Consider the following 144,179-nt stretch of genomic DNA (forward strand, 5'->3'; position numbering starts at 1 on the left):
TTGATACTCATTCCTCCAGCACTTGTTTTCCTATGCGATTGGCTCCAACAGTTTGGAAGCAAACAGTCATTTAGCAGTTTCGTAACGTAGATCAGAGTGGCCGCAAAAGTGCCGGAGCTCTGACCGACCGAGGGATTGTGGGTCTGGAAGAATTTACAGCCTCCTGCCATGGAAGGGATTACCCTAGTCCTGCTGTGAGACAGGGTAGGCAGAAGCACCCAGACCACAGTCCTCAGAACATACAGTCTCTAGCAAATTATAACATAGCTGCACGAGAAAAGACGAGCTGTTTTAGGAGACCGAACAGGAAAAAATGTGGTATTTTAATGGAATACATAAATAACTCATGGACAGAGAGAACATTTGCCCTGACTTGGACTCCACACCGTCCTTCTAGCCAGGCCAGATTTCAGTTCTTTTCCATCCTCCTGAATGCCTTGAAGAACAGGAAGGCAGATTTTCCTTTTTTCCCCTTTTTTTTGGAAGGATAGTAGCCAATGCAGAAAGCTAAATATGGGATTGAAGAGGGGATATAAGTAAAAAAAAAAAACAAAAAAAAAAAAACCCTTTTAATATCATGATACAAGCATGGGGTTCAACTAATTGAAGGATAACACTTCAATCCTGTCCTTGTTCCATTGCATTCCCAAACAAGGTAAATTGAATTCATAAATTGATGTTGAAAAAAATGGATGTTCATCAAGGCGTACGATCCCACATGCAAACAATAAACATGATATTTGGATAATACCTAAGACCTGCTGCTGTAATACTCATCTCAGGACTTCTCTTGGCACAGTTGCTTTTTTGAAAGATACTGTATGTGATATGTACATTAAAAGAATACATCAATTAACATTAATATAATTGCAACAACAACAACAACAACAACAATAATAATAATAATAATAATAATAATAATAATAATAATACATAGTTGTGTACTCAGGAAAGAGAAAGAGAGATGCAGACAGCAAAAGAAGCAGACCGAAGTATGAGTCACTGCGACCGGAATGAGCCGAGATTGCCAGGAACAGATCCATAAATGGCTTTTCTCCAGGTTTTGACTCATCCAGACGCAAGTATGGTAATCCAGAACTGAAAGTGTCATAAATCCGTGCAGATTGACATCTTAACTGGAGCGATTTATGGACAATAGAAGCAGACACTGGAGCTTAATTGAAGAAATCATTGAAGGTTCTTACATTTTCTTACAACAAATAAATAAAGGTTTGCAGATAACATTCATTCTTTCAGGTTTCCTCCTGCACTGAGTCCATCCTGTCACTTGATTATAGTGCATTGCACAAATATTTACACAAAGTAGCCCACCATGTGGCAGCACAGTGACGTAGTGGTTAGCACTATTGCCTTACACCTACATGAGGTTTGCATGTTCTCTCCTTGTATGGTGGGTTTCCTCCGAGTGCTCTGTTTTCCTCCCACAGTCTAAAGACATGCAGATTAGGCTAATTGGCATCCTCAAATTGCCCATAGTATGTGAATGTGTGTGTGTGGACGCACGCTCTGCAATGTATTGGCTTCCCATCCAGGGTGCACCCGCAGATATCCGCCACAATAAGATGGTGTGGTTTTTGAGTTAAGTGATACATTTTGGAGCCAACCATTGAGATCGTTCCTGCCTGGAGGAACCTGACATGTCTATTCTAGATAAATTAAAAGCTGTGACCAAGGCTGTGCTCACATTACCACCCTGAAGTGACCCAATTCAGATTTTTTGCCCTAATGTGATGAAAATGTGATTTATATATTTTAACCACCTTCAGAATACACTAATCTTATGTTTTTTTGTGCCTATCTGATATGAGTCACTCTCATATGTGGTCCTAGATTTAATACATATCTGTTATGTGATCATGCGACTTGATGTGCATAGAGCGCTTGCTGAGGTCATCAGTCAGCAGCTTGCTGAATTTCATAGCAGCGCTAGCAACAGCTGTTAAAACAGCTTAAATGAGGCATCTGGCTTTCTTCTTTGTTCTGGACCTTAAGAAATATAACCAACTAATTGCTTGGTGTCCTCCAGAGCAAAATCCAGAGTATAATTTTGCTGAAATAGCATCCACTATTTAAAATGAATGAGTGGTCGCTCAAATATGACGCGTTTTTAACCAGATGGCGGGAGCAAAGACGTCATGACAAGCAAATTCGATCTGACCAAAAAAATCTAAACGCAACAAAGTGGTTTGGAATTTGAACGCACCCTTAGACTGTGGACTCATGATCTTGATCAGAAAGGGCAACATTCATTCAAGCTGGTCAAACAGTTCTCCAAATGGTAGCTAAGGCAAGCAAGGTTTGAAAAAATAAATAATCCGGACCGCAAAAAAAAAAAGAAAAGAAAAAGAAAAGGTCGAATGAAGAACCAGCACCAAATAAGCTGCTAATATAGAGCAAACCCGTATACTGTATGCTCTGCAGAAACCTGTCTGGAATGAATCATCAAATAAATGTAAAACATTTTCCGAGAAGTAAAAGATCATTAACAAGAACATCTGCAAAACAAATTCATCTACACTATATTGGCGTCCATAATGACACTAAAGGATTACTAAAATCTCTGAAACACCAGTTTTGTTTGCAACCAATGGAACCATGCACATGGTAATACACTTAGTCACCATGGATGCAGATGATGGCAGAGTGATAAAGCCTATTCTACAGAATCCTACATTTCAATAAGAACGGCTGAATGAAACTGCTGTGGGTCATCAAGCTCCGATGAGACAAGAGGCCACTTGGACACCCGATGAAAGAAAATTTGTCATATGTAGTTCATAAACCTTTTAGAAGGGTCCCAAAAGAAGAACCTGAGCTTTAACTTCTAGTTGTCCAGATAGTTGTAAATATTTAAACATACGCTAAACAGTAATAACATTAACATCATATACATTATCAATTATATACTAGTAAATTGTGACAGCATCATGGGCACACCAGACTATGCCTGTTGGGAACAAAGGATACCCTGTCTGGTCCAATCACACAGAAAGCCAAATAAGAACAAATTGACTATGATAGAAAGACATCAGGACACCACAGCCTACTGCAGATTAAAGGGTTCATACCAGTTCAGTATAATACTCTACGTCCATGAGTCCCCCAGATCTGCTCCTTTACCTAAAGGCAAATCGATTTACAAAAATGCTTGGCTAAATACAGTACATAGGCTTTTAGCTTAGACCTAAACTGAGACGGAGACTGTGTCTAAGTCCCGAACATCAACTGGAAGAGTACTCCATAATTTTTGGGGTTGTAAAGTAAAAGCTCCGCTACCCCTGCTGTAATTTTCATAATACGTGGTACTGATAAGCGGCCTGCATCTTTTAATCGAAGCCTGGCACAGTGGATCATAAGACACTAGCAGTTCACTCAGATACTTTTAGTGAGACTTTTAGTGTTTTATAGGTGAATAGTAGGGTTTGAAAAACAGTGAGAAATTTCAGTGGGAGCCAAGATGGATAAGATAAGGGTGATTGTATCTTCTGGTTATAGTGAGGACTCTCACTGCTGCATTCTGGACTAACTTGATCTTGTTTATGCATCTAGTTGAACATCCAGACAGTTAGTTGTTACAATAATCCAACGTAGAGGTGATAAAATCATGAACTAATTTTTAATATATCACAATATATTTCTTTATCTTGGCCATATGTGTGAGATGAAAGAATGCTATCTTGGTCGAATTATCTACAGTATATAAGCATCAAAGAACAGATCTATAATCACACCAAGGTCTTTACTGCTGTACATGTTTAAGCAGAAAGTTTGTGGTCCTAGTACCAGTACTTCTAGTAATCTTAAGCAAAAGGAAGTTAATTAGAATCCAGTCGCCCTGAGGTCTGATAAGTCCAGATTCACACTATTGCATAGCGATGGGTGTGTCGGGGTAAGAAGGGAACCACATGAAGCAATGCACCCATCATGCATAGTGTCTACTGTACAAGCCTCATGAGACAGTATTATGATCTGGAGTTGCTTCAGTTGCTCAGGTCTAGACTCAGCAAAATTACATGGCTATAAAATAAAGTCAGATGATAACCTGAATGTAGTGAATGATCAGGTTATCACATCTATGAACATATTCCAGGACTCAAATTGTGGTACTGGGAGCATAAAGAAACCTTTAGACATGAATCGGCCACCTCATTGCATACCTTAAATCAAAGCTGAAGGCTGTTGGACAAATTTTAGATTGGCAAACAAATCAAACCAAAAAATAAATGTTTTTTTGTTCAGTCTTTAAGTTTTAAGAGTTTAAAGTGGGGCTGTCAATAATAATGAGTCCACACATGTAATTAAGTCCACACATGTAATGCATTACTTTCGTCTTTTAACGCAAATGAATCTTATGACCAAGCTTGACCCTATTGGCTACCCATGATTGCCGCAGGGTTACCCGGCTATGTGTGATAATGGTGCGTTTAATGCATAAATGATTGAGGAAACATCACAAGGTGTGCTGATTGGCCAGTTTTATTATAAAAAGCTTCGACGTGAACATTAGGATAAAACCCAGAAAAAGGTGTGCTCAAGCTATCTTTAAGGGGAACTCTTTTTACAAAAATACGTTAAAATGTAAGATGTGGGAGTGGTTGCTCAGGGGTCTCTAATTTGTAAATTTTTTTAATCTTGAAGATCCAGGTTCGAGTCCCTTCACATACTACCCAGCCACTTCATGCAGTGCCGGTCCCATTTGAAAGATTTTAATGTAACATTTGTTAAATGTTAATGTTTGAGATATTATAAAACTGTGTACAGTGGAACCTTGAATTGCGAGCATAATTCTTTCGGGAAGCATGCTTCGAAACCAAAACACTCGTAAAAAGCAAAATGAATTTTCCCGTTGGAAATAATGGAAACACTGATGATTTGTTAAGTTAAATATTTATATAAAAATTATTTATACAAAATACTAAGTAAAAATAAAACAAATGAACTGGCACCTTACCTTAATAATACCAAAAGAGCAGTGTTTCCCTTGGTTTAATGCATGCACAGACACACACACACTAACAGAAACACTGCTCTGTTGGAAAACATCTTTAACAAGGAACCTCTCTAATAAACTGCACACACACACAAACACACACACACACTAAATGGAATCTCTGACAGAGAGAGACTCCGAATCTTTAAGAAGGAACCTCTCAATTGACACTTGCTTTTTCTTTACACGTGCACACACACGGCCACAATGTTATATTAAACATGCTCGGATGTTAACTATACGAGACCAGACTGAGCATGGGAAACGATTACCCACAATCCCACAGCACGCGCAAGAGAAGAATTATTGGCACAGCGACACTCGACAGACAAAGCGCATGCGTACCACCCGTATATCAAGTCCTTGAATGTTTATTAAGTTAGAATTCATTAAAAATTTTGCTCGTCTTGCAGACTGAGTTACTCGCAATCCAAGGTTCCGCTGTAATCTGTTTTCTCTAACTAGTTTGTCATGTAGTCCTTCATTCCTATAACTGCATATTTATAATGAAAGTAAATCTGTGTATTTCAAAATTGTGATTAATCATGATTTATCACACACTATAACTGATTAACTAGATTAAATTGGATTTTATTCCATTGACAGCACCAGTTTAAAGATATGTGCCTTTAGTAATCTGCCAATTTTAGAGGTTTGAATTGCACATTCAATTTAATAGCTCAAAAATCATCTATAACTCTTGTGTAAATAAGAATATTTTCCAGCATGGATTAGAATTTATTCACTTCAAATAGAAATGCATGTCAGCACTGAGATTTGTTTAAAGTAGCACGAATAGGCTGAATTTTAACTGATTGTCTTGATTAATCTTATTGCCTTGTGTATTATACTAATTAGACATATGAAAGCATTATCTGATTCTATAAAACCACACAAATCTATACAACAGCGTTTAAACAATTACAAAAAGTTTATTGATTTAACGGTTGATTGCTTTATTGATTTATATCTAAATCTTTCAAAAATATTGCACACTTCATGTACAAAAGTAGAACTTAAAAAGAAAAAACATGTTCATACCAACAATGTGGCATCTAAACAAAAATGAATCATAGATGCAATTTCTAATTATGAACAGGTACAAAATATACAACTCTCTGATCCAAAAACCTTCATCCATAAGAGCTTACAGATTTTAAAGTCAGACCTGTCTGTACCTTCTGTAGGTCCGTCATGCAGTCCACTTTATATATATTAAAGACATATTAAATATATTTATAAAGGTATAGATTTAGTTTTTTTTAATTTTCCCTTCAAATGGCATAAATAAAATTTTTGCCAAGTAGCAGCATGGTGAGCAAAGGTTATGAAATGAATTATTTTCGAAATTAAATTTCTAAACAAATGTTTGCTACAGTATGTTCATTTGAACATTTAAATTAATGCTTTTTTCATTTGTATGTATAGCTACGGTGCTTTAAGAAAAAGAAAATCAATGGTCATTATGACTAATCAAATAATTAGCACAGACTACCTGCGATTAGTATGAGATCACGATAACAAATATTGATATCAATTAAAATGTATTTCAAAATACTGATAGATAATTAGAAAGTGTAAAGGCTTATTTGTGAACAACGTACAGTGTGTTGTCCTTAAAAACAGAACATGTTTTTTTCCTATACATTTACAAAGATTCCTAATTATGAAATTAATTTAGAAATGATTGGCACGGACAAAAAGCAGCATGTGACCGACAACTATACATAACTGTATTTTGCAACTTATATAGCAAATGTGTTAGCATACAATGTGAAATTTGGCTATGAGAATCTCTAAGATCAAATCTGAAAAAAAATCTGAAAACATCTAGGGCTCTTGTGGAGGTAAAGCAGATGCCTGGATGGTGCCTAGTCTTCCATTGACTTTAACGGTTTTTGTCGTCACCGGAACCTGAGAAATAATAATAAAAAAATAAATAAATTACAAAAAAAACACACAAAAGTTGCAGGTAAAACCTTGGAATTTATAACATAATCTAAGAAGTGTACTTTTGTTTAATTTTTATCTTTGTGAATTAGCTCGGTTAGCTAATTTCTTCCATTTATGCCAACAGTTACAGTAGTAAACCTGTAACTTTTTTTTTACAAGTTTTTAACAATTCTTAATTTTAAAAACAGCAATCATTGACCAGTGGTGTTTTATTTCCCACATAAATGACACCCAACACGAATCTTTCATCATTTGCTAGCTATACAAGTGCTGGTTCCTTCAAACTACGTCCTTACTTTCCGAAGTCGTTCGGCCCCGGCGCCTGAACGGATGGCCTCCAGCAGTGCCTCTCTGGCAGACTCTGGGTTTCCCCCTGCAGGCAGCACCACAGTCCGCTTAGCTGAGGACGTAGGAGGAGGTGGTGGTGGAGGAGGTGTAAAGGCTGGTGGTGGTGGGGCAAAGGTTGGTGGTGGTGGCGGTGTAAAGGTTGGTTGTGGTGGCGTAAGGATTGGTGGTGGTTGTGGAGGCATGAACGCAGGAGGACCTGGAGGACTCGTGTGTCTCTGCTCCGACCGGTTCTCCTCAGTTTTCCTGAACTGCTCCAGCTCAGCGGCGGCTGACGAGTTTGTCTAAAAGTCACAGTGAAGAGGTTGAGATTGTCTACTGAAACAAAAACAAACAGATCTGATTGACCATAAATTCATTAAGGTTACCTTCTTAAGTCTCGTCGAATTACTATCAGCTCGGATGGCTGACAGGAGAGCAGAATGTTCGTTTTCGGGCTTCACGTATGATGGCTTCTTCAGCATGCTGGTCCTGGAAGAGTCCGATACCTGGGCGCAAATACGGACAGTCACATCTTTTTTTTTTGCCACACCATGTGACAGAAACCAAGTGCACATTAACAACAATTCTTCACCACTGCAACAAGTAAAACAAAGCTAGCTAACACACATTTAAATTCAGCTAGCTAAAGCACAAGAATTGTTGGTTTTTGGTATCATAGTTCATATGCCTGGGAAGGCAGGCAATCGAATACTTATATATACACCAATAATGTGGCATCTAAACAAAATGAATCAAAGATGCAATTTCTAATTATGGACAAAAATTTAATTGCTTGCAATTTAAAACAAACAAACAAAGAAATTAGTCAGTGTGTTGATACATACATGAATCGCCCCACAGAAGAATCATGATACATCACTAAATTGATTTTTTCCCCTATTTCTAAAATATAATATGCTGTACCACCAGTGACTGATTAATAATAACAATTAATTGTTAACACAAACGAACAAAAAAGTACTCATGTATCATTACTATATGATACTATATACTATAATTATTATATCTGAAGGTTAGCCCCTTATGACAAGGAACTAACAATGAGGATTATGTGTTGAAAATGATAAATTAACATTTTAACAAAGTTCCTTAGTTAATTACTAAGTATATATGTGATGTATTTTTTGCAAGCAAGCTTATCTTGGAATGAAAATTGCGTTTCCTGTTTGGGATACTGCACCTTTCTGAGACGGTCCACTCCCCCTCCTGACTGAATCGCCTCCATGAGCGAACTGTGAAGAGACGTCTCCTTCTCTACCGACTTCAGCACCACAGGCTTAAACTTTTTAACCGGCCCAAATGGACTGGGCTGAATACCAAGACTGTGTAACTCTGGTTTCTTTGCTACTGCTGGACGAAGAGTGTTTACTGTACTGTTCATGGGCAAAGAGTTTCCTGGGTTTTTTTTCACCGACATGTTCTCTTTAGAAGAAGACAGTGTGGGTTCAGACCGTGTAGAAATGCCTGCTTGCCGTTGAGGCTCGCTGTTTACTCGGCTGGAATTCAGAGCTTTAGTGCTAGATACATTTGTACCAATGATTTGTGGTTCTCTAGAGATTTCCTGCTTCTCTGGAGTATAACTTTGGTAGGGGTTGGCGGCAGGAAGAAAAGGCACAGAGTTTACAGATGCATCCGAAGCCTTACGATTTGACACTGCTTGCACAGGTTTTAGGTCGTTCTTAAAGGCTTGGCTGGTTACCTGCTTTTGTCCAGCACACATGGACTCTGGAAGCTCCTGAACACCATCTACTTTGCTTGAGGAAATCCCTGTATACCTAGTAATAGCTGAAGCCACATAATGACTTGAAGTTCTTTTGGAAGGCTTGAGGAAAGTAAGATTCTTCCTTTGCTCTGTAAAAAACATATTTTCGGCAGGATCCGAAACAGCAAGCTTTTTCATTACTGCAGATGCGAGGTTGGTGCTTGGCCCGTTGACCTGTTTCGAGGGTTCCGTAATGCTTGACTTCTCTGGATGTTGTGACACTGCTGCTACAGGTAACGGTTTGGGTGTTACAACTTCTTCAGTCTTTACAGATGCTCTTTTATAGGCACTAGGTGATGGATCCTCCTTTCTAGCTGAACTCCAGAAGGCCTTAGCTTTGTCCAGGAGTGGAGAATCCCGGTCATCACCTGTCTCGTCAAGGAGATCAGATGTGTCCTGAACCTCTCTCTGTGTAACCATGTTACCCAACTCATCGATTTTTATGGCACCCATACGCAAGGAGCCTACAGACTTGACCTGATTTTGGGACCCGGCTGGTTTAGCAGGGACGATGGTAAAGGTCTTCAGGCCGAACTTAGAAACTGGGTTCTTGCTGATCATGTTTTGAGATTTGACAGATGAGGCTCTGTTGAATTCTGTGCTTCCATTGCTATGGCACTGTACTGTTGGTGGAGGCCGAAGTCTACTTTCAAGAACATTCTGTGCACTACTGGTAACAGTAGACACTGAAAGACTTTGAGATGTCAGCTTCTGTTTATCCGGTTCATCTCTACCCTTAATTCCTGGGCTTATAGCGACCTTCTCTGATTGCTCCTTCTTGTCACCTGACTGAATCCGATCTACTTGCGATGGACTGATTGATTTCTTTGACATGTGTGCGTTGTTGTTTTTGTTCTGGAGATCTACGACTAGCTTGTTTGAGCCATCTTCTGGTTCACAGATCTTCTTACTGCGCTGTAGTGCCGCCTCAAAAACATTCAAGCTAGCTGAATAGTCATCAATGACTTCATCAATTGCTGTAACTGGAACATCTATATCGACCACAGACACGGGGATCTCATCCTCCATGCACACAGGTTCCTCATAAGAGTGATCGATTTCTAATTGGAAGGAAAGAGAGTTGAAGTGGATATTAGATCTTTATGCTAGATTTCAGAATAGGATTAATGCTAGACAGGAGGAGGATTTCTTTTAGGTTGTAATATAAACTTAATTTTTTTTTACTTGTACCACCTGCTAAGTCTGCATCTAAATCAGCCAAGGTTAAGTGGATCTGGGCAGTGATTGCAGGGTCTTCCTCATAGCCGTTGTTTCTCTTGACTGATTGGTTCCCAGGTCGCATGTTTCCGCTGTTTGCACAGAGAACACCGTAGTTACCGAATGAGAGCAATTGCTTCAACATGTTCACTAACATTTAGCTATTGTTCAGGCATTTATCTTCTCTTAATGAGACCAGAAAATTAACTAATGAGCTGCAGATTCAACATGTCCAAAATCAATCCAGAACCTCACTTGATTTACTAGTGTGAGGTAAAAAAAAATTACATTTAATGCTGACAATTATTATTATTTTTTTGCCCACAGTTAAAAGAGACATTCCTTTCACCACCTACTGGATATACAACCTTTTTAATTTGCCTGAGCTCGAAAAATAGCTCTTTCCTGGAAGACTGAAATAGCTGTTTCCTGGAAGACTTTCTTGGACGTTCACAGAAACAAAGTTTTAAGTGACTCTGCAAGCACAGGCAGCTCCTATTCCTGCTCCTAAAGTCATTAGAGCTTTTGGCTCTTTAAAATGCTAGACTTAGCTGAAGTACTATGCAAAACAAGCCAGGCTGTGCTATCTCCACTTAACGTGGGAGCGCTCCAGCTTGTCCCAATGGCAGGGACAAGGACCCAAGCAGCAGTGTTTGCAAACGAGCCCATAGATAAGGGATTTTTTTATTCCAGATTCCTAATTTAGGATGTTTTTTTTTAGTTTTAGTTTTAATTACCTGTGGCGCGAGCCCCATGTGGCACAGCCCTCATCGCTGTCGCAGTCTTCCTGAGGTTGGGTAGGGCTCAGAGAGGAATCAGGACCTAGGGAAACCGTGTCCTCAGGGGAAGTAGTTGGAGAGTCAGCCATTCCGTCAGACGGTGCGTAACCTTGATCGGCGAAGCTTTCGCTGCTGCACATGGACACTGTCTCGGCTTCCTGCTCTGCTGTGTGCAGCCAGACTACAGTCAGGCCGTCCAGCAGGGACAAAATGGACAACGGTTAGCATTAGGATCACCTTTTAGTCTATTATTTTTTGTAACATCATTAAACTATGTATTTTAGTGGGTTTAGTAGTTTGCTACTGTGCATGCCCCAGAACCCAGTGGAGTCAAGGTGTCACACAAGATCAATCTATAAGCCAGGACACACATAGTCTCATTTTTAAACTACATCCAGTGTACGAGGTCCGTCTAAAAAAAACGTTGAGCCATTGATAATACGAGAACGGTTTTGTGACCGTTGATGTAACCAGGCAACCAAGGAGAGACTGAAATGCGCACACGTAAAAAAAACACAGCATTTGGAAGACCTGGAACATGCAGAACACCTGAGAATGATGAATGTGTAGAGAGTGCAATCAACAAAGATTGTCAACTGACAGTGCGAGAACTAGAAGCTGATTCTGAGATTCCGAAAACTACTGCGTCTGAGACTTTGACGCAGGATCTTTCCATGAAACGTGCCCCTGGGAAAAGGGTGTGTGAGGTCCCAAAGTGTTTACTTTGGGCACGGAGGCATTACTGCCCCAAGTTCAATGTTGCTACAACATTAATATTGCAATATTATAAAATTACATGGCTCGATAGTTTTACAAAAAGCGACACCGTATACCTTCCATGAGATGATGTCACTTGTTATTAACGGGGAAATGCTGTATAAGATAGTTATGATTATCAATATGTTAGCCTAGTCTCCAAAGCAAGAACTAATCCTATTTAAAAAACAAAACAAAACACATATACACACACACACACATTTAACTAAGGAGGTCAATACATACAATGACAGTAAATGAGAAAGCCATCACGGCAGAAGTGCGATGCATCGAAGCATGCACATACAGGTAACGAGCATTAGGAGCTTTTCTGGGAAAAGGTGTGATCTCATCCAGTTTGACTGTCGAACACGACAGTTTGGTAACGACGTTGCCTGGTCTAATGAACCTGCAGGCTAGAATTGTGTAATATTGAGGATGTTTTGTGATAAAGCAGGAGTCACTGTTGTGACTGTAGACTTCAATTCTAAACCCGATGAACCTTGGCTTTTTTAACTCCAGCAAAAATGGTCTGAAATTCATGGAAGGAAGCCAACCTAAACAAGTTGTAGGATTACGCGCGCTCTCTGCTCGCGCTGTGTTAACGTGCATGATTGCACTGACATTACCTGATTCTTTTCACTTGTTGCTTTTAGCACTGCATTTTATTTTCTCTTTCAAAAATCCAGCACAACTACCCCCCCCCGCCCCGCCCCAGATCTCACTCATCCTGTCCTGACAACAGCCTCACGTTCCTGCTGCTTTCGCCTTCCAATTTCAGAACACACACGGTCATGTAAAAACCCCTAAAATAAAAAAATATATATAAAAATCTTTAGGAAGCTAGAAGGTAAATCTGCTGTACTATTCATGACATAAAAGATGGAACTATTTGAACCAACCACTGGGTAACCTTGGGTCATGTGGTGTGTGTGTGTGTGTGTGTGTGTGTGTGTGTGGACGTGCTGTAGACTCCAGTTCCTGGATGTGTCATGAGTCACATGCTGTTTCCCAACCGTTTCCCAGCAGAGCTCTTAAAACATGGCAGCTGCGACCACAGATCTCTCTCTCTCTCGCACACACACACACACACACACAATTAATGACACAGCACTTGCTTATGCATATAAGTCTCTTATGCGCTCAAAGCTTGATCTTGGACCACAACTGGACAGCGGTTCTAACTCACTACATTTACACATCGCAGCAAAACACGCTCGTGCACAGTTAGTAAAATGTGTAAGCAGACACGGTGCCGGTGCCTCAGAACACCACCACAGAGTTTGAGTCACACCAAGGCGAATAACAAGCACTTGACTGTACTACCACAGTTTGGTATTAAATTTGATATCAGGTCAAATTTCAGTTCTTTTCTGTTAGTAGTTCCGACGGCGGTGCCGCTGTTAGTGGAGGATTTCTGACTGGTGGCTTGTTTCCCACACTGTAGTACCTGATACACTCGAACACACCGGGTCAGGCTCGCTGCTGTGCTCGGGACGGTCCGCTGGCACTCGTAGATGGGGGTCTGGCACATTCTACAGACCAACTGATGCACTGCGTTCATCAATTATCATATACATACATACAGACAGGGCGGCTTATGTCTTAGGGGCTTTTATTAATAAAAAGGTCAAAGAGTTCATACTTTATAAGATAATCGGTAGCTTTACCATAGTGGACCTCATGTAAGCAATAAATCTACACTATTTATTTATTTGTTTATAAATTGTAAAAGGGAATTATTTTCTTTTGGATCATCCAAATGAAGACAGGTTCTTTCCTCTTGAGGTTTCTTTGAGCCTCCTTATCTCAGGGAATGTTTCCACGCCACCATCACCTCCTGCTTCCTTATTACGGACAAACTGCTAAAGCTATACACAAAAAAAAAAAAAAATGTAAAGCTAGAATTTTTTTTTTCTATAAAATGGAATTGAATACGGCACTGTGATTCAATGAGTCCGCCTCACTCTCGGGCTAAGTGCGATGGTCTTTACGCAACTACGGGAAGTCCCCAACTTATGAACATTTCTGCAGATATGAATGGACCGCGGACAAATTGCCAAAGTAGCTAGATAGAGATAGAGTGTGTTATGCCCTAATGGCGTGTAAACAACCATTGTGATCATTTGCTTATTATTAGTAAAAGAAACGTCTTCAATTCCAAATTGTGTCCAAATTTATTTAGTTTAATGCGAATTTGAAAAACACAGCTGAAAATTTCACACTATCATGGCTGAATCTCCTTTTGCTTGATCCCCAACGTCGGACAAGTGCCCGCCTGCTCATGGAACCGGTTGCACAGACCACGTCGAGGTAGTGGTAAGAGCGATCGTATGACAAAGATGTATCAGTTTTGTCTCAGTGTGACAGTTTTATCAACATTTCGCGACTTTCCAACAGGCAGAGCAGAACAAGCCGGTCGCAATTCGTATAAAATCAAACATCCAGGAGGACCCAGGTTAACACAGATGCATTCAGTCATTTAATTAGCACACGACAGTACAAATACTTCTTTGTTATGTTTTTGTTCAACTGACAATACTGATTGAAAGGAAACGTGATTGACAAAAAAAAAAAACATTACACATCACTCATGCTAGCATAACAAAGGCAGGAACTCTTCAAACTCTTCAATCCCTCAATACAAACATCTGGAGGCCATCCTAACTGTAGGCATCTGAAATGGCAGACCATTGGTTCGACTGTGTCCCAAAAGAAAGGAGTTCAGGAAAGTGCAAAAAGTGAAAAGATATTTGCTGTTCCAACAGAATACTGTGTTGTGTAATAAAAATGTTTCAAATGCAGCATGTTAGTACTCAAGTCCATTTGTTTTTTAATCCCAAAACACTAACTGCCTGGTTTGGGTGACCAAGGATAAAAATTGGGTCTTGCACAACTTACACAAGAAGACAATCTAAAAAATCTAAGCTTAACTGTTATTAAACTTGGCTGCTATAACAGAAAAGAAAATACCTTGATGCGACTAATAATATAACTAGAAATGGATAAAAAGTTTGTCCACTGATAAATTATAATCTGTAACTCGTCATAGTTACTTTGTGGTCATGTCACATCATCCAGTCTCTGATTATTTTCCACCAAACAGGACAATATGTCATATTTTATTCCATGCTTTGAGGAGTTTGTAATCTGGACTCATCAGACCACATGAACTTTTTTCATTGCTTCTAATTAATAATGTATTGGATAATTATTGATGCCAATAACATCAATAAATAACAAATGTTTGGCCAGGCAATGTATAATGCACAATATGCCTTCATATCTTAATGGCTGACTTTGGGCTTTGAAGGTCGCAGCATGTCCTTCACATGTAAAGCAATTTAGTCGTCATGCAACAACTTAGCAATGGCATCATCCTGAATCACATTCCCCTCCCCTCTGGCTACTAACCGTCCTTCTTAAAACTCTTTAACCAGCAAACGGCAAACCAACAAACAAACCTTCATCGCCCCCAAAATCCATCACCCAATCGCATGCAAGCAAACTGAGCCAAACTTTTCCCAAAATCACCTCCACACCCCCAGCTTTGGTAAACAAACATTTCCAGACATTTGTAAAAAAAATAAAATAAAAAATGGCTTGATTAAAAGAAAACATTACATTTGAAGATAAAATAATGGAAGGCAAAAAAGCAGAAAAGTTGAATGGAGGATAAAGGGAGAAGCGAGAAGCGAGGGACGGGCGCAGATGGAAGGGATGTCTGTTCATCGGCGTCCGGAGTGCATCAGGACGGGAGTGCAGCAGTATACTGCAGAAGGAATGAAAGCAAAAGAGAAAGGAAAGAGGAGAAAGGAAAGAAAAGGGAGAAAAAACAAAAAAGTGCTTTAGACGAAATGATATTGGAAAAAAACGGAAAGAAATCATAGCCTGAAAACTGAGCTCTAAAAGCCCCTGAGAAACTGACTAAAGTCGTATAGTGTAGCCTGATGCAGTCAGCAATTCATATGAAATATTTAAACTATGCCAAAACTGTGTCCTTTTTTTCTCAACGGTAAGCAATACTTTTTGTAGAGACTCTCTCTTGAACCCGAACGTGCTGGTATGCATGTGTGCATGCTCGCTAAAACATATCAGGAGGGTAGGCTGACCCACTGGCTGACTTTCTGTTTAGCCCTAACATAATTGCGTGCGGGAACGGGGCCAAACCAGATGATAAAAGACTTCTGACTGGAACATCTTTCCAGAGTAATAAATGGAGGCAAAGGAACATGCGGTGTTTATTACAACGACAATCTGACCATTTTGATTCATACACATTTCCACAATTTTCTTTTGATTCTGTAAAAGCTGCTTTGCAACAATGATTATTGTTAAAGATATACAAATAAAATGAATTTGCATTGAATATTAAGGATGTCAGACTTACGCTCATGTGTGTAGGTCATTATGGGAGGGGAGTCATCTCAGGGACAAGAAGATCATCAGTGTTAACTTTCATTAATCACTTACTGGTTTTGCTTGGCCCCTTCCATGATCTGGATATCTTTAGCAATTGGAATAATGTGGGAATTAATTCGCTAAACCCAGACTAAGACTTCGGATGTTGTTGCACCTGCTGTCACTTGCTTAGGTACTACATTTCGAATGGCACCGTAAAGGGATGACTGATTTGATGATTGCTACGAGTGTGTGAAGGCAATAATCTGCATACCTTCTAGTATATGTGCACGCAACTTTAACAAAGTCACAATGGGGTATATAGTGTAGCATTGGTCAACGACTCCAAGATTTTATTGACTGCATTTAGCTTTGATTAAACTGCACAGTTTGAATGATTCCTCATGCTCCCAGGTCAGGAAAACTCATAAACGTGATAACCTGGTCATTCAGTACATTCAGGTCCTGACTTTATTTTTCGGCCACACAATGTTGCTAAGTCTAGACCTGAGCAACTGAAGCAACCCCCGGATCATAACACTGCCTCCAGAGGCTTGTATGTTGGATGCTATGCATTTTGGGTTCTCAGTTCTTAACCCAGTTCCAATTATTTTAAATCTCCTTAACTGTTTTCAGTACTTGATGCAGGCTAACAACTCGACCCTTCTGTGCTGCCTTTTTTGGCTAGGCAGTGTAGTTCAAAATGACAGACAAGCATTACTTGGTTAATTTACCTACTGTGGAATTCATCAAGAAGTCCTACACATCAAGATGTGCTGCTTTGGGAGATACTGTCATGTCATACCCAAGACCAAGAACTAGAGCATGATTGGTCTTGTCTTTGAAATGGCAAGGCAGCCTTCCACTTTCACGATCAATGGCATCTATTACTTGATGCATACAGTTACTGGTTTCCTCAGCTCTGCTACGCCAAGACGTGAGCAAAAGTTTTGTAAAGATGCAAAAGGATAAAGCAAGTGTTGATGTCCACTGGCATCCCAGTGTGAGGTTTGGGAAAACAAACAAAACGGCAAGATTGCATCTGATGATCTGATGATCAGATGAGAAAAGGCTGCAGGCAGTTAGTTATGCAATTAGTAGAATGTTAGGTTAGCAGGAAAAATGGGGTCGCAACCATGATAGGGTCCAAAACCTTACACAGCACATACACAGACCTGGTTTGAGGTTTATAAAAAAGACACTACTTCACCCCTTAACAGTTCACTGTTGCCTTTCAACATGTATTAATGGAAAAATGATAACCTTAGTTAAGAAATTATCCCTTTAATCTGCAAAATGTAATTTCATCCATACTTTAAATGTAGCGAAACAACAACAAATAAAATAAACGGGTAGCCTGCCAACAAATTGGTTTAGATGTCCAAATGATAAAAGAAACAACTGATTTGTTGGATCTAATGGATGGAATGAATTTTTGACTATAAAATGCAAATAAGAAAAACAGTTAGTGAAAGCTTCATGGGTCTGTATCTTCTGTAAATTGTCCTTCATTTGGGGTTTAGTAAGCTCTCAACAACATCAACAAAAAAATCTAACTGTCTATACTGAAATCATTCGGTTGTAGTTTAAAGACTTGCTTCCATTCTCCCAAAAATATGTCCTTAATCTTTAGATAAATGCTGAAAACAAAGCAAACAGATATAAAACAACGGCCAGAGATGCTTACACTCTATGGCCAAAAGTAGTTGAACAGCTGTCCAACATAGCCTTGTTCTACCATAAGGTTTCAAGCACGTAGTTGTCTAAAATCTCAATGTACTCTGTAGCTTTAAGAAATTCCACTTTCATGGACCTAAGAGGCCCAAACCTGTTCCAGCATGATAATGCTTCTGTGCACAAAGTGAGGTCGAGGAAGACATGCCTTGCCAAGGTTGGTGTGGAGGAACTTGAGCGGTCTGCACAAAGCCCTGACATTACTTTCACTGAACACTTTTGGGATGAACTGGCCTGTGAACTGCACCTGAGAACTCCTTGCCTGACCCCACTAATGGACTTATGACTGAATAGACACAATTCCCTGTAGAAATGCTACAAAATTTTGTAGAAAGCCTTCCCAGAAGAGTGGAGCGTATAACAAACAGCACGGGGAAAGGGCTAAGGATCTGTAATGAAATGAGACCAAATGGAATACTGTATAAGAGGACGTGTCATTCTCACTGGGAACCAGTCAAATACAGCAGTATGCCTATGGCAATGGCCATCGGAAAGTGACACAGATACCTTATTCAAAAGGAGGAACTGAATAATAACCATAACAATATGTCTACCACATATTAAGTACTACAGTCACTTTATGACTTTGTTGAAGGTCCCAGTATGTATATGCAGGCGGACACTAAAGTATTCAGGTGGGTCTCACCACTGCTATTGGTTAGAAGGGGTGTAATAAAATAGCAAATTTCATAAATCATAACAGCCGTATGTCCTGATTTTTTTTATTACCCTTTATAACTTATATGTGCTCCTTGTAAAACCAACCTACTGATCCTGAGAGTACAGCACTGCTAAAAGTGGTTGCGTCATCTCAGCCAGTCTTTATCTGTGATTTGCTGACAGCAGGCAAATCCATCATCTTAATCTCTCCTTCCTTGGAGCTCATACGCGGGCTGCAGCTCGTCCCCGAGGGCAGAGTCATGTCCTCCTGGCGCTGAACAATCACTCTAAATGCTGCTGACTAAGCACGGCTGAGCGCCGATGATGGATGGATGCCAGAACACCTAAACTGCGTCACCGATAGCTTTAACACCTTGTCTTTAGCATGTCAACCTCGCCTTGAACGCGACACACCAACTTTTGCTAACTTGTGTAACGGACATCTAGCAAGCCATGCTCGAAAGGAAATATATAAAGAATAAACATGAATACTGAATATAATACATCAAATGTGCTGTTCAACCCTTTACTATATTTCTAAAGCCTTGCCATAGTACAGTTTTCCCCCCTAGAGAAGATAAGAAGCACTAGTCATTTATCAACACATGTACTGTAGGTATGTTTCCAACAATTGATAGCTAAAAGCAAAAAACTCAGTTCTCGAGATCACCACCCATCTATGACTTAGAGCCTACTCGTGAATGTAAATGGTTACCCGAGAACTCCCTCAACGTAACACACTCTACACTTTACTCAAATTTAGCTGGACTCTGGACCAGCTCTCTCCTCACGCACTTAGGCTCAGTCTCACTGCCCCCACATTTTCTTATATGTAAACTTGTGGCCAGTGAACCCAACACAGTTGAGTAAATGCTAAAATGATGAATTTGCAGATAAAGACTCCCTGTTGATGCTGCTGTTGTGCTTGGTACATTAACAAAACCGCTGCTTGTTTTGTTCAAATGGTTCATTTCATGAGCTCCTTGTAGTAAACCACTGAGTTATCTGGTTTCCACTATACATGGCTTTGGCTGTGTTTTTTAGACATTCTTTTTGCTGACTGCACAGTAAATCCTGCCAGAATGGCAACTTTAGACCCTGACATGAAGTAAAATCTCACCCAGGTAAAGCTTGCGCCTTTCAGCAGATTGTCCAATCGGCATCTTATCTGAGAATGTCCAATGCAACATCCAGTATTTACTCTGACAAACTCTGTTTTGTAAGCTGCAATTCAGTCTTGACCATCAGCTACCAGTCACCAGAAAGGCTTGAGGTCAAATGGCGCTCTCTGCCTTGCACAGAAACTACTCGATTGGGCCTGTCACTCACTTCAGGACAGTCGAATTGGAGTTGAAACAAGGAGTCCTGGCTGTGCACAAAATTGTTGTCCTGTATCTGGTCAATGTTGAATGAAGCACAGCTGGATACAAAACCACAATGTCCCAGAGTGGTACTCTGTGGTGGAGCTGGCCCATCAGCAAGGTCAAGACACATTGCCCCACGAATGGCCTCAGTGTGCAGTTTATAAATGTCTGCCTCTACTGCTGATCTTTAAGCAATCAGACCACAAAGTCCTGCTTGTGGCACCAAAATGGCCTACAAGGCCTTGGTTTCCAGCGCTCCTCTCACTTGTGGCCAGAATTCCATTGCAGTTTTTTCCCTGAATAGATCTGCTGTTCCATTGACAGTTGCCCAGTGTTCATAGAAACGCAAGTAAATACTCAAGTTTTTTTTTTTTTTTCCAATCACATGTTGCAGAAGCTTCGGAAATGCCTTCATGAAATGTTAGCAAAACATGCTACAGTTGACTGGATGTATTTTGAAAGTAGTGAAGTTTAGATTGTTCATCTAAATCAGGGGTCTCCAAATTCAGTCCTGGAGGGCCAGCAAAGTTTGTAATTCACACACACCCACTGAACCTAGTAATTAGTAGATTAGTTAAATCCGCTGTGTTTGAGAAGAAGAATCACCAAACTGTGTTGGACTGGATTTGGGGAACCCTATTCTGAATAATAAGAGTAACAAGAATTAATATAGGTGTTCCTCCTTCTGTAATGAAATAGATGGTATTGCACGAGGTACATGTTAGTAAGGTCCGTTTGCAGGTCTGTTACAGCAGGCAAAAGCAAGAGAATCTTTGTTAATGAAGATATATAAACATAGTTCCCAAAGTGCAATACCTTTTTTTGTGGCATTAACATAGGGCCATGGATAATTTTGTAGTTGACGCACAAAAAAGTTTAATTCATAGTGATTACAGTGTTGATCAACATCCTTAAAATTTAAACTTGCTCCAAGGATAGTTATTTATAATTGGTCCTTACACTACCTACCTTTTAAAATGTTTTGCCTTCAATTGATTCCAAATAGACAGAGCCCAGGATTACAGGGGCACCAAGCTGGGACATATGTGTGATGAAATGCTGTATATACTGTACCCGGATGGTAATATCATAGAATAAGCAAAAAGAACCATTATGAATAAAGTGGAATGGATGAAATGTGTTTTGCGGAGTTAGTTTAAGAGAGAGCAGGATGATTTAATCCACCGATAACATCTCCATTCGTATCGTTTGCATCATACATTTAGTTAGGAATTTATTAATAAATTGATTTTCTCTACTAAAACCACATGGCTAGAGATATTGATAAGACTCATAGTACTTTAAACACCAAATTACTTCATTTATATACTTTTCGCATTAGCCATGTCGTAACAATCAGCCAATCTTCTTATTACAGAGATATTTCTGTACAACTTTATTCTCTATGTGACAAAGCGTAATCAACTAGCTGCATGATTTGAGGATGAGTAAATGACAAAACACACAATAAAAGAAATACCATTTGCCCTGCTTCACCCCAATGTGATATAACAGCTGTACGTTATTGTCCATGCACCTGGGTATTTGTACATTTGCCCAGTAAAAGTTGAGTCAGGAAAGTTTTTGGGTGGCGTTTCTGGACCTGTGCCAGTGCTGTCAGTTGCACAATATAGTCTCCTGGCTGACCTCTCTCTCTCACTCTCTCTATCTCTCTCTCGCAGAACAGGCTTCAACCCGCTGAGAGAAAATTCTGCTGCGAGTCAAGCCTGATGAAGACTGATGAAGGCGTAGCCAAAATATCAACGGGATAAATTTTGGTCTCCCTAAACTGTTGATTTGCAGTATGATTTTCTAAGCAGGTGCTCGGATATTCCATATTTCCTAAATTTCCGGAGAAATCGTTTTTAGGGTTATTATGTTCTGAAAAGCCGCCAATGGTTTTTATCACTTAAGCTCATCGCGGAAAACTGACCAGATGGAATAGGAGATTGTGTAACGAGAACTCAACTCAGAGTATGTCTACCGCCATGGGAATCGTGAAAACTAAGCTGAGAGTAAAATAAGGGGTGGGACACTCAGAAACATCAGTGTTTCATTTGTCATTACTTCCACCATCTGTTGAAAACTTGATCAGTGACAAGCCAGTTGCTGACCATGTGTTATTAATCAGCTCTGCAATATACCGTCATACCACCATACAATATTTAACAGTTGGGATGATATACTGGATCTACTAATAACAAGCTAGATCAATTTGCATTTGAATCAATGTAATGGTTTAACATTAGTGCAGTAATCTGGCTACTAACTACGAAACGTGGAGTAGCGAGAGATGTTTACTAGCGGGCTATCAAACAATCAGGATCAGGATGTGTATGCTAGGGTAAGCTGAAGTTTGACCTACAAGTACCGTTAAACACGCATAAACATTGTTTGATATATAGTATTTAATATCATAGTTTGAAGGTCTGAAATTCCAACCTTTGTCATATAAGTTGAAATACTAATTTCCAAATACAAACCCATTGTACTATGACGGTTGTTCTCCACTTCCTCCACTTTAAGCTCCTCAGGTTCTTGCCTAACAAAGCTTCTGTATACTGGCTGTTGATTCGATTCTGCAACTTTTTCCACCTTGGACGTAGCTAACTCGACGGTTGGCTCGGGCATGGTTTCCTCGGCCAGGCTGCTGGATTCAGCGGCGTCATCATTGCTGGTGCTGCTGCAGACAGATGCAGCCGGTTCGGAGTCCTCAATGCTGTGACTCAGATCGGACATGGAGTCGTCAGATGCCACTGCAGTGCCGAGTACCTGGACGGCAGCCTCGGTGGGAGCTGGCAAGGAGGTGGTGGGATTTACAGTGGGTGGAGGAGGCGGGGCTTTCCGTTTCTTTAACTGACCCGGTGAGCTCGGTTTTGTCTAGGAAGAAAAAAAAAGGTTTGAGAACAGGGTACGGCGCACGATGTTCAGGTGCACTTAGTGTTTGAGCGCAGGTACGTCATGGACATTTTGACAGATGGGACCTGAATACAAACTGAATTGGTATCTGTTACACTAAACCCACTTAAACAGTATCAAAGCGATTCACTGTGCAAGAGAAACAGAGTCCTTTGAAGCTCGGTTCTAAGATAAAATTGGTATTTGCCGTTTCAATTACGTTTGCTAGTTTTTGTGATCAAGGTTCCAAGAACTAACTAACCATGTCTTTGAGATCATCGTTCCCGCATAACAAGTCTGGTAAAAATGCTAGTACACAAACAAATGGTGTATGAAGCATATGAAAAATTTCACGTTTCAGTAAAAATGCTATTCATGATCAAAGCAAAACAAGTAGATGCAGACCAAGACAAGCAGACACAGACAACAGACACAAACAAGCTTTCTAGGATGGGCTCGAAAGCACAAATGTGGGTCAGATGTGAGCCAAACAAAGAAAGTTGTTTCTGTTAACTGTATAAGCATACTGAAGTAGCAATGACCTAAAAAGACCTTCATGGGGAAACACACATGTCTATATTTAAGGACAAAAGATGGGCATAAGATAGAGGGACCGGGTCACATTAACAGCAGGGATGTGTGGTATGGTGGGCTCTTTTCCTGTTCAAACCCCCCCACCTCCTCCCCGTTTTTCCACTGCAGTAATTAGGACCTGCTTCTGTTAGAATACCAGCATTTGGTAGGAATAAAAAGCAAAATGATGTCAACATTTCCAATACATTCTAAAAATCTGTTTAGTAAATAATAGAAGTTTATTTCATCAGATGCTTAGAATGGGGTTGTACTTAACTTTTAATAAAATAAAAAAAAAGACATCTTCAGGGAAAAAAAAACTACAGGGAAACCTGTTCATCTGTCATTGCTTTTTTTCTGATTTAAAGCTCTTAAATCTTTACAAGAAATCCTTTTATCCCAACCTTAAATTCTGGTATTGTCGAAGTCATCAAGCATAGAGTAACTTTCCTTAATCTCTTTCCTTTCCTTGAAGGAATGATGGCACAATATCAAGCAGTGGTGGCGGACAAGACAGGTGGCCATGACTGATGGTAACATCTTGTTTTGTATTTAAAGTTGCAGAGTTTACATTTCACCTTCTGGGAAATGTCAAAGATGCCACTGGTGTGGAACAGATACGAGTAGAGAGGTCAATCAAAATGAGATCCTACAGAGGAAAAAGTGCACCTTTTCCAGACTATGGTTACAACACTTGGGGCCATCTTGCTTCAAGTGTTGTTTTGTACATATGCACCAAAGAGTAGTTTGTGTGTTCAGCCTTTTGTTAGATGGCAGGTCAGGAAATCAAAAAGAATGTTTTGTGGTAATGGCCTCCAGGATTCGCACCTTAAAATGTTACTACTGCAGAAGCCATGATAATAGACAAGAGCAAACATTGAGCACAATGTTGTTCAAAAGTGTACTTGGTACCAGAGCACTGTTTCCCCAACACACCAACCAAAGGGGATGGTTGGGTGGCTGGCTCACTTCACTGCTCAAAGGTATGCCGAAGAAAGCACCCGCTGGCCATAATATGATGGCTATGTTCACCAGCGTCATCCAGATCTTCTCCCCTAAAAACTTGTAAGGTGTCGAATCTACCAAAGAAGTTAAAGAATATAATTTTCACAATGCTGCTTGTTTTATTTTTTTAGTCACGTTTTCCCCAAACCAGAGAACATTATGTTCAGTGGGCATACAGCCGAATCATCCACTCCAGCGCTATTCTGCTACGCAAACTGCAAGGGGTCCATCATTGCCCTAACCAGGAGTCGAGGTAACAACAGTATCTCCAGAATTAATGCACTGTTTGAACAACACAAAAGCTTCCATTTACAGTATGTCTGGTTATAAGCTATCAATATTTAAATTATGCTTCAAGCCCCAAACGTAGCTCTTTAGCATTCGACACGCCAATGCCTGGATGGTTGCGAGTTCAAAACCTAGGATGCAGTTTTTTCCCCCCGCCCGTTTTTGGAGGACTCTATATTTTCTAGGGTAAAGTTCATGTTGAACTCATACTAACACCCCACCCCCAACAGAAGCACCTTCCCAGGAAATGCATATTTAAAATGTACAGACTTCAGGCCTACAGCACACACACTAAACCTTTCACCCCAAACTATAACAGTACATCTACAGAAAAGAAAAGAAAGGAAGGCGGGGAGGGGTACAGAAAGAAAGGATATGGGAGGGAAGACAATGCAGCAGACCAGAAGAAAGTGGGAGGGGAAGAAGTGAGGGATGAAAGTGCAGGCAGTAACAGTATTTGAGAAACTTGTTTCAATATAAATTTTAAATAAGAAGTTATTTTTTTCACAAACTTTAAACATGGTTATAATTTGTTTATATTTTCTTATTTACTGAAGCTAGTCTGTGTGTAATGGACCAATATGATTGGAGGTCAATTAACTTGGTGTCTGGAGAGTGCAAATAAAACATGTGGTGATAGAACATTTTAAAACTTAAATAAGATTATTTGAAAATCCGTTAGCTGGAAAAACGATTCTTAAATCAGATGTTGCCTTTTAAAGTAACAGATATCCTAATAGAAGACTTCGTAAGATCTCATCTCTTGTAATGCTACACAAAGCTGACATGATGAATATTTGTTTTCTCTTGTAATCCCGCACAATGCTGGCATGATGAATAGAAGTTTCTTGGCAACCACTGAAATGAAATCAGGAAAGATAGAGACCTTCCCCCCTCTGTAAGAAAGAAGAGCTGCTTCTTTTGCCAGATGCAGGATTCGGTCTGGACCTGGAAAAGATTCCCCCTGATGACAGATGGCTAGGGTGGCTCTCCTTCTCGCCTGGAAGGAACAATGAGCCCCGTCTAAAGTTGCCCTCTCCTTAAGTCCAAGCAGAAACTGGGCCCACAATTCAGTGGGTCGGGATCCTTCTGCACTGTCAGGTTACTCCCAGCAGGTGAATATTATTTTGATGCTCCAAGTCTTCACACTTTTAAGACAAGTTATTAGCCAACTCCCTGAGCTTGGTGACATTTCTTTGGAGTTTAGCTAGTTGGTTGTCGTGTTCAGTACTCGCACATTTAAACCACCAAACAAGCCCAGGTTAACCTTAGCGCTGATGTGACTCCTCTCTTCATAGTCGCCACAACTATGAAATACAGTTTTCTAAATTATATCCACATGCATTTCTCTCTTAAAACTCGAACGATCTCTCCTAGTGTCCCTGGGGACTCTGGATCAGGAGAAAGTCAGGGTTTGCTGTGAGGTGTTTTGGATTAGGTTTAGATCAGCTAGCCATTGTAATAGTCAATAAAAAAAAAAATCAGCAATATCGTATAGTGTTAAGGTTTTATTATTTAATTGGTAAAAAAACAGGACAATTGGTTTGCTACATAAATAGTACTATTACAGCTTCAAGTTGGTAAAAACAGCATGTTCATTTTCTCTCATCATGTTTATCAGTAGCAAAATATTAACTTCTCTGGGCAAACTTTGGAACCTGGAGAACTGACGCACCTGTGAGGACAAGACGTACTTGGGAATGATGCTTATGAAGAATAAAGAAAATGTCTTGCCCACATGTCCAACATGTCTCGTGAATAGATTTTTTAAAGCAGGAGATCCCGAGCAAGATTGCAGCTACTGTATGTTTTTCATACTTTTGAGGAAATCTAGATTCTAAAACCAAAAGTTCTATACAGTTGTGCTTTTGACTTCGTGGCAACAGTTGGTGGAAAAAAAACAACACATAAGGATGTGAAGGCCAGGTGTCCAAAAGGTCTGCTTAGCTTGCGTGAGTGTATTTTTATTGTTGTGTAAAAACCTTGAGTAGGAAAGGCAAAATCTGCTTGAGCAAAAACCTTTCTTTGAGGAGCTTCGCCTCTTTTACAGAAAGTCACTAAAGCTCATCAAGTTCATTAAAACACAACCAGAGACCCACTATCTTCAACAGACAGTTTACAAAAGAGGGAAACTAAATGAGAATGGCTGCCGAGTCGTCTGAGATGTTGAAGCCTTGGGCAGTGAAAAGCACATTCTTACTCAAAAAGAGACAGTGGAACTAGGATCAGATGAAACAGACTCGGAAGATCTGCTTAAACGTTCATGGACGGCTTGTGCCAAACATGTGGCTCAATTCTTCTGCCAATTTACAAATGGAGTCAGAACAGTACCTTCAAACAATATTTAAAGAATACCAAAAGGCTCCAAAACCCCTTGAATACGCCAATGTAATCCCACAATTGTGTGATGATTGTGTTGCTTGGCTTCGTTATATCGATGTGGTGGGCTAGATGGTGTCTTGGTTGGTGTGCAGTCAAAAACCTATAAGGTTCTCATTGTGTCAGGGGTTCTCAAACGGTTCGACAGAGAATTTCATGTTTAGCGATGAGACATACTGTATACATACCATCTTATGCATTTATACAAAATGCTACAGCTTTGTCTCATGAATGTTCCACTGGTCCAGTTGGACATTTGAAATAATGTTTGTTTGTTAACATCATTTCCAAAATCCAGTTCTATTTAAATGAACATCATTTACACTTGATTTCTGTTTACTTAGTTTAAATTAATCCCTTTAAAGTCACCAGACAATCACACTTGTTGCTGCCAGAGGGGTTATAGAGAAACCCACCAGCAGAAAGATTTGAATCTCCTTGTCCCAGGAGACTTGGGGAATGAGACGGGGTACACCATGGACAGGGTGCCAATCCATCAAAGGGTAATTTATGTGATTTTGAAAGTGGCAAGGTTGTCGATCCCAGACAGCCTGGTCTAAGTCTTTCCGAAAAAACGGCTGATCAACACAACCAAGGCAACACCAACTCAAATATCATCTTGTTACACCCGAGGTATGCTGAAGAGCATCTCTGATGAGCTACAGCAGCAGAAGACTACACTAAATGCCACTTCTGTAAGATAAGAACAGAAAACTGGAGCTGCAATTTGCATGGGCTCACCAAAATTGGACGATTGGAAGAAGATTGGAAAAACTTCGAATGGTGAGATGAGTCTCCACATCATAGTAGGGTCAGAACTTGGCGTAAACAACATAAAAGCATGAATCCGTCCTGGCTTCTATCAACGTTTCAGGCTGGTGGTGGTTTGTTTAATGGTGTGGGCGAGGTTTTCTTGGCACACTTTGAGCCCTTTATTGCCATTTAGGGATCATTTAAATGGGCCAGCCTACATGAGCATCACCATGTCCATCACTTTATGACAACAGGATAATCTGTAGCAACTGCTTGATGCTATCATGTCACTATGGGCCAAAACCAAATGGGACGTTTCCAGCACCTTGTTAAAAACCATGCCACGAATAATTAATGCAGTTCTGAAGACAAAAGCGGGGGTTAAGGGGGGGCATCACTAGCAAAGTATACCTAATGAAGTGTCTGGTGAGTGTAGATAGTAATCTTTTTACTCTTTATTGTCCTGCTTGCAATGGCCCATTTTGCAATGGCCTATAATCAAGATACCATTCACTGAATGGCACATGATTAGTAAATAATTTTTAATAGTAGAAGAGAATAGTATCACGTTTTTTGAAAGCAGCCATGTACAAAAGAAAAGGCTACTCAAAAGGAATACTCTTTAAGCACAGTTCATATATGCCATTCATTTCATGCCATTATCTATAGTATAACTTTTGAAAGAACTTCTTGTTTCGGACCAAGAATCCATTCCGAATGGCGTTATGAGGCTTCTGGAGAATCTGGTGCACGCGATAATCAGCAGGTCATTGGAGGTGATTTGTGAGCTGAGCTGCGTAAGTGAGTGGGGCCTAAAATAAGCTCGGAGGCAGCAGCTGTCCTGAGTGCACTCAGATTACATGAGGACACAGACACCCACACACACACACACACACACACACACACAGGCACATTTAATAAGTCTTGAGACATTGTCTTATAGATGTAATGTGCGGTTTGGTATGAGGATGTAAATGTGGTTAGTCTTCCCTTCTCGGTTCAGAGCAAACCAGAGGAAATTCTGCAATTAAAGAAGCCAGGAATATTTCAGACTAAAATCAATACGATCCGGACATGAAAAGAAGAAGAGAAACTTACCTTCAGGCCTAGTTTGTGACAAGAGCAGATTAAAGAGCGTCCACTCTGTTATGACGATGCCACAGAGATGTGATTTAAGGACACGGTTCAAAAGGCAAAAGAGCTTCATTTAAGGGTGTTTAAAGCTCTTAAGGGGCTGCCGTATTGGCGTAGAGATAAACCATATGCCATGTGAGGACCAAGAATCACCCTGCTTGGTTTGGTTCAGAAGGAAAATCTGCCCTGGCAGTGCTGAGCCGCTGGCGGTCTCAGGGATGCAGTAAAGCACTACTCAGTATTTCTATTTCATAGATTTGTTACTGTTTGCTCAATCACAGCCCACACTGTCCTTACAGTACGTACATTTTGTACATAAGCAATGTGAAGATGAGAGGCTTGGAGATGTTTACCTTGAACGCCTTACTTTTAGGACACAAGTGTTTGTTTTTTTCATTTTTGGAGGGAAGCAAATTCCTCCACATTTAACATCTGCTTGTATAACGTCTGGTTTGAAGTGTGTGTTGGAGTGCATGGGAGTGTAAGACGTGTGCTCTGACCTGTGCCTTCGGTGCAAGACTGCACTGCATTTGCGTCTCCGTGACCTGGGGGGCCGAAGGACGGGGCGGAGCCGGGGCGCGCCGTTTCTTAGGCTCGGTTTTCGGGGACAGCCGGGACAGGTTCATGGCTGACTGCGATTGGCCCAGAGTGTTGGGACGAGCCTCTACGCACACGCTGCTGACCGATGACAGACCCTGAGGGAGGACAAATATGCATGAGCACTAAGGGTAAACACACACAAACATGTTTGCACGCTGATTTGTGTGGATGTGAGTGTGGATGTGAGCATGTGATATAGCGGTCAAAGGAGGTGAGCGTGATGTAACGGCGGCATTACACACGCTGAGCTATGAGGTATGACTAAATGGTAAATGTCAAGTTTTATCACCTGACAGAAGGCTTAAACTTCTCTGTTCCTCATACTCACACAGCTATCTGTACCTTCACTGGGCTCAGTTTAAAAAAAAAAAAAAAAAAAAAAAAACACTTATAACCCCATGCAATAAGAACAACAAAGCAAAGAAATAAGAAGATAAGAAATGTAGCCACTTCCACGTGACACCTTGTTGCTGTTTATGTTGCTTCTCGGCAGACAGCTGTGGAACACGAGCCCTTCTTCGAAAAGCACGCACAGGCGGTACACTGAAAATCTCTGGCGTTGCTGACAGCTGGCTGACTCCTCAAGCTCCTCATAGCTAGCTGCCTTATTTGCATATCGCCGTAAGGATCTGAGCACGAGCGTGAAGCCCAGATGCCAAGAGCACGGGTTAAGGCTTGGGGTAAACATGGGGGTAGGATTCTCCCGAATGTGGTCAATCAGCCAAGACAATGTGTAAACAACATCAGGACTCGAGTTACGAGGCTTGCGTATCATAGGCTATTGATGGTCAATATAAATAAATACATAAACAAATAAACAAATAAAAATCTGTTTGTTTTTTTGAGTTCTTAATTCCTATTGGTCAGACGGTGCGATCTGACAGGGTTCCTGGGTTGTAATTAAAACCCCAACATGTTCATACGGGACATTCCGCAGAATCTAAGCCTAAACATTAACTTAGCTCCAGATAAGCAAAAACTCAAACCTTTATCTAATTTATCATGACGTTTCTGTACCAAGACTGTCCGGTGTCCGGTGTCAGAGGCTTGAAACGTCGAATCTTCCCAAGAGTGATCTTTTCGGTTAACTTGAAAAGTCCTAGTTGAATGTGCACGCATTATATAAACGTTGGAGATATTGGGAGTAAAATTCAATTCAGTGATGTTTCGTGATTCTCTTGTGTGGTGACTCCAAAATCATTTGCATTTGGGGTGGTACAAGTTTGCGATTCCTCAGTAATCCTACAGGTGGCGTGCTCGGATTTATGCACATGTTTGTATAGTATATAAAATTAAATAACATTCAGGTCATCGTATTGCCTAGGTTGTGCTGGAAAAAAAACAATATGTCACTCTGTACTGCCCCGCCCTGAGCCCTATATACACTATGTTGCCAAATATCTTGCTCTCCTGCCTTCACAGCCATATGAACTTGAGTAACATCCAAGTCTTAATCCGTAGGGATGTTGGCCCCACCCCCTTTGCAGCGATAACAGCTTTACCTCTTCTGGGAAGGCTTTCCACAAGGTTTAGGTGTGTGTTTATGGGAATTTGTGAGGTTGGACACTGATGGATGAAAAGGCCGGTCCTTGCCTTCTCCTCTCTAATTCATCCCGAAGGACTTCTATCAGGTTCAGGCCAGGCAAGTTCTTTCACACCAAACCCGCTCATCCATGTCTTTATGGACAATGCCTTGTGCACTGGTGCGCAGTCATGTTGGAAGAGAAAGGAGCTGTCCCCAAACTGTTTATACAAAGTTGGGTGCATGAAATTGTCCAAAATGTCTTGGTATGCTGAAGCCTTAAGAGTTCCTTTCATTGGAACTAAGGGGTCGCACCCAGCTCCTGAGCAACCCCACAATTCCCTCTGCACCAAACTTTACACTTGGCACAATGCAGTCAGACAAGTACCGTTCTCCTGGCAACTGCCAAACCCAGACTCGTCCATCGGATTACCGGACAGAGAAGCGTGATCTCTAGAGTCCAGTGGCGGCGTGCTTTACACCACTGCATCCAATGCTTTGCAGTGCGCTTGCTGATGTAAGGCCATGGAAACCCATTCCATGAAGGCCACATAAAGTTTGGTTTTTCGTAGATATTGACGCTGCAGAAAGTTGGTGACCTCTGTGCACTATGCGTCCCAGCGTCCCAGCATCCGCTGACCCTGCCCTGTGATTTTACTTGGCTTACTACTTTGTGGCTGACTTGCTGTCGTTCCCAATCACCTCTACTTTGTTGTAACGCCACTAACAGTTAACTGTAGAATATTTGGTAGCAAAGTTCATGACTAGGCTTAATGCACACGTTGGATCTCATCATGGTACCACGCTTAACCCTTAGGGGTCAACGGCATCGTCGATAATGCCAATCACATAATTTTTTTTTGCAAGTGTTTTTATGAATGAAATTATATTGAAGCAGCCCAGAAAAAAATATGTACACAAACAGTAAACGTTTTTTTCCCCCAAAAAGTTCATCACCAAATAAATGTTTGTTATTAAAATAATGTAAAAAAAAAAAAATGCTAACATCGCGCAGTTCTTGTGAGCCTGGTACCTGCACTCAAACCAAACACGCCTTGGCTGATAAACAGGATTTTTTTTACGATTTTTCTCATTCTACTTAAACTCGAGCCAAGAAGCTGAAGTACAATTATGTTTAAAATGAGTGGACGATAACGAACAGTTGAAGGTATTTAAGGGCACGGCGTGACCCGGTTTGGCCTTTCGGAGGAAACGAGAAGATGATGTTTACAAACGCAGTCTAGATATGATAAGATCTTCAGTGCTTCACTGAGCATGTGAGTGTGCGTGTGTGTGTGTGTGTGAATGTGTGTGTGCATGTCATCAGCAGTAAGGAACAATAACAGCCTTATAACTTGCGTGCATGAAAAAAACAGCCTAAAAATAGAAAATAATTGAGTAATAGTGTTAGTGGTGTTTTTTATTTTTTTATTTTAATAAAACATTTAAATTTGACGTGTTGCTTGATTGCATCTACGTTTTCCCTGTAGGTTTCTGTCTTCATTATGCAAAGTCACTCATCATGCTAATTCACATCAGTCTAACTGTTTAATAAAATATATTAGAGGTTTTAAAGAAAAAATGGAAATGATAAACAGCATTAAACAAACAGTTAGAACTGAACTGATTATAAAATGTGATGTTTTTATGTATAATTTTAGATATGGCGATATTGTTTATTTAACATTAGTGATAACATCACCTGATATTGCTATCTATGTTTTTTTTTCTGTTTTATTGAATAAAGACAGAGAAAGTGAGAACCTTGTGAGGAAATGAGGGTTTATAAACTATTGCTGCACAATTGAAAATTGCATATCACAAAAGTTTTTTTTTTTTTTAATTAGTTCTTTAATACGTTAAAGAAGTGGTAGCACAGCAGGTTAAGGCTCTGGGTTACTAATCAGAAGGTTGAAGGTTCAAGCTCTGGCTCCACCAAAACACCCCTGTTGGGCCCCTAACCAAGGACCTTAACCCTGTTTGCTTCAGGGGCTCTATGCACCTTCCTGACAGGCTGGGATATACAGCGGGTGAAAGAATCTCATTATGATGTAATGTATACGTGTCTAATAAAGGCATATAATAGATGAAATGACATGTACGGTATATGCATCTAATAAAGGCTTATTCTATTATTAAATATTAGCAAACCTCTTTTTATGGAGATTGCTCATTTTTTTTGGAGTTGACAGTTATAAAAATGTTTGAATAAAGTTACATTTAATATTTAAATATTGCTGTTTAAATTGCATCAGGGAAAAATAATGGCAATGTAATTTTTTTAATTGATCAAATTGTGCAGCCCTTCTATGAACTGGTCTCAAGTCCAATTAGAGGAATCAAACCATATGGGAATGTGTTGTTATAGGAAATAAATTACCATTACAATGCATTACAATAACAACTAATAAAAAAAAAATAATAATAATAACTTACCTAACTTATGTAACATAAATAAAAAAACTTAAAAATAAATTTGTTGATCTATAGAAATCATGTCAACTTAAAGTAAACATGCAAATAAATGCCCTTATTAGGGATCAAATTACCCGGAGATTCGAATCATCGATCTTTTGAAGCCGGGAGGTGTTGTACACGGTGGATGGTGGTTTTAGCCACAGTGTGAGCGTGTCACAGACTGTCCTCACTGACCGTAACAGTAGGCAGCGTCATTAACAACTGGGTGCCCGATGTGGTTGGAGTCGGGGTAGTGGGAGTCATGTGGTTGGAGTCGGGGTAGTGGGAGTCATGTGGTTGGAGTCGGGGTAGTGGGAGTCGTGTGGTGGGAGTCGGGGTAGTGGGAGTCGTGTGATGGGAGTCGGGGTAGTGGCGTCCACAAGGTTATCCTCTAGTATCAACTAAATATACTGTAGGAGCATTGGTGGCTTAGTGGTAGGTTTCTCACCTACCATGCAGAATCTTCTTCTTTGTCTTTCGGCTGTTCCCTTTCAGGGGTCGCCACAGCGAATCATCTGCCTCCATCTAACCCTATCCTCTGCATCCTCTTCTCTCACACCAACTAACTTCATGTCCTCTCTCATTGCATCCATAAATCTCCTCTTTGGTCTTCCTCTAGACCTCCTGCCTGGCAGTTCAAACCTCAGCATCCTTTATGCCCTTCCAGAAGTCCCAGGTTCAATTCCCATCCAATGCCCAAACCCCAGCCACTGGATGCAATGCCGGTCCCAAGTCGGGATAAAATGGGAGGGTTTAGTCAAAAAGGGTATCCTGTATAAAACCTGTGCCAGGTTGTGTGATGACTGGATGGTCCGCTGTGACGACCCCCTCGACACCAGCAGCCGAAAGACTAACAACTAGAATCTTTTCTTGCAGATTCTGTAAAATATTTGCCTTTTAATCAGAGTTATATACTGAATTATTATTATTTGAGTTGTATCCTATAATGGCACAATTAATTGAATCATTAAATATAATTTATTGCTAAACTATTTTGCTCCTTATCATATTTAAAAACTAATATCAACCTCCATTAGAGCTTTTAACAACTCATATTCCTGAGATGCCTCAGACAGCTTGAACCGCTGATACACTATGAAACTCTGTGTGACTGCTGCCCTCTGGTGGTGCAAAGACCTCAAGCACAAGTGTAACGCGAGCCTCTACAGTAGCACAGTTAAGTCTCTCTTATTTTGAAAACTAAGCTTAGAACCAGGAACCCGATTTCCAATCCAATCAATCACTCAAACACACAATCATGAATAATAATGCTTAATAAAATTTATTGATTCGTATTCGAGTTATAGTGACAGGAAAGAGAGAGTTGGCGAGAGGTGGAGAGCGTTAGTAAAGGGACAGAGACACAACAGGGGTTAGTACTTACTTTGATGTTAGTGTGTGTGTTTTGCATTAGCCTGTCATCTTGCTCATCCGCATCATCAGAGAACTCTTCTGTCTGAAACAGGGAGGGCAAAGATCTTCTACATGTGTATGAGACACGCTAACCGGAAACATGATTCAAACTCGAGCGGTGAACCTGGGGAACTGTCAAAGCTAACTGTGATAATATAACTGCAGTAATCATGTTAACAAAATGGATAATGAAAAACTAGTAAAAGATCTATTTAAAGATTTTACTAGTAAAAAAAGATTTAGTATAATTTAAAGATTATACTGGTAAAAAAAATACTCAAACTAAATAAATAAATGAAAAATCTCACTATAACGGCCATAAGCACTTTGATTCGACTGAATTTTTGGGCTCTGCGATTTTTGATTCGATTCAACAGCATTGATGTTTACTGTCTGATTTACCTAAAGCAGCTACATTTCGATCAGGTTTAGAAGTATTTAAACTATTAAAAGTATTTAACAAATGCTAAAATGCAGTGTTGTGAATTGTTTAAATGTCATGTCTTATACAAAGTGATAATCTTCTCTTTTTTTTTTGTTTTTTGTTTCTGACAATCTTCTTCTCCGCACTCCAGGCCAGTAGGAGGCGGTATTGTACTTACCGCCCATAAATTCAATAGAAGAAGCAAAAATTTAGATAAATTGTGAGTATTTTGCAAAGTTTAAATGGAGGTTTACTGAGCGACGCACATCTATTAAAGTGATACTGAAAAAACAATACAAAATACACGTTAAGTTGGTACTGGTTTACTTCTGTGCTGACGGCTACGTGTTAAGCTAGCAATGTTAAGCTGTAAAAGTACTGGAGTCCATGTTTCTAAAACATAACCCTGACACAAGAATCGTGTACATTGCTTACCTTCGATTTCCTCCGATTGAAGCTGAACAAGCCCAGAAGTCCCTTCTTCTCGCCTCTGCTTTGAGCGTCGGAGTTGAGAGATCCTGCTGAAACACACAGTTTCACTTACTGTAAACTCTTAACAGCAGCAAAGGAATGAATACACACCCAAACTCAATCCAGTCTGCTACTAAGGGACTAAGGACGGGGACTCAAGACTTTTACACGGTACTGTGTTTCAAACAAGAGCCTTAACCTTACTAAAGGTGAATCGCTTTGTGTGAGGATACACCAGGAAAGACAGAATACACACCTTCATGTGTTCCTCTACACAAATGATAACGCCTAAAACCTAAGGTATCATCCGCATCACATTAATGATCATTCCAGGATCGTTCCCATCTTTATCCTTCTAGGAGAGCAGAGTGACCATGATACCTTTTTACCCAACATCCACAAGTACAATACTGTGTGACACTTCTAAAGTGTTGCTTTATTAGCCAACACTGCAGATAAAAGTGCAGTTTCTCTTTGATCAAATTAATATTTCTTAATTAGTATAACTGCAGTGGAGTTACGCAAAAGCAAAAGACATACTTATGCAGGATGAAGCCTTGTTAGTATCATGCTGATGAAATTCATGCAGATAAGAGGCATATGATTGACACTTCTTATTTTGGTAATTGGACCTCCAGTGATACCCCAAGTGTTACAGTTGTTGTACCTTTCAACAAGTCGATCTAAATGTGCATGCCTGTACCATACTAAAGAGTAAGTCTTTCCGTGTACAAGAATCCATTTCACCTGTTCTATCCACCAAGGTCAGGGAGAATCACTTGAATACCTTGGTGAGAATCACTTGGGCATCATCTTTCAAAAGGTCATGTGAAATACACACCGCTCTCATACAGCCGTCTTCCTCTTTCTTATTCTCAGACCCCATGTACACCGTATGGAACCAACTTCAGCCTCAACACTCAACCTTCTTACCCTGCCGAGCTTGGTTCTTGACCCCAAAATCCTATGGAACTCCATCATATGCAGGTGAGATAACATTGGTGTGGCCTTTCTGAAAGGGACAAAGTGTCTCTAAGTTCATTCTGGTGAATGGCCAGATGATGTGGTTTTGTTGGTAACCCCTCAGAATTCCACAATCACTACATTTTGTTAATCAGTCTACTGACATTGCAGTGTTCCATGAAGGTGAACCTGCATTTTCTTGTTCTTGCTCTCCCTGGCTCAAGTCCTATGGTTGTCTTTAGACCAAACAGCAAACAGTCACACCAAATATTTGTCCGTTAAGGGGGTTAGACAAAAGGAAGTCCCTTCGCTGAATGGGCATCATCAGCAAGGCTTGTGAAAAAGCTCGACACAGATCCACTTCCGTAACTACTTCTCCTCATGGGTTTTATTTGGATGTAGGCTTGGCCAAGTTTCTAGGAAGTCAGTGCTGCTGTTACTCACTTGGGTTTCACCATGTAATTTCTCGAGGTTCTATAACGCAGGCATGTTGACATGGACCAAGATTAAAATATTCCAAGATAACATCATTAGATGCCTGAGGGATCCGGGTGAGTTTCACAACTCCTGGCAGTTAATAGAGTTCTGGGGTCTTTCTGCAGATTCCCCCTTGTTCGCATGGGTTTCCTTCAGGTTCCTCTATTTCTTTACACTTGCAAAAACCATGCAGGTAGGTGGATTGCCCATGCTACAGTTGCCCCATGTTATTTAGAAAATAAGTGTGGGGCATTTTGCAGTGTGATGACCGAGTCTTTAGGACTTTAGAATATTTGATCAGTATCGGCCACAGGTCTACCACAACCCAGACCAAAACGAAGCAGATCTTTAAAATGAACTAATGAATTCTTTTACTTTACTCCATGTAGAGGGAGAATTATTAACAGGTTTACTATTGGACTAAATGTCCATTGGTGGCTCATTGGTACAGTAAGCTTCTTTTCTATGTGAATTGTTGGTTGCCAGAATTGACAGCTCATATTTGCCTTTGCCGTTCTCAAACCTGTGTTCATTTCTGTTCTGTTGCACCTGAGATCTTAAAAGTGGAGCCTTTCATTCCAAAAGATGACTGTGTTTCCTAGCCATACTAATTTCGGGTGACATTGTTCTTTCCCAGTAGATGGTGCTGCAGTTTTGCCAATTCCCGAATTTCTCCAAAATCCAAGTCGATGAACTGCACAAAAAATAGTGATGGCCGTGCTCACTCGAGACCGAGTTGAAAACAGTGGATTTAAACCTTTGGACCGTACTGTTGGTCTAGGGTTGCACAACCGAGATACCGAGCCTGAGAAGACTGACCTGTAATAAAGAGACTGTTAGGTATGAAGATGAGCTTGCATGTTATTAATGTCAGTGCTGCAACCACATAAAGTCTCTAGAATTAATAAAAAGTCAACATACTAGTGTATGAAGCTGTACTCAAGCCTTATGCATGAATAGCAAATCCAAGCTCAATCCATGAGCAACACAAGAAAGGCAGGATGATGTTAATAATGCTCTTAAATACTGCAAATTAATGAAACGCACAAGAAAGCATCTGCTATGACGGCTCAGCAGCAGCAGCAGCAGCTACGTTAACAAGCTTGATACCTGAGTAGTTAAGGACAGGAGCCGAGACCATTTTAGGCTGGAGAACTGGGAATAGAAAGGACAGCAGTGCTCATTTAATTCCTCTGAACTGAACCACTGGAGAAGTGCAAATATCAGAGTTCATTCTCAGTGCAGTTCACTTATTATGTCTGAGATACTGTTGTGTCTTTGCATCCATCTATTTAACATTGTCTATCCATTTATTGTTGTCCTTTTGTCTGTCTATCCATCTATAGTGCTATCATTTGGCAGACAGCTGTCTGGTTCCGTCTACAGCCTGTCTATCTACCCATCTATCGTCCTGTCTGTCTGTCTGTCTGTCTATTAATTCCTGTCTGTCCATCTATCATTCTGTCTGCCTGTTTATTTCTCTACCTGTCTGTCTGTCTGTCTTTTTTTCTTCGTTTATTATTATGTCCTTCTGTCTGTCCAGTATTTTGTTTGTGTCTATACATCTATCACTCTGTCCTGTCTGTCTATCATTTTGTCCTGTCTGTCTACTGTTTTGTCCAGCTTTTTATCACCCTCTCTGTCTACCTATCTATCTTTCATCTGTCCTTTTCTCTTTCTATTGTTCACACAATAAAATGTGTGTGTGTAAGTGTGTGTGTGTGTTTTTTTTTTTACCCAGTGTCTGGTCGAGCACGTACAGCTCACGGATGTCGAGTTCAGTGAGTGACTTGCGCAGGTCCAGCTCATGCCGGCTAACGGCGTCACGGAGCAGAAGCACACGCGCAGGGTTGAACTCACACTTCTGGCAGATGGTGGGCACTAAGGTTTGCAGGGGCAGGAGCGGATTCACACGCACTACTGCCTTCTGCCCTCGGTGGTAGTTCACCACCAGCCGTACTGTCTTCTGCACGAGCGAGAAAGAGAAAGAGAATGAGCGAGTTAGGACCGCTAATGTTTATTTAACAGCCTTATCGTCAACACCCGGTCGGTTGATTCCTTCTCGCCGTCTCAAGGTTCGCTCCCTTACTGTTGCAGTGTCATTCAAGTGCTACAGGAATCGAGCTCACACTATACACACACACACACACACATCAGGAGAACTTCTCCAGCAGGTAACTCGCATAAGAATTTATTCTGTGCCGGAGGCCAGTTCTCAAGACGAAATTTCGTATTTTACCATAAGACATAATGTAAACGCTTCAGCCACACAAAAATATTACCAATATGACTAATTTCCAACAGTGTAATCATATTTCTGCATGCAAAAACAATGAAAACATTACAAAATGCTTGTAAATAAGGTAAAATATGAAATAAACAGACAATTGACTTTAAAAAACAAACTCTGTTTTTCTTCTTGCTACTGGCGTTTATAACATTCTTCTTCGAACCCATGGTGCATTATGTCTTCACTAAATCTTGCACAAATGCAAAAAAATATATATATATGTAAACCCGTTTTGAACAGCTCCCGGACGCACATGCAACTTTCGACTTGGTTCGCTCATCGTATGACAGAAAATATTCATACTCTGAGCCAAATGTCTTGTAACATGTTAGTTCGTAAAGCAAAAACAATTCATGAGGCGCGGCTTCGTTGTGCCGAGATACGTGTTGCCTGTATTCATTTACAACAGCAACAATAAAAAACACAACACTGCACAAATATAACCAGTGACGTTAAAGTTCCACTGTGAAACAAAAACACTAGTTCAAATGATCCTTGTGCAATTTTGTGAGAAGTTCATGAACATATTATTTTTTTTTAATCACATTGAAACTGAGGAATGTGCTTATAACGTTTGTTTTAATAAATACATTCCAGTGTTCCAAAAGAAGATAAAAGGGATGAAAAAATAATATTCCGATACAAGAGAAAACACTGTTATAGAGATGTGACGTGGCGTGAGCATGGTAAAGTACTGATTAAAGTGTACCAAGTGCAGTTAAAAAACAACAACAACAACAACAACAAAAGACAGCAGGAGAAATTCCACTCATGTGGGAATGTGGTGCTAATCATCAACTACTGCGACTCGTGTAGTTGAGTGTTGTCACGAGTTGTCATGACAACAGCCGTGGTCAAGGGTCAGAATAAGAGAGAGAGAGAGCGAGAGAGAGAGAGAGAGAGAGAGAGAGAGAGTGTCAGTGAGACAGCAATAATGCATGGTAACTAAAGGTAAGGCTGCTATTAAAAATTCACCACATGCCAGAAGGAGGGGAGACTCCTGAGAGAGAGAGAGAGAGAGAGAGAGAGAGAGAGAGAGGACACTCGAGACGAAGAGATGGAGGCCACTGTACCTTGGCTCGAGTGGGTTTGGGAGCAGCCGGCTCTTCCTGCTGAGTTAGTTTAAAGGGCAGAGATGAAGTTACACAAAATAACACACACACAAAACAAGCTTACAAGCCGTATTTACGGTGTATAAGAAAGTGGATCATATGGATCACTGTCGAAACATGACTTGTTAATATGAGAACTGAGCGCTGTTAGAAGATTAGGTTTCAGGAAGGGTTTCGCACTTAAACACTTTGAAGTTTACGTTCCAAATGAATACCAGAGCTTAACAGCCAACAGATTAAACGACAGGCTGGTCGCCCTGTTGTAGCGAGGTCACGAGTGGACGTCTGACGTCCTGCCTTGTATGGGAGGGACAGCATGGCCACGCCCTCTCCGTCTTGTCAATCACAGCGACTCTGAGCTCTTGTACGTGGAAGAGGGCAGACGGCACTGAGTGCATTTTATTATTCACACTTTTGTATGCTGAATCGTGAGCGCGGGGGGGGGGGGGGTGGAATGCACTCAGCTGGCTTTACAAGTCTCGGAGGAAGTAAATAAAATAACGAGAAGGCTTTTAAACCAAGAAAGGAACAGGAAAGGTCCTTCCTTTAAAGGGAACACAGCTAGCTTGTACATACTGATCGTCTAATGGATATTCACCGTCAGAGGAGTCGAATGAAAGTGTACATCTCCAAGCCTGTTAATGCAAATCACAGTGGCTTTGGTTAAGTATACACCCCATGCCTAGACCGTTATACCTATATAATTAGATTTGTAATACATGCAATTATCAGATCATGAATCCACACAAAGCAGCCTGAAATATTGAAATGGGAGGGAATAAATATATATACTTTGCAAAGTTATTTACAGACCAACCCATCATTAGTTCTGATCCAATATGGAGTCATTGTGACCGGGCCGATGCAATAACACTTCCACATTGTTGGACATCTGCGTAAGTTAAAGGGTAAATCCCATTTTAATTGCAGGTCACGACCCCATAAAATAGGGAAAACGTCCAGGGAGAGAATAGTCATGCAAAGACCTGTTGATTTGACTAAACAGACCAACAGGATATATGAGGGGATATGAACCGAACCCTGACTGTGTTATCATCACATGGCATGTAAACAATGCTGACTGAAAGTAAACAAGAGGAGCTAGAGTAACTAACAAAGACTTTTTCAGCTTGTTTAAACACTGTTATGAGGACTCAGGGGGACTCTGGGGGACTCAGGGGGACTCAGGGGGACTCAGGGGGACTCAGGGGGACTCAGGGGGACTCAGGGGGACTCAGGCTCCTTAGTAAAACTGTAATTCAGTAGTCGGTGTAAAGATCACGTATCGATGCTGTCGAACAGGAAGCGGTAAACAACACTACTTTCGGTCTTATCAGATCCCATAATACGAAGTTTTCACATCTTAACAATCTTTACACGTGTGCTTATGCTTATTGAGTGATATAACAATGGAAATCCTGGTTAAATAGAAAATGCGACTCACCTCTGGCACTTTGGGCGCAGGTTTCCTGGGTACCCGCTCCTCCGGGCTCCTCTCCTTGATGATGGCACTGCCGGCGTGCAGTGTTCCCAGCACGGTGTTGGGCTTGAAGGGTACGGGCTGGCCCTCGACCGACGCCAGCTCCATGGTGTGTTCGGCTGGATTCAGGTGGTACTGAGCGCACAAGTCCACCAACACATCCATCAGAGCTTTCCTGAGAGAGAGAGAGAGAGAGAGAGAGGAGGGCAAAAGAAGGCTAGGGTTACAAGTCTTAAGTGCCAACAAAAAGAGGTGTAATTACACCATGTGACACTGAAGAGACAGAGAGAGAGAGAGAGACAGAAAGGCATGGTTTCTATTTTTTCACGTGCATTTGTACTTTGGAAAACACCGGAAAGGCTCCAAATACAAGTGAACATAAAACTGAGCACACATTAGAAAACGCTAAAACTGAAAACACAATAACTCAAACTAAACAAACCAAACCACATCAAGTAAAAACACTAAACCGTAACAAAATAACCCAAAACCGAATCCTCACTAAACCAAACCAAATATTACAAACCATCATCACTCATCTTCTAGACCGCTTTATCCTGTATTCAGGGTCGCGGGGGCCTGGAGCCTATCCCAGGAGGCTTAGGACACGAGGCGGGATACACCCTGGACAGGGTGCCAATCCATCGCAGGGCACACACACACACACACACACTACGGGCAACTTGGGAACACCAATTAGCCTAACCTACATGTCTTTGGACTGTGGGAGGAAACCCGGAGTACCTGGAGGAACATGCAAACGCCATGCACACAGAAACGGAAATCGAACCCGGTCCCTAAATCACGCAAATCCAAACTAAACCACTTTAAATCACAGAAGCCCAAAGTAAACCTTACAAAAACAAACCAAATGACATTAAACTGACACTAACCAAAATTAACTGAACAAACCCAAACTAAACACAACCATATCAATAAGTAGTTTTCTGTAACATCTCAAAGAGTTTTATTCTTTGTTAAATACAGACGAACAAGGACTATGCTGTATATTTTTACCCAAACACATATTAAGATGACTTTAAATGGTAATTATTATTATTATTATTATTATTATTAGCGGTAGTAAATGGAAAAAAGAGAAAGGAATCGGAGAAGAACCGCTTGTTTCTGCTGGTTTGCTCTTTGTGGTGGTTATAACCAGTCTGGGTGACTTAACTGTAACAGACGAGGGTGTTCTTGGAGTGTGTATATAGTACAGTTTCGTTTTTATACTAGAGGACTCGTTCCAAACAAATGTTTGGATCTCTGTGCTCTTTATTTGTTGAGGCCAGTGAGACAGTTGTTATGAAAACGTTATAATGTAACACACCATAATTGGATTTATTACTCATTTATCAGTGCTTTTGAAGATTAAATTGCAGATGACCTTGAGTGGGTTCAGGCAAGGGCTTCACAACAACTGCAACCAAACTGTTTTTATTTCATCACTTATTACGTATAAAAGGTCTGTAAGGTCTGAGTTGTAGCTCTTAGTTGATTTTATTTTGTATTTCTCTGAGAACTGCACGGTCTGACTTTGAGGTGAATGTGCTGGGACGTCCACTCCTCGGAGGACTCGCAACTGTACTGTAACTGTAACTATTCCACTTGTGAATAATCTTCCTCATTGTAGCAGCTTGAACTCCAAATTGCTTGAAAATGGATTTATAACCCTTTTCAGATTGATGTGCAGCGACAGTTGCTTCTTTAAGACTATTGCTTATGTCTTACCCTTTTGGCATTGTGTTGACACACACCTAAACCAGTATATACAAAACATCTCTGACCCACTTCTAGGAATCGGGCTCAAAGTTAAATTAGCACTGAAAATATCCCTACCTAAGAGTAGGACATTTATTTAGGAGTCATTTATAAAACTTCCTACTCTTACTTTCAGCGAGAAATAGGACTGCTCCTAGGAAAGTGTGTGATGTCACTTTTACGACACTGAGATCTGTGAAGTAGACAAGGTGGGCGTTGACAAGTTTTTGTAGTTTTAAACGGTAGAAAAACTCAATTGTAAAATCAATGCCAGTTGTGTGAAAGCTTATACTGTAGATGTGTGACTTACGGCATGGCGTTATATCAATCAGACTGCTCCAATTACAACATTTCAAAGCCCCTATAATACTTAAAGTAATAGTTAAAGAAAAATTCTGCCCTAGTCTTACCTCTAAAGATAAAAAGTGAGTGGACGACAATTTTTGAAAGCATCAACGCCACCTGTCAGTTTGCCTAAAGAGTGTAAAAAAATGAGGGCAGATCGCAATAATGAAGTGATGAAGTGCTACTTATAACAAGAAATACCCCCCCCCCCTAAAAAAAAAACAGTTCTATATTATATAATACAAATTATAGGGGAAATGTATAAATCTGCGCATGATCTGATGCGGTGCTGTAAGAGCAAATTACTATTATTTCGACATATCTTCGGAGCTCTCCTACATTTAGGTTGAGGTAGGAGTGATTTCCTATTGTAGGAATGTTAATAAATTGCTCTTACTCCTACTCCTAAAAGTAGGACCAAAATCAATTAGGAGCGATTTCCAACTCTGAGACAGTAAATAAGGGCCCAGACTGCTGCAGACCAACAAATTGCGAAAGCTTTTGCTTTTATAGAAGAGATCAACACACCGCTGATGATCAGTTAATGAAGGGCTGATGATTAGCAGTAGCTGGCTGCAACTTACCCTCGTAAATCCTGTGTAAGAGGGTACTTAGAATTGCCCTCTTTTTTTTTGGCTTCATTTGTGTTCAATAAATAACGGCACAGTGAAAATAGTTAAATGTTGTATTTGCCTTATAACAAGTCATTTTACAACCTCGAATGCAAACATATAAACTCAAAAATCATTTAAAAAAAAGGTGATTTTGGAGTCAGTGAGCCGATACAGTTATCGCCACAGAAAAGAATCACAAAATATAATGTAGTCATTTTTTTAGTTTTTTTGCCATAATTTATTTATAATTGTTGTGATTTATTTGTAAAAACAAAACAAAAAACTTTTAATAAAAAAAAATATATATTCGTCAATATCTCACTATTACATTGTAATAATGCCTAGCCCTACAGTAGCTTACTGTCATTCAAACCATGTCTGACTCCAAACCTCCCTTAGTCCACATGACCTCATCACATGACTTTCAGTCACCTCTCTTTAAATAAGGAGACGTCAGTATGGCTGGGCTTAGTCTCGTTCCTGTTGATACTTTGTTCTCTGCTTGTTTGACTTAACATCCAGTTTATGGGTATATTTATATTTGCCTTATTTAGACGGACAGTAACTAGTCAGTATTAAATAAACCCCCTTTGTGTTTTGCTGCCAGCTCTGTGCTTTGTTTACTGGAGGATTTGCACTCACTCTCCTTGCAGAGCCCTAACCCAGAGCATCCAGTGTCCAACCCTATTTATACAAGTTTCGTTCTAATGACTCTATATTTGTACAAGCATTTTGTAGATATGTATAAAGATATTAAAGTCTTGGGTTGAGCTTGTTGTCCGCTTTCGGCACAGTTGATGCTTGTTATGTAAAAGCCACGCCCTTAAAATATATTGATCATCCTTATAAAAGGAGGCAATTTGGCCAACTATGTATTTTATTATTTAGGATTATCATTACTAATCGATACTATTTATTTACCTCCCATCCACAGTGACTAGGGTCTCGTATCCATTGGGCAGGGTGACTTGGAGATCCACGCTGCTCTGTGGCATGTTCTCCTTTGTGTCCAGCTCTGCTCCTCCATCAGGGATGGCGTTGCGGAAGATCTTGCGAGGTGCAGGCTGGGGGACGGAGGGTGGAGGCGGAGCATGTGCCTTCATTTTTCTCCTACGAAATTACGAGAACGATAACAGATGAGCCATCCACAGCCAAACACAGTCAGTTCAGTTACAATTATGATTAAAACATCTGGAGGGAGAAGTCTTTACAGATATACTGTTCACGGTATTATGCTTTGCGTTACACCACGAAGGTACAAAAGATCTGTTTAGGTAATCTTTACACATTGAATTTCTTCATATTAAGAGTCCTCAAGATAAGAACAGTATCTCTCTACGTAGTCACACGAGCATTTTTACGAGTGCTCCTTATCTGGAGATTCAAGTTGACGAGTTTGATAATGCCTTGAAGATTACCATATAAAGGCCAACAGTAAGTCATTTTACGACACGAGCAACAAACACCTGTAAGCTTTATAAAGGAAAAAGGATGGGCAGCAATATGACTGTATAATATTATATGACGTAGGTGTACAAGGACACATTGCATTCCTGGGCATATTGGCCCAGTTGTTTCCTACGAGTCCCTAGTGTGTGTGGCTTAGCCCTGACGCAGCACCCTTACTCCCGACATGGTTAACTCCCAGACACAGAGAATGTAACCCGACATCTTGTGATTTACTTATTAAGATCTCGGAGCTGCAGGCGCCAGAGTTTTAGATCCTAGGCTGTTTGAGAGAAGAGACTTTTAGTTTTGTGGGGTAAAAATTTTTACTACAATCTATTATGTAAGGATGGCAGTTTTCCCAAAGTGGTCCAAAAGCGTGTTTTTTTTATGTAAAAAATATAAAAAGGAATGGATTCCTAAAAAACTAAAATCCAATTTTGTCAGGTCTAAAACAAACCTTCATAAGGGAGGAGACTCGGCTGTCTGATTTGATATGAACTTCGTGTGGGTTTGTGCAAAATTAAATTGAGCACTGGGAAGAATGATACGGTGGTAATTAGTCCGCAGCCATATTTAAAGGGGTTAGTGATTTTTAACTGACATAATTGTTTCCCAAGTGGTAGAGATCTCTGAGCTCTTTGAAGTTATGCGTCTTGTTTTCCAAGCAGATCAAACAGGAGTCACAGAACTGAAAAAGTAAAAAAAGATCAAATAATTTGTTTTTTTTTGTTTTGTTCCATGGCTAAACATTTTCATATAAGTTTCCCGGAGATAAAAAAAAAAAAAAAAAAAAAAACTTTATTATTAGGACTTTTCTGGTCGGATTCCTAGAAAAGTAATAGTGAGCTATTCCAGGGTGCACAAAAAAAGTGCAATAATAATAGTCGGGGCTCCCTGTGGATGCTAATAACATCAAACATTATTCATTTTGTCATAATATGCTTTATAAGATGAGTCTTTTTATAAAAAAAATATCTTTTTTCCATACTTGAATTAGAAATTGTTTAAAGGTAATATGCTTTTCCAGGTGCAATACTATTTGAAACTATAATGTGTAGCATTCGATTCAATCACAACGCAGTTAAAAATTCAATCGGTTTGTTAAAAAGTGTGTAGAAGTTCACGGACAATATGCTGATCGGTGAATCTCTTCATAGCTCTGGATGGGTTTTTGAATCCTGTATTCTGCTTCACCAAATATGAGCTGCAATGCTACCGGACCTGAATCAACCAATCAGATTTCACTTCATCTGGTCTCTGATTGGATGGTTTTCTGGCACATTTGGTGCCAACTAGAGCAAACACAGGGCAGAGAGTGGGGAGAGAAAGAGAGAGAGAGACAGAGAGAAAGAGAGAGAGATAGAGATAGCGAAAAAATGTGAACAAAAAAAATACGCCTTGTTCACATGCAACAAAACAGTTTTTAGCCCAAGACTGAGGCACACCATTTATCAGCTGTGAGCTTGTGGTACTGACACTAGTATATTGTTTACACACTTGGCTGTTTTTTAAATGGCATTATTCTAATTCCAATCCACTGGTTTAAAAGGAAAAGAAAAAAAGACTTTTTTCAATTAAAATAATATTCGATTGTTCAAAAATACAGTCTACACTTTAAAAAAAAAAAATCCTCCTACAACAGGACGATGACCCAAACCCCACCTTTGAACTTTTCCGTAATGAGCTGGATTACACAGTCACCACAGACGAGGGAAATCGGCGGGTTCGGAAAAATGAAGCCAATGCTGGAGATGCCAAAATGTGCCGTTCCAGGTATGACCGCAAAGTAAGTCAGTCCACATAGAGCCCCGCGTTAAAAAGCCCAGTTTTATCATTGAAATAAAGATGTTTACAGACTGGTACAAAAACTGTTTTGCACTTCATAGTTATATTTCCCGTTCATAACAACTATAAAATAAAATAATGAATTAATTAATGAATCAGTAAATAAATTAATGGATAAATGAATGTGGGTGCAAATGAAACTCTAAATGAATGAACGCACTTCCCCGAAAGCATCTTCCCAACCAGGTTCTGACTGTCCAGGAAAATGCACTTCCTCAAAAGCACTACAGGGATGGTTTGTTTATTCATTTGAAGCTGTGCTTCCACTGGAACATTTAACAGACAGATTTTAAAGACTGCAATCTTGTTTAAATACATATGTATAATACCTGGCATTTAAGACAGTCTACCAAAACTCCAGACATTAGATCAACATGAGTTTTGGAGAGAGATCTGCACTAGCCTACAACTCCGCTACTTTTACACTTAAGAGCTTAAAGAAAATCCTGTAAAGTATAAATGAAATGATTAAGTAGTGATGGCAAACTTTCATTCTGAGCTCAATGACAAAACCCTGTCAAACCACCTGTCCACACCACACACTATACACTGTTGGGTTGAACAGACCAGAGTCGGCAAAGCTACTGAAATCAAACACACTGGCGTTGAACAGAATCTGCAAACTCACGTCACTGCTGAAAAGTCACGGCTTTCCAAAAGACCATCTCCATCCGATGGCATTTAGGAGCACAATGGAAAAGGAAACGTGTAATTCAGAAAGAACGAAGACGTCTCCCCGGGCCTGCTGTGAGATGGAAAAACATGTGAATGTGCCATGGTGCGTAGACCTTGAACTCAGCCTGCTAATTATTAATAAAGATTTCATTCTCCACTGTAACCTTGTCATTCACCTGTTATGCAATCAGAAATGTCCTCTACGTTTGGACCAGGTGAACATGCAGCAGTTTGGGTCAAACCGAGAGGGTCAATGTGGTTATTTCGTATTAATAAACAATGATTACACATTACGGCTATATCTGGTTAGATTGCCACACCTCGGGCGCTGACAGGATAAGACGTCCTGAAAGTGCTCTTGTCTTGAAGTCGGTGTCTGCTCGAGTAGCACGCCACCGTCAACAAAGAGCCTTTTCGTTTCGCGCCAAGTCCTGTGGGAGAGCAGGAAACTCTCAGCTTCCCAGCTGGCACTCCCGAAACACACAGCGACTGGGTTACTAATGCGTCTGCCCAGCCTTTTAGAACCTGCGGAGAACTTTAGTCCATTTTCATTTCACAAAACCATAAATGAGATGAATGAGACTGATACCTGATACCACTATCGCTGCGATTTAGGCAACCTAGCAAATCATCTTACTATCTACTATGGCGGACATGGTAATGCCAAGATGTGGGAGGTGTCGGTATCGGTCAGTCGGGACCAACAGTCTGTCAAGTCCCTGAGCTACACTGTCAACTCTGTGCTAGATTTCTAACCTGATTAAAAGATTAGTGCTTATGGATGCCGGCTTGTTCCACATGCCTCTTTTCTTTTCTAAACCCCTCTCCCAATCTGTCGCACACACTCTTCTAGAACGCTAAACCAAATAGGAGTAAAAGCAGCTTACGAACAAATAAGGAAAAGTAAACAAAAAAATTAGCAGCCCAAATATACTAATACTTATTATTTGTCGCTATAATAAGCAGCAATAGATCTTTCTTTAGTAGGTAGCTACACTTGAGCTTAAAGTACTGGATGCACCTCGATGTTGAACCTACAGCATGAGCTAGTCGTCACCACCTGCTGCACTACACACATCGCCGAGACGCATTCTGGTCGGTTGTGTAAGGTTGGACGGCTTAGTGCAGGTACACTGGAATAGACAAACTAAGATAAATGAAATCAAAGTGTGGAGTAGAAGGGACGCTATGAGCAGTTATTTGCCAGATTACATCACTGCATCCAGCAATTGTTTTGAAAGAATATAGCGCTTTTTCCCTCAAGGTGGGCATGGCTATACGCGTCATCTAACGGAGCCAATCAACGCCATAGTTTACAGAGTTTAAACAGAGTATACGACAGCCAAATCCTCACCCAACAGGAACAAACGCGCGGCGCAGCATGGCTTACTCCACACAAGGCAAGATGTATGGACAGATCAATGTATGTTTATTTTTTTTCTGCAGTGGCGATGATAAAAAGGAGTAATGTGGAACACCACCATGAGCAGTACGAGGAGAGAGCACAGTGTTATGCGCTAAAATCTAAATGTTGAGTAAAAATAATGATATAAACAGTCATGTGCCGGACCTAATAATCTACTTTGAACAGAGAGAAGATGAAAGAAGAATAACTTAGTGTAAACACGACAAAAGATACTCAACCTTACAATATTGTTTTTCTTTGTATTAATACGGGGCGGTGTAGTGGTTAGCACTGCCGCCTTGCACCTCCAGGGTCAGTGTTCGAATTCCGTCGTTTCTCCCCGTTGTCGGTGGGTTTACTCCGGGTACTCCAGTTTCCTCCCACAGTCCAAAGATATGCAGGTTAGGCTAATTTTCGTTCTCAAATTGCCCGAAGTGTGTGTGTGTGTGTGTGTGCGCTGCGATGGATTGGCACCCTGTCCAGGATGTACCCTGCCTCGAGGCCTAAGCCTCCTAGGATAGGCTCTAGGCCCCCTGCGACCCTGAATACAGGATAAAGCCGTATAGAAGATGAGTGTTAATAGTTTCTATAAACTATTCAACTGTCCACGTCGGGAGCCAACACGAGTTCTAAATGAAAGAAATGAAAAAAGGAAATGAATAGGCGGAGTTTAATGTTAATAAATGTTGTGTATGGGGATGGACTGGATTGTACTGCTAGAATTGTGTAAATAAAACGTATACTTAGGTGGAAAAGTGCAGTTGGTTATCATTAATTATTAATATTGAATCCCTTTTTGTTCATTAACATGCTCAACCACCTGTTAAAAAAATGTGTGAAAGTTTCCATTCCTTATGCAATAAAGTTTCCAGAAAATAAAAATGCAAGTGGAAGATTTCATTAATTATTCATTTGTGCTCCCTTGTAAAGGATTTACCATTTGTATCAAAGACATTAACAAAATAAAAACCTGTAGCTAAAAATGCCTCCTGTGGATGAAAGCTCTTGTGTACGATGATGTGTCCAAATACCAAACTGAAGGCTGGGGAGAAAAAAGGGGAAAGTCTGACTTGAAAGAAGTGGCTGGAGGATTTGGAGCGGTCATTTGGCTACGGTTCACACTCCACGAAAACAAAGCAGCCTGTTTTCTACGAATAGAAGTTCACAGACCTCTCGTCTTTCTGCCTCGAAGGATGCGTCTCAGATTAGGTTGCCTCCACCTTTATCGCCCAAAGCAAAATAACAGAGGTAGAACCAGTTGCATTTTAGAGCAACTTACGGTAGACAGGATGAACTGCAGAGTTCTGGATTGATCTGTAACATGAATTTAGAATATATAATCTAAATTCATTAAAAAGTTATTATTCAGACAATCTATATTGATTGATTGACAATCTATATGAACGTTAGAACGTTTATTAAACTTTCAAAGAAAGAACTGAAAACAACAGTTTTAACCCATCAACCCTTTAATCTCCTGCCGACTGAAATTAAAGCATCTTCTTTTAAAATTAGTTTAAGGCTTTATTCTCCTCTCAAGCGTGTCATATTTGCGAAGCAGGAGGTAAAACCAAAATGACCAGTCTGGCGAGATCAGATTGCAAACCTTTTATAGGCGTGACACGGAACAGAAACTGGCGCAGATGCTTATTTAAACAAAAAAAAAATTTCACGGGAATTACAGGCACACTTAAGCTCTGTGTAATTAAAGCCCAATATTATAAACTGTATAGCTTACTAAAAGTAATTCCCAGATGTCCCCCGGCCCTCAGACTACATAACATTCATCTTCAGTAACAGCTTAATCCTGGTCATTCTCACTATATGCCTCACACAGTGCGAGCTGATTAATCAAATTCAGTAGAAAAAGTCTCATGAGTCAGTTTGTCCAACTCGCATGACAAAATGTGCTGTCCTCCTGACGGTTAAAGTGTACGGAGTCAAATAAACAAGAAAATGTATTTTCAGGACGTCTTCTTCCATCAACTGGTGCATAAAGGCTGACCAGTACACAGTAGGCCAAGTAAGAGACAATGGCAGCTTTATTAGAGAGCCTACAGTATTATTCCTGCTTTTCATGCAGGCCTTTGTGGGTTACATCTGTACAAAACACTGTCTATGAGAATGGAGAGTCAGTCGTCAGTGAAGTCTTCAGTCGACAGGACAAACTGCTAAAACCACAGGATGATTCATGATTTCCTCTGGCTAGCTAGACGGGAGGAACTTCTTCTTTGCGAGACTGGAATGGAAAAAGGGATTTAAAAAAAGCACAGTGGAAGAACTAGCACTGTGGTTTTAGCCATCATGATTCAGAGGCAACCGGTCTGTGTGGAAGCAAGATGCATCACATGAGGGACAGGGACGGGCAGAAATATTTACAAAACAAACCTACATACAATCGAGTGATTATTTTGTTTGGCAGATGTACAGTTGGTACGGAAAGTATTTAGACCCCCTTAAATTTTTCACTTTTTGTTATACTGCAGCTATTCTCTAAAATCATTTAAGTCAATTTTTTTTCCTCATTAATGTACACACAGCACCCCATATTGACAGAAAAACACATTTTTGCAGATTTATTCAAAAAGAAAAAATATTTGATCAATATTTAGTAGAAGAACCCTTTTGATCTAATACAGCCATGAGTCTTTTTAAGTTTTTCACACCTGGATTTGGGGATCTTCTATTATTCCTCCTTGCAGATCCTTTCCAGTTCTGTCAGGTGGGATGGTAAACGTTGGTAGACAGCCATTATTAAGTCTCTCCAGAGATGCTCAATTGGCTTTGAGTCAGGGTTTTGGCTGGGCCATTCAAGAACATTCACAGAGTTGTTGTGAAGCCACTCCTTCGTTATTTTAGCTGTGTGCTTAGGGTCATTGTCTAGTTAGAAGGTAAACCTTCGGCCCAGTCTGAGGTCCTGAGCACTCTGGAGAAGGTTTTTGTCCAAGATATCCCTGTACTTGGCCGCATTCATCTTTCCCTCAATTGCAACCAGTCGTCCTGTCCCTGCATCTGAAAAACACCCCCACAGCATGGTGCTGCCACCAACATGCTTCACTGTTGGGACCATATTGGACAGGTGATGAGCAGTGCCTGGTTCACTCCACACATACCGCTTAGAATTAAGGCCAAAAAGTTCAATCTTGGTCTCATCAGACCAGAGAATCTTATTTCTCACCATCTTGGAGTCCTTCAGGTGTTTTTTAATGTGTTTTGCTTTCGTTGGGCCACTTTGCCATAAAGCCCTGACTGGTGAAGGGCTGCAGTGATGGTTGACTTTCTACGACTTTCTCCCATCTCCGGACTGCATCTCAGGAGCTTAGCCACAGTGATCTTTGGGTTCTTTTTTACCTCTCTCACCAAGGCCCTTCTCCCCCGATAGCTCAGTTTGGCCAGACAGCCAGCTCTAGGAAGGGTTCTGGTCATCCCAAACGTCTTCCATTTAAAGATTATGAAGGCCACTGTGCTCTTAGGAACCTTACGTGCAGCAGACTTTTTTTTGTAACCTTGGCCAGATCTGTGCCTTGCCACAATTCTGTCTCTGAGCTCTTCAGTCAGTTCCTTTGACCTCATGATTCTCATTTGCTCTGACATGCACTGTGAGCTGTAAGGTCTTACAGTATATAGACAGGTGTGCGGCTTACCTAATCAAGTCCAATCAGTATAATCAAACACAGCTGGACTCAAATGAAAGTGTAGAACCATCTCAAGGATGATCAGAAGAAATGAACAGCACCAAAGTTAAATATATGGGTGTCACAGCAAAGGTTCTGAATACTTAGGACCATGTGATATTTTCCTTTATAAAAGTTTTATTTTATTTTTTTTATTAGTGTATCTCGAGACAATTTTTTTGCGAAATTGGTACTTTTTTTTTGGAAAAGGTTTTCCCTAAAATTCATGAGGCAGATTCGTATGCCAATGTACCGCTGTATTTATATATTAAACTTGGAATTTAGCAGAATAGTTCTAAGAGTTAAAAACTACCTTTAATTCTCTATATACAGTACAGTGGACACCTCAGCATATAAATTTAAGGCGAAATTTCATATTGCGAAACTCATTAGGAAATAATGTAAACGCAGATTATCAATTTCCAGCACTATAATCATTTTTTATATAAAAAGAAATCAAAATTTACAAAGGACATGTAAATATAATATGATAAAAATATTAAATAGACATAAATTTCACTTAAACTCAACACCTCTTATTGACCTGTTCCTCAAACCAATCTTGTAGCACTTTTGCAGTGCGTTAGGGCACATTATCCTGCTGATGGAGGCCGCAGTCATCATAAAAATGTGCACTTGATTAGTGACAATGATTAAGTAGGTGATACGTGTCCACATGGACGGCAGGAACCAAAGTTTCCCATCAGAAAATTGCCCAAAGCATCACACTGCCTCTGTCTGCTTGCCTTCTTCCCACAATGCATCCAGGGGTGATGGACACACACTCAGCCATTAGCATGATGTAAAAGAAAACGTGATGCATTAGACCAGGCCACCTTCTTCCACTGCGTCAGTGTCCAGTTCTGATGCTCACACACGCACTGTAGGAGTTTTGGCGATGGACACACTATGGTCACCCTGACTAGTTAGTGACCATATGCAAGAAACTGCGATGCACTGTGTGTTCCGACACCTTTCTGTGAGAAATACCACCTTTTATACTACTAACTTTTTTTTTGCAATTTGAGATACAGTAGCTTTTCTATTGAATCAGACTACATGGGCCAGCCTACACACTCCACGTCCATCCAAGAGGCTCGGAGCACTTTTGGTATGTCCTGACCACTGCACAGTTGTGTAGACCTTTTTCTTTTTTTTTTTTGGCTTCCAATACATTAACTTTCCAATCTGTTTCAGAGTGCACTAATGTAGAACAACATTGTGTCCCAAAAGTGTTTTATTCCTTATAAACCTCATCATCTGTTTTATATGTTTACAGTTAGGATTAATTTTAGATGCCAAACCAAGTTAGTTCCTCTTATCACTGACAAGCTTATTTTCCTCTTGAAGTCAAGCAGTTATGTCATGTTTAAGAGAAAATGCAAAGCATAAAATCCTGAAGGTTTCCCAGTACCAGAAAACTGAAAGCTACAGTAAAGCACTGACACTGAATACTCCTTCCAAACAAGGTAAACATCTCAGCGCAAAGTATCCACTATACACTGCCCTGTATAAATTGTTTAGAGATAAATAATGATTTAAGAATTTAGCAGGATTATGAATAGCTGATAACCTCAGTACCTTATACCAATACCCCCACCCCCACCTCCCTTGAGCAAAATCAATCAAAACCAAAACACTCTTCCCCACACAAACCATTTTGGAATTTTTAATATTAAGTTGCCATAACAACTTTAATTTTTATTCAAATTCCAGATCTGCCAAATCAACTGATCTTGTCACAAGTCAGCCTTAATGGACTAACACTTGTTTGAAAGTAGCCGAGAATCCTGCACGCTTCATTCGCATTGTGTTGCAGCGTGTGGGTGAGTTTCTTCACTCAGAGCCTCTATCACAGCTACATACCTCTTAGCACACACGCTGATCTCTTAGCAACCTGTATTTATACATGGAGACAGTTATTTATACACAGAGACGGTTTTCGGTGTCCGCACTCACTCTATGGTTATATGAGCGGCTTGACCAATAAAAAGGAACCTGATTTTAATAATGATGAATTGTCTTGTATAATTCTAACAAAATTACATAACAACCACAACAGTTAGTTGTTATTTTAAGACACAAAGGTCAGCTTTTTGGAACATTTCTTGCAAGAATAGTATTGCTAAGTGCATTTTTAAAACCCACTATAATAAAACTGTCTCTCATGAAAATTCTCCCAGGAAACCAAGAGCAAAACTTACCTCTGCTGCAGAGGAGAAGTTCATTTAGAGTCACCAGCTTCAGAAATTACCAATTAACAACCAGCACCTCAGATTAGAGGCGTTATGAAGGCTTTACGGAGCATACCTCATCATCATTTTATGCTCAATATCAACTCTTCAAAGAAGAATATTGCATTCTTTGGACGCCTGCAGTATTGTTTTACAGTGTAGGTACAAATATAAATCAGGAAAGACCATGGAGTTAAAAGATGTGTCCAAACTTAACTGTATATGTGTATATGTATATATAGACCCAGTACAGACCTTTTCAAATGTACATAGCCAATGAAATGCAATTAGCATCCAACCAGAACTGCGTAAGTGGCCAGAAGTGAAAAAGTGATTAATGTGCAGAAAGTGTAGAGGTAATAAAGATATGGTATCAACTTAAACCTTGGATTGCGAGCATAATTCATTCCAGAAGTGTGCTTGTATATCAAAGCACTTCTATATCTAAATGAATTTCCTCCATAAGAAATAATGGAAACTCAGATAACTCGCGCACACACACACACACGCAACCTGGAAACACAGGATTAGGCTTTCTTTTTACAAAGAGTCAAGAGTGGCTGACTGACCCTTACTTACTGTCTGATTAACCCTTTATCATCCTCACACAAGAAATAAAACAATGGATTTTTTCCCTAGTGGCTTATTTTTACTGGGGCAATAGCAACATCTTTTTTACCAGGCCCCAGCACATGCCTCTTCCAAATTTTTCTTTTACGGTAAAAAGTATATATATATATATATATATATATATATATATATATACACACACACATACACGTATATTAAGAAATAGATACAATTGAAATTTATATCCATAGCTTTTAGCCATGTAAAGCAATTTGAACTTCTGTAAATCAACTTGCACTTGAACGCCTTACAAATTCAACCCAATAGAAAACCTTCCTTGTGCTCTTCATGAAACAAATCTGCACTCATCAGAGGAAATTAATTTGCAGTTCACTCGGGAATGGCTGATGTAGTTATATAGGCAGATTAGGTTTGTTCCCTACAAATAAAAAACAGTCATTTTAAAGTACATTTTTATCCTATTATTTTAGGCAGAGTTGCATGAATACATACCTCACTTACCACATTTATTCATTTTATATACTGTATGTAGTCCTATTTGTTTAGTCATTTCGGTCATTCAAATATGTCTGACATTGTTTCTATCTTTTCGTTTTTCTTTTGTGTGTGTGTGTGTGTGTGTGTGTGTGTGTGTGTGTGTGTGTGTGTGTGTGTGTGTGTGTGAGGTTGTGTGGAACATCAGTGCTCACTGGTCAAAGTGAATATGGAGTCGATTTGAGAACTTCTGTTGTCTTCACCCACAAAGCTGAGCTTTAGTGGTCTTTAAAGTTGCTACAGCTGCTGGAACAAATACTAAGCCTTCTCCAGGGAGATGGAACGCACAAGGTACAAACACACACTGGTGTCCTGGGACCAATTACTCACCATAAGGAGGAGAGAGAGAGTTCAAAAGATTTAGAGAGCTTTCTCCCCTTTGTGCCAGCCACATGTGGCAAAACGCCTGCCTTCAGGGATGAATTAATGAATTTTAGCCGAATGCCAGCCTACTGCTCATTTCTAACAGACACGGGGTGTGGGAAATTATTTTAGTTTCACTTCAGACTCCTTAAACACTCACTTGAATTTTTAAAATGGCTTATGTAATCATTATGACCTTTCAGATACACTTTGTGCTCATATGAAATTTCATATCATGCTTATTTTCTTATCATGGTTATTGAGGTGCTTGATGGTGTTATCAAGATAATGTGTTTAAAATATTAATCGACCTGCACCTGTTGTCTTGGGGAAACATTTTAATATTGAATGAACTTATGATGTCATTCCTCTCCATCAGACGTCATCTCAGAACTTTACAAAAGGTAGCATGGTTGTTGGTGGAAGACACCACTATAGGCTTCTTCCAAAAGGTTGTGATGCTGCTGTTCTAATGAGGATTTTTTGAGCATTGAAAATGGTAATAATGGCACAAACAGTTTAACTTTCTTTTAGACTGTTTAAAGGGTTAAAAAAATTATCTTAAATGTCTAAATTGTCTAAATGTATCTAAATTTAGTTAATGTTTAAATACAGAAATGTGGAAAAATATGATTTCAGTTATTCTGACACACACACTAGTCTGTAGCGTTTATCTGAAAATAATATTTACACTGAAAAAATAACATTCAGCAAGTGGCGGTTCTGCTGGGGGAACCTCTCACTGATGAGATGACTCAGAGGAGAATGGCATTCTGGTAGAACGGATGAATACAGGAAATCTCTACAACTGTGTTGAGCAGAAAAGCATCTCTGGACCCAAAAGCATAACAAAACCTACAATTTGCTTCTACTTCTATAAGGCAAAAACAGGACTCTAAGGCTAAAGAGTGCACTTTAAGGTAGTTTTTTTCCAGGAACAGTGTTAGGTTCATAAGAACTCTGTATGTACAACAATTATCCCTCAATGACTAACTTTTGCTGCTGACTCAATATGAGCGCTCAGGCATTCTGGAAATAACCAGAAGACGCATATTAAACAGAACATAAAAAAACTAAAATCCTTGTTTAGTATGTGACTCGCGCCTCTGTGCAGATCATCCTGAAAATAAGCATACACCGATTCCTGTGCTTTAAAAGTGCTTGGCATGATATTGGCATTAGTACTTTTGTTATGAATGTGCTTCATGAGAAATCCTTTAACCTTTAACCTATAATACCTGCTGATACCACCACTATCTTATCCTCTGTGGAATGTGTTTGCTTGTCTCTAGTTTTCAATGCGATTTCAAAGAAACAGCAATATTTACATGATCCCCACCCCAGACGTGGCATTTTCATTTTATGTTGTGACTGTTTTGCTTTGCTCAGAAATAATTGCCAAGCAATTGATGTGGTTTTGTTTGATGTGGTCTGGCAAGCCTTTTAAATCATGCTTACTGTACGATGTTGCATATGGTGTTTTTATTGTTGTTTCTTAGCTTTCCAGACAGGAAACAATACATTTTTTGGACTCCAAAAACCCAAACTAATACCAATTAATGCTTATTGCTTAACTATTACTAATATTACTATTAACATTATTAAGACTTTTAAGAGTTTTAAGTGTCTACAACTTGCACAATGGTTTTGTAAACCTTTTTATGTAATATAGTTAACCCATATGATTTTCGTACAGACCTGCCCCTTTAAAGCAGACGTTCCTCTATTAGGACAGGTGTGTGAGGCAGAAAGGAGCCATGGGGGATACGCAAACTGAGAGGTTGTGTGTGCGCTGTGGCCAGGGCTGGGAGAGATCATGACCCTGAGGGGGGACGGTGAGACAGAGGACAGAGAAGGAGCAGCAGGAAATAATAATTAGTCTGTTCCATAGTCCCTGAGCAGCTGAGCTGAGAGCTGCACACCGGTAATTACTCCTCCTTGCTCTGCACTCACACATTGGAGTGTGTGTGTGTGTGTGTGTGTATGAGAGAGAGATCGAGGGAGAGTTCGTGCACTTCACACTCTATTAACACCTGCATCGTTGTCCTTTGGAAAAAATGTGTGTACAGGATGTAATAAGACGTTAGCACTGTGTTTAGCACACTGAGTGACGGGTGTAAGGTCAGTTCACATCTGTACAGCTTCTCATTAACCTGATGTTTCTGACCCATATCGAGTCTCCAACATATTTGGATTTTATATTTTCTTGCTCATCTTTGGATTGAAATGATCCACTGTCTTCAAGTAAAGCTGGATCCATATGGCTCCCTTATCACTATATATGTAACCTACATAGGGCACAATACAACATTTCTACCTAGTAGGACAGTGGTGGCTCAGGGTACTATATATGTAACCCTTTTTCTTCATGTTGCAGTACTTGAGAGTGTAGAGTGCTATTTGTGGTTCAGTAAGATTGGCACCTACTGTAGTCTCTAGACACACACAGCTATGTTCGGCTATACACACTGCCTTAACCTGATTTTAAATCACAAGCTCTATTTTTCTACTCATGCCTATCTTTAGTCACTACCTAGTAACCTGCACAGAAACATCTTCTACTTGCATGTCATACCGCAGAAAAATCACTTCCTCTTTCAAATAAATAAATAAAAAGAAGAATAGGCGAGTATGCCATGACAAGGGTCGATTGTGCAATGCATAATTAGCTATGTGTAAAACGACAAAATTGGCAAATGTTGCTTGTTTAAAAGAGGAGCGCAGAGTCCTTGAGGAGGAAAGCTATGTAGACGACATCTTTACATCCCACAATGACCTGGAGGGACTGACCATGATAATAAATGGACTTGGCAAATAAATGGAGGCAAGTGACTGGTGCACAAACTTAAGGTCAAGTGATTATACTTCCAGACCAGATGATGGAAGAAGAAAATAATGCTTTGGGCAACAGGGTACTTGGTACACGAGGACAAAATTTACATTATGACTTTCATTAACTTCTCAAAAAGGAAAAAGAAAATGAGAATAAGCCAGGAACTCCTTGAGACATCCTCAGATGTCAGATTAGTTGAGTCCAAGACCAAGTTAGCACCACTGGACCAGAAGGGAGATGCTATTAAGACTGAGATCTGTTGCGCAGGTTTCGCTGCACGTCTCAAAAAGTACTTTAAGAAGCATGGGCGGATGGAAGTTGAACATTGGTTCCACTTAGCAGACAGTCAGACCGTGCTCGGGACCATTCAAAGTAAGAGCTACAGGTTCCAGACAAGCTTCATGAACAAAGTCAGGGAAATCCATAAAACTGTCCATAAGGTTGCCTTCGGGCGTTTTTACAGTAAGCATGAATAACGTTATTTTATTCCCCAAAACTTCTGTACACTTGCATGTTTACACTCTCTGAAACAGTATGCACTTACTTGGTTTGTGAGCCACCATTTAACACAAGAGAAGAAGAGAACAAGGAAGTCGAACTTAATGCTGATTTTATTATGCCTAGAATTATTGATACTTTGGGGAAAACATATCAAATGCGATGCTTTCACGTGCCTTCCTACTTTATCAGGTTTATGGATGTGTCAATCAGATGATGAGATTTGCGCGTGCTACTATATGCACACACAGAGATTTCGGAGGAGACAGACAGCGTTGATGACATAGTATCGAAACTGTGGTCTACTTTCGTGTTTAGGTTCGATTTGTTCCCATATTTGATTTACAGTAATTCATGCCCAAGTACCCGCTACTATGCCCAAGACCACTTATTCAAGCGTACTCAGGCGTGGTTCCTGAGCGTAAATTGTGTTCTCGCTGAGACCTTTGGGGTCAGGTGTTCTCAGAAACAATCCCGGGCCCTAATGTGAAAACACATTCCTAGGAGCCCTCACGTCTGTGATTCTTTCTGGCTTTCCCGTTTATTTAATAAAAAAGACATAGTTAGAACTGCGACAATGATCACTGTTATAATTGCTATACAAATAAATTTTTTTTTATTGAATATAGACACATCACATAAGTAAGACTATAACCTTCATCTTCTAGTTGAACAGGTGTGTATTTCACCTATTTACATGTTCAATGTAAGAAGATTGCAGGAGTCAACAAGTAACCATAAGTTTCAATAAGGAATAATTGCCTTGACACCTTGATGCTGCAGAAAGCCAACACCGGGTCTACTTATTAATGCACCTGGCTTCAGTTTTCCAAAATAGGTGTTTATAACAGGGCACATGACGCAGGACAGCACATGGACTTTAAATATTTATGACAGTTGTGAATGATTGGCAAAGCTGCCTACTTGTTCAACTGACACTTGAGCAACACTTGAGAAGCTGGTGTACTGTGATTAAACAGATTAAAACAAATCAGATCCATAAAAGTTTATGATAACTTTATTGTCACTTCCTGATTTAGTTTATCAATAAGTGTGGCCTAGGAAAACAGAAAAGTCACCAACTTTCACCAACTGTGCCTCTGCCGCTAAAACCTATCAGAAAATTCAACCAGATACAGATTTAAACACCAAATATCATAAATAGTAAATATTCTCAATGATCTAATTATATTATATTTCTACTTGACCTTCAGTACATATTATGCAGCATTTAGCTTTGCTGATGTTTGGCTTTAAAAAAGTAGAATAACTATGAGTTTGCCTGTGTGGTGTAGCTCAGGATACTACTGAGATATATTACAAATATGTATCGTTATATCGTTATATTGCCTGCCTTTGTATTGTGGTTTCACAGATCCTTAGCACACAATTATTGGCAGTCGTGTTTGGAAACTAGTCACATGGTCACCAAAAACCATAGTGTGTCGCACATAGTTTGTCCCTTACACTGCCTCGGACACTTCTACACTAACATTATCATTCTGGCTTGTTGGTAACACACCCATATCAAAATACATGCTTCAGCAATCTGGAACACTTCATATATTTTCAAAAGCCAACTGGTCAGGACAGGGTGTGGCGCCGAGTTTCTACGGTGGGAGGTGTTCGTGTGTGTGTGTTTGAACAGAGAGAGTAGGAGAGATGGTGTTTAATGACAGCATGGAAGCTCTATTTTAAGCTCTAGACGCTGGACGACAGACAAACATCCATAGCGTAGTGCACAAGCATATCAAAGCACATTCAGATAGACGTAAATGCTTATGAATGAGACACAAGTGATCGACTTAACACTGAATCAAAACCAACAAATGCATTTAAAAAATTTTCTCTACGTGCAAACAGTTCAAAAACACTCCCTCACAAAATGCCACGACAGGGCTGGCGTATGCAGCAGGGGAAAACAGACAGAAGCTAATAAAAAAAAATTTATGAGAGACAATAAATAGCAAACTCAAGCCAGATACTGACTGAAGCTCAAAGTCTGACGGAGGAAAATGGGAAAATCCCCCGGAATCAGATGGTCTGGGTTGTTTGGTGGAGGAATGGAGTGATTTTTTTCAGTCTTCATCAATACGAGTATTAGTAATAATATAATTGGCAGTAGTGGTAAAAGTAGCTTTTGTAGCAGTAGTAGCAGTAACAGCAGTAAAGAGGTAGTATAATAAAAAATTATATTAGTAAAATTAGCAATAGGAGTAGCACTAGGAAGTAGTAGTATTGTAATATAAGAAAGAGTACTAATCATTATAGTGAAATACAATCACATAATAGTAATAGAATATTCTTAGCAGCAGGAGTCGTATTATGGTATATAGTAGTAATATAATTAACAATAATGGAATTAGGTTTATTAATGATTAATCATGCATGATTACAAATTAATCACTTTATAATCTTTTGCATCATATTTTTCTGTAACTCACACATCTATTAACTTTTTGGGGGTCTACAACTCACAGTTCAGGTGATGTGTAATGTCAATGAGTTTCGTACCAGAACCTCCAATAACAAAAATGGACTTTATATTAACTTGTGTAATTTGTAATAATTGCGGAGGCTGTCTGTGATTTTAATCTTGTGTGAACCGGCCATGTCTGGATTTTTGTAAAGTAAAAATTCCACCGCAAATGACTTAGCATCCATATTTTGCCGAACACCAAGGTCCTGTGATAATATTAGGCCTGTGATTTGGCAGGGCCGTATATCAGTTTCACGGTTTTTGTTTCCTGTGCGCCTTTTCATCCATCATCTTATTAGATTATTTGTAAAAAAAAAAAAATGTTTAAAAAAAAAATTGTAGTATAATTACTGGTAGGAGTAATAATTCAAGATTGAATCTTGAATCATCAGTTATTACTCCTACCAGTAATTATACAAAAAAAAATTTTTTAAACATTAAATCTTAAATTATTACTCCTACCAGTAATTATACTACAATTTTTTAAATGGTATTATAATTAGCATTAGTACTTTATTAGGCGGCACGGTGGTGTAGTGGTTAGCACTGTCGCCTTGCACCTCCAGGGTCCGGGTTCCATTCCCAGCCAGGCTCGATTGCCTGCAAAATTGCAAAATTTGGGTTTGCATGTTCTCCCCATGCTTGATGGGTTTTCTTCGGGTACTCCGATTTTCTCTCACAGTCCAAATATATGCAAAGCTACCCACGACCCTGAATAGGATAAAGCGGTATAGAAGATGATAGTTTTTTTTATATATATATATATATATATATATATATATATATATATATATACACACACACAAAGAAGCAGTAGTTACTAATATGTGAATATGGTAGAATTTAACATCTTGATGTTGATTACTCTCCTGCTACAGTTTATAAAGACACTGCTCATGAATCAGACCTGTTACTTGTTGGTTTTTTTCACTGTTCTCAGAGTCATGGAGATGACAACGACTACAGCAGGAGACTAAACAAGACTCTGTTTTGGTGCCTTGGTTAAGAATTAGAGGTCAGACCCTGTGTGTTTTTATACTCAACACTCAACCTTGGGTTTTATAGATTTTAAAGAGGTCTCCTTTAAACAGCAGGCTATCATTTCAAAAGGTGTCCAAACATAAGCATTCATCACCTCTGAATAAAGGTTTATAAAAGCACACTTTCAGGAGTTTCTAAATTTAACAAGAGTGACCAAAGTGGAAAAAGAAGTCTCTGAACAATAAAAAAAATGCTCAGATTATTCAGGTACACATAATGGGCAAACAAAGAACTGCCTGGGAAATATGACTGACATAAACTGGAAAACTTTGCTCACATGTCACAGGCACATTTATTTTTCAATATCAGGCCCAAATAAGGCAGATGAAGAATACTATCTGTTTGACACCACAAGGGTCCGTCTGAGCCGGTGGGAATGAGGTGTGCGTGTGTGTGTGTGTGTGTGTGTGTGTGTGTGTGTGTGTTTTGGGGAGTGTTTTCTATTTCTATTTCTATTTTTTTTTCATATCATTGGAAACTATTTAATTCACTGGCATTCTTGATATGTTTACATGGTAATTTTGCACTAAAAAAATAAATAAATAAATAAAAAATTGATAGTTACACAAGGGAAATTTACCAAACCAATTTGTATAATTTTTAATAACAAAACTTAGTCTAAAACATTAAAAACAAACTAAAAAGATCATTTGATAAAGTTATCTAGCTAGACTAGCTCTCTATTCTACTAAGATCATTAGGCAACAACTAACGAAGCAAACCAAATTCTAATCGCTGTTAATTTGGGGAGCTTTTAAACTTTTCAGTCAGTTTGCCAAGTCCAAATCCATCCATCCATTATGTTTACCGCTTATCCTGTGTAGGGTTGCAGGGAGTCTGGAGCGTAGTTTAGGGAACTTACGACATGATGTATGGGGGAGTGGGGGTGGGGGTGTATGCGGTACATCCTGGATTAGGTGCCAAGGTACAAGCTCAAACACACACACACCCACACAATCACAAACTATGGGCTACACACATTATGTTTCCTAGGTCCAAATGAGACCCCCAAGCACAGGAAGAACATGCAAACTCCACACACACAGACCAGAGGCAACATTCGAAACCCCAAATTTTTGAGGTAACAGTGCTAAATCCAAAACCTTGCTGCCCAAATCCAAAACATACGTTCACAAAACTCTATTCAGTAAAATCTAGATACCTGTACTTCATAGATTCCTGAATGCGTATTGCCCAAACTACAATCAATCAATCAGTGTATTATATAAACTGTATGGCCAAACATATGTGGACATCTGACTAATACACCCATAAGTGGTTCTATCGCAAACTGCTGGAAGTTTACAACTATACAGAATCTCTTTAGTTGTGGTAGCTTTGCAACCCAAACCTGTTATAGGTACCCGTTCTCTATTACAATGCCCCCGCACACGAAGCAGGCTCCATGAAGTCTATGGTGTGCCAAGGAAGGAGGCAAAGAACTCAAAGATTCTGCTCAGAGCCCCAACCTTAATTCCACTGAACACCTTGAATTTGGGATGCCGAACGCACCTGAAGCCTCTTCACTAGTGCTTCTACAGCTGAATGGTCCCAACTCCTGACAGCCATGCTCGAACATGGAATGAAAAGCCTTCTCTTTCTTTTTTAGTAGCACACAGCAATTACCAAAAGGGAGATCAAATTAATGTAATCTACAACAAGCACATATGAATGTGATGGTCAGATGTCGGCATACTTTTAACCATTTCTTGAAGCTGAAATCGATATTATTTAGTAATTTTATAAATAAATGCAACAGTATTGTATTCATAACTTATAATTATTATCATTGTGTATAAAAGCAGCACCAAACTGTTATTCACGTTAAAAGTCTTTTGGTAAATATGTGAACGATGCGCACTTTGATCCGGGGGTTGGACGTCGCTGTGAGAGCGTTCACCAACTGCAGCCTTTAAATAAACCCAGCGAGCTATGGAATGGGGTCTGATTACATAAAAGCACCGGGGGCCGAGGACGAGAGGCACAAAAAGGACCGTTGTCCTGTTAAACAGGGGCAGCAGGCCAAATGGCAGAACAACCGTTCTACGCACCTACTGTAGAGTCGAGAGAAAGGTATTCTGAATATCATGGACGTTTCTATGAAATGCATCCTGAGGTTGGCTAGAATTTTTGTTGGCCATGTAAGTAAATAAGTGTAAACTAAAAGGAAGATAAGCACAGACTCAGTAACTGACTGATCAGATTTAAGAATTAAGATGTCAAATTTTATGCCGAACACTCTTAGGGATTAACCTAAAATTTATAATATATAAAAGAAGTGACAACAAAAACCAGACAAACTATACTTCAGATTCCCACACAGACTAGACATGAAGGGTGTGTCAGGGTCGTGGTGATTAAGTAATGGAAGATTATACCCACAGATTAGCATCATGCAAACTACATGACGTAATCGCACACTTTCTGGATACTGTAGATGTGTACTTGCTGCAATCATAAAGTATGTTCTGTTCTGCACTCATCCCAGGACAATCTGCTCACACTGGACATCCTGTAAACAAGCTCGATACTCCCTGAATTCACTCTTCTACACCTGGACGGGGTCCGTTTTGACTCTTTTCCTTGCGTCTTCTCAACGAGGAGTTCCTTACTCTTACCACTGACACCTCTGGCTTGCTCATCAGGGATCTGTGAAACTGCTTTGTGACAAAATCTATTGTTAAAAATCTAAACTGAACTCAGCTTGGTTTTTTTTTTTTTGTTTTGTTTTAAAGCAAAGTCTAAAGCTGGACACTATTACACTTAGGACATTTCTCATTAATTAAGTTGGCCAATCAAAATAGATAAAACATCATCACATACCTTGTTGGAGGTCTTGCAGAATTACTCGCATCCATTTTTTTAGAACGTATATATATATATATATATATATATATATATATATATATATATATATAAGGGGAGGGGGGTGGAATAAGTTCCCCTAGCATTCACTGACTGTATTTACTTTTCCTTCCCTTTTCTTTTTTTATCCACTCACTCAATGTCCATACGCGTTAAAAACACCTGTTGGCTTTCTACATACAGTCCGTGGGCTAAATCCCAAACGCCTCCCATCTGAACACTTAGTGCACTACGATAAGCGCCTAAAGCCGACCACATCGTGCTCTACATAGTGCGCCTCTACAGGAAGCAACCAGAGGTTTGAGCTTTAGCCTATTTTTTAACCGCACCAGGCAGTTCAAAACTGTTTTCTCGCTCTTAAGTTACACTTCATTCATTTCTTAAGGCAGGTATTAATAATAATAATTATTATTAAAATACTCACTGGAAATCTCATGTGGCCAAGTCCTTGATGCGAACGATAGCCAAGTTTAATCCGCCTCCTCCTGCAGCCTTCAGCAGACAATTCCCGCTCGACGTCACGACTAAACGCGAACAGACTCCCTTTTGCTATATCCCGCCCTTTGAGGGCATTCGACCAATCGCAGCTTAGCAACCGTAACTAGGCGCGAGCAACAGAAGGCGAGTTGCGTGTGCACATGTTAATTACGTAAGGTTTTTATATGTATAGATGAGTGAGTGAGTGAATTTAATTAAATATAGATTTGTCGTTTTAATTAATTTGGGGAAAAAATATTTGTTTAGCAGAAAAGTGAATTTATGCCTTTATTTAAAGCAATTTAAAATATTTCCTCTTCCAACTCATATTTACTAATATGATATTTTTCAAATATTACTTACCAAAACACGAACCTGTAAACTAAACACTACAAGCCAAAATGAAAATTATTAAAAGGCTGTAATTTAATTATATTTTAAGCAAGATAAATACTGCAGTGTATGAAGAACCTTAACTGGATGCCAGAAATAACTAAACTAACAAATAAACTAACTGTAAACTAAGTAGTAACTAATAAACAAACAATCTACATGTAAACCAAACTGCTTGAAAAAAAAAAGCCCTGACAATTATAGCTACAAGCTATATAGCGATCGAGCTGTAGCTAAGATATCCTAAAAACATATGCAATTACATTTTTTCATTAACAAAATAATTTAATAACATGCCTGTTATTTTATAAAAAATCATTATGGATCATTAACTATTAATATTAGCCTACTAGAATAGCCTAATAGCTAGCCTACCGTCTGCTAGCTGCATAGAGTCGTCACTCAGGGTTCACTCTATTGAGACTGTGGCTGTTCCCCGAGCTAAAATCAAATTTAGAAAGACTCAGAAAGTCTGTTTTAGTAATTTAATTAGCATAAAGACCACAAACTTGGATCAGACTGAATGCGCAGCCGGCACCTCTGATCTGAAGCTAGGACTGTTAAATATTAGATCTCTCGCATCTAAAGCAGTTATAGTTAATGAAATTATCACAGATCAGGAGTTTGATATACTCTGTTTAACAGAAACCTGGATTAAACAGGACGAGTATGTAGCTCTAAATGAAGCTAGTCCTCCTGGATACAGCTACATACACCAGCCTCGGTTAACTGGTAGAGGAGGAGGCGTCGCAGTTATTCACAATGATAATTTGACTATTGTACAAAAACACGGACACAAATTTAATTCATTTGAAATTCTTTATAGTAACATAAGTGTATTTAACTATATTAAGTCAGCTCAGTCGATCCCGCTAATTGTCATTTACAGACCTCCAGGGCCGTACTCGGAATTTCTTAGTGAATTTGCAGATATCCTCTCAAACCTAGTCGTTTCTGTAGACAAAGTGTTAATTGCTGGAGATTTTAATATTCATTTTGAAAACCCAGAAGACCCTCTGAGAACTGCATTTATGTCTATACTGGACTCGGTAGGAGTAAATCAGTGTGTAGTAGGACCCACTCATAAAGCAGGTCACACTTTAGATTTAATAATATTATTTGGATTAAGTATAAGAAATTTATTCACAATACCACTATCTGAAGTTATCTCAGATCACTATCTTGTGTCAATTCAAGTGTGTCACAATAATAATGTACACACAGCGCCGCGCTACCGTATGAAACGTACATTCACATCAACTACCAAACCGAGTTTTATCAGTAATCTCCCAGAGTTCCCAACTTCGATTAGATCACCGTCTGACCCCACAGAACTCGATCAGGCGACTGAATATTTAGAGTCGACATTTCGCTATACCCTAGATAATGTAGCTCCAGTTAAAAGAAAAATTATTAGAGATAAGAAACTTGCTCCCTGGTATAACGATCACACGCGCACTTTAAAACAGACCGCTCGGAAATTAGAACGTAAATGGCGTCAAACTAAATTACTAGTATTTCAAATAGCATGGAAGGAGAGCATCCTGAACTATAGAAAAGCTCTTAGTGTAGCTAGATCAACATATCTCTCCACTCTTATAGAAAATAACAAAAATAATCCTAGATTCTTATTTAATGCTGTAGCCAAATTAACCAGAAATAAGACCACAGCAGAAATCTCCACAACATCATGCAATAGTGAGGACTTCATGAACTTTTTTAATAATAAAATTGTAAATATTAGGCATAAAATTAAGGTTTTGAAACCGAACAATGTAATTGATGCAGATGTTAATCTAGCCATGTCAGACCAGAACCTAGAATACTTTACTCCCCTTGAAGAGAATGAACTAATTTCACTCATCTCTTCTTCAAATTCATCAACCTGTATATTAGATCCTGTACCGACACATTTTCTTAAACAGATAGTACCAGCAATAATAGAACCCCTGTTGAGAATAATTAATTCTTCACTCAGCATTGGATATGTTCCAAAATCTTTTAAATTAGCAGTTATCAAACCAATAATTAAGAAACCTGACCTCGACCCCTGTCAGCTGTCCAGTTACAGACCAATATCAAACCTCCCCTTTATCTCTAAGATCCTGGAAAAGATAGTAGCGGAGCAGCTATGCTCATATATACATAGAAATGGCATACATGAACTGTATCAGTCAGGATTTAGGCCTCATCACAGTACAGAGACAGCGCTCGTTAAAGTAGTAAATGACATTCTATTGGCCTCTGATCAGGGTTGTGTAACTATGCTTGTATTACTTGACCTCAGTGCAGCTTTTGACACTGTTGATCACGCTATTCTTCTTCACAGATTAGAAAATGTAGTAGGAATTAAGGGTACAGCCCTCTCCTGGCTCAGATCCTATCTGACCCATCGTTATCAGTATGTAGACTTAAATGGTGATTATTCTGCATGTTCTCTAGTGGAGTTTGGCGTTCCGCAGGGTTCAGTTTTAGGTCCACTGCTTTTTTCCCTTTACATGCTTCCTCTGGGCAACATAATCCGTAAGCATGGTATTAGTTTTCATTGTTATGCTGACGATACACAGTTATATGTCTCAGCAAAACCTGATGAGAAAAAACAGCTTACTAAAATTGAGCAATGTGTGCAGGACATAAGAAATTGGATGCTAATTAACTTCCTTCTGCTAAATCCGGATAAGACAGAAGTTCTAGTCATAGGACCGCATACAGCTAGGAGTAAAATTTTAGATCACACCGTAACTTTAGATGGCCTTTCTGTTCCATCAAATGCAACAGTGAAAGACCTTGGTGTGATTATTGATTCCAGCCTTTCATTTGAAGCACATGTAGATAATATTACCAGGATAGCATTCTTTCACCTCAGAAATATTGCCAGAATAAGAAATTTATTGTCGCTAAACGACGCAGAAAAACTAGTTCATGCTTTTATCACCTCTAGGTTGGACTATTGTAATGCCTTACTGTCTGGTTGTTCAGCTAGATGCATAAATAAGCTTCAGCTAGTCCAGAATGCAGCAGCGAGAGTCCTCACCAGAACCAGAAGATATGAGCACATCACCCCTATCTTATCTTCACTCCATTGGCTCCCTGTGAAATTTCGCATTGATTTTAAAATACTACTCTTGACATATAAAGCATTAAATGGTCTCGCGCCGCAGTACCTGAGCGAACTGCTAGTGTCTTACGATCCGCCACGCCTACTTCGATCAAAGGATGCAGGCTGCTTATCAGTACCGCGTATTATGAAAAATACAGCTGGGGGCAGAGCTTTTTCTTACAAAGCCCCAAAGTTATGGAATAGTCTTCCAAATAGTGTTCGGGACTCAGACACAGTCTCAGTGTTTAAGTCCAGGCTAAAAACCTATTTATTTAGCCGAGCATTTTTATAAATAGATTTGCCATAGGTAAAGGAGCAGATCTGGGGGACTCATGGACGTAGAGTATTATGGTGAACTGGTATGTTTGGATGCTGTCTTCCTCACTCTCATTGATCACTCAGGTTTGCTGACGGTGAGGTGATTGTTTGCTTTACATGTCAGGAAGCCCTCATGTTTGTGTTTCCTTCTGGCTCTCCCTTTTAGTTATGCTGTCATAGTTAGTCCTGCCGGAGTCTCTGCTTGCACTCTACAGTTAATATACATTCACATTATACATTGTGTGACTGTGACCATACCTAACTGCCATCTCTCCTCTTCTTCTCTTTCCCCCCCTCTTTCTTTTTCCTCTCTCCTCCTGTCCCCCCCCTTTCACTCTTTCTCTCTCTCTCTGTCGAGCTACACATGTCGTTCCTGAGCTGCCAGTGATCCAGACTCCCTCTGCCCTCCGGACCTGTCTGACCCATCCTGGTGCCCCGCTTCTGGCTGAAGATCTCGTCACATGGATGCCCCGTGTGTCTCTCTGGGATGCGTCTGGTGTCTGGGGATGATTCTCTCTACCTAGAAAATGGTTCTGGCCTTGCCTGGTGTTGGCAACTGTTTCTCTGGGGACTTGACAGTTCGATAGTTCATGACTGGAACTTCTTACAAGTCTACCTGGGTCTTTAATAACTACCTGGACTCCATATTAACATCAATTAACATCAGCTATTATAGCTGAACTGCCTCCCACCCTACACACTGTATAAATGCAGATCATTTACTGCTTTATGTTTCACCCAAATGAGGATGGGTTCCCTGTTGAGTCTGGTTCCTCTCAAGGTTTCTTCCTATTACCATCTCAGGGAGTTTTTCCTTGCCACTGTCGCCCTCGGCTTGCTCACCAGGGACAAACTGACCATTTTGATTCATACAAATTCACATTTCATACAAACTTAAATAATTCTTTTGACTATGTAAAGCTGCTTTGCGGCAATGAAAATTGCTAAAAGCGCTATACAAATAAAATTGAATTGAATTGAATTGAACTAGAATGCTGCTAGTGTTAGGTTTTGTTTGTTACTGCTTAATTAAAGCCAAAATGACAATAATTGGAAGGCTGTTTTAATTCCTATAGTACAGTATTTGCATTTGAAAGGTGCTTTTGTTCTGTCTTTTGGAAGTAATTTAAAATCTAAATGCCAATTTAGCAGCCATTTGTAGCTCTCTCACTAGCTTATGCTAGATTGGTCTACTTAGCTGTAGTTACAAAAAATAAATAAATAAATAAAACTGCACGTTTCTTTTCAATATTAATATAATTTTCAGATTATAACTTCCAAATTACATAGGGTGTGGTTGTGTCTCTTCTTAGGCAAACCACAAAGCAAAAAACAAGTACATTACACCTAATTCTCAGAAACGATGGACCTAAAGAGTAAGCTTTGTTTGCCAAACTCATGATGTCACGTTTAATTTTAAAAGTAATAAAAAATTTACACCAACTACACTAAGATAGTTAAATAGATACTTTATTGTTACTAAAGGAAATTCCAAAGCATGTCAAGAGTACCATCCAGATTTTTTTTTTAAAGGGGTCATACAGGCCTACATGCACTTTTTTAAACTGTTTGGACTAAACTGTGTGTTAGGAGAGTGCGTACACAACCACTCTACGATGATAAAGAGCCGCCCAGTGGTTTTCTTTTCATTTATTACAATAACATGCCCCTTCTTAAATCAGGCCAATCGCAAATGCCTGTCGATGTGACGCCACACCACAAGAGGACGCTCCTACACTAGTTGATTGACACTGGTGTTTTAGCAAAGACCCGCCCAAGTGAGAAGAAGCTGTCGGCCATTGTTTTTCGCCGCTGGAGCAAAATGGCGCCTAAGCGAGTGTGTTGTACATTTGTTGGGTGTAATAGCGAACACAGCAGTCGTCATTCACTACCTAGGGTTAGTGACCTAGAGTACCTACCTAGGGTTAGGTATCTGAGCCGCTGAGGACGCAGTGGCTGAATTTAGTTTTTAAAGCTAACGTCCCCGCCGATTTACCTAAATGCGTTCATGTTCGCGATAATCATTTTTTACCAGACTGCTTTATAAACGCGGGTCAATATAAAGCAGGTTTTACTAGGAAGCTGCTCCTAAAAATGGATCTGTACTAACGCTTCGTGTTCCTGCTTCATCTTCACCAGGCTCAGTGAGTAATTTAGTTTTCTATGACTCTTTGCAGATCACCTTTTCTAATAATCACGATGAATGCGGAGTGTAAGTTAACTTATACTCTCATAGAACATGGTTATGGCTTCTTCTCTATGTACAGCCGTCTCTATATAATCCCTAATCGCCCGTTTATAATAAACAATGCATTAAGGTGATTGTCTAGTTGCAAACTGTGTACCTAGTCGGAAAACTATATCATGCTTCCCTTTGTTACGTTAGATGGTTTATAACGATGTCTGTCGATGATTAAGAAGTCATGTAAACACATCAGTAAACACATCGCATCCGTATCTCTCTCAGTAAGTTTCTCCGCTTTATGTTGTTGTTGCTCGCGGCAGCGTAACAGCCCGTTAATTCATGCCCATGCAGTGATGAGAAAGACAAATCGAGTCGATGCATGTCCATTCTTTTAATTTCTGCGTTGTCAGGCGATATTACAAACTTCCGCGTAGGTTCCGTACTTAAATCAAACCAAAAACTACTTAAGAAAACTCAGGCTTTATATTTCAGCGTTTTCCAGTTTGGAATGCATTACCCACAAAGCACTGCGTTGTGGGCAATGCTTTGTGGGTAATGCAGTCCAAAGCATTGCCCGCACTGGACTACACTCCCGTGGCTATACCCCACGTGTGTTGTGAAGACATGCCCCACAGAATTGGGGGGGCGGGCTTAGCAGAGATCATAAGCATTTAAAGGAAGATGCACTAAAATAGGTTGCTGAGAACAGAGCTAGTTTTTACCAGTTAAAAGTAGTGTTTTTTTTACACAACCATTGAGAATTTTTAATTAAATATATTACAAACTTTTCATTAGGACCCTAAAGATCATATTAACATTTACTGAAACATGTTTCTGGATGATCCCTTTAAAGGAAACAATAGAAAAGCAATAGCTACTGTGACTATGTTTAAAATATTGTTTGCCAGATGTTTAAAAAAAGTCATGTACAGTATGAACATGTATTCCAGCCGTTGGGAATATATAACAACCCAGGTAGCACACAGCACAAGGCCAACCTTGGGGTAACGGACAAAATGACGTTGGGCCAACCACTGATTTCAATGTAGGCCGTTCTACAGTGTGTTATCTGGGATACATGCCATAATGTTGGCCCAACATTGGCCTGACTTCGGAGCACTGACAAAGATTACCAAAATTTTGCTGACATTGGGCTAACAGAGTAATGCTATCAGGGAAGGCATTGTATGGCAATATGACTAATGCTAATGAATTTCCCACTGTTTAACTTATAATCTACAATATTGTAACACTATCCACTGTGGAATGAAGATCTTACTTGTGAGGGTGTATTTGGTGTTTAGGTGAAGCTACAGGAAGTTATATAGGATGTTGATGACTACCTGGTTCACAAAATTGCATTCTTGTTTGAGATTTTGCGATAATTATTTTTTACCAGACTGCTATATAAACGCGGGTCAATATAAAGCAGGTTTTACTAGGAAGCTGCTCCTAAAAATGGATCTGTACTAACGCTTCGTGTTCCTGCTTCATCTTCACCAGGCTCAGTGAGTAATTCCTTTTACTATGACTCTTTGCAGATCGCCTTTTCTAATAATCACGATGAATGCGGAGTGTAAGTTAACTTATACTCTCATAGAACATGGTTATGGCTTCTTCTCTATGTACAGCCGTCTCTATATAATCCCTAATCGCCCGTTTATAATAAACAATGCATTAAGGTGATTGTCTAGTTGCAAACTGTGTACCTAGTCGGAAAACTATATCATGCTTCCCTTTGTTACGTTAGATGGTTTATAACGATGTCTGTCGATGATTAAGAAGTCATGTAAACACATCAGTAAACACATCGCGTCCGTATCTCTCTCGGTAAGCTTCTCCGCTTTATGTTGTTGTTGCTCGCGGCAGCGTAACTGCCCGTTAATTCATGCACATGCAGTAATGAGAAAGACAAATCGAGTCGATGCATGTCCATTCTTTTAATTTCTGCGTTGTCAGGCGATATTACAAACTTCTGCGTAGGTTCCGTACTTAAATCAAACCAAAAACTACTTAAGAAAACTCAGGCTCTATATTCCAGCGTTTTCCAGTTTGGAATGCATTACCCACAAAGCACTGCGTTGTGGGCAATGCTTTGTGGGTAATGCAGTCCAAAGCATTGCCCGCACTGGACTACACTCCCGTGGCTATACCCCACGTGTGTTGTGAAGACATGCCCCACAGAATTGGGGGGGCGGGCTTAGCAGAGATCATAAGCATTTAAAGGAAGATGCACTAAAATAGGTTGCTGAGAACAGAGCTAGTTTTTACCAGTTAAAAGTAGTGTTTTTTTTACACAACCATTGAGAATTTTTAATTAAATATATAACAAACTTTTCATTAGGACCCTAAAGATCATATTATCATTTACTGAAACATGTTTCTGGATGATCCCTTTAAAGGAAACAATAGCTAAGCAATAGCAATAGCTACTGTGACTATGTTTAAAATATTGTTTGCCAGATGTTTAAAAAAAAGTCATGTACAGTATGAACATGTATTCTAGCCGTTGGGAATATATAACAACCCAGGTAGCACACAGCACAAGGCCAACCTTGGGGTAACGGACAAAATGACGTTGGGCCAACCACTGGTTCCAATGTAGGTCGTTCTACAGTGTGTTATCTGGGATACATGCGATAATGTTGGCCAACATTGGCCTGACTTCGGAGCACTGACAAAGAATACCAAAATTTTGCTGACATTGGGCTAACAGAGTAATGCTATCAGGGAAGGCATTGTATGGCAATATGACTAATGCTAATGAATTTCTCACTGTTTAACTAATAATCTACAATATTGTAACACTATCCACTGTGGAATGAAGATCTTACTTGTGAGGGTGTATTTGGTGTTTAGGTGAAGCTACAGGAAGTTATATAGGATGTTGATGACTACCTGGTTCACAAAATTGCATTCTCGTTTGAGATTTTGTGAACATACTATAAATAATTACTAACTCTACGGCTAGCTCTGGGAAAGAAAATGAGTTAAATTTGTGCTACATACCCCGTAACTGTGAAAGAAACAATTTTGGTTTAGTACAATGGTAGACTACAGAAGCCTCATAAGCCTCAGCTGAACTTTGGAATGCACTTTTGCATGGAACGAGGGTTGTGGAATTTGGCTTTGATTACTTACATTGTACTTGCATTCCGGGTCACTAACTTCAGTCTGTGTGCAGAGCAGGAAACCTTCTAATGAAAAAAAACCTGTTAAACTGTGCTACTACGCAACTTAATCCCTTTGAGAAAGATGTAAGTAAAAATACAAGGCTTAATAATTAAGGCTTTGCTCATGATCATTATCAGTCACACATCACCTGGTGACATTTATGCTGGAAGAGCTGAAAGAACACATGTCTCCATCAACTGTATATACATCTAGCTGTTCTTGGTCATAATTAAATAAATAAATAAATAAATAAGTCATGGGCCAAATTCCCCAGTGCTTTAAGGGGATAATTTTTAATGTGTACTGTAGATTTATACCAAAGAACTTCGGCTGTATTTATAAATAAAACTGGCATGTGCTCATCCTATGACACTCATATCATTCCACAGTACAGTGCCTCACCTTATAGTATAAAGTACCCATGAATCAGTAATCCTTGTTACCAATAGGTGTGAGTGCAGCACAGTGCTAAAATTTCCCATTAATAACTTTTGTTTTTTTAGTTATTACAACCTAAAAAGTCATATGTTCAGGTCACAGGTTCCCAACAGCCTTGACAATGAAATAAACCAGTTATAATTCAAAAGTGAAGATATCTGTTGTTGTTGTTGTTGTTGTCTGATGATGATGTATTGCTCTAAAGTGGGACTTTACCTGAAATTAGTGCTGAATGGAACATTTTGACTTCAACATCCACATTCACTTTTAAATCTTAGCGAGTAGCACTACTCGGGTGTTGAAACAGTTTATGCTATACTGTACTTACAATGTTGCAAAATAACTTTAGAAGAGAGTTACAAGCAACTTTGCTCTCAGATTATACTGATAGCTCAGATTACATCTTTCTACATTGACATATATTCAAAAAACATTTTCCACATGTTATTGTAGTATTAACTATATTTCTTTAATAATAAAAAAAAACTATTTAAATAATTTCTCATAATTTTTGAAAATTTTCTCAATTATATTGTTAAATTAAGTTTATCTAGTGTATTTTTAGACTTACTGGTACTGATACTATCCTGAGTAAATATTATTTGTCAGTCAGTAAAAGACTGTGAAACCACCCCAAACATTTCACTCTAGTATGCATTGCTTACTTACTTTCTATATCACTTATCCAGTACAGGTCCAGGAGGCCTGGAGCCTTTCCTAGAGAACTTGGGGCATTTGGTAAGTATTTGGGGTACTTGGCAAAGGTTCTCCTTGGATGGGGTATACCTGTACATTGCAGGGTATACATGGGGAAGAACATGCAAACTCCATGCACACAGACCCGAGGCAAGACTTAAACTCTTGACCCTGGAGGTGCGACGCCACTGTGCCACCAAGCAAATATTATTTTTAGTTTGTTCTTAAGAGTGCCTGCCCCAACATGTATTTAAAAGTTAAAAGGAAATCACTAACCTGAATACTATCAAGATTTAGCAACAGATCTATCTGCAGTATGAAAAGTAAACCTGCAGCAAACTTGTACTTGCTTGTTCTCTGAAAGAAATATGTGCTAAAACAGAAACCTATTCAGAAAGCAGAAACAAATGAAATTACAAAACATTTGAAGTACAAATGAATTACAAAAGAAGAGAAAAAGATTTACCTATACCTTTCACCCTAGTCACTTGCCATATGGATATGGATTTTTTACATTATTATATTTATATTTACAAATAATTGATATAAAAAAATTGGTTAATAAAAGTCTTGAATGGTCTGCTGTCATGATCCCATCATGATGTTATAGTATCTTTAGGATTCCAGTGCTGATTCAAGTCCAGGGGATCATCTGGTTCAAGTCTAATCCTATGTCTTTACAATATACATTGTTGGGTTTTACAGTAGATGACTAAAAATCTGACACTTTGGTTTTAAAAATCATTAATAAAAATGTCACATTATCTAAATCAGAATCAGGTTCATTGACAAGTAGGATTTCACAAATAAGGAATTTGTCTGAGCAATGTGTTGCAAGTTGAAAAATTTGAAAAAGAACTACAAAAGAAAAAGAATTAAAATTAATATTTGTAACAAGCCAATGTTGAAAATGTACATATGTTAGGTAAAAATAAAGTGTGCAAAAAATAGGCAAGCTGAGGTAGTGCAGAATGTATATTAATGTATTGCTTTGTGTACGTGCAATTACTGTAAGTTTAAAAGGGCGGACAGCGGGGGACTTTAACTTTTAGGACAGCTGCATTGGAAATTAACTATTCTTGAGTAAAGTTTTTTTTTCTGGTCCTGATAAATTGCAGGCACTTACTAGGAGTGGTTTTTCAAAAAAGCTTATGTATGTGCACTCATCTCAACTCATGAATGAAGAATTATTTTAGAGTGTGCTTTTTGTCTTTGGCAGTAGTTAGTACTGTTGTCTCGCACCTCCATGGTTGGGAGTTTGAATCTCAACTCCAGTTTGTGTTTATAAAGTTTCATGTTCTTCCTGAGCTTGATGGGTTTCCTCCTGGTAGTCTGCTTCTCTCCTAAGCTATGTCCTATGCTAAGAACATGTATGGTTGGCTGATTTTTATTTCTAAATGTATTGCTGAAGTTTTCAATTAGGTGTGTGCTTGTGCCCTGTGATGGGTTAGCCCCCCATCCAGGGTGTTCTCTGCTTTGTTGTCATGCACACTCGCGCCGTGACCGGCACTAGGACGCGGAAGTAGTACTTACTTTCCGATCCGAGTGTGTGTTATTGGGATGCGGGTTAAATTTGTGTTCCCTTTCAAAGGCTACACTCGATGCTGCGTGAAAACGATATGGAACCATCTTTTCGTGTTGCCGGTTGTGAAGCATGTGTGTATCAAACACGCCAAATTGTGGCTTATATAACCTCAGGCAGGTGACGTCATCTGATAAGACGCACCAGCAGGTTATAAATAGGAGTAAACTGGAAACATTCCTCAAATTTTTTCGTCTTTAGATCGCATTGTGCGCGTGTGTCACAAGCAGCTAAAAAGCAAATTAAAAAGCAAAGAAAAGTGTTTAACTCACTGATATAATTGCCGAGTTTAAAATGAGATGCCCCCACCCCCTTTGCAAAAATTTCCTTCCGGAGGGCGATCTCCACACTTTTTGCTTTATATGTTTGGGTAAAAAACACGCTCTCGAAGGGCTCCAAGGAGACTGTAAACACTGGGATCTTCTTCCCATGAAAGTGCTATGTGCGCGTGTTACGTTCTTTAGAGAACCACGAGCTGGGCTGCACTCCTGGGGATTACAAGCCGATCTGGCCGAGGCGCGCGAGACGGAATCTCCTCTCCTTACTCTCGCCCTCTCTTCCGATCGCGAAGTCTCTCCTTCCACTTCACAAGTGCTTCTCGTGAGTGTGTAGAAGAGACTTGTTCTCTTGCTTCTGTGGAAATGGAAGTAGCTACCTCAGAACATTTCTCTAAGCAAGTTAGAGAGCATGAAGAGCTGCTTGAAGTCATAACGCATGCAGTCGAGCGGCTGCACATTGATTGGCCACAGGAGCAAGCTCACGCCAAACATTCAAAATTAAATGACAGATTTCTGTCGGGTGGCCAGGAGATGAAGCCACAATGCCGCTCTCTCCCCTTTTTTGACGACCTTCACAACGAATTAACTCGTTCTTGGGGTTAGCCTAATTCAGCCCGTATTTTTGTACCATTGACTTTGTTATATGCGAATATAGTTGATGCAAAAGCACAAGGTTATATGGTGATGCCCCAGATAGAAGAGTCTCCCGCTCGTGTCGAATGCATTCTCAACACCCTAAAGGAAATCAAGCTAGACCAGAAAGTGACTGTTCATCACTTTCAGAGATCTCTAGCTCTCATGGCAGCTGCATCCACAGTGATACCTTTTGGCCTCTGCACATGAGAGCATTTCACTTGATTGCCAATCCCCAATAAGGGTTATGCGCCAGGGACTTCGTACCCTTTTTATGTGGTTCAGACCCCGGTTTTTGACTCTGGGTCACCACTCTAAGTTCGCTTGTCGTCGCAAGGTGCTAACAACAGATGCTTCCCTCATGGCTGGGGTGCGGCCTTAGATGACCGTTCAGCCCAAGGGAGCTGGAGAGGTCATCTTCTCGTGCGGCACATCTATTGCCTTAAAATGATGGCCCTATTTCTGGCCCTAAAGCATTTTCTTCAGCAGTTAGAGGCTACCATGTCCTAATGCGGGTGGACAACACTATGGCAGTCTCATATATTAATCGCCAGGGCGGACTGCGCTCGCGCCGCTAAAGAAGCTAGCGGCCCCAGTTTCTGCTTTGGGTACAGGACAAGTTCCTGTCCCTCAGGGCGATTTACATTCCAGGGCATATGAATGTGGGAGCAGTTCTGCTGTCCGGTCAAGCTCTGACACACAAGGAATGGAAACCCCTTCCCAAAGTAGTCAGTTAATCTGGGAAAGATTTCATGTAGCAGAAGTGGACCTCTTTGCCTCGCAAGAACAGCAAATTTCCCCTTTACTACTCTCTGGGTCTTCCAGCTCTCTTGGGTCTGGTCGCCGTGGCCCGTACGTGGCCCATATTACACCTTTTTTTCCAATAGCTCTGCTCCCGGGAGTCTTGGCGAGGGTCCGTCAACAGCATTTGCGCCTCTTATTGATAGCGCCCTGTTGGCCGACCAGAGTGTGGTTCTCGGATCTAGTATCTCTCCTTGACAACTTACCATGGAGGTGATTCCAGTGAGGTGGGATCTTCTGTCTCAGGCGCAGGGGACGATATTTCATCTTTCCTAGCATCCACTAGGAAAGCTTATGCCCTCAAATGGAATGTATTTGAAATTTGGTGCATGACGAAGCAAGTAGACCCAGTCTACTGCCGAAGTGCTGGAGTTTCTGCAGGAAAAGTTGTCCTCAGGCTTGTGCCCTAGTATTTTCAGGTTGTACGTACAGTAGCTGCTATCAGCCAGCCAGTCCTGATTGATGGGGTTACTGTGGGGAAACCCCCTTTTAGTTACCCGTTTTATTCGTGGAGCTAAACGATTGAGAAGCCACTTCCGTTAGAGCCACTTTCCCTTTTGTGGGATTTATCTATCGTGCTTGAAGGTCTAATTGACACCCCTTTAGAACCACTAGAGTCAGCACCTCAGGTTTCTGACCCTTAAGATGTTTTTTTCTGATGGCCGTTACCTCTCTAAGAGGATTGGAGATCTGTCAGTCTCCCCATTCTGCCTAGACTTTGCCCCTGGGCTAGTCAGGGCCATTTTGCATCCTCACCGAACTATCTTCCGAAAGTTCCATTCTCAACATGCACCCTGTTGTTCTTGAAGCTTTCTGTCCTCCGCCTTTTACAGCTTCGGAGCAGGAGAGACTTCACTTACTGTGTCCAGTATGTGCTCTTCAGATTTACGTCCACCACATCAGCCAGTGGCCTAAGTCAGAGCAGCTTTTTACATGTTATGCGCCCGACCTGCACTGAACTCTGCCAACAGGCACCGGCTTGGACGTGCTCTAGGGAGTCTGAGTCTCATCGTCCATACAACTTGTCCATCGATCTTCAGCCTGGCATGGTCCCACCCCACGGCCATCTTTACTCTCTATCCCCCACAGAGACGCAGGCGATGGAGGAGTATGTATCCAACGCTCTCCGAAACAGCACCATCCAGCCCTCCTCTTCGCCTGCTGCTGCAAAGTTTTTCTTCGTGAAGAAAAAAGGCGGTGAACTTCACCCATGTGTCGATTATCGGGGGCTAAACAAGATTACCATCAAAAACCGCCACCCGTTGCTGCTCACCAACTCAGCCCTGGACGCCCTCTCTGGTGACACCATATTTACTAAGTTGGACCTCCGGAGCGCCTACAACTTGGTGTGCATCAGAGAGGGTGATAAGTGGAAGACGGCTTTCATCACCCCCACTGGACATTAAGGGAGTTTACTTATCCCATTTGGACTTTGCAACGCCCCCGCAGCCTTCCAGCAGTTCATAAACTACGTTTTCCGGAACATGCTAGGCCGGTGGGCGTTTGTTTACTTAGATGACATCCTCATTTACTCCTGCACAGTCGAAGAACATATTCAACACGTTAGGGCGGTCCTAAAGAGATTGCTAGCCCACCAGCTGTACTGTAAGTTGGAAAAGTGCGTTTTTCACGAGCGCTCCACCACGTTCCTAGGCTTCGTCATCTCACCCCAGAGTGTGGCCATGGACCCGCAGATGCTGGAAGTTGTGCGTCATTGGCCCCTATCCAAGACCCTCAAGCAACTTCAACAGTTTCTCGGGTTTGCGAATTTTTATCGTCGCTTTATCTGGGACTACAGTACGGCTGCAGCACCATTAACCGCCCTAACACGTCCATCATCTCATCGCTTCACCCTCAATCCCACTGCCATCTCTGCATTTAATGAACTTTGCTGCTGTTTCACTACTGCCCCCATACTTCTCCACCCTGATGCAAAGAAGTAATTCGTTGTGGAAGTAGACGTCTCGGATGTGGGCGCTGGGGCTGTTCTCTCCCAACGAGGTCCAGATCAGAAACTACACCCTTGTAGTTTCTTTTCCAAAAAATTTAATCCCACTCAGCAGCGATACGGTGTAGGGGACCGCAAGTTGTTGGCCATAAAGTGGGCATTTGAGAAATGGCGTCACTGGCTCCAGGGAGCCATTCATCATTTGGACCGATCACCAGAACTTAATCACTATCCGAAACCTCAAACAGCTCAATCCAAGGCAGGCGCGGTGGGCTCTGTTCTTCGAGCACTATAATTTTCATCTTTTATACCGCCCGGGGTCCAGAACACCAAGGCAGACACCCTCTCCCGACAACATGAGGAAGACGTCCCCTGGGCGGAACCCGCGCCTGTCCTTCCACCCTCCAAAATCATTGCATCACTCTGTTGGGAATTTGAAACGAGAGTTCATCTGGCACAAGCTGCGGTGACCAGGCACAAGCCAGCAGGTGTGCCGCCCTGACGGCTCTAAGTGCCCAACGCCATGAGAGCTGAAATCCTCCAATGGGGCCACTCCACTCTCTAGACACCTCGGCACTCGACGAACCTCCCAATTTATCCAGCGTGCCTTCTGGTGGCCATTCATGGCTAAGGATGTAGAGGAGTTTATCCGGACGTGCCCAGTGTGCGCCAGGGCCGAGGACACTAACCAACCGACACCTGGAGAACTTTAAAACACCATCCTGACCATCGTCGATCGGTTCTCCAAAGCCGTGCATCTGGTGGCTCTCTCCACATCAGTCACTTACCCCCAAATAAAAGGTCTTTTTGAGTGTTGGAAGGTCTTTCCTTTGACAGGCTAAAAAACATATTGTTCTTAAAAATGTAACAGATGAGGACTTTGATTAATGTGCAAAAACTATAATAAAACTATATAAGACTACAAAGCCTTTATAAGACTTTTATTTAAGTGCACTCACAATAACAAAAAAAATGTATGATTTTGTAAATGTTTGAAAGCAAATAAGGTGCGATGTTCTGTATTGTTTTTGGTGAACTTGAGCGTGTCAGAAAATGAACGCAAACGTTTTTTTAAATGGTCAGAGTGAGTCTGCTTGCTGTTTTTCCCGACGCATTCACAATCATTAGTCAACCTCTGCCGGTGCGCTCTGGAAAACTTTTTGCATGCAGCTGAGCGCTGATTTAGACTACACAGTAAATTGAAGAGGAGGACACATGACATGACGGAATTAGACACGGTGTGCTGTTTTTCAATCACTGGAATGGAAGAGAAAGAAAGTTTCCTTATCATAACATGTCTTGCATTGTTTTTAATCACTTGATACACAACCCATCATTTTTTATGCTATTTTACAAGGGTAAATACAAATGAAATAATTTTATTTGGTTTATTTATTTATTTTTAAATAAAATCTAAAAGTAAAACATTGTAGAGTAATCAAAAGCATGCATGTTATGATAAGAAAAATCGCATTCCAGGGATTAAAACGGTAACAATGTAAATTTTAGAATGTAAAATCCAGAAGGTTTTAAATTTACACAAATTTAAGAAGAGGCCTGAAGCAAGATCCAAGATCCTCCACTTTGCTGAAACCATGCACAGTAGGGAGGGGTGCATTTTAGTTTCTCCAAGTGTAGCGGTGAGAAAAGCTGATTTACACCTGGGGAGGGTGTATTATTTGCATTTGAATGTGTCTGACATTGCAAAGCACACACAGTAACACTTGGACAATAGAATATTGCAGAACGTGCGAGTTGACTCCCTTGCACCGGTCACTAACCATTAAAATGTCGGATTTGAATTAAAATGCCACTTATATTTGTGTTTAATTAAATTCCTAAATCATCGTGTTCACCCATGGGTTTACTGCATAAACACCAGAACAAAAGGTCTAGGAACAAAACGGTAAAGTTTCTTTTCTTTTTTTTTTCTTGTTTTGTTTAATCATGCAGCACTTAGTATTTTTAGCAAAAGCAACCCAACAGTGTGATTAAAGTACCCGAAATAACACAGAATTTTGACCCAGCATAAACAACCCAACGATGTGTTCACAGAAACCCAGCATTTTTTTTTGTGTACTACTACAGTACTAATGAATTAAGTGCAGTCAAAGCCCGGGGATTTTGCGTGCTGTCGCGTTGTATTCAGAGAGTAGTACATATTTTGGTGGTTATTTTTTTTCATTTCATGTCTGTTGTTTTATCGATAAATCTGCTCATATCTACGCATGCGCAACTCACTTTCACTTTGCACAAGACAGTGTTTATTGTTTAGTGTATATTTAAAGCGCATGAACACAATAAAACAATTGTTTTAGGCTAACATATCATACATCATTGTAATCCTTTTGCACACGCGCATACAATAATAATAAGAATAATAACAATAATAAATTCGGAGCACTACTAATAATAATTATAATACTGTATGAAGAAAGCGCAGTCAAAGAACTATCATTATTGAAGGAGAGAAGAAAATGAAGAATAAATACATATTAGTATTTACAGTTTGAGCTCAACACATTTATGAGCTCTTTCGCTTGCTGTCAATGGGCGCCTAAGAGAGAGAACACATTTTCGGCTTCAGTAGACACACAATACTTTAGACTGAAACACGACTGCCCTCCTACAGGTAATTAAGGGCATTTTCACAGCTTGCCGTGCGCAGCCGCGCAAAGCCGCAGCAAGTCACAGGATTCCTTTTTTCGAAACGTGCATTTTTAATGGCGACATCTGTGCTGTAAACTTACTATGAATTTCAAAGCACGAATTTGGGCATCATTATGAAAATAGTATGAAACACATATACACTCACTCATCATGAAAGATAAATTGTAAAACAAAATAAAATTCATGTTTGCTTTAGCAGTGTTCAGCCGCGTCGTTACATACATATCCACAAATACTTTTTATAAATTATATATTTGTTCATTCATGTCTTCTGATGATGGCAACACATCTTTATGTTTTAAATAAGATATGTTGGCATATTCATGAATCAGGACATTTGTATAGTCAACACTATCAGATAGCCTACTATTAGGAAATTAAATTAATTTCAATATTATTTAAACCGAGGCATTGCCATGTCTTTCATTGTTTTGTCCCTTTAAAGACATTACAAAAACTATACACTCTAAGAAACTTACTATTAATTTCAAAGCACGAATTTGGGCATCTTATTTCATCCTTATAAAAATAATATGAAGCACATATACACACATTCATCATGAACGATCTACTGTAAAAAAAAAAAAATCATGTTTGCTTGAGCATTGGAAACAATATTGTTTTAGGCTAACTAATTACAGTATACACAATTCATCGTTGTACTTGGTCTGGCTTTTAGATAAAGTCCTTCTATGCGCCATCTGGCGGATATTCAGTGAAGCACAAAACATTTTTTTAAATTCCCGAATGTTGCTTGCGGCAAGTTGCAGCACGCTGCGCGCAGTCGTAATGGCGACATCTGTATGAAATTGGGAGCGCTGGAACCTTCACACACTAGAAGAACTAATGCCCTCATGGTGAGGGTATTTAAAAATGGTGCATGGCGAGACATGTAGACCCAGTCCACTGCCGAATTGTTTTAGTGCTGGCGTTCTGTAAGAAAAGTTGTCCTCGGGCTTATGCCCTAGTACCCTCAGAATGTAGCTAGGCGATTTTTTGGCTTGTCGTGTTGTGACAGATGGGGTCTGGTTGACACTGCTTCCAAACCACTAGAGTCAGCGCCTGTCTGGCTTCTGACCCTTAAGATGGTTTTTTCTTATAGTTACTTCTTTCTAAGAGATTGCCCTGGCCTACGAGGCATGTGGTCAAACTACACCTCTAGGAATCAGGGCTCATTCGTCCAGGGGGATTGCCTCATCTATTGCGCTGGCAAGAGGTGTCCCCTTGCAGCAAGTGTGTTATGCGGCAGGTTGGTCCTCTCCGCACACATTTGTTAGATTCTATAGTTTGGATGTTCATGCTACTCCGGGCTTACAGGTCCTGACACAAGGGTCCAGACACTTGCAGTGCGGCGGCGTTGGTATTCTCGCTCCCACAGCGTTTTCACGCAGCATCAAGTGTAGCTTTTGAAAGGGAACCTCTCGGGTTACTTTGCCTGTTAGATACACACATGCTTCACAACCGGCAACACAAATAGATGTTTCCATAGCGTTTTCACGCAGCATCTCGTTCCAGCTTTTTCAGGGAGCAGGGTTAAAGCAAAGTAACCCGAGACGTTTCTATTCAATAATAAAAACACTATTGTAATTATTTCAATAACAATTAAGATTATGATTGACGATCAGGTAATAGCTCAGTTATACGCTTTTAAAAAAATAATTGTTCTTATATGACTCTATGCCAGGGTAAATCGTTCAGTGACAGACCTGTAACTTTCCATGTTAAACAGGTACATTTGTATAAGGTTCAATGACGTGACGCCCTTTTTTTCTGTCCGGGTTAATTTTATTTTGCAGAAAAAACTAAAAAATACATAAAAATTTCTCATCTACTTGTTATACCTTCTTTACCTACTAAACCACTCTAACTTCTCCAAATTTTTTAGTTTTTCATCATTTTTCTGCTATCCGAAGTGCCAAAACACCATATGGGGCGACCGTCCGGCCTTGACTTTAGTTAGGACAACTGGTTTAAAAACACTTTAAATCAACTTAAATATATCCCTTTTTCTAGTTGGCATAATTTTAAACATGTTTTACATCCATTGACAAAACTATAAAGCATTTGCTCATATATTTCTATCACGATATACAAACGAATGTTGTCCGAATTATGTTGATTCTATCCATTTCATCCGGGGCGACCATCAACAAACCACAATTTTGGGACCTTTATTTTAAAAAACATCTCAAGGATGGGATACTGCATCAGCCAGACACAAGTGAAGACTCCCTGGAAACAACTGTATAGTAAATCAGTCTCTCTCATATAGTAAGAAAAAGCTGTTTTTTAACTGCTGTAATGTCGTAGTCACTTTTGGTCATCATGTGGGGCGACCACCCCAAAACTGAGAATTATAATTTTTTTCCACAAATCTATATTTTGATAATAAATTTGATAGTACTTTGTCACTAGAAGAAGCTAGTTTGGTTTCTGAGGCTAACTGTTAGCCTGTTATACTTGAGTAAACTTGAAAACATCATATGGGGCGACCGAGTATCATGTGGGGCGACCACTGCTAAATGTTTTAAATGATAGATATATGTCCTATATTTGTAGTTTTCATATTCTATACATCAATTATATATATAGAGTTAATTGTTTAAGTATAATTATTTGTATATTTTATATATTTTTTTCTAAATTCAGCCATTTTTCATTCCTTTGATAGGGATAAACATTTATTTTAACTGGATAATGAAGGAGACTCTGATATTATAGAATAAACTTGTGAAATAATGGTTATCATAAAATGAAAGGGCACTAAAGTTTATCTTTCTTCATCAGTTTATCTACTTACTGATATGAGTTCAACTAGTCTTAATGATACATAAAAATGTGAATTCTGAGATATATTACGGTCGCCCCAGATGACTTTTTTAAGGCTATGTTTTATTAACTTAAGTGACAATTTTTTTACTTTTCTTTATAAATGCATGTGTACACCACATTCCAAATGTTTAGAAAATGGCCAAACATATCCAGATTTTTGGTATTTTAAAATTGGCCTATTAAAAAGTCTTATCCTTCAATGACCCATAAATAAATAGTTTAAATCTATCATTGGGACACTTTAAAACCTTGGTAATTAATGTTTACATTATTAGTGTCACGCTTTAATTTACATTTATTTACAGTATGTGCTTCAACGTTCATCTCAAACAAAGCATGCATTGCCACGCTTGGAAGCTCAGTTGTGAGCGGGGTAAAGCAGAAAACACAATGTAGCCAGTGCAAGCCAAAGTGCGAACGAATGACGAATTAAAAGACCTTGATTATACTGCATAAGCATCATTCAGTACAACAAAATCGCAAAAAAAAAATCTTCTGAAACATTTTAACAAATGTAAGACAATATTTTTTGGTTGAGTGCCAGCCGATGTTGTAACAAGGACGGACACTCACACGATAGTAAGTTGAATGATGAGCGTTTTTTATTGTTAGAGAGAGAGTTGGCGGCAGTGTTTTTAGAAGAGTCAGTGTTATATACTGCAAGTTTTTATTAGAGGGTTACTTGTGCTGATTCTCGGATGTGGCTGAGATTTCCCTCCGTGTCTTCTTTCGTGAAGACGAAGATTATCGTGGAGTCCTTTTACAGAGGAGGCCTGGGAGCGATGGGAGGCACACACCGCGGAGCTGCGAAGATGGGTACACTGGGAACAGACAGGGAGACTTCTGGAGAACACAGAGTACAGGTAAGTAGCATGAACAATACACCTCTTACGTGCGATCTCAGTGATTTGGTCCACTCTGGCAAATACGAGCTTGGACAATGGTTGTCGTGTGGGGTGTGCTTCTTATGGGCGTGCCTTAATTGACTTCAGGTGATCATGGTTAATATTCTGGGAATAAAGGGCGTTGTGTTTGGCTAGCGTCGGAGCCTGGCCCGACTGTGACATTACCCCCTCCTCCACGACCCGCTCCTGAGGGTCGACCATTCTGCTGTCGTGGTGGCCTACCTCATCCTCTCTGTGCCAGACAGTCTGGATGAGCGTTGTGAAACTCTTCTAGTAGACTGGAGTCAAGGATGTCGTCTCGAGGTACCCAGGATCTCTCTTTTGGACCGTAGCCCTCCCAGTCTACTAGATACTCCAGGCGAACACCACGGCGGCGGGAGTTCAGGATGTTTTGGACCTGATAGATGGTACCTTCGTTCACAATGATCGGAGGAGGGGGCGTTTCCTCTTCTGGGCCAGGCTCTGTGGAAGACAAAACAGGGTCATGATATTTCTTCAATAAAGAGACATGAAAGGTTGGGTGAATGCGATATTTACAGGACTGACGTAGGTGCATGTCTCGGGTCGAGAGCCACACCTTGTCTCCTGGTTTATAGGTTGGAGCGATGGATCGACGTCTATCGGCATTGCCCTTATGCCTGCGTACCGCTCTCTGTAAATGGTGGTGAGCCTCCTCCCAGACTCTCTCACTCTCCCGGAACCAGAAATCTACCGCTGGGAGATCTGATGGTTTCCGTTCCAAGGGAACAATGAGGGTTGGTAGCCTAGGATGCACTGGAAGGGCGTGAGGCAAGTTGTAGGTTGACGAAGTGAGTTTTGGGCATATTCAGCCCATCCAAGGAACTGGTTCCAGGAGTTCTGGTGGCCATGGCAGAAGGTGCGAAGGAAGAGGCCGATTTCTTGAACTTTGCGCTCGGCCTGTCCATTTGTCTGCGGGTGATATCCAGAGGACAGGCTCACGGTTACACCTAGGAGTCGGAAGAAACCTCACCAGATCCTTGATATGAATTGGGGACCACGATCAGAGACGATATCTTCCGGGATGCCAAAGTAACAGAAGACCTTATTGAAGAAGAGTTCTGCAGTCTCTATTGCGGTTGGTAATCCTTGAAGAGAGATCAGTCGGCATCCCTTTATAAAAATCGGTCTACTATAATTAGTATGCAAGTCTGACCGTTTGATCTTGGCAGATCAGTGATGAAGTCGACTTCCAAGTGTGACCATGGGCGCTGAGGAATGGGCAGTGGCATGATTTTTTCGGCTGGTAAGTGTCGTGGTGTCTTTGACATTGCACATTCCTGACATCCCTTTATACCTTCTCACGTCCCTTTCCAGGTTTGTGTTCTTTGTACCTGGGATGTAGGATATCTTAAAGTCAAATTGGAAGAAAAACAGGGCCCATCCTGCCTGTCTCGGGTTGAGCCTCTTTGCCTCCCTCAGGTACTGTAGGTTCTTATGGTCCGTCAGGACTGTGAACTGGTGTGCTGCCCCCTCCAGCCAGTGTCTCCACTTGTCGAGGGCCATCTTAATGGCTGGCAACTCACGATCCCTGATGTCATAGTTGATTTTCGCTGGGTTAAATTTCCTTGAAAAGAAGGAACATGGATGGAGCTTTGGTGGCCTCTCCTGCGGTTGGGAGAGAATTGCTCCTATTCCTGTTGTTGAGGCGTCAACCTCCACCACGAATGGGAGCTCGGGATTCGGATGACCTAGGATGGGTGCCGAAATGAAGGAGTCCTTGAGTTGTTGGAAGACAGAGGTGGCCTCCTGGGTCCACTTTAACGATCTGGGTTGGACTAGCGATGGTACTGTAATTCGCAATGAACCTTCTATAAAAATTGGTGAATCCCAGAAATCGTTTTAGTTCCTTTATGGTTGTGGGTTCAGGCCAGGTGGAAATGGTGAATACCTTCTCCTTGTCCATCCTTACTCCCCCTTGATCTATGATGTATCCAAGAAACTTGACTGACGTTTTGTGGAACGTGCACTTTTCCGCTTTGAGAAAGAGTTTAAATTCCCGTAGACGTTGGAGTACCCTAGTGACATGCTGAGTGTGCTCGGATTCAGACTTGGAGAAGATGAGGAGGTCATCAATGTAAACTATGATGAACTGATGGAGAAAGTCCCGGAGGATCTAGTGCATAAAGTTCTGGAAGACAGCAGGGGCGTTGACCAGGCCGTAGGGCATCACCAGATATTCATAATGCCCCGTAGGTGTTACGAACGCCGTCTTCCACTCATCTCCCTTTCTGATGCGAATTAGGTAGTATGCGCTTCGGAGGTCCAGTTCCGTCGGGTAGTGGTTCTCCTGGACGTAGGTCGATAGCACAATCCCAGGGTCGATGTGGTGGTAATAGTGTGGCTCTTTTTGGGCAGAAGACGTCAGCAAAGGAGGAGTATTGAGGGGGGATTTCCACTGACTGTCTCTTCAAGAGACTTTTGACTGATGTTGAATGTAGATCTATCACCTGGGGTTTTAACGGAAGACGGGGAAAACAGTTTGGGAAGCAGGTCTTGCCCCACTTGAGAACTTCCCCTGTAGCCCAAGAGAGGAAAGGATCATGTTTTATGAGCCAAGGGTGTCCTAAGACGAAGTCGGCCGTGAACTCCTCCAATACCAGAAATGTTACCTCCTCCTGATGAAATACCCCTACTTGAAGTGTGACAGGACCGGCATTAAAGACTTAGGGGTTTTCTGGACAGGGGTTTCCCAGTTATGGATTGTATTTGGAATAGTTTTTCCGTCTGAGAGGTCTTGATCTTGAGCCGGCTACACAGCTCCCCGGAGATGAAGTTTCCGGCTGATCCAGAGTCGAGGAGGGAAGCTACAGAGACAGTAACATGAAAAGACGTAGGGTTTACACAGGTAGTGAGGGGTTGCAATTTTTTTAACATAGCACTCACCACTTTGACGAGAGGGACGAATGGGACATTCCAGCCTAAGGTGCCCTGCTCTACCACAGTACAAGCACAGATTTTGGGTCTGCTGTCTTTGTCTCTCTGCCGGTGAAATCCTACCCCTGTCCAGTTGCATGGGTTCCTCTTCGGGTTCAGGGAAACCGGGATTCGCATGTCGTCCGAAGAGAGGGGACATAGGGTTTCTCGGACGGGTTTGACAGGAAGTGATGCGTGCGGCACAACGGATGGAGAGTTGTATGAACTGTTTAATACCGATAGAATTATCATGGGTTGCCAGCATAAGTCGCAGGTTGGGCTCCAAACCTTGACGGTAAGTGGTGATGAGGGCCTGTTCATTCCACCCACTGGCTGCTGCAAGGGTATGGAAGCGTAAGGCATAGTCTTGGATAGAAAGATTACCTTGGGTTAGGTGATATAGTTGTTCTCCCGCTGATTCTTCATTGTCTGTGCGCTCAAACACCTCCCTAAAGTGTGTCTTAAAGAGTTCTTATGATTTAGTCAGCAGTCCTGCTGCCGACCAGATTGCCTCCACCCACTGCAATGCCTGTCCGGATAGAAGTGAGATCACATACGTGATCTTGGCTTGGTCATTTGGATAGCTGGCCGGTTGCATAGTGAAAGTCATTGAGCACTGCAGTAAAAAACCCTTGCAGTTCCCCGCCGATCCAGAAAAGGGCACTGGTCGCGCCAGAGGACTAGGAACCGTGGGCGTCGAGGAAGCGCTGGAAGCGTCGCCGGCTCGGTTCTGCAATAGCGGTGGCATTGTTGTGAAAATTCGGCGCAATTTCTCCACCAGTGCTCGGATGGGTTCAGGATCACTCATCCTGATTGTTGGTAAGGTCAAGGCTTCTGTAACAAGGACGGACACTCAGATGATAGTAAGTTGAATGATGAGCGTTTTTTATTGTTAGAGAGAGAGTTAGTGGCAGTGTTTTTAGAAGAGTCAGTGCTATATACTGCAAGTCTTTATTAGAGGGTTACTTGTGCTGATTCTCGGATGTTGGCTGAGATTTCCCTCCGTGTCTCCTTTCGTGGAGACGAAGATTATCGTGGAGTCCTTTTACGGAGGAGGCCTGTTAGAGAGAGAGTTAGCGGCAGTGTTTTTAGAAGAGACAGATGTGTGATCGAATAATAAATTAAGATGAATATACAGCAAAAATATTATTTAGTACAACGAAATCTCTAAATCCTTGATGATACAGCATAAATATTAAATATAACAAATCTCTCAAAAAATCTTCTGAAACGTTTTTATAGTAGTAAGACTATATATTTTGGTTTATATTGCGAACGAATAACGAATTAAGAGCCTCTGATTATATTGCATAAATATTATTTTGCACAAATAAATCTCACAAATATGACAATATATTTTGGTTCAGTGCCAAAGTGCGAAAAAATTACGAATTGAGGGGCCCCCATTATACTGCATACACAATTTTTGTATAAGTATAATTTTCTCGCTTTTGCTTTACTCCTTTGCAACTGCACCCACATTCCACCGACTTGTTATATAAATGGCACATGCCATCTACTGTACAGAAACTTTATCTAGGATGAACTATAATTGCAAGGAGACTGCTCCACCAGTTAAAAATCAACACCTAATCGTTTTACAGCAGGCTGAAGAGCACAAAGAAGGTAACAAAAACAAATAACTTTGTTGCTTATTGATTAAACAATATTCCATTATTCTCTATAGTTTTACGTACGATGTTTTAATCATTGCACTATGTTGACATGAATCACAGAGTAAACAGAGCCCCTCGCCCTCATCGTTAACAAAGAGGAAAGCAAAAGCTCCTACTGCTGCCAAAAAGAAGCACTTGGTGCAGAAACAAGTGGTAACTAAAGGCAAGAGAGAGAGAGAGAGTGTGTGTGTGAGCGTAATTTGACACCGTGCACACACACACACACACACTCCCTCTCTCTCTCTCTTTCTCTCTCTCTCTTTCTGCCTTACACAGGAACTCTGCTTTGTCGCAATTCTTTTCAAAGGTAAAGTGAGAAACAACAGGCTGATACAGAAAGAAAAAAAATCTTTACCCTCTAATGAGACTTGCTCTTGCTTTATGCGCGCGCATGCACGTGCACTGTACAAACACACTTACAAACTCAAAATAAAATATGTTTCACACACACGTGATTACAGTGTTATAGTAAACAGTACACGTGTGCACGCTCGGCAACAAAACAAGAAGCGCATGTGTGATACATGATTCTCGGTGCTCGTAAAACAAGACAAAGCTTGTTTTTAAGTCACAATTCCAACAGAGTGACTCTAGGAGCCTGTGGCAGGGACTAAGGACAATAACGGACTATAAAGCACCAACATCCGGTATTATGACATGTCTCTGGCAGACGAGCTGAACACCTTCAATGCTAGCGGTGTTAGCGGCTACAGACAGTGCCAGCACCGGAAGCGTGTTCATCATCTCCGAGCATGACATAAGGAGAGCCTTCAGGAGAGTGAGAGTGAACACCAGGAGAGCAGCAGGACCAGACTGCATCTCAGGTCGAGTCCTTAGAGCCTGCGCAGACCATCTAGCATCTGTGTTCACATAGATATTCAACCTCTCCTTAGAGTTTTCCCGCCAGATGCCGCAATTTAGCGCGCGGTGTGCCGTAACTTGCCTCAAGCAACATTCAGGAATTTAAATAATTGTGTTGTGCTTCACTGAATATGCGCCAGATGGCGCATGGAAAAACTTTATCTTAAAGCCAGACCAAGTACTGTACAAGGAAGAACTGTGTATAATTACTTAGCCTAAAACAATATTGCTTCCAATGCTTAAGCAAACATTAATTTTATTTTGTTTTACAACAGATATTTCATGATGAATGTGTGTATATGTGCTTCATATTATTTTCATAATGATGAAATGAGATGCATAAATTCGTGCTTTAAAATTCCTAATATGTTTCTTATATAGTTTTTGTAATGTTTTAACAGGGACAAAACAGTGAAAGACATGGCAATGTCTCAGTTTAAATGGCCTTAAAATTAATTTAATTTCCTGATAGTAGGCTATCTGATAGTGTGAACTATGCGAATGTCCTGATTTGTGAATATGCCAATATGTCTTATTTAAAACGTAAAAATGTGTCGACATCATCAGAAGACATGAATTAATTATATATATATATATATATATATATACATATATATATATATATATATATATATATATATATATATATATATAAAGTAAATATTAATTTATGAACACGAAGTTCTTCTGGCTTTTTATAATAATCATCATATTTGCTGTTTCTGTTTGTGTCCGAATAATACCATACCATACCACTTTATTTCTAAAGCACTTTAAAACAACAACAAAGTTGACCAAAGTGCTGTACAAAAGACAACAATCAGGACATATACAGTAGGGTATTTTATAATAAAAAGTTAAATTTGATAAATAAAAAAGGAAAATTAAAATTTAAAATGATCTTAACAAGAAAAGGAAACAACTAAGAACATAACGACACAATAATCTACTACTACTAATAATAGTCATAATAAAAATAATAATAATAATCCGAAGAGAAACAAGATATAAAACACAAAACATCTCAAATGGCTTCACACTGAGTTGAAGGCCAGAGAGTAAAAAAGGGGTTTTTAACCGTGATTTAAAAACTGCCACTGATGGAGCTCGTCGAATGAGTAAGGGTAACTCATTCCATAATTGAGGAGCAGCTACTGAAAAGGCACGATCACCTCGAAGTTTGCAACGGGTTTTTAAATTCAAGAAGCAGCTTGTCAGCAGACCTGAGAGAGCGAGATGGAACATATGGGTGCAACAATTCCACCAGATAGGCTGGAGCAAGACCATTTAAACACTTAAATACAAATAAAAGAATTTTAAAACGGATCCGAAAATACACTGGAAGCCAGTGAAGGGAAGCCAAGATTGGGGTAATATGCTCTCGTCTGCCTATACCAGTTAAAAAAAAACGGTAACAGAATAATAATAATCGAATAATTATTTCATCCATTATTTAACCATTATAGCTGTTATTTTTAACAATAGCTGGATTGTGAATTTATGACTGAAATAAAGCTGTTCGTCTTTTGTAAAGTACTTTTTCTTTACAAAAGGCAGCGTTTTTATCAAAAGGTTGATAAACGTGTGTTGTACAGTACATACAACGCGACAGCGCGCTCAGTTACTCACTTCTCACTTTTCAGGTAGGTCTGTTTGGACTTATTAATTAGTTTTAAACCCCTCAAAAATGCATGTGTATACAGCTCAAAACCTCTATCAATTATTAAAGATAGCATCTATTTAGAAAAAATGCCCCCCAGTGATTTCGTAGCTTCAGGAAATCTCCCGGCGCTCTGCACTGGACCAACTCATGTCGGAAATAATTTATAATCGGTTTCTAAACGTGGGCTATTGTTTTTTTTTTTTACTTATATTATTTGTTAATTTAATTTAAAATTCTCCACTTTAATTTACTACATAGTTTTAATCAGCGCTCAGCTGCATGCATAAAGTTTTTCAGAGCGCACCAGCAGAAGTAAACTAATGATTATGAACGCGTCGGGAAAACAGCAAGCAGACTCACTCTGACCATTTAAAAAATGTTTGCGTTCATTTTCTGACGCGCTCAAGTTCACCAAAAAACAATACAAAAAAAGAACATCGCACCCTATTTGCTTTCAAACATTTACAAAATCACAACATTTTTTCGTTATTGTGAGTGCGCTTAAATAAAAGTTGAGTCTTATAAAGGCTATGTAGTCTTATATGGTTTTATTATATAGTTTTTGCACATTAATCTGAGTCCTCATCTGTAACATTTTTGAGGACAATAGTTTTTTTAGCCTGTCACGGCGTGCGCCCAAATCAATATCGCTCCTCGCTCACTAGTTAGGCGGCCTTCCCTTCAGATATATATAGATAGATCTGGTCCTGAAACCCATACATCCACTGTTTTAAGTGATATTTTAAAGGTGATTTCCCGGCAGGACAAGCGAATAAGTGACCAAGAACAAACTATTTTAGAGCTCACTAAGGCTGTCAATGACTTGACTGCACAACGGTCAGTGGCAGTTCAGCAGAAGTCCTCATCAAAGTTCGTGCCTAGGTTTACAGAGGAGGGAGAACCTATCTGTTTTAGGTGCAACGAGATTGGGCATGTGGCCAGGCGCTGCACATTGAGACGGAGTAGGGGACCAAAGAGTGACGCCAGGACAACTGAGGGGCAAGAAAGGCAAGGTCCCTCTATTGCACTGAGTCAGGCAGCACAGGGAGTAGTTTCTGGCTCACTACCGGAAGGCACCAATCGAGACAGGTTTCTTGAACGGGCGGTTGGAACTTGCCCAATGGTGGATCTTGAAATTAGAGGTGTGTTGGTGTCATGTCTGCTCGACACTGGTAGCCAGGTCAGTACTATCACCGAAGGGTTCTTCTGGATAAATTGTTCGGAAATGACAGTGATGTAATGTCCACTTGAGGTTGGCTAAAAATTACAGCAGCCAACGGTTTAGATGTTCCCTATTTGGGTTACCCTAAGCTGGACATAGAGCTTATGGGGATGAGCGTGCCTGAGTGTGGATTTTTGATCATTAAAGAAACTCCTAGTTCATCATCTGTGTCTGTGCTCATTGGAATGAACATTATCAGTAAGTGCAGACAGATTGTTTATACTGAAATAAACACTCTACGAGGTGGGGAGCTTGATTCAAATTGGCAGGTGGCCTTTCAACAGGCCCAGTCAGTTGAACTGATCAAACGAGCTGCATTCGCCCGGGTCGCAGGTAAGACACCTACTCATGTGCCTGCGTGGTCGGCAGCTACTGTTCTTGTTAAGGGGATAGGACACGGTAAAAAAGATGACTCTATATGGTCGGTAGAGCCAGTAAACACCCCCTTACCAGGCGGTTTGGTTGTTGTGCCTACCATGGTTATAGCCGACTTACCTGTGTGTCCTGTAAGAGTGCTCAACTTGTCTCAGGAGGATGTCTAGTTGCAGCCCAGGGTCCATGTGGGCGTGTTTTTTTTTGGCAAATGATAATGATGCAGGTTCGTTCTGTGAAGTAAAGTTTCAGCGGATCTCTGCAGACACTGAGAGGGTTACTGTGGGCGTAGGACAGGAACTATCACAGACCAGGAGTTTGATATATTATGTTTAACTGAAACCTGGATTAAACAGGACGAGTATGTAGCTCTAAATGAAGCTAGTTCTCCTGGATACAGCTACATACACCAGCCTCAGTTAACTGGTAGAGGAGAAGGCGTCACAGTTATTTACAACGATAATCTGGCTATCGTACAAAAACACAGATTTAAATTTAATGCATTTGAAATTCTCTATAGTAACATAAAGTCAGCTCAGACGATTCCGCTAATCATCATTTACAGACCCCCAGGGCCGTACTCTGAATTTCTCTGTGAATTTGCAAATTTCCTTTCAAACCTTCGTTTCTGTAGACAAAGCGATAATTGCTGGAGATTTTAATATTCATTTTGAGAATCCAGAAGACCCTCTGAGAACAGCATTTATGTCCATACTGGACTCAGTAGGAGTAAATCAGTGTGTAGTAGGACCCACTCATAAAGCAGGTCACACTTTGGACTTATTATCCTTCGGATTAAGTATAAGAAACATAATTACAATTCCACAGTCTGAAGTTATATTAGATCACTGTCTTGTCTCGATTAAAGTGTCTCATAGTAATAATGTACGCACAGCACCGCGCTACTGCCTTAAACGTACATTCACATCAAATACCACACAGAGCTTTATCGATAATCTTCCAGAGTTATCAACTTTGATTGGATCGCCATTTGATTCCACAGAACTCGATTAAGCGACTGAATATCTAGAGTCAACACTTCGTCATAGCTTAGATAATGTAGCTCCAGTTAAAAGAAAAATTATTAGAGATAAGAAACTTGCTCCTTGGTATAACGATCACACACGCACTCTAAAACAAACTGCTCGGAAATTAGAACGCAAATGGCATCAAACTAAATTGTTAGTTTTCCAAATAGCATGGAAGGAGAGCATCCTGAACTATAGAAGAGCTCTTAGTGCTGCTAGATCAATGTATTTCTTCACTCTTATAGAAAATAACAAAAATAATCCTAGATTTTTATTTAATGCCATAGCTAAATTAACTAAAAACAAGACCACTGCAGAAATCTCCACAACAACAACATACAGTAGTGAGGATTTCATGAACTTTTTCAATAACAAAATCATAAATATTAGGCAAAAAAATCAGGCTTTAAAACCAGACAATTTAAGGGATACAGATGATAAATTAATCACATCACATCAGAACCTAGAATACTTTACTCCCCTTGAAGCGAACTAATTTCACTCATCTCCTCTTCAAAATCGTCAACCTGTGAATTAGATCCTATACCGACACATTTTCTCAAGCAGATAGTTCCAGCAATAACAGAACCCCTGTTAAAAGTAATTAACTGTTCACTTAGCAGTGGGTATGTTGCTAAATCCCTTAAATTAACATTTATTAAACCACTAATCAAAAAACCTGACCTTGACCCCTGTCAGCTTTCCAATTACAGGCCGATATCAAACCTCCCGTTTATCTCTAAAATTCTGAAAAAGGTAGTTTCACAACAGCTATGTTCATATCTAAATAGGAATAGCATACATGAACTGTATCAGTCAGGACTTAGGCCTCATCACAGCACAGAGACAGCACTCGTTAAAGTAGTAAATGACCTCCTAGTGGCCTCTGATCAGGGTTGTGTCACTATACTTGTGTTACTCGACCTCAGTGCAGTTTTTGACACTATTAATCATAGTATTCTCCTTCACAGATTAGAAAATGTAGTAGGAATTAAGGGAACGGCCCTCTTGTGGCTCAGATCCTATTTGCCTGATCGTTATCAGTTTGTAGATTTAGATGGTGACCATTCCTCATGTTCTCAAGTTGAGTTTGGTGTTCCACAGGGTTCTGTTTTAGGCCCACTGCTTTTTTCCCTTTACATGCTTCCTCTAGGCAACATAATTCGTAAACATGGTATTAGTTTTCATTGTTATGCTGATGACACACAAGTATACGTTTCAGCAAAACCAGATGAGAAAAACCAGCTTACTAAAGTTGAGCAATGTGTGCAGGACATAAGAGATGGGATGTTAATTAATTTCCTTCTGCTTAATCCTGATAAGACAGAAGTTCTAGTCATAGGACCACAAGCAGCTAGAAGTAAGCTTTCTGATCACACTGTGATTTTAAATGGCTTTTCTGTTCCATCAAGTGCAACAGTAAAAGACCTCGGTGTGATTATAGATTCAAGCCTTTTATTTGCAGCACATGTAGATAATATTACCAGGATAGCATTCTTTCACCTTAGAAATATTGCCAAGATAAGAAATATATTGTCAATAAACGATGCAGAAAAACTAGTTCATGCGTTTATCACGTCTAGGTTGGATTATTGTAACGCCTTACTGTCTGGTTGTTCAACTAGGCACTTAAACAAGCTTCAATTCAGAATGCAGCAGCGAGAGTCCTCACTCGAACCAAAAGATATGAGCACATCACCCCTATCTTATCCACATTGCATTGGCTTCCTGTGAAATTTCGCATCGATTTTAAAATACTACTCTTGACGTATAAAGCATTAAATGGTCTCGCGCCGCAGAATCTGAGTGAACTGCTAGTGTCTTACAATCCGCCACGCCTACTTCGATCAAAGGATGCAGGCTGCTTGTCAGTACCGCGTATTATTAAAACTACAGCAGGGGGCAGAGCTTTTTCTTACAAACCCCCAAAGTTAGGGAATAGTCTTCCAAATAGTGTTCGGGACTCGGACACAGTCTCCAAAGTCCAGGCTAAAAACCTATTTATTTAGCCAAGCATTTTTATAAATAGATTTGCCTTAGGTTAAGGAGCAGATCTGGGGGACTCATGGACGTAGAGTATTTGGTGAACTGGTATGTTTGGAAGCTGTCTTCCCCACTATCATTGATCACTCAGGTTTGTTGACGGTGAGGTGATTGGTTGCCTTACATCTCTGGAAGCCCTCATGTTTGTGTTTTCTTCTGGCTCTCCCTTTTTATTTATGCTGTCATAGTTAGTTCTGCCGGAGTCTCTGCTTGCACTCTGCACTAAATATACATTCACTTTTTACATTGTTCAACTGTGACCATAACTAACTGTTATTTCTCCATCTCTTTGCTCTCTCCTTTTCTGCTCTCTCCTCTCTCTCTCTCTCTCCCTCTCTCCTTTTTCCTCTACCTATCTCTCTGTCGAGCTATACATGTCGCTCCTGAGCTGCCAGTGTCCAGACCCCCTCTGCCTGCTGGACCTCTCTAACTCATCCTGGAGTCCTGCTTCTGGTTGGAGATCTCATCACATGGATGCCCCCGTGTGGTCTGCCTGGAATGCATGTGGTGACTGGGGTTGGTTCCACTTTTCCATGAAGGTGGTCCTGTCCTCGACTGATGCAGACAGCTGTTCTCTAAAGACCTGTGACTTCAGTCGCTCAATAGTTCAGGACCGGAATTTCTTACAGTCTACCTGAGCCTCCAGGAACAAACTGGACTTTAATCTTACACATCTACTCTTATACTGAACTTCCAGTCTCGCATATTATTATGCACATCAATCCCTGCTATCTGTTTTCACTCAGATGAGGATGGGTTCCCTGTTGAGTCTGGTTCCTCTCAAGGTTTCTTCCTATTACCATCTCAGGGAGTTTTTCCTTGCCACTGTCGACGTCGTCCTAGGCTTGCTCATCAGGGACAATCATATAATTTTGATTCATACACATTCACATTTCATATAAACTTAATTATTTTGATTGTGTAAAGCTGCTTTGTGATGATGTAAATCGTTAAAAGCGCTATACAAATAAAATTGAATTGAATAAATAAGGAGACAGAGCTGTGAAAGTTTGAGAAGTGCTAAATAGATTTTTGTTTTATGTTTTTTAATTTTTTGTTTCGACACCTTTTCTCATAAAAGCTGTGAGGCAGCATATACTTTTAATTGAATTGTGTTAAATAATGTCTTTTAAAAAAATACCTGAATAAACTACACAAGAAGTGAAACCGCTCAATGTGTTCCTGGTGGTAATTCAAAATCCCCGGTCACATTAGGCTAACTTTATTAAAGATTATACACTTTTATATTCACCCACATCCGATGCGTTCACCTCTACAACAAACTGTTTGCTGGCATCTGGGTGGAGAAGGATGGGAGCAGTGGTGAAGCGACGGCAGAGTTCTCTAAAGAATGAGATGGCATTGGGGCTGAGTTTGAATGGGTGTGGTGACGGTCGAGTCAGGGTGGTCAGAGGGGCCGCAACCGTACTGTAGTCCCGGGTAAAGTGACGATAGAAATACGCAAACCCGAAAAACCGTTAAAGTTGCTTTAGGGTCTTGGGTAGGGGCCAATGACGCACAATTTCCAGCTTCTGTGGGTCCATGGCCACACCCTGGGATGAGATGACAAAACCCAGGAACGTGGTGGAGTGCTGGTGAAAAGCAAATTTTTCCAACTTACAGTACATTTGGTGGGCGAGTAATCTCTTTAAGACTGCCCTGACATGCTGGGTGTGTTCTTCTACTGTCTGTGAATATATTAGAATGTCATCTAGATAGACAAACACCCAGCGACATAGCATGTCTCTTAGGACATCATTGATGAACTGTTGAAATGATGCTGGTGCATTATAAAGTCCAAAGTGGATTACTAGGCTTTCGTAATGTCCAGTGGGGGTTATAAATGCCGTTTTCCACTCATCGCCCTCTCTGATGCGCACCAAGTTGTAGGCGCTCCTGAGGTCCAACTTAGAGAAAATGGTGGCACCGGAGAGGGCGTCCAGGACGGAGTTGGTTAACGGCAACGGGTGTCGGTTCTTTATTGTGATGTTGTTGAGCCCCCAAAAGTCGACACAAGGGCGAAGTTCCCCGCCTTTTTTCTTTACAAAGAAAAAACTCCGCGGCCGCTTGTGATGAGGAGGGTCGAACGGTCCCTTGGCGGAGGGCATTAGAGACATATTCCTCCATGGCTTTGGTCTCTGTGGCTAAGAGTGAGTATAGATGGTAGCGGGGAGGGGTGGAGCCTGGCTGGAGGTCGATGGCGAGATCATACGGGCGATGTGGAGGAAGGTGGGTGGCTCGGTGTTTAGAGAAGACTTCTGCCAGGTCCTGATATACCTTTGGGATGGCGTTGGTGTCGATGTCGGGGAACTCGAAACTCCTTAGAACATGGCCCAGCCTGAGCCCTTAGGCATAGTTTGTTACAAGTCGGGCTCGATTGAAGTATCCAATTCTGAGTCCAGGATATGAGTGGGTCGTGTTGGAATAGCCAAGGATAACCGAGTATGATGGGAGGTGATGAGATGGAGGTAATTGAAGCTGTTTACGATGTTGGTCTATGATAAGAGCGATGGGCTGGGTTTGGTTGGTAATGGGGCCGGTAGTTAAGGGCTGACCGTCCACAGATGTGATTTTAACAGGCTGGGATAACGCCTCGACTTTTACCCCCAATTTCTTGGCGTAAGTGGTGTCAATAAAGTTACCTGCGGCACCGGAATCGATAAACGCAGTACTTCTGACTAGATTGTGGCCAGTTTGGAGGATTACCTGAACCGTGAGACAAGAAGAGGTGTCGGTGGTCGTGAAGGAGAGTTGGATGGTCCCCGGTGAGTTGTTCTCCCTACTCAGCAGGTTTGGGCGTTTCCCGAACGGATAGGACTGATTGCCCGATGGTGTTGTGCTGACCCACAGTGGGGGAGGCGCGTCCTAATTGCCTGGGTTCCCCGGCTCCGGTGTTAACCACGGCAGGAGGTGGAAATCCAACATTTCCAGTGACTAAGGTGGTAAAAGGTATCGGGGTGCAAGGTGCAGGATAAGAAAACATGGGTGATGGTGGCAGGGTCCGTAGGGCTGGCTTCGGACTAGATATAAGGCGTTGGTCGATACCGAAGGCAAGCTGTATTAATCCCTCCAGAGTGGCTGGAAGTTCTTGTCCGGCGAGCACGTCTTTAATCCATGAAGCCAAACCCCTTATAGTAGGTTGTCCGTAGCGGTCTGTATTGCGAGAGTGCGGAATTTAGCGGTGTAGCGGCTCATGGGCAAACCTCCCTGCCATAGGTGATATAATTTGGCGTCTGTCTCCAGCTCGCCCGCAGGATGTTCGAATGTAAGTTTGAGTTGACGGGTGAATTCGTGATAAGAATGTGCTATATCAGAGTGAGCACGAAGGACTGCCGTGGCCCACTCAGCTCCCTGCCCAGTGAGCAATAAAACTAGGAGAGCAATGCGCACCCGATCGGTGGAGTAATTGGTGGCGTTAAACTCGAACACCAGATCTAGGGCTGTTAGAAAAACACAGCATCTCCCGTTCGTGCCATCCCATTTGTCAGGTAATGAAAGAAAAACATCAGAAGAGGCGGGGGAGTGGTGACGGGAGACCGGCTAGCCACGCCAGCAACAGCCGCGCAAAAATCCGCGTTGGCCTGCTGGAAATCCGCGACTTCGCGGCGCAAGGCTGCGATGTCTTGGACACTCCAGCGCAGAGTAGCGAGCTCCTCCGTTAGCTTATTGATCAGCACGGCATGCTGGTCCACCACATCGCAGAGGTGCGCATGATCGGCTGGGTTCACCGTGGAAGGCTCAGTCATTCTGTCAAGAACTAACCGGAGCTGAACAGAAGACGTAGCGATTAGCAGTTAGCCCTTTGTGGCGTGAATAGTAAACCCAAACGCAGAAGTGACACGAATAGGCAGGATAACCAAGCTAGTTATTTTTAGGACCCTCCCGGATAGAGAGCAAGGGAAAACACAAATTAACCTGCGTCCTAGTGACACACACTCAATCAAGAAGATGACCAAATAAAGTGAGTACTCACAGATTAGCCGATGTAGCTTGTGAAACGACATGGGCGAAGCTCAATGACTAAACGATGTGCCATGGTTTGTTTACTCCTCTTATACTTTCTGGTTCGCGACCGCATTACTTCCGGGTCCTAGTGCTGGATTAAGTGTGCATGACAGTATCGTATTTTGTATGACTGTGTATGTGACAAATAAAATATGAATTTAAAATGTAATTATTATCGAAATAATAGATTTTTTTACAACCCCTTGTGCTGTTGTCTGTGCTGTTTTATTTAATAATAACACTTAACAGATAAAAACAGAGAGTCTGTTTACAAAGTTTAAACAAAACTAACCAATGTTTTCTAACTCATTATTGTGTGGTTATGATTTTTCATGTTTGTTGGACACAGTACTCCGATGTGTTAATTACCATCGTTGTAGTATTTATTCAATACAACATATTGTTATGACTTTATTATGACTTAAGCTCTAATTATATTTAAAAACCAAGATGACGGAAAATGGCACTTTGCTCCACCTTGCAGTCATTTCACCAATTACTTTGAAATGCGACTGATTTATTTTGGCCGCTGTTGTTTTGTTGCGGCAATGAGCGGGGTGGTAATAGCCATTCCCCTTGTCTACCTACTGTATGTATATACTGTTGCACACCGTCTTTCCCACGTGCTTCAAGACCATTGTCACCGTGCCGAAAAATCTTGTGTCCTATCTCAATGACTACCATCCTGTTGCACTCACACCAATCATCATGAAGTGCTTTGAGCAGCTTGTCATGAGACACATCAAGACCCAGCTGACCCCCTGACTAATTTATGTATTAGATACACTAGTATAGCGAAATGCGCTAAATATGTATTTTTGTGTTTTTTAGTTAGAATTAGTTCAGGGCGCATTTGCGCTGAAGACCTTTTTTTTTTTTTTTTTTTGCTTATTTAGAGGACCGGGAGGAGACAGTGGGGGTTCTTTTTGTTTATATTTATTTCTTTGAGTTTCTAGCGCCACTTCTAGTTCCCTCTTCCGTTTGTCTTGGTTAAACAATTTATTGTTGTTTTATTATTTTAGTTTTCTTAAATGTTTGTTAATATTCATGGTTTGGGAGCAATAAATCTTTTGCGGTGCTAATCTGAGTGTCGCGTACTTCTCTTGCCACATACTAAGCTTTTTCCCTTGGTCACCTCAATGTTACTCCTTTTTAAATTCCTAGACAAAATTTCCATCAAAGGTCATAACAATCGTTCTAACCGTTTAATGGACGATGCCATCTCCACCACACTCTATCTGGCCCTCATACAACTAGAAAAGAAGGACACCTACGCTTGAATGCTGTTTCAAGATTTCAGCTCACCATTCCATACTATCATCCCCCAACATCTAATTGGAAATGTGGGCCTTTGGCATAAACACCTCCCTCTGTAACTGGATTCTGGACTTTCTGACCAGTAGTCCTCAGTTAGTATGAATTGGGGACAGCACCTACAGCAACACCACACTTAGCACTCGGGCCTCTCAGGGCTGTGTGCTTAGTCCCCGCTGTTTACACAACTGACTCATGATTGTGTAGTGACACTCAGCTCCAATCACATCATCAAGTTTGCTGATGACACAACCATGGTAAGTTTCATAAGCAAGAACGATAAGTCAGCGTACAGAGGGGAAGCGCAGAGGCTAACAGCAGCTACTTCAGCAGCTACTTCACTGTGTGGTTTGGGAATTGTGCCATCTCGGACCGCAAGACCCTACAGTGGATAGTAAGAACAGCCAGAAAGATTATCTGAGTCTCTTTTTCCTCTATTACAGACATCTACACCACATGCTTCATCCGCAAAGCCAACAGCATTGTGGCTGATCAGACAGACCCCTCTCACTCACTATTCACCCTCCTGCCATCTGGAAAAAGTTACCAAAACATTTGGGCCTTCACATCCGGACTGTGCAATAGCTTCTACACACATGCCATAGTCTACTCAACAAGAAAGGACGGGACTGGACTGATAAACACACGCACATGCACACTGATCTACAACCATGCAGCATATTTTCAACACCAAACTTGAATTGTATGTTTGCAAAATTATATATATTATCAGCTGCTATTTTCACAAGGACTCTTGACTGTGCTGCTACTCACAAGAAACCTTTGCAGTTTTTTTTAATCTATTATGCCATTAACTTGCACTACCTTAACTCAGTATATCACAGTTTATACAGTAGATGCAGGGTCACGAAATCCGGCTCTGCTCAAGATGCATCTCTTTAATCTGGCAAACGCATAATTCATCCCATAACCTCATCCCTCAGTACATCTAAATGCACATGCTTATCTAGTGCTGCTAATATACTGAACGACAACTATGCTAATTCTTTTCACCTGTTCTTTATGTTTTATGTGCCAGCTCCAATAAACAAAGGCTAGCCCTGCGAGGATTGTAAGGCACCCAGAGAAGGTCCAGCTTCATCTGGATTCTACTTCATGATGGTTTGGATCTACACATGCTGCTCCTGAGCTCCCAGTGATCCAGTGACTGCCCTCTAGACCCGCTGAAACATCCCTGTGCTGAACTGGACTCCATGGTAACTTAGACATCTTTTGTTATACTGAACTTTCAGCAGCCTAACACACATGATGACATCCTGTTATCTGTTATCACCCAAATGAGGATGGATTTCCTGTGAAGTCTAGTTCCTCTCAAGGTTTCTTCCTATTGCCATCTCACGGAGTTTTTCCTTGCCACCGTCGCCAACACCTGTGGCTTGCTCATCAGTATCATTATTATTTAAACACATTTTTTTCTTACTTATAAACACTTCCATAAATTTTTGGCATTGTCCCAAAACAGCTTTACACAACCAAAAGAATTATTTGACTTTGTATGGAATTTAAATGTGTATGAATCAAAATGGTCAGACAGTCCCTGGGAGCAAGCCGAGGGCGACGGTGGCAAGGAAAAACTCCTTGAGATGGTAGTAGGAAGAAACCTTGAGAGGAACCAGACTCAACAGAAAACCCATCCTCATTTGGGTGAAACAGAAAGCAGGAATTGATCTGCATTCATACTGTGTGTTAGTTGGCAGGCAGTTCAGCATAACAGTTGATGTTAACTGATGTTAATATGGAGTCCAGTTAGTTATTGAAAACTCAGGTAGACTTGTATAAAGTTCCAGTCCTGAACTGTTGAACAGTCAAGTCCTTAGAGAAACAGCTGCCAACACCAGTGGAGGCCAGAACAGGCTTCTAGGTAGAGAGAACCATCCCCAGACACGACACGCATGTGACGAGATCTCCAACCAGAAGCGGGGCACCAGGATGGGTCAGACAGGTCCGGAGTGCAGAGGGAGTCTGGATCACTGGCAGCTCAGAAACAACATGTGTAGCTCGACAGAGAGAGAGGGAAGGAGAGAGAGAGGGAGAAAGGGAAGAGAAAGAGCAAGAGAGAAAGCAGAAGAGAAGAGATAACAGTTAGGTCTGGTCACAGTCATATAATGTATAATGTAAATGTATATTTACTATACAGTGCAAGCAGAGACTCCGGCAGGACTAACTATGACAGCATAACTAAAAGGGAGAGCCAGAAGGAAACCAGGATTTAGGTGCACTGTTACATGCAGGTGTGTATATGGCATGTAGGTGTGTAGAGGCGCGGATGCTTGTGGCGGCGTGCACGCGCGCTTTCTCTCTCTCGCTCTCCCTTTTTTTTGCAGGTAACCCCACCCTAATTGGACGTGCGCTAACGTGCCCTGTGATTGGTCATCCTTGGACCTGCGCGTTGCCTTAAGGTCGCGGACGAAAGGCGGAAGCGCGCGCTATGTTGGTATGATATTTTTTTGTTGTGTTTTTGCTGTACCAAACTAGAACTGTTGGGTCGCGCCAGTGTTTGTGAGTTTGTGTGTTGTGAGCGTTGGTTTCTGTCTCTATTTTTGTAGTTGTTTTGTAAATATTGTAAATAGTCCTTTTTGTTTGTATATACGTTTTTTTTTTATGGAAGCAGTAGGGGTTGGGTGCCATTTCTGTTAAACCCGTTTTCTCCTGTTTTTGTATTTTTAGTTAAGGAGTTAGTTTAGTCCTGTGTTTTTGGTTTATAGTTTTCTTTGTAGTTTATTTAGTTTGTGGGAGGAGATAGGGAAGTGTTTTTTGTTTGTTGTTTTGGCCTTGGCCCAACCCTGACGCCTAGAGCTTCCGGTGTGTGTGTGTGTGTAAAAATAAAAATAAAACAAAGACAAATTCGTTGTTTTAGATTTTATTATTTATTACGCTCTGGGACCCTAGACGTGGGGACGTAATAGCACGCCACAATACACTGCTAAAAAACTCAAAATAAGACTTTAAAAACACATCATATCTCAATGGAAAAAATGAATGCTAGATATCTATACTGATAAGGACGGGGTAATGTGCTAGGAACAAAAGAATGCAACATCGTTTGCTGGAAATTAATATTATCCACCTACAGTACACAGAGGTGAAGACACAGAGGTTTCTTGAAAACAACCCCAAAATAGTCCATTTTACTAAAATTTCATTGCAGCAACTAAAATTGTACAATACTCAGTAATTTGTAATTTGTTCTAATGGATTTAGTTCAGGCAAGAAAGGGGACAAAACAATTGTATCAATTCCTTCACCCTCCAGAAACTGCTTGCATACTCTCGCCACATGAGGCCAGGCACCAAAGAAACCCCGGACCCACTGCAACAGTTTAGGGTCTGACAATGGTTTCAAGGATTTCATCCCTATGCTTATTGTCAGTCATGGTGCCGTTTTCTAGCCTATGCATCCCTCCATGGATATGACTCCCCAGACTATCACCTCACCTCATGCTGAATGATGTTATAGGCAGCATAATGTTCTCCACGGCTTCTCCAGACCCTTTCACGTCTGTTACATGTGCTCAGGATGAACCTGCTCTCATCTGTAAATAGCACAGGGTGCCAGTGGCAGGCCTGGTAATTCTAGTGATCTGTGCAAAATGCCCATCAATCTCCACGGTGAAGGCAGTAAGCACAGGACATCCTCAGGCCACCCTCATTAAGTTTATTTCTGATAATTTGGACATTCACACCAGTTTCCTGCTGGAGGTCATTTTGTAGGGCTTTGGCAGTGCTCGTCCTGTTCTTTCTTGCACAAAGGGGCAGATACCTGTCCTGCTGATGGGTTAAGAACCTTCTACAGCCCTGTCCAGCTGTCCTAGAGTAACTCTGTATCCTAAAAATTCCTCCATGCTCTTTAGACTGCACTGGAAGACACAGCAAACCTTCTGGCAATGGCATTTATTAATGTGCCTTTCAGGAGGAGACTGCATATGCAAGTTCTGTAGAGTCCAGGTCACCTCATGCTACCGGTAGTGACACAGAAAATTTGTTCTTTAATTTTTATATACATATGACACACATAGCGCAAGCTACACAAACAAACTTACAGTCACTAAGGGTGTGGAACCCCTATTCACCTGCACTTAGGGCCTCTTCATTTCCACCCAGTTAGTGGGGATTATCTTTTCGTTTACCACTGCGCCACCGGAGCTTTGACCCATGGACCCAGGCTTTTCTCCAGGCGTCCTTCAGAACCACACTGCTTTTAGCGGGTGTTAATTAAGGTGTGCTAAATTAAAGACTGTTCATGATTGTGACATCTGGTTCCTGTGTTCCTTCTGTGTGTCAGATCCATTACACTGGAATGTGGGACAGAACCTGGACCCACAGAACCCGTAACCACAAAACCACTCTTAAACTCCACACAACTTCCAATATGACTGCGCACCAATATGCTAAGCAAGGTCCATAAAGACATGGATTTAGTTTGGTAAAAAACTTGACTGGCCTAACCTGAACTAGATACAACACTTTTAGTATGAATTGGAGCAGAGACTGCACCCTATATACTGTGGACTGTGGAGATACAGTATACAGGGCTCGATTTGAAGGGGGATGCGGGGGAATCGCATCCCTACTGTTGAATTTTTTTTTTTTAAAAACATCCCTTGTGTGAAACCACCATCCCCATTACCATCCCCTTTAGATTAATAATGCCATGTATTATGTAAAATTTGTAATGAAAATAAAACTATTAAAACTCTCTATGTGCGATCATCTTCAAACAATCAAAATTCAATAGGGACCATCTTTATGGAAAAGTGGAACCATCCCCGGTCACCACACGTATCCCAAACAGACCACATGGGGCAAAACCATGCAGGGACATTTCCAACCAGAAGCATGAGTCAGACAGGTCAGGAGGCCAAGGGGGTCTGAATCACTTGCAGGTCAGGTATATGAAGCTTTATCTGCCATTTTTACTGTGTTGAAAATGAATCTTTCTTAGTCTGCAGGAATGCTTTTTAATGATGTTCTGCTCCCTCAGGATTCAACCAAGTGAAACTGGCAAAAAGGGGTTTTCACAAGGGTCCACTCAAACAGTATTAAAACAGGGTCTGTGACTGGTTATAGAGCAGACGGATCAGCCAGCAGGAAAAAATTTGGCCTTCGAAACTACAGTATTAGCATTTGGTAATAACAAAAAAATAATGAAGCTTCTGTGTTGTTTAAATGAAATACATCCATTGTACAGCAATGGAATGCAACAATAGGAAGCAGTTGAGCTTTACAAACCACTAGACTAATTAGCGGACCGGAGCTTGCCTAAATGTGCCACTTGTGTGCGCTTGTGTGTGTGAAAGTGCGTTTGTGTTTTTTGCCTAGCTTGCTGCAGTCTGAAAGTCAGAAGTCTCAGAAGAAAGATGCAGAATACATTGAAGGCCGTTCAGACTGATGAACATGCAAGGACTTCCATCTAACAGAAAAGGAAAGGGAATTCAACCCTCATCATATCATTATTGTCTTTTTATTTTCCCTTAATTTTTTTTAGTTGTTGTTAGGATACGGAAGTTGTGGAGAACACTAGCTTTGACCGTAATCTACCGTAATACTGTAATCTAAAAGATACAGCAAATAAGTTGTTGTAACCGTAATTCAAGGCCGGTGGAGACAGAAAGACAGGGAGAGGGAAAGAGAGGTGGAGGGAGAGAGAAGAGAAGAAAGTGAAGAGGAGAGAGCAAATGAGAAGAAATAACAGTTAGGTATGGTCATGATTATGTAATGTATAAGGTGAAAGTATATTTAGAGCAGAGTGCAAGCAGCAACTCCGGCAGGACTAACTATGACAGCATAAAAGAGAGAGCCAGAAGTAAACACAGTCATGAGGGCTTTCTGAGATGTAAAGCAACCAATCACTTCACCGTCAACAAACCTAAGTGATCAGTGGGAGTGGGGAAGACAGCATCTACACATAGCAGTTCAACCTAATACTCTACGTCCATGACTCCTCCAGATCTGCTCCTTTACTTAAGGCAAATCTATTTAAAAAAAAGCTTGCCCAAATAAATAGAGTTTTAGCCAAGACGTAAACTCAGACTGTGTCCAGTTTAAGTCTAAATTCCAAGTCTATTCCATAACTTTGGAGCTTTGTAGGAAAAATCTGAGCTTTAAGGTCGAGTAACACAAGCATAGTGACACAACCCTGATCAGAGGCCAAAAGGAGGTCATTTATACTTTAACACATGTGATGATAAGATAAGTAGATATAGAGATAAAGCCTTCTCTGTTTCATTCTTCCGTGGGCGATTCTATTTTAATCATGTTTGTTAGTTTTTGAGTGTTCTTATGTATATATAAGTGCTATTTGATTAAACTTCATGTAAATATTTTAATTTCACTGTAAATATTTCCATGTTTTTTCCTCTTCGTATAATACTTTGTGAATACTATTTTTCTAGCTGCTTCCAGAGATATTTGTTTTATATTTAAATCTTTCCTGTTTACTTACTTCTCCTTATGTATACATATATTTCTCCTCCTCTTCTTGCAATATTTTAATCCATATTTTTTAATCCTTTTCATGTATTTATTTCCTTTTCACTACGTTGCGTAAAAAAGAAATGCAGAAGAAGAAGAAGCAAACAGGAGAGGCCAGGAGAAACAGAGAAGTACACAGAGTAAAAAAATAAGGAAATGAGAAAAGACAAAAAAGTATAAATAAATGTGATCGATGAAGATGGGGTGCAACTGAAGCAGAGCAAGTGACAGAAGCATGGGCTGATGGTGAGACAAATGCTCCTGCTGTAGTTCCATGGTATGATTTTATTCTCTGTTCAATACATTCCAGTGCAGAAACACACCATTTCAGTAACTGAAATTATGTTTTTACATCTAATGATAGATGTGAAAAAATACAATCATTACTTAATACATGTGTGCCATAAGTGAAATACAAATACAGTCATGTTCGAAACCTTTTTTGCGTGTAAAAACATTAAAATTATCTGATTGTAGAGATGTAGGGATCGTAAGTCTTAGAATTAGGTAAATACAACATCAGATGAACAACAACATATATTTGTTTCACCGCTCCATCATTTAAACTGCAATAACTTGCAGTATTGGTTTCACTATAACATTCATATCAGTTTCTCACATTGTTTTCGTCTGTTCTTCATTACAACATTGCTTCAGTTTGTTGAGGTTTTGGGGCATTTACCTATGCACAGCTCAATTGGGTTGAGGTCTAGACTTTGACTAGACCATTTTAGAATCTTGATCTTTGATTTTTTAGCCATTCTGATGAAGATCTGCTGGTGTGCTTTGGCTGATTATCCTGTTGACACGGAGGCCTGTAGAGTCTGTGATGTAACTTTTAATTTTGCTTTTCTCTGAGCATTGCACCTTGGGGTAAATGTGCTGGCTGGTCCATACCTAACTTTTTTCATATTGATGTGCTGCAACAGTTGCTTATCTAAGACTATTGCCTTTGTCTTTCTCGGTTGACATTGTGTTAACAAAACACAATGCAAAATATCGAAACTTTTATTGATGATCAATTAACCAAGGGCTGTTGATTAGCAGCACTTGGCTGCAACTTACCCTCTTAAATCTTGTGGAAGGAGTGAGGGGGTACATAATATTGACCATGTTATTTTCTTTTTTGGCTTTACACACAAAATTAAAAGATGGGATAGTAACTGGATATATGCATATAAATATGATATATAAATATTATATAATTTGTTTTGTATATAATGTATGTTACATTTACACTATTTGCATGTTAATTTACTTGCTATGCATTCGCGTAATGTAAGTGTTCAATATGTGTGCACTGCTTGGTTGTAGACAGCGTCCATATCATTCACGCAGATTCTTAACCCGGATTCACATAACAAAGGTTGCTGCAGACTCCTGCAAAAGGAGACAATTTGCTTTTATAATGCTGGCACAGTTCTTCACAGTTGAACACACTCATGTGGTATCATGTGGTATAAGATTAGGGGAATAGGATAAGTAAGGGAAGGAACTGTTCTGTCACCTTTTGTAAACTTTGTCTATATTCTCGACCCCTTCCATAAGAGCGATACTAATACTCAGCTATGAATACTTTTTCCATTGTCAAGAGACCCATTTTCAACAACAACTACACAACACAACTTCCTTTTCAGTACTTGAAACATGATGGGCTGGAGCATACCGTACAGTATATATCAACTGAGTGGCAAAACAGAAAATAGTCTATACAGATGTCTTCCTCAATCCCTAAAAGATGGTGAGACCAGTCAAGCATTGCTGGAGGATTGGATAGAAATGTGGTGCAGTTTGGAGTGTGATAAGTGGTTTGAGGTATGTGGGTGCTGGGCCGTTTTTGTTTTATGGGCGAGCACCATTGTTTTGAATTTGATGTGAGCATCTACAGAAACTTTGTGGAGGGAATGGAGTGTAGTGGTGTGGAAAGTCTTAGGAAGGTTAAAAACAAGTCGGTAGCCACATTCTGGGTCAGCTGGACAAATGGTGCACAGAGGCAGACCTGTTGCAACAGTCCAGTCTCAAAAAATAACAATAAACTGAACAAGCACCGTCCCTAAAATTTGACAAATTCTTTTTAAGTCATAAAAGAAGAAATTGTCAAATGTGTACAAGATTACAGTAGCAATGTGATAGAAAAAGGACAGTTGATTGTTCAGGGTTACCTCAAGTGTGTGGGCAGTGACGGAATGTGTAATCTGAGTGAAAAAAAGAAGTGATCCAGGCCGATTACTAATATTAGCTGTATGGGAGCAACACGTACCTTCTTAAATGCCTCAGGAAAAATAGCTGTAAAATTATACTGTACTTTGTGTCCACAACTATAAGAGAAATCACTAAAAATGTAGTCATTGTCATGTTATTACTTAAACACTGTATTGAAATCCTCCATGCATATGAGTCATATTTCCTATTTAAACCAAAATAGCACTTGTTTTGCAGTACATGCAAGTGTTAGCTGAAGTTGCTAAAAATTCATTGTTCTGTGAGTAAAATGCCCCACCTAAAAAAAAAAAAAAAAAAAATCATAGCTCAGCCTCTTGTCTTATAACATTGTGCACAGCCTCCTTTCACAGTCACTCCTGGACTAAGGAAACATGGCTACGATCCACCCAAACATGACATCAAGTAGGTGCATTGTTTCATTTCACAGTTGCTTGGGAGCAATTACTGATCATTACTACAATTAGTAAACTTTCCTAAGCATTTTACTTTTACTAAACAGTAGTTTTCTGCGTCTTTGATGTCATTTTCAGAGTTAAGTTTTAAGATTTGCTGTCTACATTCCTCCAAATAGTTGATAAAACTAGTTTCCATAAATAAGGAAAATGTTATACTTAATGATTTCATACTAACAATGCAATACATGCACTAATCCTTGATACTGTACATCACAAAAACAAACGTAAACAGGCTATGTGTCAAATGTTTACATGCATAAATAGTTGTAAAATCCAAGTATTACTCTTCTTAACTTTTCCTATTAAATAATACCATGGCTTAATTAATAGCATTAAGAGAAACCTTTTGGACAAAATATATTTAAACCCTAACATTTAGTTTATTTAAATAAACTGTGAGGATTCGTGCTACAAAGGCAGGACAGCTAAGCAGCTGATTTTGGACAAGATGAAAATGGACCCACATTATTGTTGTGAGGTTAAAGAAATGGTTGTGGTGATGATTGCAGTGGAGGTTAATCCATTTAGTTCTGTTCCATTCAGTTCCCTTTGGCTTTCTTGATTTACCTAAACTTTTTATGCTTGTATGTAAAGTATGTACAGTATGTATGCGCAAGTTAACAGTAAGTTAATGAGGTAACAGAAATTATAATGATAGCTGAGTAAGATATGATTTCTGGCTTCAATTTAATGTAAGAAATCAGATTTCTGAGTATAATGTCAGATTTAAAAGAATCCCTAATGACAATTGCTTAGCTGTCAATTTCTTCAGTACATTTAATAGATGAAAAGCAGGACTACCAATAGGTTCATTTCTTTGTACCTGTTGTACAGCCATGCAACAGAACATGTATTACCTATTTTTGTACTGTAAATTGCATGCAACAAGTAAAAAAGAGAACATTGTTTTTTTTGTTTATTTATATTTAATCAACAGTCAAGGGTTAAGATGATTACTAAAATATTGTTTACAATATTGTTGACAATGATTTATTTTTTAAACAGCTGAAGACTACTTTGACTACTACAACATATTTCCACATGATGGCAAATTCCAGATCTGCACCAACACAGACGTACTGAACTTTAGCCGAGTACTCCGCCCTATATTATACAGCATCGTCTTCATTGTGGGATTTAGCGGTAACAGCCTGGTGCTGTGTGTCCTGGTGAAGTATTACAAATCACCCAACATGTCAGATCTGTGCCTCTTTAATCTTGCACTTTCAGACCTCCTCTTCCTATTGTCATTACCTTTTTGGGCTCACTACGGATCCATCACTGAGTGGACCTTTGGGAGCTTTATGTGCCATGCAGTTACAGCGTTTTATATGCTGGGATTCTATGGAAGCATCTTCTTCATGATCCTCATGACTGTGGACCGTTATGCTGTCATTGCCCACCCCTATATGTCTCTCTTCACCAAGTATCGTTCTGTTGAACCTAGCATAGCTATTTCTTTGTTTATGTGGGCGCTCAGCTTGGCAGCCTCTTTGCCAACCATTATTTTCTCACAAGTGAAGAATGATTCAGATGTTTGTACATGCAGGGTGGAATATCCACAAGGGACAGCATGGAAGGCATTTTCTTACATCGAGCTGAATGTCCTTAGGTTAATAATTCCCCTGGCAGTGATGGTGTTCTGTTACTCACGCATCATTCCAGTCTTAATGGCCATGACATCACAGAAGAAACATAGAGTTGTCCGACTCATGTTGGTTTTGGTTATTGTTTTTTTCCTTTTCTGGACTCCTTACAACATCGTCATTTTCATGATGTTCTTGCATCACTTGGGCTACATGCAAAGCTGTCAGTGGAATCAGGACCTGAACATGGCTATGCAGTGGGTGGAAATCATAGCCTTCAGTCACTGCTGTCTAAACCCCATAATCTACGCCTTTGTGGGGCAGAAATTCAGGAAATTATTCCTAAAGATCCTAAAAGAGTGGTTTCCACTTTGTTTTGGCCAGTGTACACCATTTGTAAGTGAGTTCTTAGAGAGGGTGAGCTCTACGTCCTCACACTCCTCTATAACTTCCTGCCCTAATGTTGTGTGAGCAAAAGTGGGCAAGAGTTCAGCAGTTGAAATCTGGGTTAAGCAGACATAAATGAGACATTACCCGTTATCACAAATAAAATGTTTATAAATTTATACTTTGGTTGGATTCTTTTTTCCTAGGAAAGGATTTTCAGTTTTTTTGTTTGTTATATATTATTTGTATTTATATGCATTTTATATGCATGGAATATATACACTACCGTTCAAAAGTTTGGGGTCACTTGCAAATTTCTTTGTGTTTGTTTAGTGATTTATTTTTTACATCCTACAACAATACTGGGGATTTCAAAACTATAAAATAACACATATGGGATTAGGTAATTACATAACAACAAGAAAAACAGTTAGTTGTTCTTTTAAGACACAGAGGTCAGCCTTTCTGTAATAGTTCTTGCAAGAACAGTATTGTCAAGTGCATTTGCAAAATCCGTCAAGCACCATAATGAAACTGGCTCTCATGAAGGCCGTCCCAGGAGGGCGAGACCAAAACCTACCTCTGCCCCAGACGAGAAGTTCATTTAGAGTTATCAGCCTGAAAAATGACCAATTAACAGCACCTCAGATTAGAGGCGTTATGAAGTCTTTACAGAGCAGAAGTAGCAGAAACATCTCACCATTAACTGTTCAAAGGAGATTAATGCGTTTTTTGGACGCCTTCAGCATTCCTTTACAATGTAGAAAGAAATAAAAATCAGGAACCATCATGGAGTTAGAAAGTGACCCCAAACTTTTGAACAGTAGTGTAATTATATCATAGTATTTTTAAATCTCATTAAGACCTAATACTGTTTTCTTGTCAAATACTGTATTTGTCACACTAATCTCACTGTCACATTACAGTATGTAATCTACATGTAGTGGCAAAGTTTTCCTGTCTTTCAGAAGAACAGATTTGACAGCTTAGACCCAAGTGATCTAAGAAATTACTAAGTATTGGTTACTGATCAAATAAGTGTGGAACTGAAAAACCTCAAGTAGGATTTATTCTCTTCGTAATACAACCACAAAAAAATAAAAAGGTGAATAAGGTAATATTAAGCCATTTGTCTGGTTTCTGTCTGTACTACAAGAAAGTAAAGTATTTAAATAATCAGATAATTCGAAATTATGAATAAATACATTCAAGTCATGAGATATTAGATGTAGGTAACAGTTTAATGTATTGAAATTATGAGATAGTATTTTGATATCCATGACATAATATATTAATCAACAAAAATGTCACAAAAATAAATTCAACCCATCAGTTTAAATAATCTTTAGAGGGCAAAAAAGCCTTTAATTAATTAGAGACGTGGGCAAGAAGTGGTAAATAGTCAATTTACTTTGGTTATATGCTTAAGGTCACATGGGCTAATGACTCTGTTTAGGCATGATTCCAAGGCTCAATTATACAGTGGTGTGAAAAACTATTTGCCCCCTTCCTGATTTCTTATTCTTTTGCATGTTTGTCACACTTAAATGTTTCTGCTCATCAAAAACCGTTAACTATTAGTCAAAGATAACACAAGTAAACACAAAATGCAGTTTTTAAAGGATCGTTTTTATCATTTAGGGAGAAAAAAATCCAAACCTACATGGCCCTGTTTGAAAAAGTGATTGCCCCCACTTGTTAAAAAATAACTTAACTGTGGTTTATCACACCTGAGTTTAATTTCTGTAGTCACCCCCAGGCCTGATTACTGCCACACCTGTTTCAATCAAGAAATCACTTAAATAGGAGCTACCTCAAAAGCTAGACATCATGCCAAGATCCAAAGAAATTCAGGAACAAATGAGAACAAAAGTAATTGAGATCTATCAGTTTGGTAAAGGTTATAAAGCCATTTCTAAAGCTTTGGGACTCCAGCGAACCACAGTGAGAGCCATTATCCACAAATGGCAAAAACATAGAACAGTGGTGAACCTTCCCAGGAGTGGCCGGCCGACCAAAATTACCCCAAGAACGCAGAGACTCATCCGAGAGGCTACAAAAGACCCCAGGACAACATCTAAAGAACTGCAGGCCTCACTTGCCTCAATTAAGGTCAGTGTTCACGACTCCACCATAAGAAAGAGACTGGGCAAAAACGGCCTGCATGGCAGATTTCCAAGGCGCAAACCACTTTTAAGCAAAAAGAACATTAAGGCTCGTCTCAATTTTGCTAAAAAACATCTCAATGATTGCCAAGACTTTGGGGAAAATACCTTGTGGACCGACGAGACAAAAGTTGAACTTTTTGGAAGGTGCGTGTCCCGTTACATCTGGCGTAAAAGTAACACAGCATTTCAGAAAAAGAACATCATACCAACAGTAAAATATGGTGGTGGTAGTGTGATGGTCTGGGGTTGTTTTGCTGCTTCAGGACCTGGAAGGCTTGCTGTGATAGATGGAACCATAAATTCTACTGTCTACCAAAAAATCCTAAAGGAGAATGTCCGGCCATCTGTTCGTCAACTCAAGCTGAAGCGATCTTGGGTGCTGCAGCAGGACAATGACCCAAAACACACCAGCAAATTCACCTCTAAATGGCTGAAGAAAAAAAATGAAGACTTTGGAGTGGCCTAGTAAAAGTCCTGACCTGAATCCTAGTGAGATGTTGTGGCATGACCTTAAAAAGGCGGTTCATGCTAGAAAACCCTCAAATAAAGCTGAATTACAACAATTCTGCAAAGATGAGTGGGCCAAAATTCCTCCAGAGCGCTGTAAAAGACTCGTTGCAAGTTATCGCAAACGCTTGATTGCAGTTATTGCTGCTAAGGGTGGCCCAACCAGTTATTAGGTTTAGGGGGCAATTACTTTTTTCACACAGGGCCATGTAGGTTTGGATTTTTTTTCTCCCTAAATAATAAAAACCATCATTTAAAAACTGCATTTTGTGTTTACTTGTGTTACCTTTGACTAATAGTTAAATGTGTTTGATGATCAGAAACATTTTGTGTGACAAACATGCAAAAGAATAAGAAATCAGGAAGGGGGCAAATAGTTTTTCACACCACTGTATATAACATATAAATGAAATATAACTCACAATAAGTATATGCCATGTTTTGTGGCCAAAAACATGGAATTCAATTAATTTATCTGTTTTATTCATTTTAGAATAGAATACATTTAATTTTTTTTTTATTAAATTTGCCTTACTCAACACCACTGCCATGTAAACAGAAGATATACACCATAAAACTGATGACAAGATTATTGGCACCCAAGGCTCACCCATGCGGACAGGGACCAAAGGCCATCCCATCTGGTATGATCCCACAGAAAAGTCATTGCAGTACAACTCACTGGAAAAGGTCAATGCTGGCCATCATAAGGTGATTGAAAAGCCATGTTTAAAATTCTCATAAATGCAGGTTTAAAAATGATTGACATTTATAAAATACTTCAAGCACAGTAAGGTGATGAGACTCTTATACGTTGTAAAACATGTAAATGATGCAAATATTTGAAAGAACACTGTATGTCTGTAAATGACTTTTACCAGTGACAATGATGTGAAGCAGAGAAGCTGATGATGGCTCTGGTGGGCTGAGAAAACTTGATGGTATTCAAGCACTAGCAACTAACACTGTGATAAGTGCATTAATGTAGAAGGCAATAATATCTATATAAATAAAAGGAATGTTTTGTCTGTTAATTCGTTAGAATTCACTCGTTCGATGATATTTTAATGTTTTATAATCTTTTAAAAATTTTCATCTGTAATTCCCTCTCTGGTCACTGAACAGGGAGTATATTTGGCTGACAGTAAAAGAAGTGCAACTGAGCGTAGACACAGTGAATAATATTCACCTTTAAAATTTTTATTTCTTTGTATTAATGAATTAGACAAAGAGTTATTTTGTACATAAAAGACAGACAGACATATACGTGGTCTTCAATTCGAAATAATAATATCACTGATTACATTAAAGCTGGACAGCTTATTTTCAGCTTTAACTCTTTAATTCTTTAATCATGAATAATAGATACTGAAGCTAGTAAAGAAATAAAAAGTGTTTTTACTCTGATGACTATAGTCTGTACAAACAAAAGACCCTGTATGACTTGAACATCCCTTATAAATATTTGCGCCTCCTTTCAGATAAGACTAACTTGGAAGTGTATGAGCTGCTTCAGATAACATCAAAGCATTTCTCATATTACACACAGTCTTCTTTCACAATCACTCTTGGATTTAGGAAAAATCGCAATGAATACCTCCAACAAATTAAACGGTAGGTGAACTTTCTGAACTTGCATTTTCACTTTAATATTAATAAATTGTCATTACTGCAGTTAGTCAAGTTTACATTTATAGAACATTGAATAAAAACTGAAACAGTGCAAAAATGCAATAGTGATTACTGTGACTGTTTTTTTTTTAGATAAAATTTTATTACTGAATCTCTACCACTTTTGCACCACTTTAATATAAGGTCCACACATATACCAATTATATAATATAAAACATTTCAACTTAACTCATGAGACAATTATTTTAAAAGCATAAGTTAAATATTTATATATGTTAATTTACTTTTTTATTTTAAAATGTTCAACAAAAAGGTACAAAAATAAATTAAGTAAAAAATAATTTTCTTCTTCTATTGTGTTGATGCCACAGAAGATGCATATTCATTTAGAAATTTACTTTTAACATAAATCTTTAATTTCTGTACTTTTTCCTCAGAAACTGTCATGAACTATTCCAACTATGAAAACATAGATGGCACCAAATACCAGCCTAACAATGACAAACTAAATGACTTCAGACGAGTCTTCCTCCCCACACTCTACAGCATAATCTTCATTGTGGGCTTTATTGGTAATGCCCTTGTGGTGTGTGTCCTGGTCAAATACCGCAAAACATCCAACATGTCAGATCTGTGCCTCTTCAACCTGGCCCTTTCAGACCTCCTCTTCCTGATCTCATTGCCTTTCTGGGCTCACTATGCTGCAGTCATGGAGTGGATCTTTGGGAGCTTCATGTACCACGCAGTGACAGCGCTCTACCTGCTGGGATTCTATGGAAGCCTCTTTTTTATGATCCTCATGACTGTGGAACGTTACATTGTCATTGTTCACATGTTTTCCAAGCACTTATCTGTCAGAGCTAGTGTAGCCCTGGCGCTGTTTGTGTGGTCACTCAGCTTGGGAGTTTCTTTACCAACCATTATTTTCTCCCAAGTAAATAACGACTTAAGTAAATGGGAAATATCAGCATGGAAACTAGTCTCTTACATTGAGCTAAACATCCTTGGCTTGATCATACCTCTCTCAGTGATGGTGTTCTGCTATTCTCGTATCATCCTTATTTTAATGACCATGAAGTCTCAAAAGAAACACAAAGCTGTCAGGATTATGGTTGTCTTGGTGTGTGTTTTCTTCCTCTTCTGGACTCCCTACAACATTGTCATTTTCCTGAAGTTCCTGCAACACTTCGGCTTCATGAACACCTGTCAAGAGCACCTGGACATGGCTATGCAGTGGGTGGAAACCCTAGCATTTACTCACTGCTGCCTGAACCCCATAATCTATGCCTTTGTGGGGAATAAATTCAGGAATTTGTTTCTAAAGCTTCTACAGGAATGGTTTCCTCTTTGCTTTGACCGGTGCATAAAAAATGAAAATGAGTGTGCAGAAAGGGGGAACTATGTACCCACACACTCCTAAAATTTCCAGCACAAATACAAAATAAAAAGTAATATTATATATACAGTATATTAAATATACAAGTAAAATTATGCTATCAAAAAACAAACAAGTAAAAACCTATTACAGTTTTCAAAAATTCAATAACTCTTTAATTCTTTAGTTAGATTCACTGCTTTTTGTCTGCAAAATGCTGATGAATGTGTATTGTCTTTTTTAATGCATACAGTACTTCATATTATACAGATGTGGCCATTAAGAATGCACGTTTTTCCCCGCAAAATGCCTGTTTGTAAAGTTCAGACCGGTTTCATGCGGAGAGATTGTGTGTGTGCACAAAGAGATTGTGTGTGTCCACGCGCGTCTTATATGTGACATTCATACAGTATGAACATTCAAATAAAATGCAATTCTTGATAATTGTTAGGTGTATGTTAATAAGTTGATAAGTGTATGTTGTCAAAGTATTTGTGGACATATAATTAGAAAAAAAAAGTAAATTAAGGATGTCTTTAAACATAATGCAGGAACTCTTTATTTATTTGAACCAGTAAAGTTGTTAATGTTTTGTACATTCCTTTATTTGTCCTTGTGTTTGTGTTTAGGGTTACTATGTTCCATATAAATAAAACATATGGACAACAATGTCCTGAAAGCATTATTAAAAATTAAATAAAATACAGTTTTATTAAATCTGTAGCAACCTAGCAACAGCATCGGAAATTGCTTGAGACAGATTGGAGGTCAGTGGGTTTTTCCCCCTGGAACCATCATAGTTCATCAAACCGGCCCAGTTCTGGTAAACGTTGAGCGGAATCAACCTTTTAAACAAACCAACAGAAAATCTATCTGCCCTTGGTCTGCCATCTGATCCTGTTACATCCAGATATATTTGTTTCTCTAGCTCGATGGTCACGAGATTTAAAGTCACATCAGGTATGATCACTCAATGTAAATTTTTGAATCTAAAACCCAGAAGAAATTTGAAATTTCCACAAATTTAAGAAGAGGCCTGAAGTACTGCAGACCAATTTACTGCAAAATGTAAGGGACCACCACCAGAGGTCGCTGTTTTTAAGTTGTAGTTTTTGTTGGCTGACTCAGTTTCCCAGAAGGCACCTCGGTCAGGTGATGCGAGGGCACACCTGAGCCGAGGTAGCCATTAATCTAACTATAAATAGCTGTTTAGTCTGGAAAACTGGGTCGAGCATTTTTGGTTTAACCACTGTCATTTGTGTGAGCATTTTGTTTTGGTTTGTTTTGTTCTTTGTTTAGTTTATATTTTGATTTAAGTTGTGTTGACTTGGGCTCTCAGTTTGGCAATGTTTTCTGTAGATGTTCTGTGTGTGTGGAGCTGATTCAGCCATGTCATATGTGTATGTGAGTATTGTGGTTTTGTCCTCCTGTTTCTTGTGTGTTTAGCTAGAGCCAGGTAAGTAGCTAGGTGTGTGTAGCTAAAATCTAGGTTAATCTAACTAGCATGCTTCTAGCCATAGCCCTTTTGTGTCTCTAGCTATTCTGCGTTTCCTGCCTTCCTAGTGTCCCAGTGAGCCTAGCATTTGAGTGTCCCCTAGCCTAGCCACTGGGTATCCTCCGTCTGTGTTTCTGTGCCCCAATTCCCTAGTGTGTGTTAAGCTTTTAGGTAAGTGTAGCTTAGTGCATGTTAAGGCTGAAGACATCTAGGTGAATGTGTAGCTGACTGCCATGGTTAAGTACAGCTTAACCATGTTTAGCTAAAAGCCATGCCTAGCTGATTGCCATGTCTTTAGCCCTAGTCCCGTCTCTCTCCTGTCTCCCGTCTTTCTCTACTGTGCGTCTCCCGTTTAGTTGTGTCCAGTCTCAGCTCCACGCGTAGTTTGTGTTCTTTCCCATGTTTCGTCCTTCTGCCTGTGTTCTGCCAGAGAGCCCCTGTTAGCACAAAGTTAAGTATTGTTTGAGTTTGATTTTTTCCTTTTGTTTAAGTTTTTACTTATACTTTTGTGTTTACTGTCATTAAAAGACTCTGTGATTATTCATTATTCATGATTATGCTTACTTACTTAGAGATTCTTTTTATTTTGCTCATTTTGAATCATTTTAAATTACAGCATAAACACCAGTACACAAGGATTTAAGAATTAAATTAAAGTTATATATATATATATATATATATAATGTGTGTGAGTGTATTTTTGCTAGGGTACTTTTATTATAATTTAAAGCTATTTATTATAATAAGTGGTGCAGAGGTGTATAATAAACCGAAAAGATAAACTTAAAAAAGATGGACAGCTATTTTTTTAATTATAATTTTAAATATTTATCAGCAACATTTAGTAAATACTTTAGTACTACAGAGTAAAATAACATTTTAATGAATAGGGGAATCTAGGGGAAACAACCCATTCTCACTTTCCACGTCACCATAACATACATAGCCTGGATAAATACAGTCCATCTACAGGTACATTAGAGGCATTTCAAAATGACCAAGATCAGTAAGCCTTATTCTCAAGACCTCAGGACAATGAAGTTTGCTGGAAGTTCCAGTCATGAAATACACCGCCATCTGAAATCTGTTGGTGTAGATGTAACATTAAGCATCATCAGAAGACATTATAAAGAACAGACATCAGACAAAATTATTACAATCCTCGCAAAATTATTCGATAAGTAACTTTCTTATATTGTACTGTCTCAAATTATAAACTGTCATGTGTTTGTTAGGCTTTAAATGTCAAACATTTAAATTAATGTTATGCCCTTATTTTACAGAGCCGTTGTCGCAGCCATAGACAAAGGACTTAATGGTTGCAAGCTCTGTAAAAAAAAAAAACTGTGGTGTGACAATAGAGTGGACATCAGTGAGAGATCAATTTGAAGAATCAGGCAAAAACTTGGTTGGAGATATAGGAAAACTTTGCATTGTCCCATGATCCGCAACAAAAATGAGATGGGTCTCCAGCGAGCTCAAACATGGATCAATGAAGAGGAAAAATTTCACGATGTCATTTTCACTGATGAAACTACGGTGGCTTTGGATCGCTTTGCCACAATGTCATGTCGTAAAACAGAAAGACAATTGTTTTTTAAACTCAAGCTGAAACATCCTGTGAAAATTAATGTTAGGGGAGCCATTTCTAGACTTGGACCTGTCACAGGGCTAAGTGAGGTGATGCAGGCTGATAGGACCCATGAGCAGACACCACTATGGAATGACACTCTTAAAAAAACTTTAATAATGAAAGTGCAGGCGATAGGATGGATAGTGCTTGTTACTTTATCACTGTAATACTGTAATTATTGACTGTAATTGGACTGTAATGGGCATGGATGATAGAGGTGTAACCCTGAAGTAAGGCTCTCATGTTTTAATGAAGCAAGATCCTACAGTTAGCCTTGACGTGGATGTTGGCTGCTGGGTGCCGTTATGCAGTGGAAAAAACAGAAGTGGATTTAGATCCGCACGGGTCAGAGATTGAGAAGAGCAGAGAGAGAGTCTTTTCACCTGCTGGTGTCTCGAAGTGTGTGGAATCCAGAAGTGATAAACAATAGCGCAGTCGAGGGGCGAGGCGTGAATTGGTATCCGTGAGAGCAATCAAAAACAGATTAAACAAATCCGAAGCGGTAGACGATAGCAAAGTCGAGGGGTAAAGTGTGAATCGTTGTCCATGAAGCAAATATCAGGTCTAACAAATCCGAAGCGATGGGCGATAAGCGGAAGCCGTTACACAAAAACACTTGGTCAAGATACACACGAATCCATAGCGGATTGAAAATCAGACGTTTGATTTGGGATACGTGAAAAGTTGGGTGGATGCGACGCATGGTGGAAGGCAAAGCTAATCTTCCAGAAGAGGGATTGATAATCTTAGTTATGGTAAGTAAGTACTGGGTAAATACTGGGTGATACTGTAGCTTACGAGAGATTGTCTTTATAGGAACATCACTTGTGGATAACATGACTCTCTTGCCGATGTGATACCTTGGGACTGCGAAGCGACGTCGGTCTGCTTGTTTCTTATAATTTTTGACGGACTGGACAGTTGGTTTCTGGCTTGTAGCCAGGTTCTTTTATAACGGCGAACAAAAAGCTGGGCAGAAGAAACTGTTACCTCCTCCTGAGAAGGAAACAAGGGTGGCTGATAGCCCAGGCAGCAGTGGAACGGGGACAAGCCCGTTGAGGAAGTAGGGAGAGAGTTGTGGGCATATTCGACCCATGGGAGAAACTTGCTCCAAGAGATTGGGTTTTGAGAAGTCATGCACTGAAGAGTAGCTTCCAACTCTTTAATCATTCTTTCTGTTTGGCCGTTTGTCTGTGGACGATAGCCTGAGGATAGACTTGGGGTGGCTCCAATGAGTTTGCAAAAAGCTTTCCAAAATTTTGCTGTGAATTGTGGACCTCGATCTGAGACAATGTCTGTGGGGAGACCATGCAGGCGAAAAAATGTGAAGAATAAGTTACTCAGCCGTCTCTTTGGCGGAAGGAAGTCCAGGGACCGGCTCGAAGTGTGCAGCTTTGGGAAAGAGGTTGACGATAGTAAGGATGCAAGTGTCGTTATTGGTGTTGGATAGTCCAGTGACAAAGTCAACGGCAATGTGTGACCAAGGGCGGTGAGGGACTGGGAGTGGTCTAAGGAGACCGAGGTTATATAAGCCAAAATTTGTTTGATACACACATGCTTCACAACCAGCAACATGACAGGATGTTCCCATAGCGTTTTCACGCAGCATAGAGTGTAGCCTTTGAAAGGGAACCACTGATTTATAGCACCCATTTATAGCAAGTGTGTCTAGTAACCCATAGCAACCGTTGAAGCAGGTTGCTTTGGGTAAGTTGATGACCTAGTTAGTTGGCAACAGAAGCTTTATGCTTCTATTTCACTAAGAAAAGAGGTGTTGTAATTAACAGAGTAGTTTGCATGTGTTACGGTTTCCTATTTAGTTGTTACTTTGCTCTTGTCTAAGGGAGATAGGAAGCTGACATAAAAAAAAAAAAAATAATAAAAAAAGGATAATATCTTGACTGAGTTTTAGCAAACTTTAGTAATTTTAAAGCACCAAAACACACAGTGGAAACCAATAGTATGAGTAGTGAAAGAAAAATTATTTACAGAAAATATATACAAAATATGTAGAGCTTAAATCAAATAAATAAATAAAACAAAACACCTTCTATCTTATGTGCAGCAGACAATCTAAACTAATAAACAAAGTGAAAAAGTCTAAACAAAGTTTAACTCTACGTGCTGTTTATGTACACCCTAGGGCATACTAACCTGGACTTGACACCGCGAATGGAGAAACGTTCAAGAACGTGTGCTGGGCGTAGTCAGGACGAAACAATACATGTAGAAAGATTAGCGTAACGCACACACACCATTTACAAATCACTATGACAACATTCAAAAATACCGGAAGTATAGCGTCACCATAACAACAATCTATATGAATGAAACAAAAAGCCGCGCCGCTGGCTGCGTCACTTCCGGGTTCCTATACTCGGCTAGGGCAGCCTTATTGGTTCCCATGGGAATCGTGGTCGCACTGGAAACCATGATTGACAGGTGCGATGTCCAATCCCAAGACCTGAAAGAAAGGCACCAAAATATGTGCGAAATGCCCGAAAATACTGCGAGACGTAACACATGCTTGTCATAAACTCCTGCAACCATCATCACTCATTCACTCACTTATTATCTATATCTCTTTATCCTGTATTCAGCGTCAGGGGGGACCTGGAGCCCATCCCAGGAGACTTAGGGCACAAGGTGGAGTACACCCTGGGCAGGGTGCCAATTTATCGCAGGGCACACACACATACACACACTTACACACTCATTCAAACACTATGACCAATTTTGGGAATGCAATTAACCAAACCTCTATGTCTTTGGACTGAAACCCACCAAGCACAGGGAGATCATGCAAACTATCTGCACACAGAGACGGGAATCGAACCTGGCCGGGAATCGAACCTGGCCGGGAATCGAACCCGAACCCTGGAGATGCAACTGTCATACCTATTCCAGTTGTTTTTACCAGATGAATTAATGACTTATTTAAAGCTCGACTTGAGATGCAGAACAAATTTAGTTAAAAAATTAACAACGGTTCTATTAAACGGCGGAACTGATACCACAACAAAGCTTTTTAATTTAAAACACAGCAGATGTTTCTTTAAACAAAACCTCTTAGACAACATGATTAGAATTAATTACGGTGAACATAACTTTGGAAAACATAATGTGAATTTGTTGAAGTTGTTTAAACTTTTTTTTTTAAACAAATCTCATGAGAACACAATCTTCCCTGAACAAGGAAAAAAATCAGAAAGAGAAAAATAAACACTTACTTTTTCCTATGAGAGGAAAGACCAGATTGAGCCTCCAAATTGTTAGGTTTAAAAGGAAGAAGGGTGTCAGAGATAAGTTTTGAGCTAAGAGAAGAAGAGTTATTGCTTGTTGTATCAACCACACCTTTGATACACTTACCGGTCCAGGCCAGATCAACCAGGAGAGACAAACGAACCCACACACACACACACACACACACACACACACACGCAGGCATGATGTCAGAAGATTTATTCGAAGCAAAGAGAGCACATTTAAAGCGTTGCTGTGTCCCAAATATTAAAAGAACCAGTCATTAACACGTCAGTCATAGAGAGAGCCAAAGACAAACCGAAGAGAGAAAATACATTAGCTTGTATTGTTAAATACATCCTGATTAAACAAAAGTGCTCTTGCGGACAAGAGCCATTTGAACATTTGAATGTATATTCGCGTGGATACAGAATATAGAAGGTGTTACCACATAAGGCATAAGGAAGCACAGTGAGGGTTCTGTTCTCAGGGCACAGGAATCTTAAATTATAATTTTATTCTTTCAATATTATTACACCTTACGTAAATATAAACAAAATTGAATTGAAATTGAATTAAAGTTTTCTTGGACGCATAAAGATTGGACTTTGGATTGATGGAAAAAGTTTGTCTGTTCTGATAAGTCCAGATTAACCCTATTTCAGAGTGATGGGTGCATCAGGGTAAGAGGGGAATGCATGAAGAGATGTATCCATCACACATATTGGCCAATGTACAAGCCTCTGGAGGCAGTGTTATGATCTGGGGATGCTTCTGGTTATCACAGATTTAAATTCTCTGATGGACCAGGTATATTCCAAGATTTGTAAAAGAGTGGTTTTAGTAACATAAAGAATCAACAACAAGAATTGCTAGTAGCCAATAAAATCTTGGAGTGCAACTTTTTTTTTTTTGGCCGGGCAGTGTATAATAAAGATTGTTTGAGCTCCTTGAAACAAGACAATATGACCATGTTGGGCCTGGGAACTGTGGTTAGTTACTATCAACTTTCACGTAGCTTCCTGTTGGTAACGTAGCTTCCTGTTTTTGTATCGTTGCCATGAAAGTTTTGCATTTGTATTAGCGTTTAAATTACATAACGTTTTCATTTATACAATAATAATATTAAAAGCAACTAGTTTTTATATCTGTAAAGTTTTTCTAAAGTTACGTAGTAGGAGAGGCGAGTTGCTCGGTCTGTCCGCTGTGCTTCGGTAAGCTTCTCTGGCGCCAGGAGAGACTCAGTCAAACACACACACACACACGTTGTCTGTCAGAAAGGTCTCTGTTTATTAACAGCAAAAGATGGGGTTTTTATATGTTTGACCAAACGCCTGTGCCATAGACATATGTTACTACAAAGAACATGAACCATTGTAAATGTCCTGGTGAGATCCTGAAGAATCAAAGGAAAGGAAGATAGAGAGGTGTCCGTCCAGAGACAGATCACAAGATGTTGGCTCGAGTTAGGGGGAGAGGGGGAAGGAGACAGAGGGGGAGAGAGAGAGAGAGGGGGAGAGAGACATGAAGAGAGAATGGGAAGGTTCACACTTTAAGGAGCAGATGCAAGAGGAGACAGGAAGATAGCAACAGGAAAGATTTAACACGTTAATATCAGATCTATGAGGAAGAGAGCAAGAGAGTAGAAATAACTCCTTTATAGATAAAATAATTCTAACAATATCTTTATACTATTTGGCTTCGCCTTTTTCTGCGCTTTTAGGAGAACGTGCAAGTTTCTTTGTTTAAAAACAACAAACGGATTTCAACTCCAAACAGCTAAACTCCGACTCAGGTATGATATCATGTCTAATATTCAGCTCGTTCAGTGTGTAGAGTGCAGGATGTTTAGACATTCTTTCTCCGTCGTTAGTGGTAATTTTATTTGTGATAGGTGTGTGTTAGTGAGCACTCTGCCTGGGAAGATATCAGCGTTAGAGGAGCGCATCCAGACTTTAGAGAGGGTTAGAGAGTGTGAGAGCAGCGTTATTCCTGTAGCGGACAGTCTGGGTGCCACAGGCGGAGATAACCAGCCCCCGACTCCGGCATTAGAGCCCTCACAGCGGGGCAAATGGGTGACGACTCGGCGGCATACTCGTTCAGCCAAAGCTGAACCACCGGAGCACAGCTTTTCTTCACACCTCTTCTGCGCTTCACGTGTCCAACAGGTTTGTTCTCCTCAGTAATGCACCCACTGAGAAACCTGAAAGAGCTCTGGTTATACTGTAGGAGACTCTATAATGAGACATGTGACATTAGCCAGGCCTTTAGGGGCGCCAGCAGCAGTGGTTAGGTGTATCCCGGGAGCCAGAGCACCGGACATAGCAGGTAATCTTAGGGCTCTCGGACAGCACAGGTTCTCCAAGATAGTGGTACATGCTGGAGCTAACGATATACGCCTTCGTCAGTCAGAGGTTAGTAAGAATAACTTTATAGAGGTGTTTAAATTAGCGAAGGCGATGTCCGATGACGTAATATGCTCTGGTCCCATCCAAATGAGACGTGGTGACAAAACTTACAGCAGGTTATGGTCGCTGAACCACTGGATGTCCAGGTGGTGCTCCGAAAACAATGTGGGCTTCATTGATAATTGGAAGACCTTTGAGGGCAAAACTGGCCTGTTAGGGCGGGACGGTGTCCATCCCACTCGGGAAGGTGCTGCTCTCATTTCTTGCAGTATAGCTCATAGTCTCAGAAGAGGCCCAGTTAATCGGTGACAATCCAGAGCCCAGGCCAGGGAGCAGACAGACAGGCTAAATCAACCGTCTGCTAGCTGCATAGAGTCGTCACTCAGGGTTCATCATATTGAGACTGTGTCTGTTCCCCAAGCTAAAAACAAATTTAGAAAGATTCAGAAAGTCTGTTTTAGTAATTTAGTTAACATAAAGACCACAAACTCAGATCATACTGAATGCTCAGCCGGCACCTCTGATCTGAAGCTAGGACTGTTAAATATTAGATCTCTCGCATCTAAAACAGTTATGGATAATGAAATTATCATGGATCAGGAATTTGATATACTTTGTTCAACAGACTCCTGGATTAAACAGGACGAGTATGTAGCTCTAAATGAAGCTAGTTCTCCTGGATACAGCTACATACACCAGCCTCGGTTAACTGGTAGAGGAGGAGGCGTTGCAGTTATTCACAATGATAATTTGACTATTGTACAAAAACACGGACACAAATTTAATTCATTTGGAATTCTTTAAAGTAACATAAGTGTATTAACTATATTAAGTCAGCTCAGTCAATTCCGCTAATTGTCTTTTACAGACCTCCAGGGCCGTACTCTGAATTTCTTAGTGAATTTGCAGATTTCCTCTCAAACCTAGTCGTTTCTGTAGACAAAGTGTTAATTGCTGGAGATTTTAATATTCATTTTGAAAATCCAGAAGACCCTCTGAGAACAGCATTTATGTCCATACTGGACTCGGTAGGAGTAAATCAGTGTGTAGTAGGACCCACTCATAAAGCAGGTCACACTTTAGATTTAATAATATTATTCGGATTAAGTATAAGAAATGTATTCACAATTCCACTATCTGAAGTTATCTCAGATCACTATCTTGTCTCAATTCAAGTGTGTCACAGTAATAATGTACGCACACCGCCGCGCTACCGTATGAAACATACAGTGGTTAATCAATCGGACTGTAGGTCCTACCGTCGCCGCGCTCGGCGGTACCGTTTGGCTTTGTGCGTTTGCTGGCTTTTACCGTTGAGTGGCGCTATATAACTACAGGCTGACGCCTCATGCCTTAGTTCATTCTCTGCTGGATTAATGAGACACAGAGTTTTAGAACTGCACGTAGTAGCGGATAAAATCAAGTAAAACATTGTAGTTAAACAAATTTATAATCACAGAACTAAAATGACGATACAAATGTAGAATTTAAATTAAATCTTATTAGGATCAAATTTAAACAAAATAAATGTTAACACAGTGAGCCTTTAAATTTTATCACGTGTAATTAGAAAAAAACGCGTGTAGGATTTTGTGTCGTCTTATATCTTGTGTTCTTTAAATTTATAGTAGATTTATTAACTAAAATAAATGACCATAAAAATTATAACATTGTCAGGACGTTCTACTGCGTCAGCTGATGTTGATCATTCAGCCCCGCTTGTGTTTGTGCGTTATTATAAGAATGAAATGCAGTAGACTGTTATGATCTGTAAACGGGTTCGACCCATGTTGCACGGGCGGCACCATAAAGCACGGACACGAGGCGAGGTCTTACGGGAAAAGGGTAATTTATTTAGGTAAAATGGGGAAGGAAAGTGTTGAAGGAGGGAGAATGGAAAGAAAGGGATAAAGGTTGTGCATTTGCAGTTCCGGGGGCTGTGCACACTGGCATGCGGGCACACAGCTGATGCTAAGTGTTGGTGCGAGTGGCAGAACTGAGCACGCGGAGGCAGCGCTCCTGCACGCTCCCTCGTGACGGCGCTTCTCCCGCTGTCGATGGCCGGCGCGAGTCCTCGCTGACGCAAAAACCTAACCACACTTTTCCTCTTCGGCAGCGGGCCTGCGAGGGCGGGCACGGTGCGGGACTGTAGATGCCGCGGGAGCTCGCGCAGCTCTTTCTCGGGCTGTCCTCAGCGCGGAGATCAAAGGGCGGAATTCTAGTGTCCTTGTTTAAAGTCCCCGGGGCGCGTCACATCTCCCCACTGACATGCTTTTTTTTTTTTTATATTCTCCATTACATCACGTACTTCCCAGACCTCAGACAAATCTCCGCGCCTTGCTTTTATAATGCGGAGCAAGCCCGAGATCATATTAACGTTAATTATCGCCAGCCGGCACAAATAGGCGGCCCCGTCCCCTTTGCTGCCTATTCAGGGAGCCTACGGAGTGAGGGAGTAGTTATAGTAGATTTGGGCGTACACCCATCACACGCGCACGCCGTGGCAGATCATCATAATTGTCCTAAACTTGTATTTCATAAGGTTTTCCGAGCGGTGGTACAGCGCAACGGGGGTCATTATTTACTATTAAACATTAAACGAATTTACAAAACTTAATGTGTGCGATTAAGCGCTGATTTTACGTAGGAAAGTAAAGAAGAGGATCCTGATGCTCAACATTCCGGAGACCAAACCCCATTTAAATTAAATTAACAAATATTGCATGTAAATAACAATAGCCCACGTTTAAAAAAGCATTTTTATTTAGATTATAAAAAAATAATCCTGCATCTGTTTTAGGTGTTCCAGCTGCCACTGTTCTAAAATTCAAATTAAATCAAATCTTATTAGGATCAAATTTAAGCACAATAAATGTTAACACAGTGAGCCTTTTGATTTTATCACTTGTAATTAGAAAAAAAGCGTGTATGGATTTGTGTCATCTTATTTCTTGTGTTCTTTAAATTTATAGTAGATTTATTAACTGAAATAAATTACCATAAAATTAAAACAGTGTTAGGACGTTCTACTGCGTCCGCAGATGTCGGTCTTTTAGCCCCGCTTGTGTTTTTGCGTTATTATAAGAATGAAATGCAGTAGACTGTTATGATTTGTAACGGGTTCGACCCATGTTACTCAAACAACTCAGTTCAGGTGTAAGTAAATGGATAGAAAGTAAATGTCTGTGCTGTTTGGGGGAGGGACGTGCTAATGATTTGGTCGGCTCTGTGTGTGTGTGTGTGTGTGTGTGAGAGAGAGAGGGGGTGTCGCGGTCGTTTTCAGTGAAACAAAGGCTCAGCTGAAAAATGTTAGGCACATCAGTCACTTAACCCCCAATAAAAGGTATTTGAGTGTTATGATAGTTGTAATATAACAGATGCGCACTGAATACTAAACCTAAACCAGGCACGGAGATTATTGAACCAAGATAGCCCCCATACCCGTTTAAAAAAAAAAAAAAAAAATACCAAAGAATATTATTGTGTATAGACTGATTAAAAACAATGCAATTTATGCTATCATAAGGAAAAAAACAAGTTTTTCCATTCCAATGATTAAAAAAGGTAACAATGTCAACTTTAGAATCTAGAGTCCAGGAGATTAAAATTACACAAATTGAAATCACTGAAAGTCAGCCTCAGATTCAAGAGGTTTTTAAAGTGGGGAGAAGTGCATTTCAGTTTCTCTGAATGTATAGGTGAGAACAGCCGATTCACACCTGGGGAGGGTGAATAATTTGTATTTGAATGTTGTCTGGCATTTTAAAGCACTATAGTGACACTAAAAGAACAACCCAGGATTAATAGGAATTCTTATACTGCATAAACATTATTTAGCACAAAAAAATTCCTCGCGCTCGGGAAAACTATGCGTGCGGTTGAGCGCTGGTTAGACTATAGGAAATTAAAGCGGAGGGTTTTTATTTAGACTATTAAAAAAATAACCTGCGTCTATTTTTAGGCGTGCCAGCTGCCACTTTTTAGTTAGAAGTTTTCAATACAAAGCTTATAATGCCCACATGACATGACGGAATAAGGCACGGCTGGTGATGATTGGGGTTTGTTGGGTTACAGTGGATTTTACTACGCGGTATGAGTGCAATGGGCATCCGTCTGCTCGCGCTGACTCTGCTCTCCGCGGATGGCCGTACCGCCCCCCTCCCACCTCTCGCTCCTTTGAAGTCCACGGGGCGCGTTCCATTTGCCCTGCTTGCATGCCGCACTTCCGCGTTGTTGCACGCGCGCTGCATACACAGCGCGTAGTAAAATCCACTGTAGCCCAACAAACCCCGAGTATTTTATAGCGCGGGGTGCAAGCCCGGGCAACGATAGCAACGATAGCTCACCAGTCATGTGTAATTCTGCGGTCCCGCTGCTTCGCATGTCTGAAGGGGAGGCCGCCTAACTAGTGAGCGAGGAGCGATATTGATTTGGGCGCACGCCGTGACAGGCTGAAAAAACTGTGTCAGATTAATGTGCAAAAACTATATAATAAAACTATATAAGACTACATGCCTTTATAAGACTCAACTTTTATTTAAGCGCACTCACAATAACGAAAAAACGTTGTGATTTTGTAAGTGTTGTGATTTTGTAAGTGTTGTAAGCTGCGCTGCTCTGTATTGTTTTTGGTGAACTTGAGCGCGTCAGAAAATGAACGCAAACGTTTTTTTAAATGGTCAGAGTCAGTCTGCTTGCTGTTTTCCCGACGCGTTCATAATCATTAGTCTACTTCTGCCGGTGTGCTCTGGAAAACTCCATGCATGCGGCTGAGCGCTGATTAAAACTATGTAGTAAAGTAAAGAGGAGAATCACGATGCCGAGTCGAAGTCCTGAGCCCAAACCTCATTTAAATTAAATTAACAAATATTATAAGTAAAAAAACCGTTTATAAATTATTTCCTACATGAGTTGGCCCGGTGTTATGCGCAGAGCGCCGGGAGATTTCCTGAAGCTCAGAAATCACTGGGCATGTTTTCTAAATAGCCGCTATCTTTAATAACTGATGGAGGTTTTGAGCTGTATACACACGCATTCCTGCCTAAACAACTCTTAAAACTACACCGGTGACACAATAACAGTAATATTTCAAACATTCTGCAGGCTGATATTTGGAGAAAGGAAAGAATAATGAATAAACCAGTTGTTGGGTCAAAATAACCCAACCAGGTGTTCATTTGTAAACTACATCTCATATGAGCCAACATGAGCAACCCAACAATGTGTTTAAAGTACCTGAAATAATTCAGAACTTAAATAACAATAAACCGATACAGAGATACGCTGTATAACGGTCACTGTTGTATTTACGGCAACGAGCGAAAATGTCACTTTGCGCCACCTGGCGGCCATTTTACGAATGACTTTGAAATGCAACTGATTTATTTTGGCCGCTGACGTTTTTACGCGGCGGTGAGCGCGACGGTAATAACCATTCCAATTGATCAACTACTGTACATTCACTTCAACTACCAAACAGAGTTTTATCAGTAATCTCCCAGAGTTCCCAACTTCGATTAGATCACAGAACTCGATCAGGCGACTGAATATTTAGAGTAGACATTTCGCTATACCTTAGATCAGTGGTTCTCAAACATTTTCTGTCATTCCCCACTTAAGGGGGTGGGCGAATTTTCAAGGCCCACCTGTCAACAAAATGATAACGAAAACGGCCAAGTGTACTATTTATTGAAAAATCAATTTCTAAACCAGTAAGATAAAATAACACCAAGTTCAAAACAGATAAAATACACGTGCAATTGGTATAACCGGCTTACTTTGTCACTTATCTAGATCTTTCTTTCAAAAAAGTTAAGTGGCTTATTAACGTGACTGGGGTGTGTTGTTGATAAGTGTCTTCCTACTTTGTCTCATGCTGTCTGCTGCCAGCGGTTTAAGACACAAAACACACAAAGGTCTCTCCTCTGCCCCCACCATCCCCATCATGAATCCAAGCGCAACATAGGCTTCATCATGTTTTCCTTTCGGCTGGATTTTTGGTTGATTGGGCTGATAGGGCTGAATCACCTGCTTATTTGTGGTCCATGTAACAAATGTATCCATTGATGTTATTATGCTCACTACATACAGTACGCTACTGTGTTATGGTCTAAAATGCCCCCGACCTAGGCCACGGATTGCCCACCTAAATTCATAGGTTTATGGTTTACAAATTATAACAAATGAATTTAATTATAAAGTAAGCAATATAAAAAAAGGTTGTATAGGGGGCAAAATATATAAAGTATATATTTTTTCATATACCACATGTATATTTTTATATTGCTTATTTTATAATAAAAATAATTTCCTGTAATTTTTCACCACAAACAATATTTATTTAGTGTAATTTGTGATAAATAATTTATTTGTACATTGAAAAACCCCTGCAAAATAAATGTGCCATAAAATATTCATTTTGGGGATTTGTATTAATCGTCTCGACGGCTGTCACGTGCCTAGGGTTAATTATAATAGTAATAATATTGTAGCGTTTCTCACAGCTACCAATGAGCGTGGAGAGACGAGTGAGCTTCCTTGCTGCCCAATGCAAATGGCTGGGAGTACTTTATTTTCCATCGCACTAAAGTCACACAAACAATCAACAAGACACACTTCTGATTCACACACACACCCTGGCCGAAGCCACTACCCCAGACACATTTCCCCAACACGGTGAACACATAACAGTCCCTCCCGCAAAGCATGATGGTTATTACTCAAACCCCACCCACGCCACACTGCCCCCACCCGAGCCGCGATCGTCCCCGGTCACCATGGCGAAATCAGTCTAGCAGGCGTGACGGTGGTCGGCGCTGGCGTTGTGAACGCCGGAGTCTTTTTGCGGGGGAAGGCGGGGCGCAGCCCTCTTCCTGAGGCGGACTGGCCTCCACAGAGCTCGATGTCTTGCTGACGTGGGGCTGGTAGGGAGCGAGCCGGTCCCGGTGGAGCACGACCACTCGCGACCGCCCCGTCAACCGCACCCGGTAGACTACGTCGGACAGCTGAGCAACGACCGTGCAGGGGCCCACCCAGTGCGACATAAGCTTAGGCGAGAGCCCCCTTTTCCTTCCGGGGGAATACACCCAAACCTGCTCCCCAGCAGCAAAGTCTCGCCCCCGGCTGTGAGTATCATACAAGCGGCGCTGCTTCACCCTGGCGTTCGCCAAGTGTCTACGCGCCAGCTCGTGGACACGAAACAGTTTGTCTTTTAAAGCACAAAAGTAATCCATCCCCGGCTTTGCGGGTAAATCCACTTGTGGAGGAGGCCCGAACACAAGGTCCACGGGCGTGCGCAACTCGCGACCGAACATTAACGCAGCTGGCGTGAGCTGTGAGGACTCCTGCACCGCTGTGCGATAAGCCCAAAGCACGAGAGGCAAATGTTCGTCCCAATCCTTTTGACGGTCGCTGGTAAGCACGGCGAGTTGGGTGGTGAGCGTGCGATTGAAGCGTTCCACGAGGCCGTCACTCTGCGGATGAAGGGGCGTGGTGCGGGTCTTTTCCACCCCGAGGCGCTTGCACACCGCCGCAAACACCTCCGCCTCGAAGTTACGCCCCTGATCGCTGTGCAACTGCTCCGGGGCGCCGAATCGGCAGAACACCTCATCCACCAGCACTCGAGCTGTGGTGGAAGCGCTCTGGTCAGGGACAGCAAACGCCTCCGGCCACTTGGTGAAATAATCCATGGCCACCAGCACATACCGGTTCCCGCGATCGGAGATAGGAAACGGCCCAAGAATGTCCACGCCCATACGCTCCATGGGTGCCCCCACCCGAAAGTCTTGCAGAGGTGCCCGCGAGCGCTGGGTAGGTCCCTTCTTTGCCGTGCAGATGTCGCATCTGTGCACGAAGAGTTCACTATCCGTGTGGCAGCCCGGCCAGTAGAAGCGAGCGCGCAACCGCCGCAGCGTTTTAGTGACTCCGAAGTGTCCCGCACCCGCATGCCCGTGTACCATTCCCAACACTCGTGACCGCAGATTCCGCGGTACCAGCAGCTGAAAAGATTCTCCAGCGCCGCACGGTTGTTCCCAGTGACGGTAGAGTAAACCTCCCCGCAACACTAGTCGGTTGAACTGCGAGTGGAGAGCTTTTTCCTCGGGCCCCAGGTGAGCAACCGCGGCATAATCCGGTCTCCGGCCCGCGTTAACCCACCCCAGCACCCGCTGCAGCGCCGGATCCTTCTCCTGCTGGGCAGTTAGCTGATCACAGTCCATCTGGAGCACAGGCGGAACGACTACAGGCGATGCTTTAGGCAACGCGGTAACTCGGCTGCACGCTGGCTCGGACGGCGGATTACTGACGGAGACTCCGAAGTACTGCGCAGGGAGAATGTTCCGATTCACGGGGGTCGGGGAGTGTTCGATGTCGCGACCACGCACGCGCTCTTCAACCCGCTCGCAGTGCCGACAATGCTCTTTGCTACGCGGCCGGCGGGATAACGCGTCTGCGTTACCATGCAGTTTTCCAGCTCGGTGCTGGACGGTAAAATCGTAGTCCTGCAACCGCTCTAACCAGCGCGCCAACTGCCCCTCGGGCTCTTTAAAACTAAGTAGCCACACCAGCGAAGCGTGATCGGTCCGCAGCGAGAAGGATTGCCCGTATAAATACGGCCTAAAATGTTTTAGGGCCGCGACGACCGCTAACAGCTCGCGCCGCGTGACGCAGTAATTTTTCTCAGGTCCAGACAATGCGCGGCTGAAGTAGGCGATAACACGCTCTTTACCCTCGGACACCTGAGACAGGACAGCCCCCAGCCCTACATCGCTCGCGTCCGTGTCAAGGATAAACATACGAGACGCGTCAGGGTATCCGAGAACGGGCGACGTGACCAGAGCTTCCCGTAACCGAGTGAAAGCATGCGCGTGCGCCCTGTCCCAGCGGAACGGCTGATTCTTTTTCGTGAGGCCGTGCAGCGGACTGGCGATCGTGGCAAAATCCTTCACGAACCGGCGATAGTAAGAGGCTAACCCGAGGAAGGTGCGCAGTTGTGACACATTTAGCGGTTCAGGTCAATTCTGCACTGCCGCATTTTTTGCTGGATCGGTGGCAATACCTCTAGCACTAATTACGTGTCCTAGGAAACCCGTCTCTGCCGCAACAGCTGGCACTTTTTGGGGTTGAGCCACAAATTCGCCCGCCGGATAGCCGAAAATACTTCACGCAAGTTAGCTAGCGCGAGCTCAAACTCCTTGCCGTGCACCAATAAATCGTCCAGGTAAACGACGCAACGGTTGCGAGGAATATCCGTCAACACTTTCTCCATCAACCGTTCGAACGTCGCTGGCGCGTTACAGAGGCCGAACGGCATGCGCCGGAATTGCCATAGCCCTTGGCCGATCGAGAACGCGGTTTTTGGTCGTGCTTCCGGGGCGAGCTCTACTTGCCAATACCCGCTACGCAAATCCAACGAGCTAAACCACGACGAGCCCGCAACATGCTCCAGCGCGTCATCTATCCGCGGTAACGGATAAGAATCTTTACGCGTTACCTCGTTTAACCGCCGGTAGTCCACACAAAACCGCCACGATTCGTCCTTTTTACGCACGAGCACAACGGGTGAAGACCACGGTCCGGACGCTGGCTCTATGACGCCCGAGTCGGCCATCTTGCGCAGCTTCTGCTCGGCGATAGCTCGTTTAGCTAATGGGAGGCGTCTCGGATGTAGCCGAACAGGCGCTGTGTTACCCGTATCAATCGTGTGCTGCACCAAGTTGGTATGTGTGCACTCGCTCTCATCAACCGCGAAAATGTCTGCGAACTCGTGTAGCAGGGATTTCACGGTGTCGGCCTGTGTCTGACTGAGCCCTACGCTGCTACGCTGCATAAGCTCGGCCATTATTCTCGTTCGGTCTGCTACCGGATGTTTACATGGCGCGCCCGCCGGAAGTTCCGCCCCCCTGGTGTGCTCCACTAACATGTCCGGCTGCGCTTTGGGCACTAGCAACCTGGCTAACCCGAAGCTACCATGCAACGTTCCGTCAACGAGATTAAGTACTGCACCCCACCTTTCCAAAATATCCAACCCCAAGATACAATCATCCTCAATGTCGGCCACCAAGAATGGATGAAAAAGAATGATTGCACCTACTTGTATGCGCACTGTGCGACAGGCCCGTATCTCTAGATAGCTCCCCGACACGGTGCGAATGCTCACGGCTGGGGCCGGCAGCATACAACCGCGATCGCCTTGTCCTAGTGCTCCCCAGCGCAGCAGCGAAACTGTGGAGCCAGTGTCCACGAGCGCCCGCAGCGAAACGTTGTCCAGGCCACAGTTAACGTAGACCCCCGAGCGATTTCCTGCACGTCCTGACCGGAGGTTGAACCCGGTAGTTGGGGAAACAAAGAAGGCTGTGGGAGCCGGCTTCACCTCGGCGCCCCCCGAAGCTAGTTTTAACGGCTGCTGGGGTACGTTGTCCTCAGGCCTGAGAACACTGCAGCGGTAATCCGGCGGTCCCTGGCCTCGGCGACGTCGCGGAATCTCGGAAGCTGGGTCGGGGCCTAGCCGCGACGGGTTGCCCTGTCCCCGGCTAGGTTCACCTACCGAGCGGCCCTGAGTCACGGGAGGTCGCTCGGCTCTTTCGCCGTGGCGTTCTGCCATGATGGGTTCGGCGCGCTCAGCCTCGCGCAGCGCCTCAGCCAAGGAAGCCGATGCCGCTAACCGGATGTGCTCGCGCAGCCGCCACGGCCGGATTCCCCGCAGGAACGCACGGCGCGCTAGCTCCTCCTGCTGGACGGACCCGAACTCCGGGTAGCCTCTGCGCGCGAGAGACCTCAGGTCCATGGCGAACGCCCCCAGTGGCTCGGAGGCGCTCCGCACGCGGGTTGCCAGCTCCTCGCACGCGGCCTCCTTACGGTCACCTGCGCTGAACCGGAAGCGGAGCGACTCCCGTAGCTTCGCCCAGTCCTTCCGCTCATCAGCCCGGAGGTCTTCCAACGCCCGCAGCGCGTCACCCTCCAACGAAAGGGCCACCCGGACAGCTGTTTCCGCCGAGGACCAGCCCGCGAAGTCGGCGGCTAGCTCTACCTGGGCGAGGAACGCGTGGGGATCGACGGCGCCGTTGTAGGCCGGCAGGCGCAGCTGCAGGTCGCTTTGCTGGCGGACGGGGCACGGAGCTGTAGCCTGTTCCGGTGCTGCGTCACTGGAGGAATCCCCCCCAAGGTCCCGTGCCGGAACCTGGAACGTGCAGCTCCGCTCTGGTCGCCGCTCTAACCCGCTACTCTCCATCCCACTTCTGACACCAAATGTAGCGTTTCTCACAGCTACCAATGAGCGTGGAGAGACGAGTGAGCTTCCTTGCTGCCCAATGCAAATGGCTGGGAGTACTTTATTTTCCATCGCACTAAAGTCACACAAACAATCAACAAGACACACTTCTGATTCACACACACACCCTGGCCGAAGCCACTACCCCAGACACATTTCCCCAACACGGTGAACACATAACAGTCCCTCCCGCAAAGCATGATGGTTATTACTCAAACCCCACCCACGCCACAATATATATTCGATAATAATAATAAACATTTGAATGTATGTCCTAATATAATAATTGATAGAGATTATGTAGGGGGGCAATCCGTGGCAGGGGGGGAAT

General features: G+C 40.9%; 3 protein-coding genes across 9 annotated transcripts; 2 read left to right on the top strand and 1 right to left on the bottom strand.

Annotated features, from left to right (window-relative positions):
* Positions 1 to 5,940: 5,940 nt before the first annotated feature.
* Positions 5,941 to 67,943, bottom strand: cobl (cordon-bleu WH2 repeat protein). Of its 7 annotated transcripts, none has more exons than XM_053494534.1 (15): positions 67,856 to 67,943; positions 45,867 to 46,055; positions 42,190 to 42,400; positions 39,081 to 39,309; positions 38,454 to 38,498; positions 35,868 to 35,953; positions 34,980 to 35,051; positions 29,517 to 29,711; positions 22,470 to 22,866; positions 11,030 to 11,252; positions 10,269 to 10,384; positions 8,493 to 10,135; positions 7,678 to 7,797; positions 7,261 to 7,593; positions 5,941 to 6,925 (listed from the first exon to the last, which is right to left on the bottom strand). In XM_053494534.1, the coding sequence occupies exons 2-15, from the start codon at positions 46,046 to 46,048 to the stop codon at positions 6,842 to 6,844; spliced, it is 3,936 nt and encodes a 1,311-aa protein (XP_053350509.1). In that variant the 5' UTR covers positions 46,049 to 46,055; positions 67,856 to 67,943; the 3' UTR covers positions 5,941 to 6,841. The 7 variants fall into 7 exon arrangements, with proteins under 7 accessions (XP_053350509.1, XP_053350506.1, XP_053350505.1 ...); XM_053494531.1 differs by lacking the exon at positions 67,856 to 67,943 and adding an exon at positions 48,868 to 48,986 and having other exon boundaries at positions 35,868 to 35,950; XM_053494530.1 differs by lacking the exon at positions 67,856 to 67,943 and adding an exon at positions 48,868 to 48,986.
* A 48,121-nt stretch (positions 67,944 to 116,064) lies between these two features.
* LOC128520433 (C-C chemokine receptor type 1-like) lies at positions 116,065 to 118,268 on the top strand. Its single transcript, XM_053494672.1, has 2 exons — positions 116,065 to 116,095; positions 117,154 to 118,268. The coding sequence occupies exons 1-2, from the start codon at positions 116,065 to 116,067 to the stop codon at positions 118,203 to 118,205; spliced, it is 1,083 nt and encodes a 360-aa protein (XP_053350647.1). The 3' UTR covers positions 118,206 to 118,268.
* Positions 118,269 to 122,340: 4,072 nt separating this feature from the next.
* Positions 122,341 to 123,910, top strand: LOC128520582 (C-C chemokine receptor type 5-like). Its single transcript, XM_053494889.1, has 2 exons — positions 122,341 to 122,410; positions 122,866 to 123,910. Exons 1-2 carry the CDS (start codon positions 122,386 to 122,388, stop codon positions 123,846 to 123,848), a joined length of 1,008 nt encoding a protein of 335 aa, XP_053350864.1. The 5' UTR covers positions 122,341 to 122,385; the 3' UTR covers positions 123,849 to 123,910.
* Positions 123,911 to 144,179: the final 20,269 nt, after the last annotated feature.

Source organism: Clarias gariepinus, chromosome 4 (genome assembly GCF_024256425.1).
Source record: "Clarias gariepinus isolate MV-2021 ecotype Netherlands chromosome 4, CGAR_prim_01v2, whole genome shotgun sequence".
Lineage (NCBI taxonomy): Eukaryota > Metazoa > Chordata > Actinopteri > Siluriformes > Clariidae > Clarias > Clarias gariepinus.

Coding starts and splice junctions, on each gene's coding strand:
- cobl (XM_053494530.1), bottom strand. CDS start 48,920: ATGCCATCGGATGGAGATGGTCTTTTGGAAAGCCGTGACTTTTCAGCA. Junction 39,310..42,189: donor CTGCGCCCAAAGTGCCAGAG/GTGAGTCGCATT, acceptor TCGCTCGTGCAG/AAGACAGTACGGCTGGTGGT. Junction 35,954..38,453: donor TCCTGTCCTTAACTACTCAG/GTATCAAGCTTG, acceptor TGTGTGTTTCAG/CAGGATCTCTCAACTCCGAC.
- LOC128520433 (XM_053494672.1), top strand. CDS start 116,065: ATGGCTACGATCCACCCAAACATGACATCAA. Junction 116,096..117,153: donor CCACCCAAACATGACATCAA/GTAGGTGCATTG, acceptor TTTTTTAAACAG/CTGAAGACTACTTTGACTAC.
- LOC128520582 (XM_053494889.1), top strand. CDS start 122,386: ATGAATACCTCCAACAAATTAAACG. Junction 122,411..122,865: donor TACCTCCAACAAATTAAACG/GTAGGTGAACTT, acceptor CTTTTTCCTCAG/AAACTGTCATGAACTATTCC.